The sequence below is a fragment of the Anabrus simplex genome, chromosome 10 (genome assembly GCF_040414725.1).
Source record: "Anabrus simplex isolate iqAnaSimp1 chromosome 10, ASM4041472v1, whole genome shotgun sequence".
NCBI classification, from domain to species: Eukaryota; Metazoa; Arthropoda; class Insecta; order Orthoptera; family Tettigoniidae; genus Anabrus; species Anabrus simplex.
In genome coordinates, this window is record NC_090274.1 from 35,386,785 (window position 1) to 35,530,963 (window position 144,179).

At 40.7% G+C, this 144,179-nt stretch overlaps 1 protein-coding gene and 1 long non-coding RNA gene across 2 annotated transcripts; both read right to left on the minus strand.

Annotated features, from left to right (window-relative positions):
- Positions 1–50,843: 50,843 nt before the first annotated feature.
- LOC136882107 (uncharacterized) lies at positions 50,844–75,236 on the minus strand. Its single transcript, XR_010861093.2, has 3 exons — positions 75,151–75,236; positions 59,310–59,388; positions 50,844–51,610 (listed from the first exon to the last, which is right to left on the minus strand). It is a non-coding gene; the product is annotated as an uncharacterized lncRNA (long non-coding RNA).
- A 2,551-nt stretch (positions 75,237–77,787) lies between these two features.
- LOC136882028 (alpha-tocopherol transfer protein) lies at positions 77,788–117,566 on the minus strand. Its single transcript, XM_067154533.2, has 7 exons — positions 117,516–117,566; positions 105,766–105,912; positions 100,426–100,585; positions 98,646–98,895; positions 92,097–92,207; positions 86,716–86,821; positions 77,788–78,232 (listed from the first exon to the last, which is right to left on the minus strand). Exons 2-7 carry the CDS (start codon positions 105,905–105,907, stop codon positions 78,081–78,083), a joined length of 921 nt encoding a protein of 306 aa, XP_067010634.2. The 5' UTR covers positions 105,908–105,912; positions 117,516–117,566; the 3' UTR covers positions 77,788–78,080.
- Between the last annotated feature and the right edge of the window lie 26,613 nt (positions 117,567–144,179).

The window sequence follows — 144,179 nt, forward strand, 5'->3', positions numbered from 1 at the left end:
ACGACCACTTCAAGAATTGCAGACAAAGGCTTACCCTAACCCGCAATGCAGCAGGTTGCTAAGCGACTAACACTTTCATTAATATTCTGGTATCATTTAGTGATTTTCATCCTAAGTAATGTCATGTTTGATTAATACCTGTAAAGCCGGAGAGTATACACTTCTTCTGACCACGGAAGAATAGTATTCCCTGCCAAAAACTCTTTGATTCTGTAACCTTTTCCAGCTTCCAAATATATTCAACAGATGGCAGAGCGTTCCTAATAAATTGCATACTGCTAATAGAAAAAAGTCTACGTACAAACAGACCCCCAACATTACATACACCTTAGACATTATCTGGGAATACCTATGGAAGGATAACCTAGCTTCATTGGAAAGGGTGAAGTTCATGTATCTTAAAGGAAGTTCTCAGCCTAGTATAAAACACTCCTTCGGGACTAACCTAAATTATGAGCTCACAAGAAAGCCGTTCTATATAGAAGAACTGCGATTTAAAAAAAATACCATTGCCTTCTACGATACAATAACAAGCATTACATCAAGAAGTGAAGGATAAAGAAGCGATGGCATGATGACGGCTGAATGGATGAATTCTGACTACAAAATGCGGCATAAAATAACACGCTTCTTATTAATAAAACCATTGAAAATGGCAGGCAAAACAATATGACTATTTGTAACGAATGATGCGGAGCAACACGGGTCTTCTAGTATGGTTCTAAATCTAAAACATTTCACACATCTAATTTTCAAATTCAAATAAACTTATTAAAATATATTCTGCACATTTAATTTCAAATGCCAACTAAAGTTACATTAAAAAGTTAGGACACTGCTATCAGACACAAACATGAAGTGTGATATACTGTACATAATGAAGTAGGCCTGCTAGTATATATACTTAATGCTACACAAACAATGCGATTAGCTATTGGACACAGGTTTAATATTTATGGATACTTTCAATAATAATAATTTTAGGAAGGATGCAGATCGTCGAAATGCTTCGTGTATACCGTTACCTAAATATAAAACGATCAATTCTTCTTTGTTCTTATCGGCCTACTAAGGACCACGTTATTTCAGCTGTCTTTTCTGGGCTTTGATCTTTGCACAGTCCTCCTTCATTCGTTGCCGATTTTGCTTTTTCCTTTCCTCTGTCCACGTCTTTCCCGTCTTCATCTTTGGCCTTTCTTGAAAACCCTGGTGGTCGTTTACTTTCCTCCCGAGTGGGTTGCGTTCTTGTATATCTTCATAAGTAGGGCTCGGATGTTTTTAAGACCTAAAAAAAGCCCAAATAAACAAGCAAATATGACCTCAAAAGTGACGAAATATGACGTAAAAATTACAAAATATGACCCGAAAGTGATTAAATCTGAATATATCCATTTTAAAATAAATTTTAAATTGAAGCGGCAATCCCTTTGATTCATATTTATTAAGGGGAGTATAAATGACAATTTTGTTGAAAAAATCATATTTTTTAATTTTTATGTCAAAACATTATTTGGAATTTGCTGATTAATTTGGTATGTGATTTATTAAATTTGCTTGATTAGAAGTATATGTAATTGAATTGAATTTAATTAGTTGCGCAGGGCATTTTCAGGATTTCATAAACCATTTTTCAGTAAACACTTAATATCTCAAGAACCATAAGGTGTAAAAGGCTGTGGTTTGATTTAAATTCTAGTGGAAATATAGCTGCATACGTTGGTGGGACTAGCATAACAATTGGGTTGATTTTTTTACGTTGTGCACGCTATATTCTTGGTATAACATGCATATCTTTTTCATTCTTTGTGCTGTTGTGTTAATCTGATTTTGATCTTGAGGACACTCGATCATGACAAGAGCAAAAGGGGTTGTCTGCTAGACAATGCCATAAATCAACTATCAGAATACTATGGTCAAGCGATCAGAAGCAACGAAACTAACCTAGATGATATGAAGAAGCCTGTGTGGGTAACATTTTTCCATAAAATATCAACAGATGACAAGCCAATCCACAATCTTTGTTCTGGCGATTTGTGTAAATACAAAAAAGGCTGAAGCAGCTGGAACTTTAAATAAGTTTACCCACAAGAACTCTATACCTGAGGGTGATATATTGCTAAAAAGCCAGTTTATATAGATTTGGCAAATCCAGATTTACTGAAGAAATGTCTGACAGGGAAAACACAAAACGTAAATGAGTCATTCAACGATGTAGTGTGGACACGAGTACCTAAAAATGTATTTGTAGGGTACCATACATTGAGGCTTGGTGTGTATGATGCTGTCATCAAATTTTTTTTTTTTTTTTTTTTTTTTTTTGCTAGTTGCTTTACGTCGCACCGACACAGATAGGTCTTATGGCGACGATGGGACAGGAAAGGGCTAGGAGTGGGAAGGAAGCGGCCGTGGCCTTAATTAAGGTACAGCCCCAGCATTTGCCTGGTGTGAAAATGGGAAACCACGGAAAACCATCTTCAGGGCTGCCGACAGTGGGGTTCGAACCTACTGTCTCCCGAATACTGGATACTGACCGCACTTAAGCGACTATCATCAAATTTAATGATGGCAATACAGGTAGACTGAAAGTCTTGGAGGAGCTAGGTGTGAAGACTGGTCGGAATACACGAGCCATACTGAAGGAACTGGACAAGGAGCGAGTCGACAAGGCAGAGCTACAGGCCTAAGAGGAAGAAGATGATACACTCGGACAATGTAGGAGATGATGAAAACTATACAGTCGTCGGTTTTTTACTGTTGTTTCCGTTGAAAAATGAGTTACAATCTAAATTAATTTTTAATCGCAATTTTTGAAAAACTTTTTTTTCAGACAAATCACCCGTTATCTCCGGATCTATAGAAGATAGACTTTTGATGTTTTCACTGTTCATGTATAATACTCTTGTAATACCACACCTCTAGAATCGTAGAGATAACTTGTATACTTGAAGAAAAATTCACAAACATTTGACAAAAAAGAGGTGTAAAAATGTAACAGAGAAAAGAATTTATATCCCAACTTCTAAAACATGTACTTCAAGGAAACTAGAGGAGTATGTACATAATGCATGTGTAAATAATATTTGAAAGTTTAATTATCTTTCATCAAGTAGTTCTTGAGAAAATGGGTCATGAAAATAGCAAATTTAACATTAGCGGGATAGGCCATTCATACTCCCTTTAACTAAATTCTTTAGTCTTGCTTTCATATTAATTTTCTGAATATACATGATTAGCGGTTATCCACAGTCAATTGTCCTTGATTCACTTATAAAACATTTGTGAATACATACAACATTTTAAAAGTCAAAACATGTGGTGGTGGTTTGAAATACAAGAAAACTGGAAATAAATCTATTTTTAAAAAAATATTTTGGAACGTTTAAGCCCAGATTCCATTAATCCAGACCTTCTGACAACTATTGGAAAACAATTCCTGCGCAATGTTGATAGAAGAGGCAGAGTATTCCACTTGTATTAACTGCAGATGTGATACCGAGAAGCAGTTTTGTGAACATTAGTTCGCATTCGGTAGGTTGAAAATGATTTTGCAGAGCTACAGCTGTCGTAAAACCGCCAAAATATGACGTTTCTACGGAAATAGCTCAAAATATGACTTTATGACAAAAAATAGCCAAAATATGCATTTATATGACCGATGAAAATCACTTAATTGTGACGATAATCGCCTGATCCTCCTCTGCGAACCATGTGACCTTGCCGCGGTGGGGAGGCTTGCGTGTCCCAATGATGCAGATAGCCGAGCCGCAGGTGCAACCATATCGGATGGGTATCTGTTGAGAGACCAGACTAACGAATGGTTCATCGAAAGGGGGGTAGCAGCCTTTCGGTAGTTGCAAGGGCGGCAGTCTATATGATTGACTGATACGGCCTTGTAATAATACTCAATATGGCTTAGCTGTGTTGATACTGCTACACGGCTGAAAGCAACGGGAAACTACAGCCGTAACCACCTCCCGAGGACATGCAGCTCTCTCTGTATGAATGATGTACTGATGATGGCTTCCTCCCGGGTAAAATATTCCGGAGGTAAACTAGTCCCCCATTCGGATCTCCGGGTGGGGACTACACGAGAGGGGGCGATCATCAGGAAGATGGATACTGACATTCTGCGAGTCGGAGCGTGGAATGTTAGAAGTTTGAATCGTTGTGGTAGGTTAGAGAATCTGAAAAGGGAGATGGATAGGCTAAAGTTAGATGTAGTTGGTATAAGTGAAGTACGTTGGCAGGAAGAACAGGATTTTTGGTCAGGCGACTACCGAATTATCAACACGAAATCAAACAGGGGTAATGCAGGAGTTGGTTTAATAATGAATAAGAAAATAGGGCAGCGGATAAGCTACTACGACCAGCATAGTGAAAGAATTATTGTCGCCAAGATAGACACCAAACCAATGCCCACCACAATAGTGCAGGTCTATATGCCTACTAGTTCAGCGGATGATGAAGAAATTGAAAGAATATATGAGGAGATAGAAGATTTAATACAATATGTCAAAGGTGACGAGAATCTAATTGTGATGGGAGACTGGAACGCAGTGGTAGGCCAAGGAAGAGAAGGTAGCACAGTAGGAGAATTTGGATTGGGACAAAGGAACGAAAGAGGAAGTCGGCTGGTTGAATTCTGCACTGACCATAATTTAGTCCTCGCCAATACTTGGTTCAAACACCACAAACGACGGTTGTATACGTGGACGAGACCTGGAGACACGGGAATAGACTTCATTATGATTAGGCAGAGATTCAGAAACCAGGTGTTGGAATGCAAAACTTTCCCAGGAGCAGACGTGGACTCTGACCACAACTTGTTGGTCATGAAATGCCATCTGAAATTGAAGAAATTGAAGAAAGGAAAGAATGCAAAAAGATGGGATCTAGACAAGTTGAAAGAAAAGAATGTGATGGATTGTTTCAAGGAACATGTTGCACAAGGACTAAATGAAAAGGCCGAAGGAAACACAGTAGAGGAAGAGTGGAGAGTCATGAAAAATGAAGTCAGTAGGGCTGCTGAAGAAATGTTAGGAAGGAAGAAGAGATCAACTAAGAATCAGTGGATAACTCAGGAGATACTAGACCTGATTGATGAACGACGAAAATACAAGAATGCTAGAAATGAAGAGGACAGAAAAAAATACAGGCGATTAAAGAATGAAGTGGATAGAAAGTGCAAGGTAGCTAAGGAAGAATGGCTGAAGGAGAAGTGCAAGGATGTCGAAGGCTGTATGGTCCTGGGAAAGGTAGATGCTGCATACAGAAAAATCAAGGAAACCTTTGGAGAAAGGAAATCTAGGTGCATGAATATTAAGAGCTCAGATGGAAAGCCACTTCTAGGGAAAGAAGACAAAGCAGAAAGATGGCAGGAGCATATCCAACAGTTGTATCAAGGTAACGATGGAGATAATTTTGTTCTGGAACATGAAGAGGCTGTTGATGCTGATGAAATGGGAGACCCAATTTTGAGGTCAGAGTTTGACAGAGCTGTGAGTGACCTAAATAGGAACAAGGCACCTGGAATTGATGATATTCCCTCTGAATTACTGACTGCCTTAGGAGAAACCAGCATGGTAAGGTTATTTCATTTAGTGTGCAAGATGTATGAGACAGGAGAAGTCCCATCCGATTTTCGGCAGAATGTTGTTATACCTATTCCCAAGAAAGCCGGTGCTGACAGGTGTGAAAACTACCGCACTATTAGTTTAGAATCTCATGCCTGCAAAATTTTAACACGTATTATTTACAGAAGAATGGAAAAACAAGTTGAAGCTGAGTTGGGGGAAGATCAATTCGGCTTCAGAAGAAATGTAGGAACACGTGAAGCAATCCTGACTTTACGTCTGATCTTAGAGGATCGAATCAAGAAGGACAAGCCCACGTACATGGCATTCGTAGATCTAGAAAAGGCATTCGATAATGTTGATTGGACCAGGCTATTTATGATTCTGAAGATGATAGTGCCCCCATTTTTCCCGAGCTAAGCCCAGCCATCGAGCGATGAGTCCCAAGGTGGACCGTTCGATCGTTGGCTATCACTTTCTAGAGGCATTTAAGGGTTGTAGGATTGATGACCAAGCAGGATAAAAAGAAATATTAAAACAACACTCTGACATTTATTCACATAAGCAATTAAACAACAAAATATTCTTGCTAATATTTCCTTTTTACATAACAGAGCTTTCATAATATCGGGTTTCTTCCTCGATTTAGAGCGACTTGTGTTCATATCTCCAGCTCTACTGTGCTGTAAATGAAACCAAAGAAGTAATTAGGCCACTTGCCTTTTTAAACCAAACATTTAACTGAAAGAACTGAATAAACATGTGTTCAAAGTTTCACCAATTTAAAGTTGCCTCAACACGTGGTCTCTACTATGTACACAGCTGAATTAGTCATTTACAATATTTAATAATGGTTAATGACACTAACGTGAACTTCAGTAGCAAAGAAAAACTGTTTCCAAAATTCTCAAAATTAATTAATTATTATCTCGATTATTATTATTATTATTAGCATTCAATTAACTTGTTTCATTGTAACACGATCGTGTTCTTACTAGTTCTCCACCGCATCATTTATCTAATGTTCATCATTAGCATTTCAGAGTAATGATTTTTGATTAATTATTAATGACTTATTTTTACAATGTTTTAAAGCAATCATGCGGCTGACAAAATTTCTACCTTTAATCTTTGCGTTTCATTTCTATTTAAATTAATCTTAAAGTATTTCAGATTTTTAGAAATTTACATTACCAACGTGTGAGCTAGTTAAATAAATTTTGTTACAAATCGAGTGCCTTTACAAAGTAACGAGATGATCTTTCCTTTTAAATCTCGCAAATAAAAATCAAATTTCTTCCTAGTCTTCCTTGACTTAATTTAATTAAACTTTCCCTTAAGGGCATGAAATTATTTCTTAAGGCAACACACAACGATGAATGTGATCCGCGTCACGGCGAGTGCGCGACCAGATCAAAATTAAATGAAATAAACATGGCACAAGAGAAATATACACATTTACACACACATTCACACTAGGGAAACACGTTTTATGTACACTATTTACAACGAATCCTGACTTGGCAATTTTAGTTATGATTTTTATCGATGGTCGGGACGCGTAATGTCTCGCAGAAATAATTCGTGCACAGAAATTCTCTTACATTGAAGGTGGCTAGTGATCGAAGTCATGAGTATCACTTGATAGAAATACATTTCACATATTAGCGCAAGTTCATCTAATTCATGAGATTATAATGGAAGATTCTAGTAAAATCCATAAGCACTACCATCATGTGGGCTACAGATTGAATTTACCGCAAGCGTGAGCCTTACTCGCATTATTTTTACTTCCTACCTGTGAAATACACTCACAAACACGTGCTCCACTAATTATAATCTATCTTGCGCTCCAAATACACAAGAATAAATCAATATCACCACTAATTCATCATTTACTCAATTATGCAACAAATATCCCTCAGGATAGGCCATATTCCAGACCCTTCATGAACAGAGCACATTCTATCTCACATTTAGGAATTCTACAGTAGTTTTATGGCTCACGAGCGTTTACTTCTGTTTTACCCGATCTTTAATCAGAATTATTATTATTTAAGTGATTATTACATCTACTGATTCTCCTGGAATGTCGTAAAATTAGATGACTTCATCATAAAAAAACAGCAAGTGATTTTAAAAGACACTAGGTTCGACCCTATTCACTCAAAATGTACACGCAAATTTTCCGTCCGGTAACTTTCAATATTACAAATAAAGTGGATTTATCGTGTGGTCAGTGATTATTAAACTTAAGCTCCTTAAGCATGGGAAGTCAGTCAAAGACAACCTACATGTCTACTCTAATAGATTTCAAAATCTCATTCACACGTACCTAGTCTACCATGACACCTTAAGAAGTAGGAAAATGAAACATTTCTAACTACAGCAAACTGATAGATCTACGACTTAAGAAGAAAGACCTCTAGTTGTACAAAAGATAGGACAGATAAATTAAATTAAAAAGGTACTCAAGTTTTTGTAGAGTTCGATTCCCGTCGACAGTCAGTTATTTCAGCATACTCCGGCCAGTCTTCTTCCAATTACCAGAGACGCCTTACATTTTTACAGCTCCATGGAGGCTCTGCGATGGATGTCCCTCGATGAAATGATGTTGGTAGTTGCGGAATTCTTCATCTTGAGATCTTCAATTCCAAGACGTCTTCGTTGATTGCTGGTCACAAGCTGTAACTGAGATGACAAAATTAAGTATTTTGAACAAGCACACGCAGAATATAAACAGCTCGTCTACACTGTCACACTTAACTTGGCTCCTAGACGTTTTTATTCCACAGAATTCACTAATTATCAGACTAAATTCTGGTAGAACGGGCGTCGACTTGTCTTGAAATTTCTCCTTCCACGTGGTCCGGTGATGTGGTGTCTCACGCAGCGAACAAGCATTAAGAAGAGCGTAAAGCGAAGAGCATTAAGCATTAAGAGAGCGATTCACTCGAAGCAAGGCCTTTTATATCTAATTAGCCCAAGGAGGCGTGTTCTTCAGCGAGTACGGTAATTGGCTGATGATCACCTTTAATTTGCGCAGACTATTCTAGAAACAAGCTGAGTCGCGCGTGCGAAGGTAGTCACGTGGTTAGCTATAACCTTGACACAGTCTCGCTGGTGACGTATCGCACCCCTCTGAACGACAAAAAAAACTCGTTCACGGCTCGCCACAAGTTCCCAAGTGATGTGTTGCAGCTTCAAGCAGACAATAAAATCTTTGCTTTCCACTTGTTAAAATATTCATAAGATCGCCAATTTTCACGGGGACATCTCTCCCTTGGTTGGAATATAATTTCATTTGTAGATGAAATTATTACATGACAGTGTCCATTACTATTGTTCCGGAAAATTGGTGGTTGAATCACCTGGTAGTAACTCAGTTGAGCTCGCGATAGGTGTGAGACTCGGAGTTCTTCGTTCCGCTCCTGGCATCCAGTAGCCTAGTCTCTCCATACAGGGTGTTCCTCAAGTTTTATTTCTATCTTCAGTAACTTATTCTTCCCTTTTAACAGATGGTTACACGGTGTCAGCTAGTGGTGTAGGTGTTCGGTAGAGTCTTAAATTAGCGGCATTGTGGACAGCTTCGTACGATTTATCCAGACTTTGTATTTTATAGGAGTTGTTGCCAAAGACTTTAATGATCTTGTAGGGTCCCACAAACAAGGGTGCAAATTTAGCATAAAATTTGCTCGTAGGCTCGGACACAGCTGGTCTCCTCAATAATACGTATTCGTTTAATCGGAGGGGTCGGTGAAATCTCCTCCCTTGAACTCTTCGGTTTCGTCTCTCAGCGTGGCGTCTCAGTGATTCCGTTGCCTTCTCAATGTTTTCCTGGGGAGTAGGTCTTATGGTTCCAGGACACTGAATGATGTGATCCCAAGATCTCACAGGGTAATTATTAAAATGAAGCACTGATGGAATTTGGGAGGTAGCTTCGTGAATAGTGCCATTAGAACATTCCATAATAATCGGAAGTACATCTACCCATTTCCAATGAGCATTCCCGCAGAATATTCTACAGAACTTGGCCAGCTCTTGCATTACACGTTCCGCTGGATTACTAGACGGATGTCTCACGGAATTTAGTACATGTTTGATGCCCAGTTGGGTCATGGCTTGTTTGAATTCGGCCGAGGTGAATTGCGGTCCGTGGTCTGTTAGAATAGCCTGAGGCTTTCCCATGTGAGGAATTATATTCCGGGTGATTCTCCACAGAACGGCTTTAGTAGTGGCCTTCTGGATTGGATATAACGTCACGTACTTGGAAAACACATCGATGGTGACAACCACATGACGGTTCCCTCGCTTAGAAGTTGGAATCTGACCGAACAAGTCCATTGCGTAGAGTTCTTTCGGAGCAGATGGCAAAATAGGAATGGGACTTTGCTGTAATAAATGGGAGCTTGGTTTGACTCTCTGACAAGTGTCACATGTCCTGATGACATCATTTACAAAGGTTCTCAATCCTTCCCATGTGAATGATTCTAATATCGTGGCAACAGTCTTATCTACTCCACCATGACCTGTAATTCGATGGACGTGCCAAGTAAGAAGTTCCCGTAGCTTCGGCGGTATAACAGCCCGTAGTTTCGTCCTAGCAGAGTCAATGAACTTATACAGGGTCCCATTGATATAACGGAAATTTCTAGCTTGTCTCTTTATTTTCCGAAATCCTGGCTCGTTTGGGGTAAGTTTGTCTTCGAGACAGTCAATGATAGGCCGTAACTTAGGGTCCCGCTTCTGTGCCTGTCGAAGGTAACCAAGTTTGCGTAGGAACTCGTGGTCTTCCGGTATTAACGTGATCTGATGTATCTCTGCGACTTCAGAATTAGGGTTTCGACTCAGGCAGTCGGCTAACAGGTTGTTCTTCCCGGAGCAATGTTCTAACTGGAGGTTAAATTGTTGTACAAAGAGTGTCCATCTGAAAACTCGTTCGGAAGCCATAGTTGTTTTTAACATGAAAGTTAATGCACGATGGTCAGTCCTGACAATGATGGGAAATCCGTAAATTAATTTCTGCCAGTATTTGAGAGCGTAGACTATGGATAACATTTCCAGTTCAGTTACGGAGTAATGTTTTTCGTGCTTCCTTATCTTCCTGCTGACGAAAGCCAAGTATGTCCTGTTTTCAGGGTTCTCCTTGTCTTCTTGGAAAAGAACGGCTCCTATCCCAATGTTTGAGGCATCAGTTTGTAGAATGAAGGGCCTAGTAAAGTCAGGGTATCCCAGCTTAACGTTATTTACGAGCATTTCTTTCGTCTTAGCAAAGGCTTTGTCACATTCGGCGCTCCACTTCCATCTATTGCCCTTCTTTAGGAGATCCTGCAATGGAGCAACTGTCTGAGTGTAGTTAGGACAGTGGTTCGAAAAGAACTGGGCCATTCCCAAGAATTGCCGGACCTGTTTCACTCTCACAGGCTTAGGAAAGTTACTAATGGCTTCGATCTTGACTGGGTTGGGTTTCACGCCATCGCCGTCTATGATGTGTCCCAGAAATAAAATCTCGGACTTGCAAAAGTGAGACTTCTTCAGGTTCACGTGGAAGCCAGCGTCGGATAAATTCTTAAGGAGTTTCTCCAATTTAACGAGGTGTTCCTCTAACGTTTCACTCGCTAGGAGGAGATCATCAACATACCTCGTTGTGAAGGCTTTAACCTCGTCGGTTAGGCATCTTTCGAGTGCTCGGATAAGCGCGCAGCCAGCGTTACGGATTCCGAAGGGTAGCCTGCAGAAAACATAGGTTTGCTGGTCGTATATGAAGCCTGTCAATAGCCTAGATTTTTCTTCAAGCAGAATATGGAAGTAGGAAGACGTAAAATCAACAGAAGAGAAGTATCTCATACCCCTGAATTTTCTAATGACGTCTTTGATCGTCGGAGGCTGATCATTCTCCGGAATTAGCTTTTCGTTCACGGATCGAGCGTCTAAACACACGCGCAGCGATCCGTCTGGCTTAGACACGACTACTAAAGGGTTAATGAATGGACTGCTAGCTTTCATGACGATTCCATCCCTCTCCATTTCTTCAATAATCTTGCCGACTCTGGAGTAAAATTTTTCCGGTATCGGATACGGCTTTTTCTTGAAGGGTAGCCAGTCTGTCACAAGAAGTGAGTATTGAAAGTTGGGAATAAGACCTGGTTTGGAATCGAACAAGTTCTTATATTTCAGTAGCAAATTCTGCAGCTGAATCTGTTCTTTTTCCGTACCCATGGCTTGTCTTGATTTCTCAAAAATGAGATCGAAGGGGTGTATGTCGTTATCGCCTTCTTCTAATACTTTATCCATGGCCATTAAAATTTCCTCAGAGGCCTCATGGTCTTCGGTTTCCCTCGGAGATAAGGCGTCTGTTTCCCCGCAATAAGCAGATGGGTCGTTTACATCGGAAGGGTTTAGCATGGCAGTCTCGGAAAAATCCGCCTTCCTGAATTGAATGGAGTTTGACTGCATGTCAATCATGGCTTGGTAAGACATTAGGAAGTCTGCACCCAAAATAATATTAAATTTAATGTTGGACATGGCTAAGAATACTTGAGGGAATATCGTCCGTCCAATTTCGACATCCAACAATGTCTGTTGTTTGCACATGACAGACTTGTCCGGTATTATGCCTTTAATTTTTACGTGAGATACCGGTATGACAGGTATATCATTTCGGTCCCTCAGGTCTCTCAAAAATGCCGTCGAAATGACACTAATCGTCGATCCAGTATCTATGAGACATTTTACGTGAACATTGCAGATTCGTGCTGAAATGATGGGTAACGTCGATGGTATTTCGCTGTTACGCTGACCAACTTCATCCAACAAGTCTTCGGGCTTGGTAGTCCATGAGTCGACCTGTACCACAATCCATTCTTGAAGTTTAGTGATTTTGCCTTCAGGATTCAGGCTATCTCCTCTTACTGGAGATGGAGTTTTTTTTTGTCAGCACCTTGGCTGTGCTCCTGACTCGAGTTGTTATGTTGGCTTCCCCGAGCCTTGGCCTCTTGATATTGAAGGCTTTCCGCTCCCACGATATCAGGGTTGGTATCCTGGGTTTGGATTGCTCTTCGCCATCGTTCGTTTTCCTGCGTCGAGTTTTGAAGGTCCTTTAGATATTTTTCCTTTTCTTCTTCTCGCCAGTCTCTCCTTCCTCTTGAGTGGCGGAAGTCCTGGTTTCGGTTCCAGCTCCTTCGGTAATCTGAGTATGGACGCTTCCTCTCGTTACGTCTGGAATATTCCCAGTTTCTAATGGGTCTATTTCTGCGTACGGGCGATCGATCACGAGGTGAATCTTGCCCTCCAGGGTTACGTTTCCACGTTCTCCCTTGGTTGACTGATTTCGATTCTTCCTCCTTATTCGTTGTTACCTGATGGATCTGAGGTTCCGAATTTCGTCCCTGACGAACTGGTTCCTTGGACGTCATGTCTAATTGTCTTAACAACGCCTCGGCCTGAATTGCAGATTGCGTATTTGAGGCTATCATGATCCTCTGCACATCTGGTGGTAACTGTCGGGTGATCAACTTAACCAACTCAGGTTCTGATGGCGGTGAGTCTAGTTCCCTTAATTTTCTTAATTGGCTGGACAGGAAGTCCGCATATCTCGTGGGCGTAGATGATGCATATTTCCTGGCGTATAACTCCGTCCTGAGGTTGTATTGGACGTCGCTATTCCAGTACTTCTCCAGGAATGCTTTCTTGAAACTTTCGAAATCGTCAAACGAAAATCGAAATGCGACAAACCAGGTATGAACTGAGTCTTCCAGGAATTTTTCGGTGACTCTTAGCTGCCTTTCTGGTGGAATTTTCGCATCGCGAAAGTAATCCTGCAGTTCCCGAATAAAGCCTTTCGGAGTCACATTTCCTCTAACGTTATTGAATTTCTTGGGTTGGTCTTCGTGAAGACGAATTATGTTTACTATTTGCGTCTGGCCGGTTGTATTCATTTGAGACGCATTTACTGTCGGCTCTGAAGAAATGTCAATTGTATTCGCAGCGCCTGTCCCTGCAGTTGCAAGTGGAGTTGACGTCTGACACGTGCCGGTTACACGTTGCTCCAGTAATGCCTGTTTCTCTAGCAATGAGTTGGTGACCTTGCTAGTGTTCTCGTTCTGGATTTTCAGGAGATGCATTTCATGTACAAGCTCCTTAATTCCATCCGTGTACTCCTTTCGAATCCCTTCGGTTTCAGTTTTTGACTCAGTCGTGACCTTATGTATGGCATTCATCAGGGTGGTTTTGATGGTTTTTATTTCGCCCCAACTATCCTCAAGCGACTCGTGGATATAATCCATCCGTTCCGAGGTATCGACTTGGGATGTCTCGATTTTGTCGAGAATGCCCTTTTCGACTTGTTGTAGTTTCTCGTTTAATCCAACGAATTTCTTCGCCCAAGCCGTTTTCGTAACCTTAAGGTCCTCTGAATTTGTGTCAATCTTTTCCTCAATATTCAGGAATGATTGTTCAACTTCGCCTTTGTATTTGTCGATTCCAGTTAATATGTCCTGCTGAACGTTCGCCAGTCGTTCACTGAATTCATTGGACATGCCCGCCATAGATTTGGCAATGTTTTCGTTTACCTCCTTTTTCATAGTAGCGAAATCATTTTTGACTATTACGAGCTCGCTCTGCATTGAGGCTAGCTTGCCGTTAAAAAGTTTAATGTCCGAACATATTTTTCCTAAACCTTCTTCAGTTTGGTTTTTAATGTCCGTCAACTTTTCTTCAATAGCTTCCCCGAGAGATTTTTCGAGGTTTATTTGTGCGTCACTGAGATCACTAAGTCCTTTTTCTAAGTTTTTCTCTAAGTTAGTTTGACTATTATTGAGTTCAAAGAGTCCTTTCTCTAAGTTCACCTGATTTTCACTAAGTTTTTCCTCTAAGTGAGCCTGATTTTCATTAAGATCATTAAGTTTTTTCTCTAAGTTTTTCTCTAAGTTAGCTTGACTAATGTTCAGGTTGGCATTAATCCTCTCCTCCATTGCCAACAACATCTGCCTTAAGTCCTCCATAGTTACAATTATTCATTAAATGGCTATTCTGGTACTGGAAGAATTCTAACCGGACTACTGAAATATTGGGAATCGAACTCTATCAAATTTGTGAAGGCACCGATTTATCGATATCATGAAAGTTCCAAATTTTCACCAATATCGGTCGCAATTATGAGTCTAACTTTAATTAATTATCATCGCAGCAAATTCAAATTTCTAATTACCAGCAAGAATTTGTTTTTAGCAATATTCACACAAGTTACATTTAACATGTGCTTATGTTAGCCACAAGAATTTGGGCGAATATATGTGTCAGAGTCAGCCTAATTTAATTGGTCATCTGATCTTGTCAATGTCATAAACACTGGACAGCACAAGATCATTTTCGAGCTTGGATAAGCCAATCTCGAGCCCCACGCTTGGATTAAGCCATCTTAAATGCCCCCATTTTTCCCGAGCTAAGCCCAGCCATCGAGCGATGAGTCCCAAGGTGGACCGTTCGATCGTTGGCTATCACTTTCTAGAGGCATTTAAGGGTTGTAGGATTGATGACCAAGCAGGATAAAAAGAAATATTAAAACAACACTCTGACATTTATTCACATAAGCAATTAAACAACAAAATATTCTTGCTAATATTTCCTTTTTACATAACAGAGCTTTCATAATATCGGGTTTCTTCCTCGATTTAGAGCGACTTGTGTTCATATCTCCAGCTCTACTGTGCTGTAAATGAAACCAAAGAAGTAATTAGGCCACTTGCCTTTTTAAACCAAACATTTAACTGAAAGAACTGAATAAACATGTGTTCAAAGTTTCACCAATTTAAAGTTGCCTCAACACGTGGTCTCTACTATGTACACAGCTGAATTAGTCATTTACAATATTTAATAATGGTTAATGACACTAACGTGAACTTCAGTAGCAAAGAAAAACTGTTTCCAAAATTCTCAAAATTAATTAATTATTATCTCGATTATTATTATTATTATTAGCATTCAATTAACTTGTTTCATTGTAACACGATCGTGTTCTTACTAGTTCTCCACCGCATCATTTATCTAATGTTCATCATTAGCATTTCAGAGTAATGATTTTTGATTAATTATTAATGACTTATTTTTACAATGTTTTAAAGCAATCATGCGGCTGACAAAATTTCTACCTTTAATCTTTGCGTTTCATTTCTATTTAAATTAATCTTAAAGTATTTCAGATTTTTAGAAATTTACATTACCAACGTGTGAGCTAGTTAAATAAATTTTGTTACAAATCGAGTGCCTTTACAAAGTAACGAGATGATCTTTCCTTTTAAATCTCGCAAATAAAAATCAAATTTCTTCCTAGTCTTCCTTGACTTAATTTAATTAAACTTTCCCTTAAGGGCATGAAATTATTTCTTAAGGCAACACACAACGATGAATGTGATCCGCGTCACGGCGAGTGCGCGACCAGATCAAAATTAAATGAAATAAACATGGCACAAGAGAAATATACACATTTACACACACATTCACACTAGGGAAACACGTTTTATGTACACTATTTACAACGAATCCTGACTTGGCAATTTTAGTTATGATTTTTATCGATGGTCGGGACGCGTAATGTCTCGCAGAAATAATTCGTGCACAGAAATTCTCTTACATTGAAGGTGGCTAGTGATCGAAGTCATGAGTATCACTTGATAGAAATACATTTCACATATTAGCGCAAGTTCATCTAATTCATGAGATTATAATGGAAGATTCTAGTAAAATCCATAAGCACTACCATCATGTGGGCTACAGATTGAATTTACCGCAAGCGTGAGCCTTACTCGCATTATTTTTACTTCCTACCTGTGAAATACACTCACAAACACGTGCTCCACTAATTATAATCTATCTTGCGCTCCAAATACACAAGAATAAATCAATATCACCACTAATTCATCATTTACTCAATTATGCAACAAATATCCCTCAGGATAGGCCATATTCCAGACCCTTCATGAACAGAGCACATTCTATCTCACATTTAGGAATTCTACAGTAGTTTTATGGCTCACGAGCGTTTACTTCTGTTTTACCCGATCTTTAATCAGAATTATTATTATTTAAGTGATTATTACATCTACTGATTCTCCTGGAATGTCGTAAAATTAGATGACTTCATCATAAAAAAACAGCAAGTGATTTTAAAAGACACTAGGTTCGACCCTATTCACTCAAAATGTACACGCAAATTTTCCGTCCGGTAACTTTCAATATTACAAATAAAGTGGATTTATCGTGTGGTCAGTGATTATTAAACTTAAGCTCCTTAAGCATGGGAAGTCAGTCAAAGACAACCTACATGTCTACTCTAATAGATTTCAAAATCTCATTCACACGTACCTAGTCTACCATGACACCTTAAGAAGTAGGAAAATGAAACATTTCTAACTACAGCAAACTGATAGATCTACGACTTAAGAAGAAAGACCTCTAGTTGTACAAAAGATAGGACAGATAAATTAAATTAAAAAGGTACTCAAGTTTTTGTAGAGTTCGATTCCCGTCGACAGTCAGTTATTTCAGCATACTCCGGCCAGTCTTCTTCCAATTACCAGAGACGCCTTACATTTTTACAGCTCCATGGAGGCTCTGCGATGGATGTCCCTCGATGAAATGATGTTGGTAGTTGCGGAATTCTTCATCTTGAGATCTTCAATTCCAAGACGTCTTCGTTGATTGCTGGTCACAAGCTGTAACTGAGATGACAAAATTAAGTATTTTGAACAAGCACACGCAGAATATAAACAGCTCGTCTACACTGTCACACTTAACTTGGCTCCTAGACGTTTTTATTCCACAGAATTCACTAATTATCAGACTAAATTCTGGTAGAACGGGCGTCGACTTGTCTTGAAATTTCTCCTTCCACGTGGTCCGGTGATGTGGTGTCTCACGCAGCGAACAAGCATTAAGAAGAGCGTAAAGCGAAGAGCATTAAGCATTAAGAGAGCGATTCACTCGAAGCAAGGCCTTTTATATCTAATTAGCCCAAGGAGGCGTGTTCTTCAGCGAGTACGGTAATTGGCTGATGATCACCTTTAATTTGCGCAGACTATTCTAGAAACAAGCTGAGTCGCGCGTGCGAAGGTAGTCACGTGGTTAGCTATAACCTTGACACAGTCTCGCTGGTGACGTATCGCACCCCTCTGAACGACAAAAAAAACTCGTTCACGGCTCGCCACAAGTTCCCAAGTGATGTGTTGCAGCTTCAAGCAGACAATAAAATCTTTGCTTTCCACTTGTTAAAATATTCATAAGATCGCCAATTTTCACGGGGACAATAGGGATCAGATACCGAGAACGAAGAATTATCTACAACCTGTATAAAAATCAGTCTGCAGTGATAAGAATCGAGGGCTTTGAAAAAGAAGCAGCAATCCAGAAAGGAGTGAGGCAAGGCTGCAGTTTGTCCCCTCTCCTTTTCAATGTTTACATAGAACAGGCAGTAAAGGAAATCAAAGAGAAATTTGGAAAGGGAATCACAGTCCAAGGAGAGGAAATCAAAACCTTGAGATTTGCCGATGATATTGTTATTTTATCTGAGACTGCAGAAGATCTCGAGAAGTTGCTGAATGGTATGGATGAAGTCTTAGGTAAGGAGTACAAGATGAAAATAAATAAGTCCAAAACAAAAGTAATGGAGTGCAGTCGAACGAAGGCAGGTGATGTAGGAAATATTAGATTAGGAAACGAAGTCTTAAAGGAAGTAGATGAATATTGTTACTTGGGTAGTAAAATAACCAACGATGGCAGAAGTAAGGAGGACATAAAATGCAGACTAGCACAAGCAAGGAAGAGCTTTCTTAAGAAAAGAAATTTGCTCACTTCAAACATTGATATCGGAATTAGAAAGATGTTTTTGAAGACTTTTGTGTGGAGCGTGGCATTGTATGGAAGTGAAACATGGACGATAACTAGCTCAGAAAGAAAGAGAATAGAAGCTTTTGAAATGTGGTGTTACAGAAGAATGCTGAAGGTGAGATGGATAGATCGAATCACGAATGAAGAGATACTGAATCGAATTGGTGAGAGGAGATCGATTTGGCTAAATTTGACGAGAAGAAGAGATAGAATGATAGGACACATCTTAAGACACCCAGGACTTGTTCAGTTGGTTTTTGAAGGAAGTGTAGGTGGCAAGAACGGTAGGGGTAGACCAAGGTATGAATATGACAAACAGATTAGAGCAGATGTAGGATGCAATAGTTACGTAGAAATGAAAAGGTTAGCACAGGATAGGGTGGCATGGAGAGCTGCATCAAACCAGTCTATGGACTGATGACTCAAAACAACAACAAATCGCCTGATTTGCACCAAAATCCAATCAGGCAAGAAAATAGAGACAAGGATAAAATATGACTTTTCCTAAACATCCGAGCCCTATTCATAAGTTATTCCCATCTCCTGTAGGCTCCTTACCATCTCCTTGAACCAAGTTCGCTGGGTCTTCGTATCCTTAACATAGGTAAAAGATCTGGTTTGATAATCGTGTTGGTTTTATTCTTAGCAACAAGTGGCCATAAAATGTAATTTTCCTTCTCCGCATGACATTATTATTATTATTATTATTATTATTATTATTATTATTATTATTATTATTTGTTATGCCCAACTAAGGATCACGTTTGAACTATTGACACTTTTATTGGTTCTTCTCCTCTTCTCAATTTCTTTGCATCCTCTCGCTGTGTTCATTTTTACGTTCTTCAGTCCATCCCGTATTTAGTTGGGTGGGCTTAACAGAAAATTTGTGTTTGTGAATTAAAGTTCTGAATTTTATTCTATCTTGAATGGTTTTCTCATTAATGACAGTTTCATTTAGGTCTTCACGGATTTCTTTTAGCCAATTATTGTGATTTTTCGTTGATAAGGCTAAGTTCAAAATTTTGTTTGTGAACCTCTTATTATCCATTCTATATAAGTTTCTGATTGAATCTCTGATTTTTTCTGTAACTTGGTAGATTTCATGTGATTTCTTTTTTTTCATCCAAATTCTATTTTCGCATCGTGGTCCTTACTCATATCCTAAAGGCAAGGCCTTGTCGCTGCAACCACATTTGTCTCTCCTCTGCTGAGCGTTTCAGGTCAACATACTTTTTCAAATTCAGCCTGTCCATCACGAAATCCAGATACTTCTTCCTCGGCCTTCCTCTTCCCTTCTTACCCAGAAATTTTCCTTCCAGCATAGTCGTGAGGAATGTGTTATGTCGAAGTGTGTGGCCAAGGATTTTGATTTTCCTCTTTTCTACAGTGTTGATCAATTCCCTTGTTTCGTCTATTTCCTTAAGGCCTCTTTTGTTTGACTTTTTTTACTGTCCAACTCATTTTCAGCATCCTCCTCCATATCCACATTTCCATTGCGTCCAGGCGTTTTATATCCTGTTTTGCTAAGACCAATGTTTCGCAACCATACAACAAAACACTCCTCACAAACATTTTGGCAAATTCTTTCCTAATTTTAATGTTAATGTTCCTGCTTGTCAGAAGCTGTTTCTTGTTACTGAGGGCTTGTTTAGCTAGAGCAATCCTCCTCCTGATTTCTGTGGTGCACCTGTTGTCCTGAGTGATAATGGTTCCCAAATAGCAAAATTGACTTACTTTTTGTACATTTTTATCACCTACCTTAATGTTTGTTTCTTGGTATTTCCTCAGTTGATTTCTTGAAAACTAATGATTTTGTTTTCGAGGTGTTCAGTTTCAATTTTGATTCTTGTAGTGTTGATGTTAAAATTCGTAGCATTTTACTTATTTCCCTCTCTGAATCTGCAACTAATGCAATGTCATCGGCAAACCTTATACAGTGGATTTGTTGTTCGTTAATTTTAATTCCTTTTTTTTTTTTTTGCTTAAGTTTTGATATGGCTTCCTCAGTGAACATGTTGAACAAAAATGGAGATAGCACACAACCTTGTCTCACTCCCCTTCTAATGGATGCTCTCTTAGCATTACCATTGATTTCTATTGGTGTGCTTTGATTTTGTGTAGGAGTAAAATGAGCCTTCTGTCCCTCCAGTCCAGTCCTGTATTCTTCATGTTCCTAAAGAGTTGTTTCTAGTTTACGTTGTCAAAGGCTTTCTCTATATCCACAAATGCAATGTATGTTTTCCTGTTAACACTCAGTCTTCTTTCTAGAATAGTTCTTAAATGTCCTAAGATGATGATGATGATGATGATGATGATGATGATGTTGATGATGATTATTATTATTATTATTATTATTATTATTATTATTATTATTATATAGACCCAAACAGAAGACCTCAAGAGCCTTTTTTTGTACAAAATATTAATAGTGTGGAGCAAGGAAGAATAAAGGGGGCTCAAGCAATTTTATCTTCCCGAAGGTGGGCGTGAATAAAAAGGTCGCGAACCACTGGTGTAGGAGGCTCGCCGTACCTCATCAGGATATGAAATGTAAACTTTTGCTACGTAATATACGTTCTTGTTTTAGCCCCTGGAAAATAAGTGGCGTGTTAGTGGCAGAAGGTTCAGTGAACCGTTGATGATAACGAGAACCGCACGTGGATCTTGGTATTAATGTTGAGCTCTACCTAACTTGACTCGAGAAACCGCGCGTGGATCTTGCTATTCATGTTGAGCTCTACCTAACTTGACTCGAATCATGAAACGAACTTATTTAACCTTCTCTACCTCTCGAGGAGAATGTAACCTTCTTTTCTTTTCTTTTTTTATAAATGTCGATTTACAGACGCTTCAATAAATGTTACGTCTTCTCTTCACCTTGCCTAGTTCGTGTTCGCTCAGCAACATGAGAACTCTTATAGGACTAATTCTACTTCAGGTTTTGGCGGGCGAGGTCGTCGGTAAGGAACACGAGACTGCACTGAAAACAGGTTAGTATGTTATGTCACGAGTGAGAGTTTTTCTTACATATTGTTGACACAACTTGTTTTATTCTGATTGTACCATATTGGGCAAGACTAGCGACACTCGATCAATCAAACTGTAGGGCTGTCCTCCAGGTGGTACATTCCCTAACAGTTGTTAGCTTAGTCTTTTGTTAAGTGATTTCAAACAACTTGATAAATTATGCCAATCTCTAATTCCTCTCCCTCTAAATGCATGTTGTGTTTGAATCGTCAGGCCATAGACTGGTGTGATGCAGCTCTCCATGCCACCCTGTCATGTGCTAACATTTTCATTTCTACGTAACTGCTATATCCTACACCTGCTCTACAGTACCGGTCAAAAGTTTAGCACCACATAAAGAAATCACGAAATGTCATCTAGAACCTAAAATTGTACCACTAGACCTCTGTAATTTTATTTCTGAGCTCTCATATGTAATAGGATATATGTCGCTTGATTTATTGAGTTAGTCCAAATACTGTAGAAGTTATGAATTTTTAACTCTTGGAATGTCACACCAAAAAATAAAAAAAATTGGTAATATAATGTACTGAATACTCTAATTGGTTGCAATTATCACCAACAAGATTGTTTTGTAGACTTATCAATAGGTGGGGGCCATTTTAGTATAAAAATAAAAATTCCGAAAATATGCGGCACTGGTTTTTTTCGCGTGTTTTATTTATTTTTAACCAGGGCCAAAATTGTTGATTTTTCTTTGCCTTTGTCATGTATGGCCCAAGGTGTCAGGACGAGCTATCGTCGTCAAACTTATCTTCGCTGATAGTTTCATTTGCACTCTGCGGTGGCATCCAAGAACACATCTCTGATCCCGATAGCTCACACTGAGACCTATGACAAGAACAAGGAAAAATTGACCATTTTAGCGCTGGTTTGAAAAAAAAATATAAACGCACAAAAATGGGTGCCGCATTTTTTCGGAATTTTTATATTTATACTAAAATGACCCATAACTATTGCTAAGTCTATAAAAGAAGCTTGGTGGTGATGCTTGGAACCAATTAGATGATACAGTACATAATATTTCCAAAAATGTTGACTTTCTGATGTGACCTCCCAACAATTAAAATTATATAACTTATACAAAATTTGGCGTAAATCTCTGAAATCAGGCGATGTATATTATATTAGATGCAAGAGCTCAGGGGAAAAAATACAGAGGTCTAGTAGCACAATTGTAGGTTCTAGATGGAACTTCATGATTTTTTAATGTGGTCCTAAACTTTTGACCGGTACTGTAATCTGGTTATCATATTCATACATTGGTCCACCACTACCGTTCTTACCCTCTACGCTTCCCTCAAAAACCGACTGAACAAGTCCTGAGTGTCTTAAGATGTGTCCTATTATTCTAGCTCTTAGCCAAATCGAGCTCCTTTCACCAATTCGATTCAGTATCTCTTCATTCGTGATTCGATCTATCCATCTCACCTTCAGCATTCTTCTGTAAGACCACATTTCAAAAAGCTTTATTTTCTTTTTTTCTGAGCTTGCTATCGTCGATCTTTCACTACCGTACAATGTTTTTAAAAACATCCTGTATCAATGTTCGAAGTGAACAAATTTCTTTTCTTAAGAAAGGCGTTCCTTGCTTGTGTTAGTCTGCGTTTTATGTCCTCCTTACTTCTGCTACTTCTGCCATCGTTAGTTATTTAACTACCTTCCAGAGTTGGTATTTCTCTCGGACTCAGCGAGGGATCCCACCTCTACCGCCTCAAGGGCAGTGTCCTGGAGCGTGAGACTTTGGGTAGAGGAATACAACTCGGGAGGAGGACTAGAACCTCTTCCAGGGTGGCCTCATCTGCTGTGCTGACCAGGGTCCTTGTGGGGGAGAGGGATTGGAAGGGATAGACAAGGAAGTGGCCGTTACCATCCCGATATTTGCCTGGAGGGGGAGTGGGAAAACATGGAACACCACTTCGAGGATGGCTGAGGTAGGAATCGATTCCCTTCTACTCAGTTGACCTCCCGAGGCTGAGTGGACCCCGTTCCAGCCCTCGTACCACTTTTCAAATTTCGTGGCAGACCCAGGAATCGGACCCGAGCCTCCAGGGGTGGTAGCTAATCACACTAACTACAACACCACAGAGGCATTACACTACTACCCTAGTAGCTATATTAATCTACTTCCTTATGTTGGTACAATAAGTGTTCAAAATATACACTATCCGCGAAACGTGACACTTCGCCTTCCTAATGCTGAATCGGTAGACCTCGGTTAACTTTGAGATACGGATTGGCAACCTGTGGCACCGAAAATAAGTCCATTATGCATCGCAGGTAAAACACCTGGCAGTATGATCACAAAACTTCTTATACTATTGTTATTTATACAGTATAGTGAAGAATAATATAGCTGAAAACTGATTTTTTGAAATCTATTAGAATGGAGGAAAATCCAATTACATCACAGGAACATAGCAGATTGCTGTAATGGAGGCAAAGAAAAGAAACCAATGCTCTTCCCCGTCAGTAAGTCGATTAAGGGGACCGGGTAGTCTAGACGTGGGTCACCGATAAATCCTTTGCAGCCGTGAAGATAGTTTTCCGTGATTTCCCATTTCCACACCAGGAAAACGCTGGGGTTGTACCTTAATTGGTCGCTTTGTTTCCACTCCAAGGTCTTTCCTGTCCTATCGTCGCCATAAGACCTATCTGTGTCGGTGCGACGTAAAGCCAATTCTAAAATAAAAACGTAATCTTTGCGAGATTTTGAAGTATTGTTACAATGCCTTATGGATACGTATGTTGAATTTAGTAGGAATTGATTGATCCAGTGAGCAGTGAAGGACGTTTACAATTTTTTTAAACGAAAAAACACTGTTTTTGGTGTATCTTTTTCTTGTGATCTAGACGACACAGGGGCGTGAGTATTGGTATATACAAATAAATACACGTGCTTAATACTCAGTTGCATATTAATAGTGATTGCTTTTATGGTTGATTTTATTTAAAAATTCCAGTAGCCTCCGTGGCTCAGACGGCAGCGCGTCGGCCTCTCACTGCTGGGTTCCGTGGTTCAAATCCCGGTCGCTCCATGTGAGATTTGTGCTGGACAAAGCAGAGGCGGGACAGGTTTTTCTCCGGTTTTCCCTGTCATCTTTCATTCCAGCAACACTCCCCACTATAATTTAATGTCATCTGTCAGTCATTAATCATAGCCCCAGAGGAGTGCGACAGGCTTCGGCAGCCGGCATAATTCCTATTCTCGCCGCTAGATGGGGGCTTCATTCATTCCATCCCTGACCCGATCATTGACTGGAAAACACGTTGTAGGTTTTCATTTACTTATAGTGTGAAATGACTAAAAAAGAGGCTATTTCTGTTTTTAGTCTCAAAAAATTCTCTCTTTCCCGATTACGGCAATATATAACATACTATTGTCATAAGGAGCTTTTTTGAAGTCATTGCGGTCGATTAAGAACTTGCCCACGATTTTAAAACATTCCAGGACAATAATCATCTTCTTCCTCTTCATTGCTTCTCTGTACTTGTCTTCTTTTCATGGTGCTTTCTTTGTTTGAATATTCAGCTGCTCTGTCGGCATAATGTATGCTTTCTCGGTCGATTTCTCTTTCTTTCTTTCTGACGTTCATAACCTCCGGACGCATGTGGAGTAGTAGCTTGCTTTGTAATTTCACCAGAAATAGCTTCTTTACATGCCTGTTTCTTCCCGGACGATGTATGATGATTTCAACGGAATTTCCTTTTGGAAAACCCTTTTTGCACGTAGAAAATTAATCACAAGCAAGATACACATTTACGAACACAAAGATGATACTATATGACATGTAAACATAAACATGAACGCAGGAAAACCATTGAAGATCGTTAAAGTAGGCTCAGGCTAGCCAGTGTGACTAATAAAATAATCCGCGAAGACAGCAAACTTTATTGTTCTCCGTTACACGAGGTATAACATGAAATATTGCTGGAAAACATAAAGAGGGTGTGGCATTACAAGATGTAGTCGTATCCATGGTAATTGATTACATTAAAATCTCCGTAAGGACCTCAAAAATGCTCCTAATAACAATGTGTTGTATATTGCCGTAATCGGGCCTTATAATAAAAGTTCGTGGATAGTACTATCACGTGCCACACGTTGTTCGTAACGTTACTGAAGATTATTTAACTGCCCTTGAGGCGGTAGAGGTGGAATCCCTCGCTGAGTCCGGGGGAGAAACCAAACCTGGGCAGTAAATTGACTAAATAAAAAAACAAAACGTTACGTAGCCTAACGTAATTCAATCTAATATCAATAATGTATTCCAAGTATCCTGTTGTTATGGGATTGGGCTTACAAGTAATTGTTCCAAAAATATTTAACATACACACAGCGTTGTATCATAATTGTTATTTGTCAGTGGTAGCCGTGACTTCTTTTAAAAATACTGTCATGCTTGTACTGATATCAAGAGCATTATTTTTTTCTGAAATGCACTGTTAGTGGTGAATTTTAATTTAAAATTTAAATTTTAAAATGTTAAATGACATCTTGAATTTGGACTGGGCTTATGGAAATTCGTGAAGCAAAAATACTCAGGATACTACTACTACTATAAAACGTTTTCATTCCGTCCTTGAAGGGGATGGCGGGTCTCTTAGACGATAAGGCCGCCTCTTTGGCCAGGGAGGTGCGACATACAGTGAGTTTCTCTCATCGGTTGGCCGGCAGGTGCGCCCAGCTTATCTGCCTCCCGTTGACTCATCACTCCCCGCATAGCAACGAGGACAGCACTTCGCTTACTTTATCCGTGCATGACATGAGATAACAATTAAAATTAAGAAAATAAGAATTTAAAAATTTAGTAATTAAGAAAATAAGCTCGTACTTTCTGACATACTTTAATATTTTCGTAGCCCACCCTGCTGAGCTCAACCCTACCGTCTTGTCCAAGTCGTCTTAGGGATTTTGTAGGCGTATGTTCTAATCTTTCTACGATTTAATTTAATTCTTCCTCGTTAAGTACATTCGCTTCTTATCGAGGAAAGAACTAGTTCCTCTCAATTTGTTTACGAGTTTCCGTACGGTCTCTCTATGTGGAGGGCGTACACCTGGAAATTGTCTTACAAATTGCCTAACGACTTCCCTGCAAGGGTCTGTTCTCACGTAATTATTGTACATAAATACCCTTTCCTCTACCGAGTACACATGTGGAGGCATTATGAGAATTATACCCCGAAGTAACGCTTCACAACTCGAGAACAGTTGAAGCGACAGATCAACCCTTAATACACGTTCTAAGCATGGACCTGAACTGTGAAGTGCGGGCATTCCCGTGCTGTCGCTGCGCTGTGTTAGCGAGTCAACGGGAGGCAGAAAAGATGGGCGTGCCTGCCGGCCAACCGATGAGAGAAACGGTGAAGGTGATGCTCGGAGAAGGTGAGAGGGTGGGTGCTTTATTTTGGGTGAACGACATGGACAGACATTTTGAAATTTTTAGATATAATTCATTTTTCCATCGTCCAGTCCGTTATAGTATTCAGGTCTAACTGAAGATGTTCACAGTCGTCAATAGTTGAAATGGCTTTGCATTTTTTCTATTTGCTTTACATCGCACCGACACAGATAGGTCTCATGGCGACTTGGAAAGGGCTAGACGCGGGAAGGAAGTGAATATGGTCTTAATTAAGGTTCAGCCCTAGGATTTGCCTGGTGTGGAAATGGGAAACCGCGGAAAACCATCTTCAGAACTGCTGACAGTTGGGTTCCAACTAGTGATGGGGTAATCGAATACAAAATAATCGCTTATTCGATCAATTCATTTTACTCGATTATATTTCCCATTCGATTATTTTTCGATTATTCATTCGAATGAATGAGGCAATTGAATAGTGAATGCTTTCGAAATACTCGAATGAAAAGTGATGTTATTTAAGACAGTGAATTTACTCATTTAGTTTCAGTATTTGGAGGTACGTTTGGAAAAAGGCGTAATTCTATTTTTCATAAGAGTTCCTCTATTCGCTTATTTTAATCGATTATCCATCAGACACACTTAAACCGAAACAAATTGATTCCTCACACATCCGAATATTCTATGCGATACAACTGAATGGTATCTGAAACTCATTCGATTATTTCATTCGATTATTCATTCGATTATTTATTCGATTATTCAAATACCCCCTGCGGGTGGGGGACGCTCATGTAGAATACACCCGCGGTATCCCCTGCCTGTCGTAAGAGGCGACTAAAAGGAGCGACCAAGGGATGATCAAGTTAGAACCATGAGACTACTTGTAATCAGTACCATCACTCAGCGAACACCATGGGTCGCCTTTACTTGCGCGTAGTACCACTATGTTAGGTACGCGATAGGTTTGTGATTAGTAGTGACAGTGTGTGAATCAGGATGAGGGTCTTACAGTACCTGTGATTCGTACCCTATATGAGCGACACCATGATTCTGCCTTGCCTATGCTTAGTACCCACTATTTGAGGAATACCACGGGATAGTTCCGGTCTCTGTGGTTAGTCCACTTATGTGAGGAATGCCATAGGTTTGCGTTGCCTGTAAATAGCGCCGCAATGTGCGAAACACCATAGGTCTGTGTTACATGTGCAGAGATGTGTACCCTTCATTTACAGTCCCATTTATGGTGAATACTCCAATGAAGATCTTTTATTATATTGACACCTGGGTACTTACAGTGATCCCCATAAGGAACTTTCACCCCATTATCGCAGTAATTAAAACTGAGCGGACGTTTCCTATTAGTGAAACTCACAACCTGACTTTTAACCCCGCTTATCATCATACCATTGGCCTCTGTACCCAGGAATCAAGTTAAGGCAGATGTCGAGGAATATATCCTGACTGACTGACTGATTCATCATCGCCGAGCCAAAACTACTGGACATAATGAAATGAAATTTTGGGGGTGCATTCATATTAAGATGTAGGTGCTCGCTAAGAGAGGATTTTTGGATATTCCGTTGCTAAGGGGGTGAAAAGGGGGGGTGAAGTTTTAAAATGAGTGCACCTATATCTTAAAACTTTAAAAGTTTACAAATGTAAAAATTGGTATTTAGAATCTTCTTTGAAAATAAGGAAACACGTATTTTTTGTTTTCAGAAAATCCCAATAGGAGGGGTGAAAAAGGGTGAAAATGGGGGAAAATGTGTTGAATGCCTTTAATCAGGATACCGGTACTTATATCTCAGAAACTGAAGATATTACAGACCTGAAAATTGGTACTTTTGATCTCTTTTAAAAATAAAGAAACACGTATTTTTTTGTTTTTGGAAAATCTAATTAATGGGAGGGTGAAAAGGGGGTGAATTTTTAAAATTAGTGAATCTATATCTCCAAACTTTTAAAGTTTGCAGATGTAAAAATTGGTATTTAGAATCTTCATTAAAAATAAAGAAACACGTATTTTTTTGTTTTCGGAAAATCGCAATAGGAGGTATGAAAAGGGGTGAAAAAGGGGTTGAATGCCTTTAATGAGGCTACTTATATCTCAGAAAATGAGGATATTATAGACCTGAAAATTGGTGTTTGGGATCTCCTTTAAAAATAAAGAAACACGTATTTTTTGTTTTTGGAAAACCCAATTAAGGGGGGTAAAAAAGGGGTAATATTTTAAAATGAGTGTATCTATATCTCAAAACTTTTAAAGGTTATAGGTGTAAAATAGGTATTTAGAATCTCCATTAAAGATAAAGAAACACGTATATTTTGTTTTCGGAAAATCCTAATAGGAAGGGTGGAAAAGGTTGAAAAAGGGGTCGAATGCATTTCATGAGTCTACTTATATTTCAGAACCTGAAGATATTACAGACCTGAAAATTGGTGTTTGGGATCTCCTTTAAAAATAAATAAATACGTATTTTTTGTTTGTGCAAAATACAATTAATGGGGGGGGGGTGAAAAGGGGGTGATTTTTTAAAACGAGTGTATCTATATCTCAAAACTTTTTAAGTTTATAGATGTAAAAATTGGTATTTAGAATCTCCTTTAAAAATAAAGAAACACGTATTCTTTTGTTTTCGGAAAATCCCAATAGGAAGGGTGTAAAAGGGTGAATAATGGGTTGAATGCCTTTCATGAGGATACTTATATTTCAGAACCTGAAGATATTACAAACCTGAAAATTGGTATTTTGGATCTACTTTAAAAGTAAAGAAACAGGTATTTTTTCGTTTTTGGAAAATCCAAATATTGGGGGGTGAAAACGGGGGTGAATTTTTTAAAATGAGTGTGTCTACATCTTAAAACTTTAAAATTTACAGATGTAAAAATTGGTGGTTAGAATCTCCTCTAAAAATAAAGGAACACGTATTTTTTTGTTTCCAGTAAGTCCTAATAGGAGGGGTGTAAAAGGGTGAAAAATGTGTTGAATGCCTTTAATGAGGATACACATATCTCAGAAATGAAAGATATTATAGAACTGATAATTCGCATATGGGATCTCCTTTAAAAATAAAGAAACACGTATTTTTTAGTTTTTGGAAAAGCCAATTAATGGCGGTTAAACAGGAGTGACAAATTGGGGTGAATTTTTTGAAAGACTATATCTACAGAATATCTTGGAATCGTAAAATGTTACAGACGTAAAAAGTGGGTGTAAATCTCCTGTAAATGTAAAGAAATATAGGTTATTTGTTTTGGAAACTCTACTTAAGGGGAACCCAAAAGGGGTGAAATTTTAAAATGAGAATTTTTTCGGATATCTAAAAAACTTAACATGTTACAGAAGTGAAAAATGGTATTTTTTTTATCTCTATTAAACATAAAGAAAAGTGTATTTTTAGTTTTCGGAAATACCACTTGGGTGGAGGGCGGGGGGGGGGGGTAAAAGTGACTGAAAATGGTGATGAATTCTTTTAATTAGGCTACTGATATCTCAAAAATGAAGATGTTACAGATGTGAAATTTGATATTTGCAATCTGCTTTAAAAGTAAAGAAACACGTATTCTCGGAAAATCCAATGAAGGGGGGGTGAAAGAATTGAAACATTAGTTGACTTAATTGTATGAGAATACATACATCTAATACTAAAGTTGTTACAGACGTGAAAATTCGTATTTGGATCTCCTTTAAAAACAAAGAAAAAGGCGTTTTGGTGGGGAAACCATCTTGGAGGGCGGGAGTGTAAAAGAGTTGAATTCCTTTCATGAGGACACATAAATCAAAAACTGAAGAAGTTAGAGTCATGATAATTGGTATTTAGAAGATCCTTTACTATTAAAGAAACAAGTATTTTTTTGCTGGAAAATTCATTTAGGGGGAGGAGAGATTATTGTGAAATGAAGTGAAAAATAAATTATTTTTATGTGGATACTTATATCTCAAAACTGAAGGTAATAGACGTGAACATTGGTGTTTAGAATCTCCCTTAAACATAAAGAAACAAGCATCCTTTTAATTCTTTTTCGAGGGGGGGGGGGGTGGCTGTAAATAAACTTAACGGCGGTGGGGTGTAGAAGGAGGTGCGACCAATTGATTTTACTGTTATTAATGTACTTATAAGGATCCTCCGTTGCTCAGGCGGCAGCGCGCCGGCCTCTCACAGCTGGGTTCCGTGGTTCAAATCCCGGTCACTCCATGTGGCATTCGTGCTGGACAAAACGGAGGCGGGACAGGTTTTTCTCCGGATACTCCGGTTTTCCCTGTCATCAGCCATTCCAGCAACACATAATAGTAATAATAATAATAATAATAATAATAATAATAATAATAATATTCCGGACCGTCGTCAAATTGCGGACCGCGATGGAAACGGCTCCTGGAGGGGTAATGACTAAGAATGCAGTCCGGTCGCGGGTTCAGTGCCGCCAAGGCACCCAGTATGACAGCACGCCGGATCTCCTGAAGGATTATATCCGTATTAAAAATATTATAGGAAAAGATGGCAAAGATTTACGGACCCAACTGACCTGGAGGAATACCTGAGCCTAACCCGGGAAGTACGAAATCGATTGCTGGAAAGGAAGATTTAAAAATGGGAGGAAACGTGCCGTAAAATAATAGATCGGGAATTTTGGTGGATTCTCGCAGAGAACGAGTCAGATCGCGAATTTCGGCGGATTATATATCTAAAACAATAAGCATTCAATTACAAATTTCAGTATAATACCGTAGCGAAGCACGGGTACCTTGCTAGTATATATATATATTTCTTCTTCTATGTGTGAAGAATGTATCCTGAAACTTTGACTGTACCTTGTTGTTACATCTTGTGTAGTTGTCAGTCGGAATTATTTACTCGATCAGGTAGATCATTGATATATGCGAGACATATCAATGACACGATAACCCGATTCCTGCTGAAATAGCTCATAGTTGTAGGGCTGTGTGACGTACACTATGGGCTCAGGCGTTCCAACTACTACGGATTGTCCATAGTTATTACGGATTTTACCTCACGATTAAGAGATTACGGTCAAAGGGGAAATTATTACGGAAATGCTGACATTGTCACGAAAAAAATAATTTTCTACGGAAAAAAAGAAAAGAAAGAAAAATGATCAATCCTTTCGAGCCTTTCTCCTAAATCGTCCTCGTTTCAATGCTTGTGAGTTGGCAACGATACTTATTCGATCGTGAGTTCCTTCTGCTACCCATAAGCGTTGTAAAAGTCACCGTGAATGAAGGAGCTCAGGCGCTGCTCGTCTCCACTGTAAATCCTTCAGTAATGTATTTGCTGTGTTAATTGTACCTGACAGTTATAATAATAATAATAATAATCGTATGGCCTCAGCTACCGTTTGCAGACATTTCGATTTGACGCCATCTGGCTGTCTGCTCGTCAATTTCGACGTTCCGGTTTTCTCTGTCTGCCATCTAGCGGACCTAGAGTAAACCGGATCTCTCTTGGGCGTCTATGGCTGAGATTTAATTAATTTTGTCGGGTAAATACCAAATGTATCACCAGAGATCTTTTACATGCCGACATCGTACGACATGGAGTGTCGAATGGACTTTTTTCCGCCCTTCAAAAATCCGACTACCTCTGCCGGGTTTGAACCCGCTATCTTGGGATCCGGAGGCCGACACTCTACCACGGATCCACAGAGGCAGCTACCTGACAGTTGACAGAAAGATTGAGAAAGGAGTGAGACCTACATTAAGCACATGTGCACTGGAATCGCTTATGGTTCAGAAGACGAAAATGGCATCACTGTGGGAAGGATGCTTCAAGAAAAACAACATTGAAAAGCAGTTGCTGCGTGAGAAACAAGCTACAAGGAATATTTTGTTACAGAACTAACAGGTTGTGTGCAAATGTTATTGTGTAGTATGATATACATTCGAATAGATTGCTAGAGGGAAGGGCAAAAGAAGTGTCATTATCGAGAAGGAGGGAGCGCTCTTTGGACTTGACTCTAAATTTTTCTCGGGGGTGGAGGGCGATTACTGGTAATCTGCTTCAAATGTTGGCACCTCTGTGGGCTTCAAGTGGTCAGCTAGCAGTCAATGGTCAACGACCTATTCAGGTGTATGACTTATGGACATACACCACACCATTATGGAGCTACCACCAGCCTGCATGGTTCCTTGTTGGCATCAAGGGGCCTGTGCCATATCCGAACCCTACCATCAGCTCGAAACAATTGGAACAGTGACATGTCACCAGTCCTCAAGAGTGTAATTAGTAATGTTACGCGCCCGGATGAGATGCTGTGTCCGGTATCGTTGTGTTAACAAGGGCACAGTGGTAGGTCCTCTACTTCCTTATCCCACTGACGTTAAAGAACGCTGCACTGCCTTCTGGATATGCGTCTGGTACCTTGTGCATTGATTGTGGATGTGGTCTGAGCCAGTGTGGCTAGTCTGTTACGACGGACAATTCTAGACAGACGCCGCTAATCGCGATCATTAAGCATCCGTGGTCAGCAACTGTGCTATTTTCTGTAGTTAGTAATGCCTTCCACCGTCGATCGAGGAATGTCAAATGTCCGCACAACTTCGACAATGGAATATTCCCTCTAGCCCCGATTATCATGCACCGTTTGAAAGACGATAATTCACGTCACCTTGCCACGACCAGCACAGGCGGTGTTTACACTCGCTTCCGAGATGTCAGATCACACCTGATACAGGTCTGGGCACTTCATAGATGTCACGGTATGGTAGGATGACCAACCGTCCCTCATTTTAAGGTATTTTGTTCATGTCCCGCGCGGGACGTCACTGGTCCCCCAATTATTTAGTTTTATATATAAACGAATCTTCTCTTAAATAATCCTTGCAAAGAAGCAGGTAATAGTATCTTTGGAAAAGCGTTCCGGAGGTACCTTCCGACTTCCGAGTTATCGTCAGGCCCTGACGTGGAGTATGTGGCCATCATGAAGACGTGCTGTATTAACTGGTGTTTTACTTTTAAGTTTTTGTGATTTTTGAAACAGAATTGGTGTCGAATAACAATGACTGGATGTACTACGTCACATAATAGGAAGCCATCATTTAAACCTGAGAAGGAAAAAGGGAAAAATAAACGCCTATGTGCATGTAATGCAAAGTGAGAAACCAACACGCCATGATCGAAGTAACGTCCGCGAGAAGTTTTGTAAACTTTGCAAGAAGACGTTCACTGTTTCTCATGGCCCACAGACTGGAAAAAAATTGTACAAGTAAAATGAGTGAAATGTATTTCTCTATGTTTTTACTTCAGTAAGAGTACTCTTGGTCAAAAAAGAGGGAATGTGTCAACACAATGCTTTTGAAAATATAAAATATTGCAGTTAAAAATGTAGCTGTGCCCCAAAATTGTGGAATGCCTCCCCACCTTTTTTTACTCTCATGTCCCTTTTTCCTTCAACAGTTGGTCGCCCTGCGGTACAGTGGTGCCACTCACTATTACCTTTAAAGACTGTCATCCCAGTTGCAAAGTTTGTCCTGGGAAGACTTGGGAGAAAGGAGACGAGCTGCTCGACTAAGTGGTATGTTCTGATATGTCAGTGGAGAGATGGCGTGGAATAACATTAGTAGACGAATAACTTTGAATGGTGTGTTTTTAAAAATAGGAAAGAACACAATATGAAGATAAAGTTGGGATTCAAGAAGACAAATTGGGGGGCAAATATTCGTTTATAGGAGGAGGAGTTTGGAATTGGAATAATTGACCAAGGGAGACGTTCAACTAATTTACAAATTCTTTGCAATTATTTAATAAAAGACTAGGTAACCATCAGATAGGAAATCTGCCGCCTGGGTGACTGCCCTAAATGCAGATCAGTAGTGATTGATGATCGATATGATGTAATTATAGGTTTTACTCAAAGGTGTCGTAGAGATTCTGACTTATCATTTAATAACTGTATCGGGTAATGGTTTCAGGTAGCGAGGGGCGAAACAGAAGCGCCCTTTATGAAGTAAAGACTGGTGAACGAGTGACATATCTGTTTGATTTGGTTGGAGTTCGTCAGGACGAAGACAGCAACATTCGCTCAGCGCCAATAGAAGCACGAGGGAAAACCTACCTCATTACTGCAACAGATCCACACTCACCGAATGCTGGTAAGTTGAAAGTACATAAATGTAGCTTATGATTTGTTTAGACACCATTGTTTTAAGAGTGTTGACCATCTAAGAGTTAAACAATTAATTGTGGTTTTTAGTCGATGAACACGTGACCTTTCTCTCCGACATCATTGTATGCTCAACCCTTGTCCCGCTTCTCTATGGGGTCGTCGTCAACTTCATGAGAATATTTAATGATATGAAATGAATGACGTGATATATGCCAGTAGGAAGGGAGAACCGGGCGAGTTGGCCGTGCGTGTAGAGGCGCGCGGCTGTGAGCTTGCATCCGGGAGATAGTAGGTTCGAATCCCACTATCGGCAGCCCTGAAGATGGTTTTCCGTGGTTTCCGATTTTCACACCAGGCAAATGCTGGGGCTGTACCTTAATTAAGGCCACGGCCGCTTCCTTCCAACTCCTAGGCCTTTCCTATCCCATCGTCGCCATAAGACCTATCTGTGTCGGTGCGACGTAAAGCCCGTAGCAAAAAAAAAAAAAAAAAAAAGGAAGGGAGAAGGTGAAATCCGGTATCGGTAAATAGCCGATAGTGAAATTTAAACCTCAAATGTCGGTCATATGAACTCTGATGATCGTTTTAACCAAGAAAAACACCAACACATTTAATAATATAACACTATCATCCATTTTATATGACATTCCGTGTTAGATTTAGTGATGTTTTATATGTTATTAGATTTTATGACCAGCTGATTTCAAGCAACCAAGTAGCATAGAAACTGAGGAATGCACGTCTCAATATTAACGAACGACGAAGATATTAGAATTTATGCATAAACTTAACTGTGTACCGGTACTTATAGAGAATGTTTTACTAACACAAATTAATAGTTTTAATGTGAACCACAAGAATGTTATAGAACATCATCAAGTTTAAGAACATTAACAACTTATGTGTTATTTGTGAGCAAATAGTGAAATTTAAACCCAAATGCAGGTCGTATGGACTCCAACAATTGTTTTAACCAAGAAAAAACACCAACACTAATAGTACAGCACTACCATTTTACATGATATTCTTTACTATTTAGTGATGTTTTATATGTTACATTAACATTAGATGATATGATCAGCTGAAGATGACCTTGAAATGAAATGTCGTATGGCTTTTAGTGCCGGGATATCCCAGGACGGGTTCGGCTCGCCAGGTGCAGATCTTTCTAGTTGACACCCGTAGGTGACCTGCGCATCGTGATGAGGATGAAATGATGATGAAGACAACACACACACACAGCCCCCGTGCCATTGGAATTAACCAATTAAAGTTAAAATCCCCGACCCGGCCGGGAATCAAACCCGGGACCCTCTGAACCGAAGGCCAGTACGCTGACCGTTCAGCCAACGAGTCGGACAAGATGACCTTAAAAGAGGTCGAAACAAGTACTGTAAATTAATAAGATATAATAAAGTCTTGATTAGGTGGAAGGTTCCCATCTCTATATTTGTGTATATTCAACATCAATACGGTCGTGAAACTAGTAGCTTATAATAACATAGCCTACTCCTGTCGAATAGCACCAAGGGGACTGTCAAGGTTTAACGTCTCCATCCGACAGACGAATCACCATTAACATATGCCCTTACTCCTTATGAGCACTGTGGAGAGGTTTGGAATTTAATCAAGGCTTTTGGCACGCAATATAGTGATTAGAAATTTTACACCACCATCTCTCTTACCCTGCCGGTCAACATTCTGATGGAGAATTTTTTCCGACCAATGGGACTCGAACCAACTAACCGTATGGACTTGACCGCCTTAACGATCATAGTTACCAGGCGGGCTTTCTCTCCTGGGTATACCCCTATTATTGAATATGACTTAACGTACATGGCCGATTTTTAATAAGTTGAAGCTCAGATCCAGTTATTATGATTAGCTGCCACCCCCGGAGGGCCGGGTTCGATTCCCACCTCAGCCATCCTCGAAGGGGTTTTCCATGGTTTCCCACTTCTTCTCCAAGCAAATGCCGGGATGATGCCTAACGTAAGGCCACAGCTACTTCTTTCCCTCTTCCTTGCCTAATCCTTCCAATCTTCCCATCGCCCTACAAGGCCCCCAAAAATTTGTGCGTTCAAAAACACATACAACTCAGTCATATGTTAGGTTTTGCTAAATTAAATAGTTCTTTCTTTCATTGTAGGCACTTCTATTCATATTATATAGATTTTCAAATTCTTAAATTGTGAAAAAATACAGCATTTTTGAAATGTGAGGTGCAGACAATCTTGCACTTTAATCACTCCTGTAGTAAAAAGACATTCCAACTGCCCGTCTGTCAGTACGGTCATGGTAATATGTGTTATATTGTCTGTTAATTTGCAGGGACTGCTGAAAGGGATGAGAAGTCGAGAACCAAGAGGACAGCGACTCATAAGAAGAAAGCTGGTCTTTTAGCGGCAATTCTCCGTAGGGGTGGGAGACGAGGAGGCTGTCGTATGTGTAAAGAATGGTATGGCGGTGAGGTAAACTCATACCCAACATATCACGTTCCACATCCTCAACACTACCCGATAGAAACCACCAAAGTTTTAACAATAGAACGAAAAATTCCTGCAAAAAAAATAGTGCATATAGCAGTTCATGTCCCGGTGGAGAAGAGGGTCCCAGTGTATATTCTTCACGGGAAGGAAGGCTGTGCTCATCCTCACTGTGGAGTAGGAAAACCGCTCAAACCACACCAAGAGTATGAACCTCGTCCAATCCAGGAACATCTTCAATCGTGGGGTGAAAATTCGGCATCAAATTCCTAGTCCGATTTTTCTTCCCACAGTGAATCATGGTAAGAATTATTGCTTATCGACTTTCTATAGCCTAACGTTATCTTAGACTATTGTGTTTGTCGAACTGGAGAGATATTAGAGAGAGAAATCTTCAGAGGACCATAATCATCATCATCATCATATGCAACCGGGTCGGAGCAAGTATGATTCCTCTCTATTTTACTTATTCACTTCATCACTCTTCATCAGACACTGTGTTCCAATCCATTTCCAGATCCACAAATGACCATGCACAGTAGAGATGGCTGAAAAATAACGTAGCAGTTACTTTGTCACAGTTACATGCATGTCACTGTTACAAATGTAATGAGGACAAAAACAACAGGTTACCAAGTAACGACAACACAATAACGTACTAGTGAAAACAGTAACTGGGAAGTGGGAACTGTCACTAGTAGCAGATTACAGACACAGAATGTAATCTTCAGAGTTCAGATAGTCATCCAAGTGAGAGCGCTTTCGTAGGAGATTGTTTTAAGTCAATATTTTTTAAGTTGCTGCTGTCATCTGGTAACTAAAGTGTAAACTGTTACGACATGTTCAACTGCTCAGGGATAATCGTTGACTCAGACATCGACAGGGCTATATACATTATAATATTATTATAAGAAGGCAGGGATGAAATGGCTTCATAGAGTAGTAAGATTAGCATGGAATGTTGGTAAGGTACCTTCAGATTGGACAAAAGCAGTAATTGTACCTATCTATAAGCAAGAGAACAGGAACGATTGCAACTACTATCGAGGTATCTCATTGATTAGTGTACCAGGCAAAGAATTCACTGGCATCTTAGATGGGAGGGTGCGATCAGTCGTTGAGAGGAAGTTGGATGAAAACCAGTGTGGTTTCAAACCACAGAGAGGCTGTCAGGATCAGATTTTCAGTATGCGCCAGGTAATTGAAAAATGTTACGGGAGGAATATCAAGTTGTGTTTATGTTTCGTAGATCTAGGGAAAGCATATGACAGGGTACCGAGGGAAAAGATGTTCGCCATACGGGGGGATTATGGGATTAAAGGTAGATTATTAAAATCAATCAAAGGCATTTATGTTGACAATTGGAACCCTTTTTCAAGGACATTCTGTATATTATTTAATTAGAATACAATGGCACATCCATTTTTAGGGGTCCAAACCAGGAGATGTAAAATATCTCCGTCAGCATTTGCAATATCGAACATCTGTGCATGATAAAAGGTGTGCAAAATATAATTTCCTGTCCTTCATACTTCATGCGATTTCACGTATAAGAATGAAAAAGGGAGATATTCACGATTATTACCTATCTATTGGCTCTCGCTGCTTACGGGAATAATGTCACCTGGTCTGCGCAAATTGAACCTCCTCTTAAAAGAGTACTGTAAAATCTGCAAAAAATCCCAAATGCCGGCATAAGGAGGCATCCCTGCGCTCAATCTTCAACGGTTGAAGTCACGCCATCCACCTTTGCGCGATGCTGCTGATATGTCTCGAAACAACTTTAACGCTGTGAAAGTTTGGAAAGACCGCTGGGAATCTTAAAACAGACTTGTCCCTTCACAAATTATTTTCTCAAGACCAACTACAATATATCATACCTTAATGCTACTACCGATTGGGAGGAAAATGGCGCCTCCGTGGGCGAACTGTGTGGTAGGTTCATAACTGTGTTTACATTGAGTTAAAGTAGATCTAGAGTTATTGAAGTATAAAGTATATATTTGGTAAGGTAGTAATCTATAACGGTGTGTTTGTATGGTGTGTTTTTTAGTGTATAATAGTGTTTATATTGCCGTGCTGTAACATTTCACAAAATGGGTCGTACCTGGTGCGTTCGTAGTTTTAGATCGAATTATACCGTTGCGGATAATTCAGCACTTAAATTCCCTAAACATATATATTTACGGGAGAAATGGATAAGGAATATTCATCAGGAAAATTTGGAAGTCAAAGGCTAAACTATCGTATATGTGAAACCAAAATTTGTGGTTAGGGAGGATCTCTTTCCAACCGAAAATGGTGAGCCTATTCGTTCTTGTTGTTTTCTTATTCAGTCGGTGTAATTTCATGAAAGTTGACGATAAATTTTAGTTTCTTTGTAGAAATAAGTGTGTGAGTGTATTCATATGGGCCAATGGTCACTTAGGATCTGTAATTATGCGCAGTAATGTGAGAAAGTGTTTGTTTTGATTGTGTAGTGAACCGGATTTAAATCGAACTACGGCAGTGCCTGTCATAGAAATATTCTATGTTTTCTAAGGAATACAACGTTAAGAAACAAGTGGATTAGGAACATACATCGTGGATAATTTTACAAAATACAATTCAGTAGTGTGCATATGTCATCTGAGAGTAAGTCTGAGGTTAGGGAAGACTTTTTTCTAATTCTAAATGGCGAACCTATTCGTATTCCTCGAAGAAACAATTAATTTAGATAGATGGTAATTGATATGGTGATGTTCTGTCAGTGTTTATGTGCTTCAGTGTGTCGCGTGATGTATATATAATTGTATTTTGCAAGAATCCGTGCTTGCTTGCGGAAACGTTTGGCTGGATCTTGGAGTATAACAAAACTAATAGTGTGACAGATGGGGCAATCTGTATACTGTTATACAGAAGAAATAGTGACTTGGAGGAATTACCTGCTTTTGTAACGCAGGGGTTTTATTGTACCAGAACCTTCCCATTCATGCTGTGGTTATCTGTTATCAAGCAGTCTATACTAAAGTGAAGCTCGTCCATGTAGGTTAAAGACATCATTGTTTAGAGTCAATAAAGTTTTTATACTCATGTTCTACAATGGGGAAGATCCTATTATATCTTTAGTATCTGAACGTTTCATTATTAAGTTTACCATCATTGTTGGAAGTGCTGCTATATCATATGTAAACATATGTTTTAAGAGTTTCCCGTAAGGAAACTCAGAGCCGTTCATTGGGCTGACATAATCATTTCGGGTGTACTTCCCTTTCATTGAGTGATGAACATTAGAAATTGTCCAGCATTTCGAAACTAAGGCAACACGTTATGTTTCATAGTTCTCATGAGAGTGAATACATTGAGGAACTTCGCACCTTAAAGTATTTTTAAACATTCAAAAAATGATGTTCATTTTAACAATTTTTATAATGTATTTCCATCTATCCAGCGAAGTAAAATCTAAGAGAAAACGTTATTTGACTAACTTAAGTGACATTTCTAAATAATCAGCTTGTTGTTCTCATTTGCTGTGGGGCTGTCCGTTTATTCTGGTAGAATATGTGTGATTCTAGTTGATTATGTGTGATGTGTAGTTGTTCGCGAAGCGTTTTCATAGGTGCAACAGTGATTTTCCCTATGATGTTACATTTATTATGTTAAATTACCACCGACCGAGCTCGATAGCTGCAGTCGCTTAAGTGTAGCCAGTATCCAGTAATCGGGATATAGTGGGTTCTAACCCCACTGTATGCAGCCCTGAAGATGATTTTTCGTAGTTTCCTCATTTTCATACCCGGCAAATGCTGGGGCTGTACCTTAATTAAGGCCACGGCCGCTTCCTTCCTATACCTAGTCCTTTCCTATCCCATCGTCGCCATAAGACATATCTGTGTCGGTGCGACGTAAAGCAAATAGAAAAAAAATACCACCGTTGGCAAAATATCTACGAGATACTTTTGTAATTTATGGCGGATTGAACTAGGTATTGTGTAGCGCTTTCAGTGGTATCAACGATAGCAATTTAATGTGACGCCTGACTGAGTGGCTCGGACGGTTGAAGCTCTGGTCTTCTGACCCCAACATGGCGGGTGTGATCCCGACTCAGTGTGGTGGTATTTGAAGGTACTCCCATCTGTCAGCCTCGTTTCGGTAGATTTACTGGCAGGTAAAAGAACTCCTGCGGGACTAAACTCCGGTATCTCCGAAAACCGTGAACAGTAGTTGGTTTATCGTCAAACTGAAGTTATTGCGTGCTACCCTAACCCACGACTCCGCCATTTTGGTTTGGATGTTACGGTCTGATAGATTGTAGTCGGTCTTGATTTTTTTGGTGCGCAAATTGTTATTCATCTACCGCGCTGGCAGTGGGTCACTCTTAACAGAGTTCGGACAGGCCATGGAAGATGCAGGGGCTCACTCTACAAGTATATAATTTCGTGTGGCTACTTCTAGCCGGGTGCAGCCCTTGTAAGGCAGCCTCTCCGATGAGGGTGGGCGGCATCTCCCATGTGTAGGTAACTGCGTGTTATTGTGATGGAGGATAGTGTTATGTGTGTTGTGTGAGTTGCAGGGATGTTGGGGACACCAAAAACACCTAGCCCCGAACCATTGGAAAAAACCAATGAAGGTTAAAATCTCCGACCCGGCCGGGAATCGAATCCGGGACCCAGCACGCTAACCATTTAGCCATGAAGCCGGACACTGTGCAAGTGGAACGACATAACGTCACCGGAATGCGACTGTGGTGTCCCACGGCAAGACATCCCTCACATCGTCGGCAGCTGCAAGCTACGTGCTTACTCGAGTAGCTGGGCTCATTTCTTTATACCATCAGAGGCAGTGGATAAATGGTTAGCGTGCTTTGCCCTTGACCCATCGGGTCCCAGGTTCGATTCCCGGCCGGGTCGGGAATTTTAACCTTCATTGGTTAATTCCAATGGCTCAAGGCTGGATGGGTGTGTCGTCATCATTAAAATTCATCACAGGGAGGTCCCCATCCTCATAGACATGCAGGTCACCCATAAAGCGTCAACTCAAAAGACCTGCACCGGACCTCTTCGGAGGAAGGGCTGGACATCCTGATATGAAATTGTTTTCTTGTTATTGTAATATATTCAATTGTATACAGATAGGTTTTATGCCGTATGCACCGAGCTCGATAGCTGCAGTCGCTTAAGTGCAGCCAGTATCCAGTAATCGGGAGATAGTGGGTTCGAGCCCCACTGTCGGCAGTCCTGAAGATGGTTTTCCGTGGTTTCCCATTTTCACACCAGGCAAATGCCGGGGCTGTACCTTAATTAGGGCCACGGCCACTTCCTTCCAATTCCTAGGCCTTTCCTATCCCATCGTCGCCGTAAGACATATCTGTGTCGGCGTGACGCGAAGCAAATAGCAAAAAAAAAAAAAAAATGCCGCATGCTAAATAATAATCTGCATTTCTCCCTAGTGTAGCAATATAGATTACATTCATGTTAAATTACTTATTACCAGTTGTGGAAATTATTATAAGGCCAGGAAACATTCAGTGCACAAATACTGTTCTGAGATTTTGCCCATCTCTCCTCCACTTCTTAGCAGCAGCCTTGCTTGGTTTTTTTTTTTTCTTTTCAAAATGCAATACCTAATCAGAATATTGTCGTTCGTGTTTCAGGTCCCACGACAAAAAGAAATGAGGCCGTTTGATCACTGTTAACAAGAAGTTAAATTACAGTATACGAAGGACTTAAGAAGCTTATTTTCCTTTCCTTGCGTAAAGTTTTACCTCTGCTGCTTGTATCAGTGTCTTTATGTTGTAAATACGAGGGCGGTTCGATAAATGAGGTAACAAGCCCTCTGATTGGCCATCGTATATGCTCTTCCATGTAGTCACCGTGCATATCTAAACATTTGCTCCATCAATACATCAAGGAATTGAAAGAATTCTGCACCAAGTTTCCGAAGCCACGTCACCTCCTTGTCGGCTGTGAACCGCCCGCCACCCAGATGATCCTTCAATGGTTTGAATAGATTACACTCACTGGGTGCCAAGTCGGGAAAGTAAGGAGGATGATTTCAGTACCCCCCACCAGTTATGCAGTAAGAAATCGTGCGCGCTGCTGGGTGCGTGTGGTATGCCGTCGTCGATCAGCAACATGACGCCTGCTCGTAGGATTTCCGGTCGTTTGTGATGAAATGCCTCCGCAACCAAACGCGCAGCCAGAGTACAACAGATATGGTTGGTGATGCCAGCGAACGGTCATGTGCTACAGCTGTCGTCCCCATGCTTTGGCCAGACGGGACAATGGGATACTAGGCAGAATATTATACCCAGGAAGAGGCTTATTATCTTTCTTGTTTTTGAACCACCCTCGTCTTTCTTGTGTCTCAAGAATGTAAATGTATTGACTGAATAAAAAATTATAATACATTTACATTTATTTCCATAAGTCTATACCGAGTTTCCTCCTTTTCATAGACCCTATGATATGAGTAAGTGAATAAACAAAACCAAGTAAAACTAGGAAAACTAGCAATAAACAACAGCTACAAAGAAAAGAGAAACAACGGCAGCTCGGTAACACAGAACAGAACAATACAGAACTCAAGAAGAAGAGGAATAGTAGTTACTCCAAGCAGTGTTAACTGCAAGATGAAGCCTGGTGTTAACCAGAAGCCTGGCGTTAGCCAGAGGATCGCGAGGTTGCTCGCAAAGAGAACATGGCAACACGGCAAGACTTAAATTACCCCATTCCATACTCGCTCGTGGCCTATCCCAGTATACAAAAACTTGCTGAATCAATATTATCATTTCTGCAGTCTGCTGAATTCGTGCTGTCATTTCTCTCGAGTTTCAACTTACTGGCAACTTAAGATTTAACTTCGTATCCAATTGTCTCTCTCTTATTCAGCAGCACCTGAATCTACACACACATTTCTTTTCCTTTTAATACATTCCAAATGATTTTACACGACCATATCTTTCAATTTTTAACACACAATTTTTTAATAGCACTTAAATACTGATTCAAAGTCCCTCCCCTATTCCATTCTTTAATCACCCACCCAATAATGTTTTGCTCATCACACTGTTTTAATAACTCCCGCCGACTTACACCCAGAAGATTCACTCTCACATTTTCTGTTTCTTTGCATTGGCCTACCAAGTGCAGGTCATCGTTCACTTTTTCACATAATATACACAATGAATAATCTTTATTTTTGATCCACCCCTTTTTTATACAAGTCCAAAAACCTCCTCTCACCGTTCTATCCACGTTACTAATATTTATCCTTGAAACTCGAATTACTTTGTTAAATAAACTAAGGGATGCTCTCTCTGCATTCCTCCGACTGTCATTGCCTTTGTATGTCCATAATTCTCATTATAAACGATCTCCGACTTCTACTGCCCCTACTACTCCAGACGTCCTGCCATATGTAACTCATACCCACCCTTTTCACATACATTTTAATCTTCGTCAGTCAGCTCCCAGCATAGATACTTTTCAGTTGTTGCTGGTAAGTCGCTTGCAGCACTATATTCCCCTCCCCTCTCTTTAAACTCATCAATAATTAATTACCTTCTTTACACATTCCACTTGTATGTACTCCCCACACACGACTATCGCTCCGGCATTTGTTATACACTGCAGGATTCGCATTACCTCTTACTAAATTACAAATAATTTGATTTAGCATATCTATTTTATCCTCTAAACCCCATAATTCAGCCCCATACAGTACTCTGTTTAACACTATTGTATTTAACACCAACCTTAGAATTCTATCATTTATATCCGGGAACTTTGTCTCTAGAATTTTGACCACTGAGAGAGCCGCCGCCCTCTTCCATTTAGATCTCCTAATTTGATCCTCCCATCCACATCTTCTATTTATAAGCACTCCTAGATATTCCAACTTTTCTATTTCTTCAATCCTCTCTCTTTGGACCTTCCATTTCCTTTCTTTCTTTCTTTCTCCCCCTATTCTTACGCCCTACTGTCACCTTCGATTCATTACCGTTCATTTTCAGGGTCCTCTTCCTAGCATATTCCAAAACCGCATCCAAACTTCTCTGCAGACCCCACCCCTGTTAATGTCAATAAAATCACATCATCAACAAAAAGAAAATGATAATACCGAATCGAATTCTTCCTTTCTAGAAAAACTTAACAGCAATGGAGTGTGAGTGATGTTATAACTGGGAGTAAGAGACGTATAATGGTTAGTCCACACCAAAGTTAATAAACAATGTTAACGAAACAAAGTTAATGAACAATGTTAACAAAAACATTTCTCAAGATGTTAATAAACTTTTGTTAACAAACCTCTTTAACATTGTGTCCACACCAAATAAACTTTTGTTAACAAACTTCTTTAACATTGTGTCCACACCAAATAAACTTTTGTTAACAAACTTCTTTAACATTGTGTCCACACCAAATAAACTTTTGTTAACAAACTTCTTTAACATTGTGTCCACACCAAAATATCTGTTTGTGAGGTTACAATGGATAGGGTCAGGAAGAAGAAAATACAGCTGCAGCTTTCATTATTTTAATGAGTGCAATTAGAGAAAAATGCAGACGCAAAGTGTGGCAAAGAAAAATATTGGAAAAGCGTTTAGAATTAGGTTTGGAGAGGACACTTAGGCCTATGTCAGAACTTTCAATTCATGATGCAGCAGGCTTTCAAAACTTTCTGAGAATGTCCCCACAAGACTTTCAGTTCTTGTTGACAGTAACTGAGTCTGAAATTGCAAGAAATGATACAAATTTGTCGGAATGTCATCTGCATTAATGTTAGACTAAGTATAACTTGAAGATTCCTAGCGACTGGTGACTCCTACCAAGGATCATGTAAGAGTGTAAGAGAAATACTCTTACACTTCACTTATGTATTTGTATGGTGTATGTGAGTTGCTTGCGATTCGACAGTCTATTTCGAAAAATTAATAAAAGAATTGTATTCCGCGCTACGAATTTGCGTGTTCTAATTGCGTCTTTGCGCATGTGCGAACCGAAATGTTAACGAAAACACGAAATGTTAATGAAAAGTTTCATTCACAAAAGTTAAAGAAATTTTGTTTATCAACATGCTCGAAAAGTTAATGAACACGCTATTTTGTTTATTAACAAAGTTAACGAAAACATCTTGGTGTGGACGCACCTTAAGGGTGAGCACAGAAAACTTCCAGATGAGGTACAAGAAGAAGGATCCCCCTCCCCCACCAAGGATTTTTATCTCGAAGGTTCCTCGCCATTAAAATTGCCCGGGGGGATTCTCTCATTATAAAATAATGAGGAAAATCTAGAACTCATGTATTTCTGAAATAAGTATATTTTACTGTGCTTATTTTCATAAAAAGTCAGCAATAATACACATAATATAGAAATAATAGAATGACTGACAGACGTTGAGCAATAAAACAAATCCGCACCTGCAGCTTGTTGTCCATGTTTCACTCTGGTATGTCCGTCTGAAACCGTGGAAAAAATATAGCTTGCTTCAAACTTTCCTCCCTTGTCCTGCTCCAAGTAGTTCGAGTTTACACCTCTCCTGTACTTCTTGCAGAGGGTGTGTTTCTGATAGGTAGCCAATTGGACAAGATTCACTTAACGAGTGCACAAACGAAATAACTTTCCAATGTTTATCATTCTTTTTATAACTACAAAATTCAAACAAAAAGATTTAAAATTTACATTTTTCTAAGGGAGGGGGTCGTGCCTGTAAAAACAACATTAGTTAATCCCTATGATCCTTCTCCCCACACCCACCACTTCTTTCTAATTTTGCACCCTGGATACAAGAGGATATAATTGGTGCCAAACTACAGTTCTGAGTATTGGGACTTGAATTTTGGCCGAGATTCCTTCCTGTTTACCCAAGAATAGCAAATGAAGCCGTAGAAGTCCTCGTACAATCCTCATCCACTTACCTCACAGGATCTTCAACACTGCCTATCATAAAAACCAAACACTGCAGTCGTTATGCAATTTTAAATGTCGTGTGTTAACTTCATATTATCTTGCATTCATATCGATTTATACTCTAATAATTTTGACAACACAATATAGGCTAACTGGGCTCCCGTTAACGTATTAACCGACTGAGGAACAACTTACACAGGATGTTTATCTACGGTTAGCTATACGTGAACATCCAAAGATTTTTAAGCAAGCGACACCACTGATCTAATCAGTGACTTATTTGCTCTCCCCTTTACATCCTTACTCTAAATCTTAAGTACTCTCATAACCATATGAAGAGATCTGTAACCTTTACTTATTTCCTTATACACTCATATTCATAAAAAACAGAACACCTCGAAAGACTAGAGATAGGAAGTTCATATTCACAGGACATGCTCATTAGTATGTTCTGCAGAAACGATTAGCATTTCAGTCACCTAGGTTCAGCATGTGTCCTGTTGCCTGGTAGGCACTGTGTCCTCCATGGGCACTGATAACTTGTTCCATGCGTGATGTCATCGACGCGTACAAGGCGCGAATGGCGTCCTGGAGTATAGCTATCCATGTTGCATTCACCTGGTTCCACAGTTCATCCTTGGTGGTAGGCATCGGGTCACAGCGCCGCACCCGCCGATTCATCATATCCCACACATTTTCTATTGTTGACAAGTCCGGTGATCGGGCGGGCTATGGAAACAGTGTGACATCCTGTGACAACAAGAAGGCACGTGTTTGTGCAGCAACATGTGGTAGCGCATTGTCCTGCTGAAATATGGCGTCTGGGGTGTCGTGCAGATAGGGCATGGCTACGGGTCGCAGGATGTCATTCACGTAGGTCAGACTGGTCACAGTGCCCTGGACACGCACCAACTGTGATTCGTGGTTGTACCCAATGGCACCCCACACCATAAGGCCTGGAGTTGGCGCTGCATGTCTTGTGCGAATACAATCATTTTGATGCCTCTCCCCCTGTCTGCAGCGAACCAAAATGCAGCCATCATTTTCAAACAAACAGAACCTGGATTCGTCCGAAAACACTATCTGCTGGCATTCCTGTCCCCAGTGATATCGTTTCATACACCATCGCAGTCTAACATGTTTATGCACATTAGTCAAAGGTAGGCAGAGAAGTGGACGACGCGCCAGTAACCCAGACCGTAATAAACGACAACGAACTGTCACTCCTGATAGTGTAAAATGTGTTACACTGTTCCACTGTTGCGCCAGAGTCGAGGACGACGCAGATCTGTGCTGCAATATCATTTGGATGAGGTGTCGATATTTTCGGGGGGGTGGTCTGGGTGGTGCGACCAGACCCATCTCGTCGTGTTCTACGGCCTTCTGTGAACCATTCTGTTCACAGCAATTTCCCGGATGGATGCATCAGGTTCTCTCATGCCAATAATGCGCCCTCTTTCAAACTCACTCATTTGACGGTACGGTTTTCGCATACGTCTGCGAGGCATCCTGCACGTCTTCTCAAGTCACACTGATCCATTACCTTATAGCGACAATGAGAGTCGCAGACACATTTTCCCAGTCGGTGGTTGTGCGCCGATGTGGACCTTGAACCTGAGGGCCGACATACTTCAACTTCAGAACATACTAATGCACATGTCCTATGAATATGAACTTCCTATCTGTAGTTTTTCAAGGTGTTCTGGTTTTTATTGACGTGCGTGTATTAACACGTAGCTACTTACAGTGATTTTCGTGTGAGTTACTTTCACCCCATCAACACAGTAATTAAAACTGAGAGGACTCAGAATGCTTTTCAATTTTATTTTCATGTGAGAAATATGCTCTGGGGTGGTAAAATACTCCCAGGAAGTAAAATTGACCATGTTTTATTCCTATTTTAGTCGACACGTGATCGGTGGTCTGAAGGCCGTGCCTTGTGTTTAAACCAGTGATGCGGCGGGAACCGCCCAAATTTATACATTCTGAGCTTAGTACATCTTAACACGCTGAAGAAACACAGAGATAATGTAAAGCATATTCCTAATAACTAGAGCCCCATACAAATGCATGTTTTTAAATTTTAAGTATTTGCAAATATTCGTTTTATGGCTTAACGATTCCAAATAACCGTTCTTTTTTCGTGCATGTTTGCATGTTTTGGCCTTTTTAGAAGAAAAGTCATGCATAATGCATATTTGGAAGATATAATAGCGAATATTTGGACGTTTATATTGCATAGTATGACATTTCTTCTGACTTTGGCGTATATATAATGTTAAGTTGCATGATAATGCCTTTCATAAATGTTGGTTTGCAGAATTGGGGACCATTTTTCTACATTATACAGTATGTCTATTATTGAGAGACGGGGAAAATGTATTCCTGGCATCCTATCTGACAACCAAAGTCAGTACATATGGCAGAGGTCCTATAATCCAATTACCAAAGCACTTTCTTGTCTGTTGCTTGAGTAAACATTGACGTAAACCGGAAGTCCCCACGTCGATCTTTGTAATTTAGAAGAAAAGTCATGCATAATGCATATTTGGAAGATATAATAGCGAATATTTGGACGTTAATATTGCATAGTATGACATACACTGCTATAAACTGAACCTTAAATTGTGCATTACTCATTGACGGCTCATGTGTTGTATCACTTGTATCACACGTCTATGACTCCGCTTTACAGTACTGATGTAGCAGCTCACAAACCTTGATTTTGCACAGAACCCTCTTTTGTTGTGATCATGGAATATCCTACCCGGAACTCTCACCCGTCACACGTCTTCGTTATCGCAGCAGGCAATCGTTACCAGTTATTGAGGACATTCAAAAGTGTCTGCAATCATTGCACGGATAAGTAGCTGCGAACAAAGTTATCCGTACAAATCCTGACTTTGAATTCGTCAAGCTTGTATAAGACAAATTGCGGTAAAATTGCAAAATACGTACAATTTGACTACAGTTTGTCCCTAATGTTTTCATTTAAGTGTGCACCTGTCACTTCTGCTGACGTAGAAACATCATTTTCTGTGTTTAAGAATATTCTGACAGATAAAAGGATGAGCTTAAATTAAGACCATTGGCAGAAATTACGGTAGTTGTACAAAGTTTGAAAAGAAACTGAATTTTGATAGTGCATATTTTCCGGTTTATTGTGCATGTTTTGCCATATTATAGTGCATTAATGCATGCATATTTTGAGATTTGATAGTGCATGGAAATCCGGGCTCTACTAATAACAATACCATGATGCAAAACGGAAGCACAGTAAATAGGATGGAAAGGATAGGTATGTGCTTTCCAAAATTATAGACTGCTTTGGGTTTTGCGGGGCTTTAAAGCTAGCATTGAGAGGACACAATGAAGCACACACATGAATTTGGTTACCAGCTGCCCCTGATTTTTTCTTTCTACAGGTGCTTAAAATAGCAACAACTACAAAAAACATAAGCAAACAAAACAAAAGTAAAACTTGTTATACTTGTTTAACACTTTATTGACAACTGAAAATAAATAAAGGTTTGAAAAAATCTTATGTACCATTTAGGTCCAGTTTCATAAACGTGGGTTCTCGGTGAGTAATGCTTTATTTATGGGATGTGGAAGCAAAATACGGTACTGCGCAAAAAAGGAACAAAAGAGTCGCACAAAAAATGTGTTCATAACCTCAAATTTTCACTCACAGCCTCCTTGATTGGTAAGGAAACTGTTTCCGGTGAGGGTTAATGCGCTCTTAGTTAACCCTCCGCCGAAATTGCTGGTTGAAACGCGAGACTCACAAAAACGAGTTAAAATATTAACTCGAAGTTTAAAAAAAAACAGAGATAGAGTATATTTAACACTCCTTGATGAAACCGGGCCTTAGAGGCGTTGGCATCTCGGTGACACGAAGGAATCTTGGAGCATGACCGTCATATCACTGAAGATGTCTGATGTAGTTGTGGACGAAACTTCCGTGAGGGTAAAATTCTTTAGACCAAGACTCTAAATACCGGAAGAATCTACTTCCATTATCGACAACGAGAGCACTTACAATCCCTTTAACACACGTTTATTCAGCTGATGGGTCATTTACGTTTTTTTTTCCAAGTAGATATTTACGAAAAGGATTCGACAAAATAGATCAAGTTGTGATAAATGTTCACCTGAAATCTTTGGTTGACTATGGTACTGTCTATCTTAATTTTTTCGCTTGGTTTGGGAAATAAACTTCGAGTTTCGCCAGGCCGCTCTTTGGATCAGCTACATAGCTCCTGTAAACATAAATGTGTCATTAGCAGACGTTCGAATTGAAGGTTCTAAAATAGTAATAGGCTTAAAACTAAGAAATAAGCTCTAAAGAGCCTGTTTAGAATAACTGAATCGGTTGGTGGAGAAAGGAACTAAGTAATTTTGTCTAATTTTAGGGAGAAACAAGTAACTGAACAGTGAACAGAGGGCTGAACAAATTATTGTATTCGTTTGTTTATTACCCACTTAAGAGAACCGATACATTTAATGAGGGATTAGAGGAATAATTCTTTTAAAAATAATTAACATACAGTAGAGTCTCGCTCAACCGACCTTCGCTTATCCGACACTTCGTGTTATCCGACACTGGTAGTCTTAATTTGAACTTTAGGTGGATGCAATTCTGGGACACGGGGTGTGGAGGGTGCGACTGTGGGACAAGCACTGGCAGTCATGCGGTAGGATTGTTCAATATAGTATTGGTTGGGTGGGGATGTTATAGTTTTCATATCCTCTGTGAGTATGGCGAGTAAACTTAAGAAAGTGATTGTTTTTGTGGAAGACAAGTCGAGTGGGTTAAAGAGACTGGACAAAGGGGAAACTCTCCAAAAAGTGGCTTCAGATTATGCTGTTGGACGTGTTACAGTGGGAGACTGGAAACGACGAGGGAATAAATTGAAAAGTGGTGCTATATCAGAGCAACAAGTGATGCACTGAAAATTAGAAAAAAACAATGAAAAATGTGAGTACGAAAAAGTAAGTGAAGCACTATTTCTTTGGTTCACTAAAAACCAGGAAAAGGGCTTGTCAATATCTGGCCCCATTCTGCAAGAAATGGCGGTGTATATCCAGAAGAAGTTTAATAAAGGGACCCTAATTTTACTGCCAGTGCTGGGTGGCTTGATCGGTGGAAAAAAACGGTACGGCATTGGGTAGCTTAATATCTATGGAGAAAAACTGTCAGCTAAATCCGATGAGGTTATGAAATTTAAAAGACAATTTCAAGAAATAATTCTAGCTGAAGGATTATCCGGTGATCAGATTTTTAATTGTGATGAGAATGGGCTGAATTTCAAGATGCTGACATCAAAACTCTTGCAGCCCAAGCCAAGACGTCTGCACCTGGCTACAGGCGTAGTAAGAAAAGAGTACTGCATCTACTGTACAATTGAATTAATAAGTCAATAAACAGAGTCCCGTAAAACATAGTACATAATACAGTATAGCTTTCCTGTTTGTTTTAGTTCATTTTCAAAGTGATTCCGTATTATCCGACATTTTCGGTGATCCGACGTACTGCAGGTCCCGTTTAAGTCGGATAATCGAGACTCTACTGTAGTTCTTTTCTCCCGTCATTTTCGGAATTTAACATATTTCAGTTAACTTACTCGTGAAAAAATGTATTTTTTTACCGCAAATTATTATGTACAGTATTAATCAAATAAATGAATGATAATCACCCGAGTTGATGATGGCAGAGTTGTGCCCGATGCGTAATATTTGGCTCTCCCTCGGAAGAAATTTAAAGAATTAAACATATCTGGAATCATTATGGAATATTTCATGTTTTGTATAAAATACAATGTTAAAATTTACTCTATTTTATTCTAATTTTTTTTTTTACAAAATGAGATAATTGGAACAAGGTTTCCTTGGTGGTTTGCTCCGGCTTGAAAGTCTAAGATGTAAGATAAAAGACTTAGTCCAGTGGAGCGTTATCAGAAAACGTGCCCATAACGCTGGCAGCATTTCCTCGTTGGATAGCAATTCCTATCCGCTACCTCAGGAATTCTGTTGAAGAGGAGTCTCCAGTGATTGCAGATAATTGTTTGTTTAAATGTGTGAAATTTTTCTTTGTGCAAAAGGTGAAATTCTGAAATAAACAGCATGGCGATTTTAAAAATTCCATGAACTATATCTCACTGGATATGGAAGGAAACTACAGTATTTCATTGTTATCTAGGAATATAACACAGGGTTTTCAGAGTAATATGGTGTAAAACATTACATACTTTGGGTTTTAGTATTCTTGTGAATTTTTAAAATATTTAAAAATTGCAGACAATTTTGCTATACTTTTAGAGAGCCTGGCAGATGTAAGAAGCCGGCCCCTTGGTGTAGGGGTAGTGTGCCTGCCTTATACCCGGAGGCCCCGGGTTCGATTCCCGGCCAGGTCAGGGATTTTTACCTGGACCTGAGGGCTGGTTCGAGGTCCACTCAGCCTACGTGATTAGAATTGAGGAGCTAACTGACGGTGAGATAGCGGCCCCGGTCTAGAAAGCCAAGAATAACAGCTGAGAGGACTCGTCGTGCTGACCACACGACAGCCTTTGGGCTGAGCAGCGGTCGCTTGGTAGGCCAAGGCCCTTCAAGGACTGTAGTGCCATGGGGTTTGGTTTGATTTTGACAGATGTAAGAACACAAATCAATCTTTTGGACGAAACAGCTAACATAACAGGTTTGAGAATCTCTGTAGAAAAAACAATTTTTTTCCTTACATTCATATCCCACATCGTTCCATCTTAAGCGATGGGTCGGCGAACGAGGCTTCTCCACCAGTTCCGATCTCTGAATTCCTCTCCTTCTTCGATGCTTTCCAAAGTATGTCCTCGCTGTTCAATGCCAATCTTCACCATGTCCTTGTACCTGAGTCTTGGTCGCCCTCTTGGTCTTTTGTCTTCAAGTTTTAGATCATACATTTGTTTCGGTAATCTGTTATCTCCCATGCGTCGCAAATGTCCATACCATCTCAGTCGCTGCGCTGTTGTTCTGTCCTGCAGTCTTACAACTTGAGCCTGCTTGCAGATTTCCTCATAACGGACTCTGTCCCTCCGTGTTTTACCGATCATGCTACGGACAAATCTTATTTCTGCTGCTTGGATTCTAGTAACATCTTTATTTCTCATGGTCCATGTTTCGCAACCATAGGTCAGGATTGGTACGTAATAGGTTTCATATATGACTCTCTTACATTTTGTTGGTATTTTCTTGCTCCATATTATGTCTTTAACTGTTTTGTAGAAGTTGCTACCTGTCTGAATTCTGTGAGAAATTTCCTTGTCTATAGAACCAGTATCAGAGATAACACTTACAAATATCTGATTTGATGGTTCATCTATAGCTGTTTCCCCTCCATTTCAATATGTCCCACTGGTTGTCTGTATCTTTTCATGACCATAACCTCACTTTTCTCTTGGCTGAAGATGAGTCCATATTCTTTAGGAGCTACTGTCCAGGAGTTTATTTGTTCTTGAAGGTCTTCTTTAGAGTCTCCCCACAAGCATTTATTACAAACATAAAATAACTCCTGAACTTTCACAACAAATATTGGTCGAATAAGGAAAGTAAAGAAATTCAAATACCTGGGGGAAATTGTACCGGTTGGTACACCTATACGCCGCACATTTGAATTTTCCCCCTTAAAGTTCTCCTCTACAGTTGAAACTCTGAACTTTGAAACTGAATTAATTCTGCCGTTTATCTGAAGATGTCACTGTGTTAATTTCGAATTGTTTTTGTTTACTAATTATCAAGAAGTGTGGACAGTCTCTCACAGATGTCTCTATAAAAGACTATGATCATGCACCCTGGTGCGAAGTGAAGGAACTTTTCTTGAAGATATTTTGTATTGATAAGTTGTTGTCTTTACTAAATTTCGTTCTTTCGTTGGTGGGTTGGCAATATTAATCCTTTCTTTCCGCCTGTTTTGAATTTACCCAATCAGTAATTCCTGTAATTAATTTCCCTCCAATCACAGGTTTCTTCTTCATTTTTGACTTGTAACTTTTAGCCGACCAATAAACGACTGTGGGTGTGTCTTAATCATTCATGAAAGATCTCGAATCTTCCCCGAGAGTATAAAAACTGCTGATTTTCCTGGCTCTCGGCCACTCGTACAACATCTAGCTTAGTGTATGGAAGAATAGCAGGAGGCGGGAAGCGCCTCTTTCATCAGTCAGCAGCCCTTCAAAAAAGTAATGGCCGTTTAACATCTTTATTTTCTTGCTAGCTCAGCAGTTTAATCCTCGGGGAAGGTCCGAAACCTTTTTGTTGTAACCTATACCATTTCGATGTAAAATTTTCATGTTACTTTAACTGTAAATCGGGGATAGAGAGTGCTTTACCCTCTCGAGCTCCCCTTCATTTTGATCTGAGGTGACTACGTTTTCATAACCGATTTTCTTCTCCTTCCTAATGTATTAAAATGTTCTTATACGAGTCACCTCCCTAGTGTGGGAATAGCCCCTGTTGAATCGGCCTAGCGCCACTTAGGTTTTAACAAGCTTTCATGTAGGAGTGCATTCTGATTTGTATTTTGGGCCATTAACTTCCTGCGAAGGCCCAGTAGATTGGGTACGAGATACCCCTGTTTATATTTGTAAGTCTGGTATTGCCTTTTAATGGGCTTGAAAGATTGAGAGCGGGTCAGCTCTTTCTGGTATTTTGAAAGGTGCCTCTAGGAGGCTTCACATTACTAGGTGGGAGCAAGTGCTCCGTGGAATTAGGGGCTTTCTGCCCTTTGGCATTTTGTGGTTGTGGTTGTGAGCTCAAGGATTGTGAAATTAGGGCTCGAAGCCCAGGATTTGTAAGGACCCCTTAACTTGTGCTTTCGTTTGTAAAGTTATAATTGTACCTGATTTTCTTCATTGTTATATCACCTAGTGAAAAATTGTTAAATCTTGTTGTCTATTGAAAATATAACCTTTATTTAAATTTTTAATTCATCTTTCGGACTTGTAGTTAGACTCATTCCAGCCCGCACCTTCTTTCACCTCTGCCGTTCCACAGATACCTCGGAACAGAAATAATTCAGGAAAATGGTTTAAATAATCTGCTGCAGAAGAAAGTTTACACAAGATGGAAAGAACGAATGGCATCACTAAGATTTTTTCAACAAGAAATGCTTATCTAAAAATCTTAAAATAAGTGGTTAGACCAGAATGTCTTGACGCAAGTGAATGTTCAGTTTTGAACTATAGTTTACGTACCGGGCGGTACACCTCCACGCCGCTAATTCAAACTTTGCGCCAGTTGAAACTCCCCTACTGGAGGAAGTCTGAACTTTATCTAAGGTGTTAATTTTCAAGTTTCTCAGAAGATGTCACTACTTGGAAATTTTGGAGTTTCTGAACTGGGTCGTTTTCGATGTATTTTTGTTTTACCTGTAGTAAGAAGTGTGAACTTTCTCTTCTAGAGGACACTACTGAAGAACTACAATGGTGCACCCTAGTGCGAAGTGAAAGAACTGTTTTTTTTTGGAGAAATTTTTATTTCAAAAGTTTGTTCCTTGTTAAATTTATTTCTGTTATTGTTTAAGTTGGCTGTATAACCCTTTCTTTCCCCTGGTTTTGAATTTAGCCAATCCCGAATTTCTTTAATTAATTTCTGACCAATCAGGTGTATCTTCTCCAACTTGAATATCTTGCTTAACCCTAGCCAATAAAGTTTTTGTGGGCGGGTGTTCTCATTTCTGAAACGCCTCGAACTTTCCACGAGAGTATATAAACTGCTGATTTTCGGGTCTCTGCGCCACTTCAGTACCAACTTTCAAAGTGTAAAGTACGTAGCAGGGGGCGGGAAACGCCTCTTTCTTCGGGCAGCAGTTCAACAACAAGGTAATGGCCGTTTAATAACTTCTTTTCTTGCTAGCTCAGCAGTTTAACTCTCGGGGCGGGTCCGAAGCGTTTCCACCATGTAACTTTTCCCTAAAATGTAAAGACTCTTAGCATCTATTCTCCTTTAAAGCTACATATTGGGATAGAGAGTGCTTAAACCTCTCGAGCTCCCACTCATATTGTTTTGAGGTGAACTTATTTTTCACAACCGATTCTTCCTTAACGTAATGTAAATTGTTTCTTTCTAAAGTCACCTCTTTAGTATGGGATTAGCCCTTGCATTAGCGGCCTAGAGCCAGATTAGGTTTTAAACAAAATGTATTAGGAGTGCAGATCGCCTCCTCTCAAATTGGTATTTTAGAGGCCATGTAATTAACCTTTTCTCACTTAATAGGCCTCAGTAGGTTGGGTGTTTTACCCCTGTGTTTATGTCCTTAGAGGACAACTTGAAGGTGGAGTTTGGTGTGGCCTTTGATAGGCTTAAAGTTTGAGAGCGAGTGGCTCTTTCTTGAAAATTGAGTGTTGTATGCCTCGAGGAGGCTTTTCTGTGTAATTCGGAGCAAGTGCTCCTGGGCATGAATGGGGTTTTCTGCCCCTCTGTCAAAACTTATTTTGGAGTAAAGTTGGGCTAATTGCCCAAGAATTGTGAGTTCGGGGCTCGAAGCCCAAATCCGGTAAATACTGTAATTGTACTTTTGTTGCCTTGCTACTCTGTACCTGCCATGCTTGTTATTTCTTGATTTTGCAAAGAAAATATAACCTTGTTAAATTTTAAATTAACTTTAATTTCGTAGCCTGAGACCTGTTCACCCCCGCACCTTCTTTCACCTCTGCTGTTCCACAGATACCTCGGAACAGTTTATATGAACTAGAAGTACGGTACGTAGAAAAAATGAAGTCTCTACCTTGTTAGGAAATCTGTTTATTAAAAAATGGTGTTTCCTGAAAAATTGTGTTTCTTGGAGATGCGTCACTTTGGAAATAAGCCCTTCATTTACTTGTATCGATAATATCGCAACATCCCCAACTGACACTTGCAGGATTAAAGGTTTCGTTTTACCGAGCTCGATAGCTGCAGTCGCTTAAGTGCGGCCAGTACCCAGTATTCGGGAGATAGTATGTTCGAACCCCACTGTCGGCAGCCCTGAAAATGGTTTTCCGTAGTTTCCCATTTTCACATCAGGCAAATGCTGGGGCTGTACCTTAATTAAGGCCACGGCCGCTTCCTTCCCATTCCTAGCCCTTCCCTGTCCCATCGTCGCCATAAGCCCGACAATGGAATCTCTTACCGGTGGACGTCAGAAGCATGTCCAGCAGCTCAGCTTTTAAACATGCCTGTGTCGAAATACTAGGTAAACATGCATGAATCATCAAGTTATGGCCTGAAAACACCTCCTCCTACCACCTCTCCATCATTATTTACCTCTTCCTTTCACAGATCTTCCTTCTTTTTCTTCATCACTTACTTCTTCTTACTAATCCTTCTATTCCCTCTCAATTGAAGGCGATATTTCGGTGTACTGTAGAAATGTATGTATTTTCTAAACTTTCTCTTAAGTAGTAGTTATAGTACTAATTATTCATATATTTTTAATTTACTCTACGTACGATTTGTATTATATAGATGATATGATTTTTGTAAGTGTGATTACTTTTGTTAATACTATTACTGTCGTTATTGTTAATATTATCATATTATTGTAATCAGTAGTTATTGTTAAGTGTTCTAGGTTAAGACTGGTTAAGTGTAAGAAAGGGAGTGCATCCCTAACTTTGCCAGAATAAATAAAACATATTATTATTATTATTATTATTATTATTATTATTATTATTATTATTATTATTATTATTATTATTATTATTATTATTATCTTTGTCGGTGCGACGTACAGCAACTAGAAAAAAGTTTCGTTTTAATTGCAAAGACACTTCGTGGATCCTTTCTCTATCATTCATCTCCGGCTGGTTCAGTTTTTCATGTCTATAGACAGCGATGCATCAGTCTGAGATCATCCTTCTAGCCGCTGGGCGCCAGTCGAGTCGCATATCCAGCTAGCTTGTGTCGAGTAAATTACACTTAATTACGTCCGTGCGTCGTTAGACTTACCAGCCGCTCCTGCCTTTGTTATTGCTAGGAATGAGAGTAGCTGTAGTGGGTTGGCTGAAAGATCTTCCTCTCCCTCCTCCTAGAACAAATTAAGTTCACCGAACTAAATACATAACATATCTGAAGGTAGAATACTAGTGGTAGCAATAGAATTCCGTTTTAAACTGGCACTAAAATTGCCTCTAAGTCACAGGTGGGTAATGAGAAAGGTGATTATTGTTTTAAGAGGAAGAACAACTGGGCAATCATCCTCCAGCAACACTAATCAAAGGAAAAAATGGAAAGGATCCAAAAGTTCGAAAAATGAAGGTATCGGTCAAAGAAAGACGAGTGCCCCGAAGGACGTGGAAACGGAGGAGTCCCTAGAATTCACAACATACCATCCGGGTGGAAAAGAACAAGAGTTGACCAAGGGAGTTCAGATAGGATAAAAAATCAATCAATACTGATCTGCATTTAGGCCAGTCGCCCAGGTGGCAGATTCCCTATCTGTTGTTTTCCTATCCTGTTCTTAAATTATTTCAATGACATTGGAAATTTATTGAACGTCTCCCTCGTTATGTTATTCCAATCCCTAACTCCTCTTCCTATAAATGAATATTTGCCCCAATTTGTCCTCTTGAATTCCAACATTACCTTCATATTGTGATCTTTCCTACTTTTAAAGACGCCACTCAAACTTATTCGTCTACTAATGTCATTCCACGCCATTTCTCCGCTGACAGCTCGGAACATACCATTTAGTCGAGCAGCTCGTCTTCTTTCTCCCAGTTCTTCCCAGCCCAAACCTTGCAACATTTTTGTAACGCTATTCTTTTGTCGGAAATCACCCAGAACAAATCGAGCTGCTTTTCTTTGGATTTTGTCCAGTTCTTGAATCAAGTAATACTGGTGAGAGTCCCATAGAACCATACTCTAATTGGGGTTATATTCCCTCTCCTTTACATCCTTACTACAACCCCTAAACACCCTCATAATCATGTGCAGAGATCTGTACCCTTTATTTACAATCCCATTTATGTGATTACCCCAATGAAGATCTTTCCTTATATTAACACCTAGATACCTACAATGATCCCCAAAAGGAACTTTCACCCCATCAACGCGGTAATTAAAACTGAGAGGGCTTTTCCTATTTGTGAAACTCACAACCTGACTTTTAACCCCGTTTATCATCATACCATTGCCTGCTATCCATCTCACAACATTATCGAGGTCATTTTGCAGTTGCTCACAATCTTGTAAGTTATTTATCACTCTGTACGGAATAACATCATACGCAAAAAGCCTTACCTCTGATTCCACTCCTTTACTCATATCATTTTTATATATAAGAAAGCATAAAGGTCCAATAAAACTGCCTTGAGGAATTTCCCTCTTAAATATTATAGGGTCAGATAAAGTTTCGCCTACTCTAATTCTCTGAGATCTACTTTCTAGAAATATAGCAACCCAGCTGTCTAGTCCAATGGCACTCAGTTTTGCCAGTAGTCTCCCATGATCCACCCTATCAAATGCTATAGACAGGTCAATCGCGATACAGTCCATTTGACCTCCTCAATCCAAGATATCACCGGGCGAGTTGGCCGTGCGCGTAGAGGCGCGTGGCTGTGAGCTTGCATCTGGGAGATCGTGGGTTCGAGCCCCACTGTCGGCAGCCCTGAAGATGGTTTTCCGTGGTTTCTCATTTTCACACCAGGCAAATGCTGGGGCTTGTACCTTAATTAAGGCCATGGCCGCTTCCTTCCAACTCCTAGACCTTTCCTATCCCATCGTCGCCATAAGACCTATCTGTGTCGGTGCGACGTAAAGCAAATAGCAAAAAAAGAAAAAAGAAAAAAAATAATTCCAAGATATCTGCTATATGAAAGTTAGGAGCCGGGCACAAGTAAGGCCGGTGATAGAGCCCCGGTCCTTGAGCATGTGAAGAGATGACTTCTAATAGTTTACGCTGTAAAGACTAGATGGCGATATGTGGAGTCAAGGCGCAAGCAAAGCCACAGCAAGGTACCCAAATGAGTTACACAGTACAATCGTACAGTTCGTTTCCCGTTCATTGTTTACGCTGTATTCCTAAACAAGCGTTTATGGTGGGGTGAAAGTTCCTTTTGGGGATCATTGTAAGTATCTAGGTGTTAACATAAGAAAATAGCTTCATTGGGGTAATCACATAAATATGATTGTAAATAAAGGGTACACATCTCTGCACATGATTATTATGAGGGTATTAGGGGTTGTAGTAAGGATGCAAAGGAGAGGGCATATAAGTCTCTGGTAAGACCCCAAATAGAGTATGGTTCCAGTGTATCGTACCCTCATAAGGATTACTTGATTCAAGAACTGTAAAAATACAAAGAAAAGAAGCTCGATTTGTTCTGGGTGATTTCCGACAAAAGAGTAGCGTAACAAAAATGTAGCGAAGTTTGGGAGACGAGCTGGTCGACTAAGTGATATGTTCCGAGCTGTCAGCGGAGAGATGGCGTGGAATGACATCAGTAGAAAAAAAAAATACGTTTGAGTGGTTTCTTTAAAAGTAGGAAAGATATGAAGATAAAGCTGGAATACAAGAGGACAAATTTGGTCAAATATTCGTTTATAGGAAGAGAAGTAAGGGATTGGAATAAATTACCAAGGGAGATGTTCAATAAATTTCCAATTTCTTTGCAATCATTTAAGTAAGGCTAGGAAAACAACAGATGGGGAATCTGCCACCTGGGCGACTGTCCTAAATACAGATCAGTAGTGACTGATTGATTGATGTTGGCCTACAGTATTTCTATGCATAAGGTGATAGTCAAAGGAGTATTAGTTATCACATGACAAAATATTTCATTTCTTTCCTCACCATAATCTAATGCACTGAATAGGTGACGTTAGACACGATAAAACTGTTAAAAGTTTCAGTCTACTTAGATACACGCCCCTTCACTAGTTGCAACTTAGAGCCGTGCAAGCAGCTGCTAGGCTGTACTCTGCTCCTTTTCCTGCCTGAGCTGGAACTCTATGCCCGCCTTTGTCCTAAGCCATTAATTAATGTTAGAAATTAATCCATGGAATAAATTTGAACTGGTTCTGATATTCTTCTTCTTTACGATGAGGCCAGCTAGGGACCACATGTCAATTACAATCATCCCTTCTTGTTGTTTCCACTTAATTCGGAAGACAGTGGGTTCGAACCCCACTGTTGGCAGTTTTGAATATGATTTTCCATTTTCATAGCACACAAATGCTAGGACTGCACCTTAACTAGGGTCACGGCCGCTACCTTCCTTTCCCATCCTAGCGGCACCGAGAACCTAGAAAAGCGGTGGTGGTGGTGTTTATTGTTTTAAGAGGAAGTGCAATTAGGCAACCATCCCACAGAGAAAAAATGGATGGGATCCGACACCTCGAAAAATGAAGCCATCGGCCAAAGAAATACAAGGACCACGAAGGACGCTAAAATGAAAGACGCCCTATGCGTCGAACGCTCTAACACCGTCGGGGTCGGAAAAGAACAAGAGTTAACTAAGGGACGCTGAATAGGATAGATGAAAGTGAGGACCCTGACACAAACCAGGATTCAGCTGATGACCCTGTGGTCGCAAACCCACTCTCCTAAGTTGAGAGCCCCTGGGGCCCCTTTTGTTTGCCTCTTACGACAGCAGGGGATACCGTGGATGTAATTATACCGCTCCATCCACAGAGGGAGAAACCTAGAAAAGAAAATAGAAAAATTAACTGTGTAGATAGTCCTAAGTCGATGGAAATGTTCTGTAGCATTTTATGTCTTTGACCTGGAACGCAGATGAAGTTATGCTCTGGGACTTAGTAACTTTGTGTTCTTCGAGTATTAGACTGAGCTGAGGAGTGGCGAGCCTTCTCGCTTTTCAGGAAGCTCACAATTGGGAGAACGATAAGAGAGGAAGTAACCGTTTCTAAGGAAACGTGTAAATCCATTATTGGCGTTAAAGTAATTGTTCTGTGTAGAGCAATATACATTTGAAATATGTCTTCTTCTTAATTAATATGATGTTTAGAAAATATCATACAGCTCGTGAGGTGTTTGCTGGTGGGAACCAGAGCTGCAGTCTCTCGTACGCTGAGTGTTACCCTATATTAAGTGTGAGATTTTTGTTGGCGTCTTTGTTGGAATATATTTTATCCTATCGTAAGTACACTAATGCACATAAAAACCGAACACCTTGAAAGAGTAGAGATAGGAAGCTTATAATCACAGGACATGCGAATCAGTATGTTCTGAAGAAATGATTAGCATTTGAACCATGTCGGCTCAAAGGTTCAAGGTCCACATCGATATCTCGGCGCGCCACCACCGACTGGTAAAATGTGCCTGCGGCTCTCGTTGTCGCTATAAACCGAAGGTAATGGATCAGTGTGACTTGAGCAGACGTGCAGGATGCCTCGCAGTCGTATACGAGAACCGCACCGTCAAACGAGAGAGTTTGAAAGAGGGCATGAGAGAACGTGATGCATCCATCCGGGAAATTGCTGCTCGTGTGGGACGAAGCGTGTCGGCAGTGCAAGGCAGTAGAACACGGCGAGATGGGTCTGGTGGCACCAACCAAACCACCCCATGAGAAGATCGACACCTCATCCGAATGGCATTGCAGGACAGATCTGCGCCCTCTTCGGCTCTGGCGCAACAGTTGAACAGTGTAACACATCGTACACTGTCACGAGTGACTCTCTGTCGCCGTTTATTACGGTCTGGGTTACCGGCGCGTCGTCCACTTCTCCACCTACCTTTGACTAACGTGCATTTAGACTGCAATGGTGTATGGAACGACGTGACTGGGGACAGGAATGGCAGCAAATAGCGTTTCCGGACGAATCCAGGTTTTGTTCGTTTGAAAATGATAGTCGCATTTTGGTTCACCGCAGACAGGGGGAGAGGCATCACATTGACTGTATTCTCACCAGACATACAGCGCCAACTCAAGGCCTTATGGTGTTTGGGGCTATTGGGTACAACCACAAATCACAGTTGGTGCGTGTCCAGGGCACTGTGACCAGTTTAACCTACGTAAATGACATCCTATGACCCGTAGTCTTACCCTTTCTGCACGACACCCCAGACGCCATATTTCAGCAGGACAATGCGCGACCAAATGTTGCTGCACGAACACATGCCTTCTTCTTGTCTCAGGATGTCACATTGTTGCCCTGGCCCGCCCGATCACCGGACTTCTCGCCAATCAAAAATGTGTAGGATGTGGTGAAACGACGGGTGCGGCGCTGTGACCCAATGCCAACTACCAAAGATGAACTGTGGAACCAGGTGAATGCACCATAGATGGCTACAGACCAGGACGCCATTCGCGCCTTATACGCGTCGATGCAATCACGCATGCAACAAGTTATCAGTGCCCATGGAGGACACAGTGCCTACTAGGCAACATGGCACATGCTGAACCTAGGTGACTGAAATGCTAATCGTTTCTGCAGAACATACTAATGAACATGTCCTGTGAATATGAACTTCCTATCTGTACTCTTTCAAGATGTTCTGGTTTTTATGAACATGAGTGCATATTATTCCGTGGATTAAGTAAGAAAAAAAGCCATGGCACTACAGCCCTTGACGGGACTTGGCCTACCAAGCAATCGATGCTCAGCCCGAAGGCGTGAAGGTTACGAGGTGTCGTGTGGTCAGCACGACGAATCCTCTCGGCCGTTATTCTTGGCTTTCATGACCAGGGCCGTTATTTCACCGTCAGATAGCTCTTCAGTTCTAATCACGTAGGCTGGGTGGACCTCGAACCAGCCCTCAGGTCCAGGTACAAATTCCTGATCTGGCCGGGAATCGAACCCGGGGCCTCTGGGTAAGAGGAAGACACGCTACCCCTACAGCACGGGGCCGGCGGGTTAAGTAATAGTAAGCGCTAAAAACAAAGTTGTTCATAGTGAAGGGTGAAGGGAGAGAGATAGCAACAGTACGTTCACGGTCTACACACACTCTCTCTCATCCTCGCCATGCACTCTCTGTCAAACCAGCTGATGGAACAAGCACTCATATCGCTTGGCGTCCAGAGTTTTACTCCTACTTTGTACATATATTTGTATGTTGCCTGCGCTCTTATACACTGACTGACAGAGCAAATGCAACACCAAGGAGGAGTGGTTCGAAAGGGATGAAAGTTGGGGAAAAAACAGAGTCGGCACGGAAGAATAATTGATGTTTATTTCAAACCGATATGCAGGTTACACAATGCGCACGGCATCGACTCAGTAGGATGTAGGACCACCGCGAGCGGCGATGCACGCAGAAACACGTCGAGGTACAGAGTCAATAAGAGTGCGGATGGTGTCCTGAGGGATGGTTCTCCATTCTCTGTCAACCATTTGCCACAGTTGGTCGTCCGTACGAGGCTGGGGCAGAGTTTGCAAACGGCGTCCAATGAGATCCCACACGTGTTCGATTGGTGAGAGATCCGAAGAGTACGCTGGCCACGGAAGCATCTGTACACCTCGTAGAGCCTGTTGGGATATGCGAGCAGTGTGTGGGCAGGCATTATCCTGCTGAAACAGAGCATTGGGCAGCCCCTGAAGGTACGGGAGTGCCACCGGCCGCAGCACATGCTGCACGTAGCGGTGGACATTTAACGTGCCTTGAATACGCACTAGAGGTGACGTGGAATCATACGCAATAGCGCCCCAAACCATGATGCCGCGTTGTCTAGCGGTAGGGCGCTCCACAGTTACTGCCGGATTTGACCTTTCTCCACGCCGACGCCACACTCGTCTGCGGTGACTATCACTGACAGAACAGAAGCGTGACTCATCGGAGAACACGACGTTCCGCCATTCCCTCATCCAAGTCGCTCTAGCCCGGCACCATGCCAGGCGTGCACGTCTATGCTGTGGAGTCAATGGTAGTCTTCTGAGCGGACGCCGGGAGTGCAGGCCTCCTTCAACCAATCGACGGGAAATTGTTCTGGTCGATATTGGAACAGCCAGGGTGTCTTGCACATGCTGAAGAATGGCGGTTGACGTGGCGTGCGGGGCTGCCACCGCTTGGCGGCGGATGCGCCGATCCTCGCGTGCTGACGTCACTCGGGCTGCGCCTGGACCCCTCGCACGTGCCACATGTCCCTGCGCCAACCATCTTCGCCACAGGCGCTGCACCGTGGACACATCCCTATGGGTATCGGCTGCGATTTGACGAAGCGACCAACCTGCCCTTCTCAGCCCGATCACCATACCCTCGTAAAGTCGTCTGTCTGCTGGAAATGCCTCCGTTGACGGCGGCCTGGCATTCTTAGCTATACACGTGTCCTGTGGCACACGACAACACGTTCTACAATGACTGTCGGCTGAGAAATCACGGTACGAAGTGGGCCATTCGCCAACGCCGTGTCCCATTTATCGTTCGCTACGTGCGCAGCACAGCGGCGCATTTCACATCATGAGCATACCTCAGTGACGTCAGTCTAGCCTGCAATTGGCATAAAGTTCTGACCACTCCTTCTTGGTGTTGCATTTGCTCTGTCAGTCAGTGTATAAGCTATACTATTACTGGACTGACTGGCTCAGGCGGTTGAAGCGCTGGTCTTCTGACCTCAACTTGGCATGTTCGACCCTGGTTCAGTCCGGTGGTACTTGAAGGTGCTCAAATACGTCAGCCTCGTGTCGGTAGATTTACTGGCATATTAAAGAACTTCTCAGGGTCTAAATTTTGGCACCCCAGCGCCTCCGAAAACCGTAAAAGTAGTTAGTGGGACCTAAAGCCAATAACATTATTATTATTATTATTATTATTATTATTATTAAGTTGTACTGACTCTTTTGCATCAGCCTTGACTCTAAGGGGCCTTGAGTAAATAAATAAATAAATAAATAAATAAATAAATAAATAAATAAATAAATAAATAAATAAATAAATAAATAAATAAATAAATAAATAAATAAATAAATAAATAAATACAATAGTTCGTCGTCTGTGTGGTGTAGTGGTTAGTGTTATTACCTGCCCTCCCCGGAGGCCCGCGTTCGATTCACGGGTCTGTCACGAAATTTGAAAAGTGGTAAGAGGACTGGAACGGAATCCACTCAGCCTCGGCAGATCAACAGAGTAAAAGGGACGGGGGTTCAATTCCCACCTCAGCCATCATCAAAGTGGTTTTCCGTGGTTTTCCACTTCTCCCCCAGGCAAATGCCGGGATGGTACCTAACTTAAGGCCACGGCAGGTTTCCTTCCCTCTTCCTTATCTATCACTTCCGATCTTCCCATCCCCCCCCCCACAAGGCCCCTGTTCAGCATTGTAGGTGAGGCCGCCTGGGCGAGGTACTTGTTCTCCAACCCAGTTGTATCCCCGACAAAAAGCCTCACACTATAAGGCACTGTCCTTGAGGGGGTAAAGGTGGGATCCCTCGTTGAGTCCGAGGGAAAAGCCAACTCTGGAGGTTAAACGGATTAAGAAAGAAAGAAAGAAAGAAAAAATAAAAATAAAAATATTTATTTATTTATTTATTTATTTATTTATTTATTTATTTATTTATTTATTTATTTATTTATTTATTTATTTATTTATTTTATTTCGACTTCTCCCAACTGGAGATCGCTACTGAGGGCAATGTAGACGATACCATAAAACAAGATAATTTTTAGATGATTACATAATGGTTGGTTAGCATATTTGCCATATATTGTAAAAGGTTTGGGAGGTATGGTTCTTCAGGATTTGAATCGAATATTTCAAGGCAGTCACTGTAACTTCTGTTATAAATGCCTGATCCAGGTTAAAAGATCTGCTGAACCTGATGAAAAAAGAGAGGAATGATATCACAAGCGCCAACCATTAATATGATGACTTCGATATCATCCAACTTGTAGGCTATTCTTGTTGATAGAATCGGACGGTCGTGCTAATATACAAAGAACAATGTGTCATTGTTGCATGGACATTTTCTCTGCGGTCCGCACTCGTCCTACATAACAGCACAGCTCGGGTCTTGCATCACACTAAATAAACAAATAAATACATAATAAATAAAAATAAACAAATAAAAAATAAATATATCATTCTCAAATAAATAAAACTAAACAAATAAAATAATAAATAAAACAAATAAACAAAAATAATAAACATAAATAAAAACAAAATAATTCATTCAAGTACGCGTCCGCAAGGATTTCGGGGGCAACAAAGCGTACCGACTTCTGGATGGTTGCCACGAGTGTTGGGCGGGGAGGAGCCCTCACTTTGAAGGAGATTCATCTTACGAGATTGTCTCCACTCAACTGCATCGACTACAGCTACAGGGATTTTTTCCTTCTTATAAGCACGCGTCCGCAAGGATTTCGGGGGCAGCAAAGCGTGCTGACTTCAGGATGGTTGCCACGGGTGCTGGGCGGGGAGGGGCCCTCACCACAGCTGTATGGTATAAGGTTTTAATTCCTTTCTTTCTTTTTTTTTTTTTTTTTACAGGTACGCGTCCGCAAGGATTTCGGGGGCAGCAAAGCGTACCAACTTCTGGATGGTTGCCACGAGTGTTGGGCGGGGAGGAGCCCTCACTTTTAAGGAGATTCATCTTACGAGATTATCTCCACTCAACTGCATCAACTACAGCTACAGGGATTTTTTCCTTCTTATAAGCACGCGTCCGCAAGGATTTCGGGGGCAGCAAAGCGTGCTGACTTCAGGATGGTTGCCACGGGTGCTGGGCGGGGAGGGGCCCTCACCACAGCTGTATGGTATAAGGTTTTAATTCCTTTCTTTCTTTTTTTTTTTTTTTTACAGGTACGCGTCCGCAAGGATTTCGGGGGCAGCAAAGCGTACCAACTTCTGGATGGTTGCCACGAGTGTTGGGCGGGGAGGAGCCCTCACTTTTAAGGAGATTCATCTTACGAGATTATCTCCACTCAACTGCATCAACTACAGCTGCAGGGATTTTCTTCTTCTTATAAGCACGCGTCCGCAAGGATTTCGGGGGCAACAAAGCGTGCTGAATTCTGGATGGTTGCCACGGGTGCTGGGCGGGGAGGGGGCCTCACCATAGCTATATGTTATAAGGTTTTAATTCTTTCTTTTCTTTTTTTACAGGTACGCGTCCGGAAGAGGATTTCGGGGGCAACAAAGCGTACCGACTTCTGGATGGTTGCCACGAGTGTTGGGCGGGGAGGAGCCCTCACTTTGAAGGAGATTCATCTCGACCGACGGACTGTCTTCTCTGCGAAGTTAAACTTGCTGCAACACTCAACAGCGTCGACCTAACACCCACCTTCCCCTGTCTACAAGTCTGCGAATACCCTCCACCTCGAATTCCCTAAAACCCTCCAACACAGCAAGTTTGCTTCCAGAGGGCTGATGGACACTTGTCATCATCATATCACTTCGTCGTCGAATAGATTAAGTTAGGACGTATACAAGGTGCTCTAAAATACTTCTTAATCCATTACTAATTTCAATTCTTCTTCTCTTTGCAGGTGGTAGTGACTATGTTCGATGAGCCTGGATGGTTGCCATATTACAGGTGTGCGTCAACAAAGATTTCGGAACTTGGATGAACGAGTCGGGGGATTCAGCGAACAACTTCACATGGGGAAGCTACTGGAGCCATCCAGAACGATTTCACCATACATTCTTCACGAGGACATCAGCCGTTTCTTCACCTACACTCATGAAGCCCATGTTCATCCAAGGTCTTCAAAACAACTCCTACCATCAAAAGCTGAAACACTATGGTGCCTACTTCATTCAACATAGCGGAAAAGTCGGAAGATTCCCTCCTGAGGTACTTAGAACCAACACTTCTTCCAAGAATTGGAAATAAACCTAGTAAACGTGATGATTTGATCGGCATTGTGTGCCAAAAATTTGATCGTTCTACATTACATTTCTCCACAACACCCGTGAAGACAGTTACCTCACATGTAGTCCAACAGGGAAACTCGAACATCTTCGATATGCAGAATATTCGAGTATCGCCGAAGATGAACATTGACAGCTCCTAGAGACGAATAATTTCCGACTATTTGTATAAGTAGGCAATCTGGAATAAATGAAGAAACCATATCTTGTCTTTTCTTTTCACATTCTAGATTAATAAGGGGAAATTTTAAGTGGAAGGAAGGGGAAGGTTGTATCTGAAATATAGGATCATTCCTTGTATATTGAAGAGTTTGCCATGCTCTGATGGAAAGGTAAATAATAATCATAATAATATCCAGATGGGAAACTTGTTCAATAAAAATGTTTCAGAAATGTTCTGCCTAGAAAGCTCTCGAGCAGGGCAATCAAGTAAAATTAATGTCACCCACTAACCTGCTTTGTCCCCAAACCAAAAAGTATTTTGCACCCTATCTATGCACAGGGCTAGGGATCAGCATATTAGGCGATGGGGGAAATTCGTCAAAATTAATCGAGTGAATGGGTTCAAGTACCTAGGAGAAGTAATTCAGCCATCAGGCTTGGATCGTGAAGCAAATAAGGAGTGGATCTCAAAAAATTACAGAAGGCCTATAGACTCACCTGGGACAGATATAACTAATATCCAGGAACTCAAAATTACAACTCAGTTATCAAATATGAAGCATTATACGCCTCGGAAACCATGATCATTGGGGCAGATCACTTATTAAAACATGGAGAAACAGGAGAGGAAAATGTTTGGCCCAGTCTGCTCAGAGGGTACCTGGATGAAACGGAAGTCTCGGAAGCTTTATCAGCATTCTGAAAAGATCACCGTCACCATCAGGAAAAGGCGATTAAAAGTATATGGCCACATTGTCAGAATGAAAAATGACAGGCTCACGAAAAGGATTCTCACCCTTGCTCTCTTAATGAAAGTCAAGAACAACAGGCTCACGAAATAGAAAGAGACCCTCCTGGAAATTGGCATCCCACAGGAAAATATTCAGTATTGACTCCAGTTCTAGAAAAGCAGTCAACAAACATCATTTTGCTGAGAAAATGAATACCAGGACCAATAAATCAGGGACTGAAGAACGGAGGAAAATTTTCAGTTCTCATATGAAGTGATGAAATGAAATTTCGTATGGCTTTTAGTGCCAGGATATTCCAGGACCGGTTCGGCTCGCCAGGTGCAGATCTTTTTTATTTGACGACATGCGCGTCGTGATGAGGATGAAACGATGATGGAGACAACACATACACCCAGCCCCCGTGCCAGGGAAATTAACCAATGATGTTTAAAATTCTCGACCTTGCCGGGAATCGAACCCGGGACCCCTGTGACCAAAGGCAGCACGCTAACCATTTAGCCATGGAGCCGGACATATGAAGTGATTTCGGGAGGAAAAAAACCAACATCAGGCAAATAAGTTCTCTCGTGCTCCACAGATGGGCACAAAGTTGTAAATAATAATAATAATAATAATAATAATAATAATAATAATAATAATAATAATAATAATAATAATAATAAATAATAAAGATGAACTGCCTTGGATTCGCATATGACCTCACCATCCTGTCTAGAAACACTGACACACAGATACAGAGCAGATAAAAATTCTGAAGCAGGAAGCAGATAAAGCAGGACTCATCATTTCCTTCGAAAAAAAGAAATATACTGTATGATCGTCAGAATATACCGTATTCACTTGAAGGCAGAGCAGAGTAAGATAGAAAGGGTTGACAGTTTCAAGGACCTCGGAGATATCGTACAACTGAAAACTAGCGAGAGAGAAGCCAATTTCACCAGGCTAGAGAAGATGGCTGCTGCTTTTTGAAGGAGACACAGTTTGAACAAGAGGAAAGCCATCTGAAGGCGAGCTAAACTTCGAAAGGACCTAAAAAACTCAACAAAACCACAACAAAAATAGTACAGACCAAAGTGGTCGGAAGAACGTAAACAAGCCTTTTCAGAAAGAAAGATAGCCTATTGGAACAACAAGAAAACCCACAGAAGAACTGATTGAGTTATTATTGCTTAACGTCTTCCAATATTGGGAGAATTCGCTGCTACTACTACAAAATAATAATAATAATAATAATAATAATAATAATCGTATGTCTTCAGATACTATGTGAAGGCATTTATGTTTCACAGGGTACGGGGGGGGGTCAATTTCGACATAATTGTTTACTATATTGATGAGTTTTTTTAAAAAAATTTTAAGGCATAGCAGAAATGACAGCTTTTTTGCAATATAATATACGAAAGTGGTACATGGCCAGAGAATTTTGTCAAGGCTGTGATGGTTCCAAACCCCAAGAAATTAGGGACCAGAAAATGCAAAGAATTACAAAACAATAAGTATAGTTCTTATACTGCCAAAATCCTGTTGATGGTAATGATTCGTAGAAATGGACGAGAATGTAGAAGAGAAATTTGATTTTAGGAAGTGAAGACGTACAAGAGAAGTTATTGCACTAATCCTAATGATAGGTGAAGTGTACATAGATAGAGGAAAAGGAAATGAGTTTGTGCTTAGACCGAATGAAATACGACAGGATGACAGACATCCTAAAATCAAAGAAGGTGAAGTGGAAAGAGAGAAGACTAATTAAAGAGTTGTACATGAGGCAGAAAGCAACCATGAAGTTAGGAAATGGTATGACAGAATGCTTTGAAATTGGAAGAGAGGTAAGACAAGGCTGCTGCCTTTCGCCACCTCTAATCGCGATATATACTGAAGACTTTAGAAGTGGAGTAGAAGGAGGGATAAGCAGAGGAGGCCGGAAGATCACCTATATCATGTAGAGGTCATATTCCTTCAAGGAACACTATGCAGACTAGAGAAAGGAATAAACAAGTATTAAAAAAAAACACGAACAAAATAGTGATGAGAATTTAGAGAACAGAAAATAATTTCTCAAGACCTTTGTTTGCAGTGTGCTACTGTATGGATGTGAAACCCGGGCATTAGGGAAACAAGAAGAAGCATAAGTTGAGGCTGCAGAAATGTGGTTTTGGAGAAGAATTGCTAAAATAAGTTGGATGGATAAAAAACAAATGACCTTGTTTTAAAGAATGTAAAAGATGATCGATGTTTTTTAAATACGAGAAAAAAGAGGAAAACAAAGTTCCTTGGACACGTACTGAGACATGACTCTCATCTCCAAACCGTCATTGAAGGTAAAGTACTGGGAAAGTGACCCAGGGGACTACCAAGGGTGTCGTACATCAGGAACTTCGTCGGTGAACTGGCATGTGGTTCATATAGCAACATGAAGAGGCTATCAGAAGATCATCAGATGTGGCTACAATGACAAGGCATTGCTTTTAGTAGATGATGATGATGATGATGATGATGATGATGGTGATGATGAGAGTATATGACGAAAAAGGATAACAGTAGTGGTGATTATTGTTTCAAGAGAAAGTATAACTAGGCAACCATCGTCTATTAACACTAATCAGAGAGAAAAACTGGAAGGGTTACGAACTCCCCCCAAACCCCATGGCACTACAGCCCTTGAAGTGCCTTGGCCTACCAAGCGACCGCTGCTCAGCCCGAAGGCCTGCAGATTACGAGGTGTCGTGTGGTCAGCACAACGAATCCTCTCGGCCGTTATTCTTGGCTTTCTTGACCGGGGAAGGGTTCCGACACTTCGAAAATTGAAGGTATCGGCGAAAGAAATACAAGGGCCATAAAGGACGTGAAAATGAAAGATTCCCTAGGATTCGCAAACCTAATACCGTCGGGGTCGGAAAAGAACAAGAGTTGACCAAGGGAGGTCGGATAGGTTAAATGAGTGAGAATCCTGGCACAAGTAAATGGAAGCAATGCCAGGAATCAGCTAAGGGCACTGAGGTCGCCAAACCACGCTTCCAAGTTCAGAACCAATAGGGCCCTTTAGTCGTCGCTTACGACAGACAGGGGATACCGTGGATGCTATTCTACCGTCCCCACCCACAGGGATAAGAAAATAAGAAGGTCAAATTGAACAGGTTGGACGGTACAGATATTTGGCAACCGGATGAGTGAGAAATAAATAAAAACAAGCCTTCAAGGAAAAGAAACGCTTGTTATGCAGCAATATGGGGGGATGGAGTTAAGAAAAGGATTGGCTAAATGCTAAGTCTGTTTTTTTTTTCTGTACGGCTGTTAGACATGGACGTTGAAGAAGAGTTAAAAAAAATAAAAAAATTCTACGTCGCACCGATACAGATGAGTCTTTATGGCGACGATGGGATAAAAAAAGGGTTAGGAGTGGGAAGGAAGCGGCCGTGGCGTGAATTAAGGCCTAGTGTGAAAATGGGAAACCACGGAAAACTATGCCGACAGTGGGGTTCGAATCCCGAATGCAAACTTACAGCTGTTCGACCCTAACCGCACGGCCAACTCGCTCGATATTATTATTCTTGTTATTATGTCCACTTCTGTGGTGTAGTAGTTAGCGAGATTAGCTGCAACCCCCGGAGGCCCGGGTTCGATTCCCGGCTCTTCCACGGAATTTGAAAAGTGTTAGGAGCGCTGGAACTGGATCCACTCAGCCTCGGGAGGTCAACTGAGTAGAGGTGGGTTCTGATTTCCACCTCTGCCATCCTCGAAGTGGATTTCCGTTGTTTCCCACTTCTCCTCCAGACAAATGTCGGGATGGCTCCTAACTTAAGGTCACGGCCACTTCCTTCCCTCTTCCTTGTCTAGTATTTGTCCTCCTACTCAGGTGTAACCCCCGACCCAATGTTTCACGTTCCAGGACACTGTCTTTGAGGCGGTGGAGGTGGGATCCCTCGCTGTGTCTGAGGGAAAAGCCAACCCAGGAGGGTAAACGGATTAAGAAAGAAAGAAAAAAAGAAAGAGAGAAAATTATTATTATTATTATTATTATTATTATTATTATTATTATTATTATTATTATTATTATTATTATTATTATTATTATTATTATTCCTAACAATGGATACGAGTGTTAGTTTTACTCACCAGACGCAGGTACCTGCTGACACTGACACTCAAGTATCAGCCCACAGAGCAGCGCGAGTATTACTCCTATCTTCAGCAGTGCCATGGCTAAGACTGTCCTTGGAAAGAACAATCTCGTATATTTTAACCAGCGACATAAAACAAAGGTCACGATGAGTTGTGTTGGTCATGCAAGGAAGAGGAAGAGAAGTGAAGGCCGAATAAAATAACAAATAATAATTGAATAGCCTCAGCTGCCTTGAGGTAGTGGTGATTAGAAAAAGTACAACCCTATGGTTGCCAGGTTTTTGAAATGCCAGTAAGGGACAGGTCATGTTACCACGACATAACGATATTTGCGACACTCAGATATAATTTACTGTACGCGGAAGGACGTGGGTTCGAATCCCCGTCAGGAAGTCGTAAAAAAACTTCAACTTCCGGAGGTGCACATGGCCCTGAGGTTCACTCAGCATACACCAAAAATGAGTACCAGGTTAATTCCTGGGGGCAAAGGCGGCCGAGTGTAGAGCTAACCACTCTACCCCCATCACGTGCCGCGGTTAGCAATGGTGGAAGCCTTTACCTTCCACTCCTCCAAGGGCCTTCATGGCCTGTACGGATATGACGTTGCTTTGCTTTAGGTATAATTACATTGTACGGAGCAAGTTCACCCTGAAAATAGTTTTCCGTGGTTTCCCATTTTCGCACCAGGCAAATGCTAGGACTGTACCTTAACACGCGAGAGGTCGCGCCCGCGGCAGTTTGTCGCACTTTCTAAATATTTATTAATAATTTCGTTGCTAGCCGCTGTAGGGCTTAGGGCGCTCGTTTCATCCCTCCTCTCCCTCTCTCTCGCCTGACGTTGTTTATCGTCAGTGTATTGCCTGCTGCGTTCCGGAGTAGTTCTAAGTTTTCTTTCACTCTCGCTTCTGCCGCGGCAAATTGCCTTCGTGCGTAGTGTATTCTTACATGACTGCATTTCCAAGATAGTTTCTTACGTAAACTTCATGAGGTTTATGGTGGCTTTCAGTGAAGTGTGGTGCTGTAGTTTTATCTTGAATTGTGAGCAAATCATTAATTGAAATGTACAAATGCAAACGTTGAGGCAATTCGCTCACGCGCGACCACTCGCGCGACCACTCGCGCGACCTCTCGCGCTCTTTAAAAACTCTCGTAATTTTACCAGATTTTGCAAAAATAATTCATGAATTCTTTTTTATATTGAGAAAATACTTTTACTGGGTAATTATGTTAGAACTAGTTGAAAGGCAGTTAAAACAGGGTACATATTTATATTTTTATCAGAGCATTCACTGCAAAAGGAAAATAACAGCGCATTAACCTTTAATTAGTCGCTCACGGAGATTTCCTCCGGGTCGATTGCATTTTGCACGGTACTGAAATTCTCTGTTGAACTGTGGGTCTCCCCATTCCTATACTTTTCTCCTTGTTCAGTTAGACTCGTCCTGTCAGCATTTCGGCGCGATCGTGCATCCTGTGTGCGGGTGTGGGATAATTGTTTTCACGAGTGACATCGCCTGGAGGTTTCCTCCGTGTGCGATTAAGTAAATTACCTTATATTTTAGTGCACATTTTTTTATTTTGGAGGTCGATGACATTGTTCTTTTGTTCTTCTAAACTTATTTTCGAAAAATATTATTTCCTATTTCATATGATGTGATCGTCGTAGGTAATGGCGAGTCTCACGAATTTAATATCATAAGATCATTCGACATAGTTAAGGTCTACAGTATTCTGCTTTTAGATCAAATACACTGTGTAAAAATAACTTAAAAGTACTTAAAAGGGTTTATTTTAATTTTACCTAAGAATACTGCAAACGAACATGCCGAAACAACATCTCAAAGGACGAAAATGACGCGCATTTTTCAACCCCGGAGGTTACCTCCGTGCGCGACTAGTAACGTAATAATCTTCATGCGACTAGACAAGGGTTAAAGTATTAAGCGTGAGCAATTTGCCTTCGCGTGTTAATTAAGGCCACGGCCGCTTCCTTCTCACTCGTAGCCCTTTCCTATCCCATCGTCGCCATAAGACTTACCTATGTCGCTGCGACGTGAAGCAACTTGTAAAAAAAAAGTTATATTGTAGGCACAATAGTACATTATGCAACAAGCCTATAGTGGCAATAAGACACGAGTATGTTTATAAATCGAGCGAAGCGTGTTTTATAATTTCCATATAATATGATAATATTGTAATTTTCTCCATTCCCCCTTAACTGTCACTAGATGAGGTCCACCCTTCTAAGAATTAAGATACCGTATCGTAAAACTGAGGTAGGGGTCAGGAAGGGTATGAAAATGATGTCCGAAGCGTCGGGGTCAAAAGTTACCAAAGTTTAACTAAGGAAAGTTGTTTAGGGGAGATGAAAATTTGCAGCCTGGCGCAAGTAAGTGGAAGCAATACCAGATTCAGCTACAGGCCCCATGATCACCATCTTATTTTCCTTCATTCCTAAGTTGAGCTTATTTACTCTACGCGCAATAGAAAGATTGGCTGGACTCGAATCCACCATCTTGGAAACAAAATAACTTACATTAAACAAAGTTAATAGAATTCACTTCAAATCGATGTACAATTATGGGAGGCAAATATTTAAATTAAATAGAAATATATACCTGTATATATTGTTTTATTGAATTATCTTTCTTAAGAAGTGAATCGGGAATACATTGAAAGATTATATCGTTCTTCAGTTGCTTACAATTAGTGAAGAAAATTGGAATAAGTCTTTAGCCCATCTGAATTTCTTTTACCATCAGCCAGCCCTAAGTCTGGAAAAAGTAAGGAGGGAAACTTTGTCCCACTATATCAGCTAACTAAAGCTAACATTTCGATGAGTTCACTTGTGTTTAATAATATATCTTTTAGAAATTTCTTTGGCGTAAAATTTGCATTAACCAGGGTTTAAATGATTATATCGCCTAATCCACAGAAAGTTTTCTGAATGATCCTTCGAAACCGAACATTTCGTCACATGTTTTAGGTTTTCCGGGTCGTTTGCTCTCGTCCGCCTTAAGATCGTCATCCTTCCTGAAGTAGTCTCGGTATTCTATCATCTTCTTCTTCCATTTCTCTGTGAACAATAAACAACACTGTTATCCATTTATTGAAAATTATTTTGAAACTGTCGGAGGAAACATATTATAGGTGCCAGTATAGCATTCTGTGAGGTGCAAGAAAATTAGGTGTGGGAATTTAAAGAGAAGGTTCCTCCAGTATAGAGAAGAGAAATAGGGATCGTCATATTTTGAAATGTTGTAAACTACCAACAGGTGTTGTAACGGAGATTTCCTTTTGCAGATTACCGAGCCTAATTCGCATAGAACATATTACTAGTGGTTCTGTCTCGAAGTCCTATAATATTCCTTGATAGTTCGCCATATGTTGATATCCAGGTCCACAAGGATATACAGTGGAATTTTGGTCAGTGAGGCTGAACGTAGCAGGTAAACCAGTGAAAGAAATATACACTCATGTTCATAAAAATCAGAACACCTTGATAGACTAGAGATAGGAAGTTCATATTCACAGGACATGCGCATTTGGGTCACCTAGGTTCAGCATGTGTCCTGTTGGCTAGTAGGAACTGGGTCCTTCATGGGCATTGATAACTTGTTCCATGAGTGATGGCATCGACGCGTATAAGGTGCGACTGCTGTCCTGGGGTACAGCCATCCATGATGCATTCACCTGGTTCCACAGTTCATCGTTGGTGGTTGGCATTGGGTCACAGCGCCGCACCCGTCGTTTCACCATATCCCACACCTTTTCGTTTGGCGACAAGTCTGGTGATCGGGCGGGCTATGGCAACAGTCAGGCATCCTGCGAAAACAAGAAGGCACGTGTTCGTGCAGCAACCTGTGGTCACGCATTGTCCTGCTAAAAGATGGCATCTGGGTTGTCGTGCAGAAAGGGTAAGGCTACGGGTCGCAGGATGTCATTCTTCTTCTTCTTCATGTGCCATGTCCTCGCAGAACGTTGGCGATCAGTAGCATGATCTGTTGTTTGTTCATAGCTGTTCTGAACAGAGTAAGCTCTGTCACCCCAAACCACTGGTTCAAGTTGCCGAGCCATGATGTCCTACTTCTCCCCGGACCACGTTTTCCATTAATTTTCCCTTGGAGTATTACTTGCAGAAGGTGGTATTTAGAGTTCCGCATCATATGACCAAAGTATTCTAGTTTCCTTCTCTTGATGGTAGTGAGAATTTCTGGTTCTTTGTTCATACGGTGCAAAACGTCTATATTGGTCATTTTAGCTGTCCAAGGTATCTTCAGCATCCTTCGGTACGTCCACATTTCAAATGCTTGCAATCTCTTGCACATGGTCTCAGTTAGTGTCCATGCCTCAACGCTGTAAAACAGAATGCTGAAAACGTAGCACCGGAGTAGTCGTGTCCGTAGTGAAATGGAAAGGTCACGGCTTGTCAAACTGGTCACAGTGCCCTGGACACGCACGAAGTGTGATTTGTGGTTGTACCCAATGGCACCCCACACTATAAGGCCTTGAGTTGACGATGTATGTCTTGTGCGAATTCAGTCAATGTTATGCCTCTCCCTCTGCCTGCGGCGAACCAAAATGCGGCCATCATTTTCAAACAAACAGAACCTGGATTCGTCCGAAAACACTATATGCTGCCGCCATTCCTATCCCCAGTGACGTCGTTCCATACACCATTGCAGTCTAGGAAGTTTGTGGACATTAGTCAAAGGTAGGCGGAGAAGTGGACGACGCGCCGGCAACCCAGACCGTAATAAACGGCGACGGACTGTCACTCCTGATAGTGTAAAATGTGTTCCACTGTTGCGCCAGTGCCGAGGAGGACTTAGATCTGTCCTGCAATGCCATTCGGATGAGCTGTCGATCTTCTCGGGAGGGGGTCTGGGTGGGGCAACCACAGCCATCTCGTCGTGTTCTACGGCCTTCTGTGAACCATTCTGTACACACCCGGTGCACTGCCGATATATTTCGTCCCACACGAGCAGCGATTTCTCGGCATTACGTTCTCTCATCCAAATACTGCGCCCTCTTTCAAGCTCACTTATTTGACGGTACGGTACTCGCATAAGTCTGCGAGGCATCCTGCCCGTCTGCTCACGACACACTGGTCCATTACCTTCGGTTTATAGCGACAGCGAGAGCCGCAGGCACATTTTACCAGTCGGTGGTGGTGCGCCGAGATATCGATGTGGACCTTGAACCTGAGGGCCGACATGGTTCAAATGCTAATCATTTCTTTAGAACATACAGTACTAATGCATATGCCCTGTGAATATGAACTTCCTATTTCTAGTCTTTCAAGATGTTCTGGGTTTTACGAACATGAGTGTATATTCGTTGATAAGCTTTTGTTTCTGTTCTAACAGCGGTGATTTAGAAAACTTTTCCAAGGTTTTGTAGAATAATATGTGCCACCTAGATATTTAATTATATCGCTGTCCAAAATTGAAGAAATCACTTCTGCTGAACCAACACTATCCTGCTGTAATTAAAATTGCTGAACTTTTGATGACTTTAATTTTTAGGTATATAGATGATAATAAATATTTTATGCGTCGATTACTGGAATAGCTGAACTGATGCTGCAGGGAGTCAAAGCTTGGTCATCTGCAAATCTTGTGATGTAGACAGGCTCGGTGTCATAATTCAAAATGTAACCATGTTGAGTAGCAAAACTCGGATCACAGATTTCATCGTAAATTAATATCCAGATTGAATAATGAGGGTTACACTTGTCGACTTTGTGGCATTCCAGCTGTTCTTTTTGATCGCTTTGTTTTCTATGAACATTTGGAGGCGAACAGTTAGAGAGGAACTGATTAGAATTGGGAAAACGTGGGATGATGTAGAAGACCTGGCTGCACATCGTAGTGAATGGAGAGCTTTCCATGATGTCTTTTGCTCCACAGAGAGACATAGGAATTATATTAGACGAATATCAAGAGAAAGAGATGAAATTACGTATGATCGCGTAAGATTAAAAGCCATATCCATTACAGAATGTGCAGTTTGTTAGTAACTACGATCATTGGAGGATAGTTCCCTCTGTACGTCTGCCCTCTGAATCTGAAGATCACGCGTTCAGGCCCAGCAGAGGTAGACGGATCTTTTGAAAAAAATGTTCAGTCGGCCCTGATATGTTTACCTGGAAAAAAATTCTCCATAGATCACCGAGTCCTGCAATTTGGATGATGGACCGCGTCCTGACCATCGGTTCAGAGGGCGCGGGCTTGATGCCTAGCCGGGTCGAGGATTTTATGCGCTTCTGGCTAATTTTTCTAGGCCGGGGTAGGGTATTTGGTTTCTTCTTAACACATACAACACATCACATTGAAAACTACAATACAGAATACAACCATCTATATGGGGTTGGCGTCAGGCTGACTCAATTCTAAATGTCGACCCCCAAGAAACTCAGAAAAAAAGCCAGTAACAATAAGATGGATGACCCAGCGGAAGTTTATTCCTCTGTCATCTGGTAGATCAAAAAGTGACGTAAAATTGACACGCAGGCAGCCAAGATTGAATCACATAAATATACCTGCATAAGGTACTTGAGGCTATAGATTCTTCTTCTTCTTGTTGTTGCTTTTGTGAAAGTGAGGGTTGAGAGTGTGGTTGTCAGAATGACTGGACTAAGTAGGTGAAGAGCTGTAACAATGTGGGCTAGGCATGCGGTGATCAGAAAGAATAGCCCCGGAAGCTGACTAACAACGGAGAGGAGTCCGGAATGATCTGGAAGTGGAAACTTTATTGGGAATTCTCCACTGGCGAATGTGCACGAGTGTGTCGCGAGAATGTGTCACCAACGAGCGAGTCTATCAGACGATCTTGGCCTACACGGAATTCAGCCCTGCGTGGGAATCCAGAAGTTCGACGCACCGCAGTGCTGTGTTCGCACCAATTTATTGAGTACAAACTGAGACGAGTAAAAATCTCGAACATATAAAAAATTAGGTTCCTCAAAGGTAGTCAATCACTTAAGTGTTTTCCTATCTTGAAATGATCAGCGTTCCGCCCCAGTGTGACAGCAGGCTTGTCAGTTGTCCTTTATCCTACAAAGGAGGCATGCAGTGGTGTCTCAACGGTGCAGTAGCAGCCAGCATCTTGGGAATGTTTGAAAAGGGATGTCAGATCGCGTTTGGACCAACGTAAATGAGATGACGATCTAAGATCTGCGTTCAAGCAACAGAGGGTTATTCACGAATATTTGATTTAGTTAAAATTTTAAATCGATCATAGGTAACCGATTTTGAATACTCAAAATTGATACTTGGAAGACGGATAACTAAATAAAATAAGCATTTCTGAACCTAGATTCTAATTCTAATGAAATAAAAGGGTTACTCAGCTGGCATGATCCATTCTAAATATACGAAAATTTTAACCACTATGGGTTAATTTCGCTGGCATGGGGGCTGGGTGTATGTGTCGTCTTCATCATCACTTCATCCTCTTCACGACGAGCAGGTCGCCTGCATGTTCCTGGAACCATTCCCGGGCGACGTGGGAGCGATGTGGCGGCGTGTTATCATCTTGAAACACCGCAGAACATTCTGGGCGCTGGAAGGCCAAAAATAGGTGGAGATGATCTCCGAGCAGCACAACATACCGCGTACCATTCAAAGTCTTTTCCGGAACAACTAGGGGGCCCATTCCATACCAGGAAAATGCACCCCAGACCATAACAGAGACACCAGCGCCCTGGACCACACCTTCGAGGCAGGCGGGATCCATCGCTTTATGTGGTCTGCGCCATACACGGTGCCGCCCATCGCCATGGTGCAGTTGAAATCGTGATTCGTCTGACCATATTACGTTACGTCAAGTCAAAAGACCTGCACCTGACGAGCCGAAAATGTCCTCGGACACTCCCGGCACCAAAAGTGATACGCCATTGCATTCATTTCATTTCATCACGAAGGCAGTGTTTACCTTTTTGCCTTGAAACAGTGTGGTGACTTAAGACGGTGGCGGCCGCAAACTTCTGGCTTCAGCTCCAGCTGCTCATTGTCACTATTTACTTATAGAAGACCTTTGTAAAGGTGACTTTTCGATTATAAATGTCCCAAAGGCCAGGAGCCTTCTGGCAACTAAACGTTAGAGAAATGACAAGCGAGCACGTGGCTCAGTGGGTACGCTCGAGTCTTGTGTTTAGGGCATCACTGATTCAAGTCCCGCTGCATGCGTGTTTTTCCCTTCCTTTTTTCCCGTTCGTATGTTTCATTCTACGTATATACTGGATAAGAATTCTTATAAATGATTCAAAAGTTGGGTACGAATATGAAAAAAAGTTAGGTATTAAGTTGAACAAATTTGTATTTTCCGTATCAAAAGCAAAAGTAAATTTCCAACCCAAAATTTTTCATTTTTGTTCCCAACTTTCGAACTGTACAAAACCCGGAGGAAAACGTGTGTTGGGATATGACAATCCAGTGAGCTGTCACCAGGATCAAATGCATAGATTCACTCTCATCAGGCAACGTACGTAAGATAGGTAGAGAACACAATCAAGGAGCCATTTTAAGTCCCCGAGACGAGGAGCCACATTCCGTTCATATCTGGAAGTGTTTGTCTATGTGTATGTGTGCGATGCCCTGGCAAACCTACGCAACACAGAGATCTGAAATGTTTAACTTAAGCGTATCCGTAGACGAATCCTTATACAGGCAACCTGCCTTCGTTAATTAGTTACAATGGTGCTTCTTCCATGGTCAGCTGTAGCCTACGTGGGTTGTTCAAAATTTGGAACACATTATCATCTTAGCTTCAAATAGAAGGACGTTTAATATACACTGACTTAGCAAATGTCATGGGATAGTCACCTAATAGCGTGTGGGGTCTCCTCTGGCCCTGCGAACTGCAGTGAGACGTCGTGGAAGTGAGTCGACAAGTCCCTGGTAGTCCTCTGGACGCAGCTGACACCAAATCGTTTGCAGAGCGGCCGCCAATGCTGGTCTGTTCGTGGGTGCAGGATCCATGACACGGAGCCTGCGTTCCAGGACATCCCAGATATGCTCGATAGGGTTCATATCGGGGCTCCTGGGTGGCCATGGCAGTCGTTGGACCTCCGCTGCATGTTCCTGGAACCATTCCCGGGCGACGTGGGAGCGATGTGGCGGCGTGTTATCATCTTGAAACACCGCTGAACCGTCTGGGTGGAGATGGTCTCCGAGCAGCTCAACATACCACGTACCATTCAAAGTCTTTTCCAGAACAACTAGGGGGCCCATTCCATACCAGGAAAATGCACCCCACACCGAGACACCAGCGTATTGGACAACACCTTCGAGGCAGACGGGATCCATCGCTTCATGTGATCTGCGCCATACACGGTGCCTCCCATCGGCATGCTGCAGTTAAAATCGTGATTCGTTCGACCATATCACGTTACGCCATTGTTCCAGTGTCCATACCTGGTGACTGGCGACAAATCCGCGTCGTTGTGCCCGATGACGTTGGGTTAACAGTGCCACCCGGCTGCGGCGCCGGCTTCCATACCTCATAGAACCCATGTTCCTATGGATTGTCCACTGAGAGACGTGTCTAGCACGGCCTGTGTTGAATTGAGCCGTGATTTGTTGCACGCTTGCCCATCTGTCACTATTGACAATCCGTCTCAGATGTCGCCGGTCACGGTCATCGAGGGTGGCTGGACGGCCGGTCGTTCTTCTGTTGTGGACGGTGACACCCGCATTCAACCATTCTCGATACACCCTGAACACGCTTGATCGTGTGAAGCTGAATTCCCGCACCACTTCCGAAATCGCACTTCCCATCCGTCAGGCACCGACCACCATACCCCATACGGTGTCAGCTCATGACGACGGTCTATGTTACACGTGCAGAGCCACTGCTCACAACTGCCGCTGGCACAGGGGGCGTGTGGTGCGCAGATAACACACCTGCGCATCAGTGCTCCGCTATCCTATGCCATTTGCTCAGTCAGTGTAGGTTATCCGAAAGGTATATGAGGAAAAATTAGTTTTTATGTAACCATGGTCTTTTATATTGTTTTAACGTTATTTGTACCATCTACAACCCGGCATATTAAGCATTGAAAGTATCAATATTATTAAAAATAAAATAATGTGTTTGATGCAATTTATGTAAAAACAATGTGTGTTGAAACTGTAATGTTTTATTTTGCTCTTAAATAGATGGTTTGAGGGGAGCCGGAGGTGCCCATGCTGCCCATGTTAAAAATATGAAATTTAAGGAACATTTATGGGAAAACTATTACTTCTATTAATTTGAAAATTTGTCAAGAAATACAGTGTTTCAGTCTTGAAGTCAGGGCGGGGGATTTTTTACTATCTTTTATAGTTTCCTCTAATTTAATTTTTTGTTACCAACCCTAAATTTTTTGAAAAAAATTGCTATATTTAACTAAGTTACAAAAACATAGTCACCTCAAATACAAGTTGATAGGGAACTCGAGAGGGTGTCACACACTCTATTCCAGAATTTCGTCTATGTTTCTAGTCTAGTTTTGAGATTTACATTTGAAGATGAAATTCACATTGTTGGAGATAAAGGTTACATAATTAAAGACAGGAAACCTTCCTCTCGGGTTAGCTGGCCACTATTACCTTATTGCGCTGGCCTGCTCGATGAAGGGCAAAAACGCCCCCGTAACCAAAGGAGCGCTTTACACGATAAGTATAATATCAAGAAGAATAGGCGCGTCAATGAAATATTCCAAAACTAACAATAACAAAAGTGGGATGTTTGGCGCCCTTAGCTCTCTATTTGTTATAGAAAACAGTGTAGCTAACCTTTGCACACACACATATACTTAGTTAATGTAATTAATATAATTCAAAAATTTCTGGATAATGTAAGGAAATGTGCAACTTCAGGACGAGAAAATGCCAAGTAATTCGCTAAGAACACACGAGGGGCTGTCAGTTCCATTCAGCGCTTGCACCCATTTCCTCTGCAAGCACGTATAGAAACAGCAATAACTCCACTTCTAGGGCGAGTAGAATGATAAATCAAATGTTTAGTAGTAAAAATGAAATAAGGTATTTTTTTATTTGACCACCTCCGGCTCCCCTTAAAATATCTAATGGCTGAAGGCGGGCGAAGTCGCGGGTGCATATTAGTAATGAGGAGTGTTAGAATAAATATGGTCGATGTGATCTCGCAATCTGTGATGTTGTGTTAATGGATGGTCTTGACTGAGAGACATATAGAAGACTCTTATATCAAAGAAGCCTCATCTCATCACACTCTAGAGAAAAGGTTATTTCGTTAGTTGTAGTTTCATAGGCCCTGAGTCAGTTTCCAATTTCGATGAAGATATAGTTATGACCATTTGATTTTCCCTGGTGGAAAATTTGACACAATTTTTCGTAAACTTATTTGCGTTACATGAAAAGGGTTGCATCTATTTTTCACCGCTGACCCCCAACCTCTCAATGTTAAATACATTTCACGTCAAAACTACCTGCCATGACTTAGTACTGGATTTGTACCTCATTTAACGCTGGCAGTGTAATTCACCTGACCATAACCCAGCCAGGCGTTTTCTACACACGAAGAACTACTCACCTAGAAGATCTCGAAGAGGAGGTTCTTCACCACCGTAGTCCTCCGGGAATATTTCACGAGGTACTGAGTCGAACAGATTACCCATACCATCGGTGTGAACATGTATCTGTAGGTTAAAGAAAATGCGATTGCTTTATAAACATGGTGAAGAATTACTAAATTTATATCTAAAATCTATGAGGAGTAGGAGAAATTAAATTTTGATTGTATAAACACTTTTCACCCTTCATATCCTTCCCTTTATATTACCGATACATTGATTTTCGAATGCTCAGACAGTTTTCACATCCTTCTCTCTCTGATTACTTATGATTACAATCCTGATCATTTAAAACATAAAATAATTTTAGCCTCGCCCGTAAATGATTGCCAGTTTCGATTGTGAGTACGAAGCTCTGCTCGCAGAGTTCAAATGTTGATTGGAGTAAGCCTACAGTATAAAAAATACACTACAATCGCAAGGAAAACCAACCTTTCAAAAATATTTGTGTTTGATTTATACCGTGCACGATATTAATGGTTACATTTTCCTACATTCACACATAAAAAAAACTGACGTATTTCAAGTTTCCTGTTATAATGTACAAATATACGTCGCTGAAGTACTGGAGAAACTAGAACTGTGGACAGGGACAAAGATCTTAGGACCCATTGAAAAGGAAGGAATATGGAAGCTGAAAAAACATGAAGAAGTGCATAACAAGGTGGGCAAAGCAACGGACGTTATCAGGAAAAGGAGGCTGACTTCCTTCAGTCATGTGTTCCGTATGTCTGACGAAACAGATCCTGACACAAGTTTGGGTTCTCAGATGGCAGCAAGGAGTGGTTGATGATTTGAGGCTGAGCGGGATAACGGAACAAGATGTCCTAGATGGACGCATCTTTAAACAACAAATCCAGGATTGGAGGATACCTGAAGATGAGGTCAAACCAGCGAAATGACTTCATAGAACAGAAGAAACACTCACATTAAGATAATGAAGGACATGTGGTTGAAAACCTGAATGAACGATGCCAAATGAGGCGGTAATGATGTTAACAAAAATACGTCGCTGAACCCTGCAAGCTACGATTTACTGTTTCTTGGATCAGAAGACAGAATTTACACTAAGAAAAGGAAAATCCCTACTATTCGCTCAATAAAACGTAATATTATAACATACTTCAAAATGCTTAATGCTTGATTTTGAACAATGTTGTCATTCTAAGTGACATTCACTGTTCAGTGATTTTCTGAAAATAGAATTTTCGGGGATTTTTCGATCATACCGACCACTATCTGATCTATAGTGAACTAAGTATCTGTAGGCCTAGGGTTGAGAAAGTGAAATCTGTCGGCAAACGAATAAGGGTGGAAAATTTCCAGGACGAGGAAATTAGACTGAAGTACATGGATATGATTAGTGAGAAGTTTCGAACAGTGGACAGTAAGCAGGTTCAGGATATAGAAAGAGCAAGGGAATGCCTAGGAACGACTGTGTGCAAGGATGGGAAAAAGCGAACATCTTGGTGGAAACGTAAAAAGAAGGCTTATCAGAAATGGCTCCAAGCAAGGGTCGATGCAGACAGGGAATTGTAAGTAGATGAAAGAAACAGAGCGAAACAAATAGTTGTGGAATCCATAAAAGAAGTCGTGGGAAGATTCTGGTAATAACCTGGAAAGGCTAGGTCAAGCAGCAGGGAAAACTTTCTGGACAGTAATAAAGAATCTTAGGAAGGGAGGGAGAAAGGAAATGAACAGTGTTTTGGGTAATTCCAGCGAACTCATAATAGATCCCAGGGAATCACTGGACTGGAGGGAACATTTTGAAAATCTTCTCGACGTGAAAAGAAATCTTCCTGGTGGTGTCGCGAACAACGGAGCTCATGGGGAGGAAGAAAATGAAAAGAAAACCTACAACCTGTTTTCCAGTCATTGACCGGGTCAGGGATGGAATGAATGAAGCAGATATAGGCTATTAATACGATGGGGTCGCCACTCCCAAAGTGATTTATTAATGACTGATAGATGCTATGAAATGAGAATGGAGAGTGTTGCTGGAATGAAAGATGACAGGGAAAACCGGAGTACCCGGAGAAAAACCTGTCCCGCCTCCGCTTTGGCCAGCACAAATCTCACATGGAGTGACCGGGATTTGAACCACGGTATCCAGCGGTGAGAGGCCGGCGCGCTGCCGTCTGAGCCACGGAGGCAGGAAGAAAGTAATGTTGATGAAATTACGCGTGAGAAGTGGAAAGGATGGTAAATAAACTCCACTGTTATAAAGCAGCAGGAATAGATTAAATTAGACCTGAAATGGTGAAGTATAGTGGGAAGGCAGGAATGTAATGGCTTCATAGAGTAGTAAGATTAGCATGGAGTGTTGGTAAGGTACCTTCAGATTGGACAAAAGCAGTAATTGCACCTAACTATAAGCAAGAAAACAGGAAGGACTGCAACAACTATCGAGGTATCTCATTGATTAGTATACCAGGCAAAGTATTCACTGGCATCTTGGAAGGGAGGGTGCGATCAGTCGTTGAGAGGAAGTTGGATGAAAACCAGTGTGGTTTCAGACCACAGAGAGGCTGTCAGGATCAGATTTTCAGTATGCGCCAGGTAATTGAAAACTGTTTTTTTCTTTTTTTTTTTTTTGCTAGTGGCTTTACGTCGCACCGACACAGATAGGTCTTATGGCGAAGATGGGATAGGAAAGGCCTAGGAGTTGGAAGGAACAGGCCGTGGCCTTAATTAAGATACAGTCCCAGCATTTGCCTGGTGTGAAAATGGGAAACCACGGAAAACCATCTTCAGGACTGCCGACAGTGGGATTCGAAGCCACTATCTCCCGGATGCAAGCTCACAGCAATTGAAAAATGTTACGAGAGGAATAGACAGTTGTGTTTATGTTTCGTAAATCTAGAGAAAGCATATGACAGGGTACCGAGGGAAAAGATGTTCGCCATACTGGGGGACTATAGAATTAAGGGTAGATTATTAAAATCAATAAAAGGCATTTATGTTGATAATTGGGCTGCAGTGAGAATTGATGGTAGAATTAGTTCTTGGTTCAGTGTACTTACAGAGGTTAGACAAGGCTGTCTGTAATCTTTCACCTCTGTTGTTCGTTGTATACATGGATCTCCTGCTGAAAGCTAGAAAGTGGCAGGGAGGGATTCAGTTGGTTGGAAGTGTAGTAAGCAGTCTGGCCTATGCTGACGACTTTAATGGCGGATTGTGCCGAACGCCTGCAGTCTAATATCTTGGAACGTGAAAATAGGTGCAATGAGTATGGTATGAAAATTAGCCTCTCGAAGACTAAATTGATGTCAGTAGGTAAGAAATTCAATAGAACTGAATGTCAGATTGGTGATACAAAGCTGGAACAGGTAGATAATTTTATGTATTTTAGGTTGTGTGTTTTCCCAGGATGGTAATATAGTAAGTGAGATTGAATCAAGGTGTAGTAAAACTAATGCAGTGAGCTCGCAGTTGCGATCAACAGTATTCTGTAAGAAGGAAGTCAGCTCCCAGACGAAACTATCTTTACATCGGTCTGTTTTCAGACCAACTTTGCTATACGGGAGCGAAAACTGGGTTGACTCAGGATATATTATAAATTAAAAAGTAACAAACATGAAAGTAGCGAGAATGATTGCTGGTACAAACAGGCGGGAATAATGGAAGAATGGTAGTCGGAACGAGGAGAAAAGGGATAAGTTAGGAATGAACTCGATGGAAGAAGCTGTACGCATAACCGGGCTTTGGGTATGGGGTCATGTGAGACGAATTGAGGAGGATAGGTTACCGAGGAGAATAATGGACTCTGTTATATAGGGTAAGAGAAGTAGAGGGAGACAAAGACGACGATGGTTAGACTCAGTTTCTAACGATTTAAAGATAACAGTTAGAGGACTAAATGGGGTCACAGCACTAGTTGCAAATAGAGGATTTTGTCGACGTTAATAAATTCACAGAGGCTTGCAGACTGAATGCTGAAAGGCATAACGATCTATAATGTTAATTTATGTACTATCCGCACACTTTATCTTGGTGCATTTACATCCTAGTGCTGAATCGGTCGTCCTCGGCGATCTTCGAGATTCATACTGGCAACCTTTGAAACACAAACTATGAATCGCTTAAGCATCGTTGTGCGACATCTGGCGTAAACTTTACGTACTAGTACTGTTGTTGTTTACACATCAAAGTCAACGTATAGAATTCATGCTAGGAACAAGAGTCGCATCGAGAGATATGTTTTATAATGTTATATAATGTGTATGTGACATAGTTGTTGGCTTAAGATGATAACGGTTTAGAAATTTCATATCGATCGATCATATTCTCGATTCAATTCAGATTTCATTTTCATTCAGTTGGCAGCACTATCGATACCGGGACAGCTCGCTCCTTACTCCTCACCCCGTACACAAATGCATCAAGATAAAGTGTGCGGACAGTATGTATGTATGTATGTAGAATTTAAAACATATCATCAGACGTCCATTCATAATAATAAATAGCGAAATTCATCGTTAGTGAACATACGGATATTTACTATCCAAGTACAACCACGCTGTAAAAATAATAACAAGTATTTGTCTTCAAATAGATATTCTAACTAGGCAAGAGTGGATTGTTGATGGGTTTGTCAGATCATTTCAACTCAAGGAAAAAAAAAAAAAAAAAAGACGCAGCTTATCTGCTTTGCCCTCCCCTACTTATTATGTTAGAAATATTTCTAAAGAATACTCCCTTAAAATTTAATAGTGAAAATATTATTTTTCCTTGTATAGATAACAAAAATAATTTGAGGCGCCGGTAAACTGTGTACTGTATCCGGTCAATAAACATAATCAGAACAGAAATAAATCATTCCATACAATGTAAGTTATATTGAAAAATGACCGGAATTTATATCCACTGGAAATTAAAAAATAACGCTATTCTCTAATATTCAAATGAACGTTCATCATTCATTGACCACCGAGCTCGATAGCTGCAGTCGCTTAAGTCCGGCCAGTATCCAGTATTCGGGAGATAGTGGGTTCGATCCCCACTGTCGGCAGCCCTGAAGATGGTTTTCCGTGGTTTCCCATTTTCACACCAGGCAAATGCCGGGGCTGTACCTTAATTAAGGCCACGGCCGCTTCCTTCCAGTTCCTAAACCTTTCCTATCCCATCATCACCGTAAGACATATCTGTGTCGTTGCGACGTAAAACAAATAGCAAAAAAAAAAAAAAAAGCATTCATTGACCGCCACAGCCTGTGACGTAACGACGACGTTGCAGTTGCTGAGCAAAGATCAATGTTTGAAGATACGTACATAACACTGACTATAAAAATATTTCCTTGTAACGTTCATTTTTTCAATTGTTTGTTAAAATCGGGACTTACCCTGTCGGACAGTTTCTTCTTCAAGAATGGCCTGAAGAGACCTAATAATGTATCGATGAAAGCTGGGGCGTAAATAATATGGATTGCCTTTAATCGAATCGGATACGCTTCCTAGAAGAAGAAAATACAAAACACTGAAATTTATAGTAATCTTAATCTCCCTATAGTTTGATACAAATTTATAAATAGATAGAGACATCTGCTTGCCATCCCAAGAGACAACATAGATCCAGAATACAAATAAATTATTAGTATATTAACATTTTCTGTAGAGGGAACACAGAATAAACAAAAGAGATTTAAAATAATAAAGACGATATGAAATTTTACAGGTAAATTTGTGATTGTGTGAAATGGTCAACAAATCTCTTAAAATTTCCGGGCCAATTATTTTTATATCACGTCCTGGAACGCCATTTGACGTTCCATGCATTAACAGATAAATGATCCCTTGCCAAAGTGATGTTCGGTTTTAGGAAAGGTTATTCCACTGAAGCTCAACTTGTAGGATTCCAGCAAGATATAGCAGATATCCTGGATTCAGGAGGTCAAATGGACTGTATCGCGATTGACATGTCTAAAGCATTTGATAGGGTGGATCATGGGAGACTACTGGCAAAAATGAGTGCAATTGGACTAGACAAAAGAGTGACTGAATGGGTGGCTATATTTCTAGAAAATAGATCTCAGAGAGTTAGAGTAGGTGAAGCTTTGTCTGACCCTGTAATAGTTGAGAGGGGAGTTCCTCAGGGCAGTGTTATCGGACCTTTATGTTTTCTTATATATATAAATGATATGAGTAAAGGAGTGGAATCGGAGGTAAGGCTTTTTGCGGATGATGTTATTCTCTATAGAGTGATAAATAAGTTACAAGATTGTGAGCAACTGCAACGTGACATCGAAAATGTTGTGAGATGGACAGCAGGCAATGGTATGTTGATAAACGGGGTTAAAAGTCAGGTTGTGAGTTTCACAAATAGGAAAAGTCCACTCAGTTTTAATTACTGCGTTGATGGGGTGAAAGTTCCTTTTGGGGATCATTGTAAGTATCTAGGTGTTAATATAAGGAAAGATCTTCACTGGGGTAATCACATAAATGGGATTGTAAATAAAGGGTACCGATCTCTACACATGGTTATGAGGGTGTTTAGGGGTTGTAGTAAGGATGTAAAGGAGAGGGCATATAAGTCTCTGGTAAGACGCCAACTAGAGTATGGTTCCAGTGTATGGGACCCTCACCAGGATTACCTGATTCAAGAACTGGAAAAAATCCAAAGAAAAGCAGCTCGATTTGTTCTGGGTGATTTCCGACAAAAGAGTAGCGTTACAAAAATGTTGCAAAGTTTGGGTTGGGAAGAATTGAGAGAAAGAAGAAGAGCTGCTCGACTAAGTGGTATGTTCCGAGCTGTCAGCGGAGAGATGGCGTGGAATGACATTAGTAGACGAATAGGTTTGAATGGCGTTTATAAAAGTAGGAAAGATCACAATATGAAGATAAAGTTGGAATTCAAGAGGACAAACTTGGGCAAATATTCATTTATAGGAAGGGGAGTTAGGGATTGGAATAACTTACCAAGGGAGATGTTCAATAAATTTCCAATTTCTTTGAAATCATTTCGGAAAAGGCTAGGAAAGCAACAGATAGGGAATCTGCCACCTGGGCGACTGCCCTAAATGCAGATCAGTATTGATTGATTGATTGATTGATTGATTGATATGCTTGGTCGGCATATTGACATCTTTTTTGTCGTTCACCTCCGCCGCTTGTTGAAGTTATTGTTCCATTTTGGTGGTCGGGTCCAAAATAAGGACACTTCTCGTTTTTCTGCCGATTGCTCCTCGACGACTGCCCTCCTCAGATACATTTATCAGACGACCTCTTGGTGAAACTTATTCAATTTCTCTTGCCGATATCTTTATTTTTCGAAGAGTTTGGCTCTTTCATTTTCTACTCTGATTAATGTTTTAATTTCCTAGTGGTTTAACGTCGCACTTACACAGCGAAGGGGATTAATCTGCAACAGTTAAGATGCTTTTTGTATGACGGAGGAAGATATACCTTACTTTCTTCTTTTTGGATGGTATGAGCTGCTTCAAGAAATGGTTTTCTTTGTCCAGTTTCAACCAATAAGAGAACTTCAATATTCACTTGTTTAATATTAAAAGACGAAATCATGTGGCGAATCTCCATTAGAAAGATGAACTTATTTAATGTATTATTTGGCCAGAATGGGAAAATGATAAGAGGAATTATCCGTAAGTTAAAAGTGCTAATTTGTGCTTCATTCTTATAAACATATCATGCAGCATGTTTTGCACATGATACGTGCGAACGCATGGTGCAGTTATGAGGCTTGAAGTAAATGGACACGCAGCGAGATGTAGTCCCAGTGACGCATACCCAGAAAACAAGGTAAACAGGATGTGTAAAAATATAACTTATATTATAGAGATCATTTCAGAAATGTACACAGTGAAAATGGAGTTGAGAAGTATGTGAACACAAGAAATTGTAGAAACTTGCCGGCGGAGTAATCCCTGCAGCTGTGAAGGGGAACCCCACTCGAGAAGTAAGACGCCTTTGGCTGTGAATATTAAGGAGTGTCTCGCCTGGACTCAACGTTTCATTTTAAGATTGTCGCGAAGCGATTACCATTCTCGTTGGTTCCAGAAATTATTGTAATTCGAAGTTTTATTTTTGAAGGGAATTAGATGAGTTCGGTGAACATAGCCATTTATTGTACGTGGCTTGCAACAGAAAGACTTTCACTGTGTGCTCAGCTGACGTTGAGATTGGCAGTTAGTTTGTGACGGACAAACTCGTAAATGATTGAGTTCGCTAGAAGAGAAGTGAACTAGAGTTTGTGTATTGGCCGAGCTTATCTTGTAAGGTAAAATCACACAGCTAGTTCGCTGCACGGCCTGTAAAGAAACAGTTCATTTGAGGACATATTGACATATTTATGGCCACAACAAAAGGCTCGCTGAAAATACGTTACTGTGGAGGAAAAGGAGTTCAATGACATGTTTCGTGAACACGATTGGCAAAATATCGCAGCTCATCTCAGACGTCCCGGCGTGAATACTTAAGGGGGGAAACCTAGCTTAACACGGGGAAAATAGGCCAATATTCATTCGATTGTTAGGCCTATATATGCTACAAACATTGTTGACAAATGCTGCACATATCCCAGTACTGCCATGCTTCAGAGCAATCAGAAGCAACTTCAACAATGTCAAAATTCTAATTATAACATTTTCAAATAAAATGTTCAAAATTTCCCGCCTTTATAACAATATATCACGGTTTCCTTCATAACCCTCTTACTGATTCACGGATAATTATGAAATTTTCAGAGTTTCCTCGCATAGTGTTGTACTACAATCTGTACCTTGTTCAGATCAATAGGATTTAAATTAGATTTTATATAACATTTTCATTTTTAAAAAACTATAAAAAATTTCTGGTGCTCGGAATAAAAACGCGATAAAAAATCCAAATCACAGTCTATGTTAATGATTGAGGTTCATTTTGTAGCTGGAGTTTTGATACACACTTTAAAAAAAGGAAAAGTACGAAAATTTTTATAAACTTGGAATTTATAAGGGAAACAGTGATATATTGTTAAAAAGGCGGGAAATTTTGAACATTTTATTTTAAAATAATAAAATTATTAAAATTCTGACATTATTAAAGTTGCTTCTGGTTGCCAGGAAGCATGTCAATACTGGGATATGTCCAGCAATTGTCAACAACAATTGTATCATATTTAACAATCGAATGAATATTAAACTACTTTTTTCCTTTGTTAAGCTGGGTCTCCCCCTTAACTGAATGAAAAGACGGGTGTGCTAGTACGACGCGTTTTTTAAGTGTACAGTATCTCTCTTTCTTTTGTTGTGTAACATATGAATTTGTATTTTTTATTATCAAGTGCTCTCAATGTGTTCATTAACAATACTGTGCAATATCATGAAGACTCCAGCTTCCGAGATGGATTAAGTTACGTTGTGAAATGTCATGAGTCATTGAAATAATTATTTTATTATTTCCCCAGAAATGAAAGTGGTAATTGAAACCGTTGGAAAGAATATCTGTTTTAGAATAACTGAACGTGTGACTTGAATTAAAATTGCATCAGAGGTTACGTATGTTTATTTCAATCTTCGCTGATAAGGTTAAGCTTAGGGGTACTTTACAGTTACTGATGATGTTAATGACAGATTTATCTCTGAATATTTGGAAAATATTGTCACGTGATAGTTGCCGTGCGTTTTGTATAGTGATAAATGGCAAAAGATTGTGTCTTGTCCTGTGAAATGAGTCGTGTGATCGATTCGAGATTTTTATAAGTTCCTGACTGGATTAACTGAAGTTAGGACGTGATGTATTATGTTTGAATATATATTTTAGGGAAGTGTGGAACACTGCAGTGAAGTTCAGTGTCTTTTGAAGCTATTCCCTGTTAGACTTTGTTTATGATGTGTAGTTATAATCGTCGTTGTATCCCTTAGCATAGTACTGCTCCAACATTGGTTTCCATAACCTCAGTGGAATGTTGTAAACCCAGGTAATAGTCTACGGCAGGATCAGTGTCTAGAATGCTGAATGGAAATGTAGAGGGAGTATTATATGTATCACTGAGGCAATGTCTGTATATTCACGTAAATTATGGGATGTCAAGTTAAAATGAGAGAGTTTGAGGTAAATTTATATAAGTTAGAAATGGATACTTTCATGTCTCTTTGCGTGTTTAAATTTTAATGGAGTAAAGTAATGCAAAATCAATTTCGTAGTTCATGAGTGGACTAATATAGGATTTAGGTGCCAACCATGAACGTGTAGAGATTTTCTTTGATAAAAGTATTTTGGTAGAATGGACCATGGGTGATTGTTTGTACAAGTCCATGGTCATCTCAGTCATGGTGTTTGTCATTATTGCAGGGTGTGAAATGTTTGTAATCAGATGAAGTTAGAAGAATGCCAGGAAATCATGAAGCTAAGGTGCATGTCCAACTGTGAACAATAGTAATAATAATAATGATAATAACGATAATAAGTTTTAATTAGAAGTAATGAATAGCTAAAAACTTATAAACCTAGCATTTAAATTGAACTATTTTCATATGTAAATATTATATGTTTTCCCTAACTATCATCGTGGGTAACGCATGTTTTATTGGAGTGTTTTATAGGTTTTTTCATTCATTGTATGTTGTGATATGCAGTGATGTCGCTATTGCTCTGTAATCTACGTTGATGCGTTGAGATTTTTTGACATTCTAGATTTCCACGTTTGTTAATTTGTTTTGTCAAGGAATGTTAGGGTAGGAACTGGTTTAAATATCCTTAACCATAGGCAACGATAAACTAAATACGCTTCAACAACAGCTAAACGTTATTCTTAGATGAGATTTGTAAGATTTTGAAGATGAGTTGCTCGGTTCTTTTAGTTATGAGAAATGAAATAACATTTGTCAAAAGAAAAGAAGTTCAAGTAACAGATCTGCTCAGTCCATAGTGGAAAACGAATTACTGTATTGATATATTTAAAAAAACGCGCGGTCTTGGAGTTTCTTTGTGTCATGAGAAGGGTGCTTTAACAATGATATTAACAGACGGATACATGTCGAATCCTATTAATGGTATTGAAAAACGGATTCAAGTGGAATCCTAATAATGGTATTGACAAACGGATTCACATGAAATCCGACTTACCGTTTTAGCAAAGGGAATCAAATGGAATCCTTAAAAAGGGTCCTATGTGAGTATTCGGATTCATGCAAAATCCCAATTGCGACTATTTATGAAAATTATGTTGGTGACCCAGAAGATTATATTCATGTACTATTTTATATTTTCTACGTTATTGTGTAATTTTATGAAACAATTTTGGCTTTGGGGATTAAAGTAATTTTAATAGTCCTATTTTCTTTCTTTCGGCTTGGGTTGCTAAAAATCGTATTTCTTTGATTTAGTAGTTCAGATCAGTTAGGGAAACCTTTGTATCCTATCAAAGTGTGGTGGGCTTATCACGACCCATGGAAGAAGAAGAATAGGTGAGTATTTCAGCTACGCCAGGATTTTCAAGAACTGACCAGTGTGCAGGAAGGGTACAATATGAATATTATGAAACCGTTTGTACGCTTCCTAATTTACCTATTCTACGTAAAACTGTAAATGTTCATATATCTACCACAATTATTACCCTTTTTACTGTCTTCACCATTTTGTTTATACCCAATTTTGTACTTATGTTAAATGAATTATTGTTTGTGTAAATTATATTTCTTAGATAAAACTTGTCGAGACAGCCTTCCATTCGAAGAATCAATCAGAAATTAAAATAGAATACAGAAGTACAACTCGTAACATTCGCTTAGACCGCCTCAATCCATTAGCTGATCGACTTGGCGCTACTTCTACAGCACAGCTTGTATATAACAATGGCAGTGCTGAGGCGTTATTTTTGTAACGATGACAATAGTGTAACTGTTAAAAAAATTAACATTTTTTATTTTTCACCCACCACCAGTTTGAATGCGTACCTGGACTATCATGAGGAGTTTCTTGACAAGAGGAATGGTGATAGTGGTGACGTGACCGAAGGTAAAACCTCGCATATCAAGAACAAGCACCCAGTTAAGACATATATCTTGAAGTAATTGGAGACCGCCCATCATCAAAATCAACTTCAGACTTTTGCAGTAATCAAAATCCTTCGCGTCTAAATCCAAAATTTTGTAGAAGATGACTCTACTTCCTTCTGGGGTCATTTTCGGCAAAGGATAACAGAACCTGGAACACATGGTGAAAGCAAAAGCAGAGAGAAACAACTTTATTTACAATACCTACAAATATAGCGAAGCCGCTCCATGCGGAAAATACAATAGGACGCAACGTACTGATCAGTTATAAAGTATAATATATATTTATTCATTAAAGGCACTGCATACATTGGACATATCCATAATGCGCAAGTGATCAACTGCAACATGTTCGGAATGTATGATGAATCAGTAACGTAAAATGAAATCTGAATTAAAAACTACTCCAATAACATAAACAAAAAACTAGATTAAAATTGAAATAAACTAAAAACAAAAATTTATTTCATAATTTACAGAAAAACATTTTTGACCAGGTCGGACTGAAACATGAATTCCCTTAGTTTATTAATAGTTGAAATATACTTTGTTATATTTTTGACAAATATATGTTCAGACTGTTTGTTCCTATTTGTTCCTATGTCGTTATTGCAGTTATTTAGCACAAAATAGCACAACTCTTTGCGTAACAAAATATCTATCAATTGCCGTAAATGTTAACTGATGATGTTGATTGAATGCACTAGTACAACTCTACAAATGGGCATCAATTCTTCCTTACTCAGGCGAAATTTATGGAAGAACTTAAGGGCAGCATTTGAAACTGTTTATCATGATCCTAAAAGAAGGCATTATACCTTGAACTTCCGAAAACTCCTACTCAGTGGCGGCTCATGCCACTTGATGGGAGGTGGGCAGATGTGGATTTCTAATTTCCTTGAATCACATACTCAGCGTGTATCACTCACTGCAAAAAAGGTCGAGCTGAGGTCTTTATTCACCGCAAGTTTGGAGCGCGAAATGTGTTATCTTGGAATCGCTGTAACATGATATTTTCTGTAAACACGCACACAATTTTGGTACTATTTATCGTACCTTCTCTCTACTCTACGTCACGAAATACTTCCTTTTATGGCCACGTGAGTAGATATACCTTCACAGTGGAGTGCACAGGCATCTTTCGCACAAACACGCGGCTCGACATCACGCCCCTGCAGAGTCTACTTCGGCCGTACCAGAGTCCGTGGCTCTACATTCTCTCTGCATTCGGGAGACGAAGATGGACTGGTCCCCCACTGTCGGCTGTCCTGAGAATAGCTGTCCGTGGTTTCCATTCTCCTGCACTGAGGCGAATGCCGGGACTGTTTCTAGTATAGACAACGGCCACCAACCTTCTCCATAGTTCTTCTTCATCGAATCAAATCTCTCAGGCTGAGAGACGGCGTTGCCGTCAATAGCACCTTCCATTTCAGAAATATTTCGGGTTCAAGCCTATTACCTTGTTATGTTCCCGAATGCACTGTACATATACTGTAGTTTCATTTTCTTCCGTCCCGCGCGAATATTGCCAAGCCCAAAACGTTCACGATCGTGTAAATGACACAGTTTATTCCAATATTTCTTTCCGTTATTATTCCTTATGTTTTTGCACGGCATAGAGAACGGAAAACTAACCCACACAATAAGCATGATCCAGACAAAAAATATGTTTCTTACTCACTGTTTATTGAAGTGTTCTTGCAGCTCGGGGTCCAGCGGGTCTCTCTTTCCAAAAAACTCCGGCGCTAGTCCTTTTATTGTGCAAAGCATATCTATAGAGTGTTTCACTTTCTCCAAGCTGTTCTTGCGGCCAATTAGCGCACTTCTGACACATCGTTCATCTGAAATTTAAAACCATTCAGAATAATGATGATGATGATTATTATCATTTCGTTCTCCCACTCTGGTAGCCCCTTTGATATTTTCTGGAAGAAATGAGTAAGTACGGCTGGGAAGCTCCCAGTCGGATTTAGAGATCGTGACGGCATATCATTACTATTGTGCTTTTCGTCTGGTATCTCCGTGGACTTTCTGGAGGGTGAAAGAAGAACGTTCGTATCCTAGCTACGCCCTTTAAATTCTAGTGCTTCGTCACCGGGGATATAAAAGCAGGCTCGCCGCGAACAGGATGAGTAGTGCTGGAGAGCAGTGTTGGAGTGTTGCAAGAGTGTTGGTCGTTGTTTAGTAGTTGGTGGTGCCTTGTGTTGTGCTGCCGAGTGTTATGTGTTGAGTAGTCAGGTGAGTTGATTGTGCGAGTTATCGGACTCGCCTGGAGTCGCGCTAAGTGACATCAGTCTTGCGCTTTGATAGTCAAGCTCGTGTATCCAGCCTGCATTGGAACTGCCTTATAGAGTGTTTAGTGCGTGCGAATTGAAGAGAAAGTTGAAAACTTCCGATCAACATCATGGGAATATCGCTCTGTCGATGTAAATACCAGCAAGGTGAAGAACCTCTGTAAGGATCAGATACTAATGTAAAGAGTCACTAATTGGTGAAGTATTGGCATTCATTGTCGAATATAATTCTGTGTGTTCTAACTGGATCATCCACGATTAAAAGAGGAATAAAATAAACAGCGTTTTATTAGTAAAATGATGATAATAATAACGGACAATTTTCTAAAAAAATGCGATAAAAACAGGAGTCAGGACGGGGATGGTTTGTCACCTTTCCTATTTTAACTGTGCTCTGAGGAAGGTGATTTGAGAGTGGAGAAAATCAATCACGAAAGGTATTAAATCGGGAAACCAAACAGATAACTATATATATTGCGTGGCTTTGGTGGATGACATTTGCCTTGTTTGAGGACACACCGGACAACGCCAAAATCCAAATCGAAAACTTAACAGAGTAACCAGGAAAAATAAGTTTACAAATATCCTTCTCAAAGACAGAATTTCTAACAAACGTTAAAGATTATGCTGATGAAATATTCATAAAATCAAAACAAAATCAAATAAGTTAACCCCTTCAAATATTTAGGTGAATGTAAACAACTATGAAGAAAACAGCGTAGAGGTAAGAGCAAAGAAGATGAACGTTGCATTGCAGATCACTAAAAATGTATACAAATCGTGGATGATCCAGTTAGAACACACAGAATTATATTCGACAATGAATGCCAATACTTCACCAATTAGTGACTCTTTACATTAGTATCTGATCCTTACAGAGGTTCTTCACCTTGCTGGTATTTACATCGACAAAGCGATATTCCCATGATCTTGATCGGAAGCTTTCAACTTTCTCTTCAATTCGCACGCACTAAACACTCTACAAGGCAGCTCCAATGCAGGCTGGATACACGAGCTTGACTATCAAAGCGCAGGACTGATGTCACTTAGCGCGACTCCAGGCGAGACCGATAACTCGCACAATCAACTCACGTGACTACTCAACACATAACACTCGGCAGCACAACACAAGGCACCAACAACTACTAAACAACGACCAACACTCCTGCAACACTCCAACATTGCTCTCCAGCACTACTCCTCCTGTTCGCGGATATGAGCTACGACTTATAGGTAAATAAAATGTAATAAAGTATGTGAATATATTCTTTATTTATTCCTAAAATTACAATCCTTTTCTTAATCATCGGTATCCGGGTAATCAGATTAGCAGTTGGCCTTTTTGTACCACCACGAGTGCTAGTGCGAGTCAATGCAGAGTTTAACTTAAGCCCTTATAACTACATTCGGTGTAGACGTTTTTCAAAAAAAAAAGCCTGAGATTATAGAACCAAGAAGCACATTGCAGAAAGAATTATGTAAATGAGTTAATTTGGTTAGGATTTGAATAAAAACAAAACGAGTAAAAAAACAAGCGATTTTAAGCTGTTTTTTTCCGGAACTGCATTTAGGCGGGAAGTTTTTCGATTGTTTTAGTTCGATAGAGCTATCCAGGACTCACAATTTGAAACCTTTCTGGAACATGTAGCCCTTCAACTTTCGACGCAGTTGAAGAAATGTGTTCAACATTAATGTTTTTTCCTTTGCGAAAAGCTAATGATCATGAATATGTCTTTTAATAAATTAAACTCAAAAATTGATAACGGACGATTTATTTGCATTATTATTTCACAGAGCTTCCTTGGCGATCAAGGCCTACGGTAACGACTAATGTGACGCCACTTCCATCACACATTTTGTCACGCTACGTTACACAATTTTCGGATGAACCCCAGCGATAGGAAATATTCAAGTCATGATGGTATTATCATGAAGGTTTGACTTTCATGCACCCCACCACGCCTCAAGCCACATCACTCCTAGAGTTTCATTCCACTTTACACGATCATTTGGCGTTAAGCTAGACATGAACTGGGGCTTGAACTGAAATGAAGAATGTTTGTCTAAATGGGCCTAAAGTTCAACAATTATTTTGAAATGTTATCCTGGACAAGAACAGACAGTATTTCGCACCATCAAGTCCATTTTGAAGTGTGTGAGTAAAGGATTGTCCAATTCTTTGGTCACATCGTACGAGGTGACTCGTTGGCTGAACGATCAGCGTACTGGCCTTCGGTTCCGAGGGTCCCGGGTTCGATTCCCGGCCGGGTCGGGGATTTTAACCTTAATTGGTTAATTCCAATGACACGGGGGCTGGGTGTATGTGTTGTCTTCATCATCATTTCATCCTCATCACGACGCGCAGGTCGCCTACGGGAGTCAATTAGAATGACCTGCACCTGGCGAGCCGAACCCGTCCTGGGATATCCCGGCACTAAAAGCCATACATTTCATTTCATCGTACGAGGTGCTGAAGGGAGCCTCGGAAGGCATATAACAGAGGGAGTATAATTTAAGACTTCGCACTTCTGGTAACAGGCCGCGGGAATCTCCAAGTCAGCGCCATATAGCTTGTGTCAAGTTTGGCGTGATAAGAAGTGTTGACAGCTGACGCAGGAGATACTTGACTCTCTCACTCAGTTCGCTAGTAACCACAGGGCATTTTAAGGTTTGTTATACGGTTATATTCGCGATGATCAAATACACTACAGCACAGAGAAAATTTTTAGTCGAGTGCCATTTGCATAAAAAGAAGTAATCAGTTAAAAGGCGCCTTCGAAAATTCCGTGGACGGTTTCCCAGTTCGACAGTGCCGTCAAAACCTTACGTGCAGCAACTCGTTCGCATGTGGCTTAGTAGTGGTTCCGTAACTAATAAGAAAAACCAGCGAAGGAGAGCAGTTTTCACACAGGAAAGGTTAGAAGATATGGTAAGGGCAAAACTTCTAGTAAGTCCATAAAATTTGCTTCGGAGAGTAGCTGAGGAAACTGTATTTCACATTCGTTAGGACGTAATGGAAAAAAGGATTACATATACGATCTTACTAAAATCATTCAGTCCATAACATACCACAAGAATACGATTGTGCAATTGGCTAATAAACAGTGTTCACGACATCCGAACTTGATTTATTTGTTTGTCCTGAACATAACTGTTGAATTCTGTTTCGTTTACATTCTGTAGGCGTAATCATACCGCTTTTTTGAGACGAGTACGTTCGCTCACCATAGCGGGCACTGCGTTCGTTGTTTCCGCTACCCTGTGCTGTTATCAAATACAGTAGAGACAATACGCGACACTGAGCGAGATATCGAGGGACAGTTATTGGAGCTCTCTCTCTAGCGAGTAGACCTGAAAACTACTGATTCTGTCATAAGAGCACGTGTATTTTTGTGTGAAGTCTTTGGTATTGTTTATGCGTTTTCAGTGAGTTGACATAATTAAATAGTAGCGTGTGTCATTTCTTGATATCTCCTCTCAACATGAGGGGAAAGGTATGTGCTGTGTTTGGCTGCAGTAACTATGAAGTAGAGAAGAATGCGCGCTCGTTCTTCAGGTTCCCTCGTGACAAGAAAATGTAAGTAATATTGTGTTTGCATATATATTCTTCCAGTGACAGAGAGAGATTTTTATAGCACTTCATAATCTCCTGACCTGCTCGACCCATATTTTAACTAGCTTAAAATGTAATACGCATATTTTTTTTGTATAGTGCAGCAGTTAACCTTCAATACCGATGTGTTGTTGTAGGTGTGATCTGTGGGTTTTGAAATGTCACAGAAGCGATTTGGATAATGTGTACAAGAAAGAAGGGACGTTACGCTTATATAAGAATTATGAGATCTGTTCAGATCATTTCCAGGCCAGCGACTTTAAAAATCCTCGACTCTACAGCCAAGGGTATGTTAATTTTTTACTCTAATTGTACGTAAATATTCCTCAAAGCATCACTATCGACAACATATTCATACTTTTGTTTCTTTTATCCCTCTTCTCAGATTAAAGCCGGGATTTTATAGATTTTCTTTCTGTTAGTAGGCTTCATGTTAAGAGGAAAATTGTCCAGCTATTAAATGTTAATTCATTGCATCATAGTGTAAGGAATGTGCCGATATTTTTATTGACAAGTGTCTTAATGTGAGGATACAATGTTTTTAAATAAGAAAAAAAGACAAATCCAACCGTAAGAGTTCAGGCAGGAATGCTAAAGCTAAAAATGTAATGCATAAATGAAAGATCAAGCCATTTCACAGCAGTCCATTTCACATCTTGTTTACATGTCTAATTTCAGTCTTTGAATAATAACCTTTTAAATAATTCTTCATTCATTTATCCAGAATTACTTTAGCAACTCCGAAGTTAAAATCTCAATAACACTTTCTTTCTAGACGTAATTTATTTATCCATTTCCGTATATACTGTACATTTCCATTGATATTTGAATTTAGCGCGATTTTTTCAGGTCAAGTCACTAGGAGAGCCACCGTCGAATTGTCTCCCATTTTATCAAGGCTAAATCCGTAAGTGTCGCGTATTGTCTCTACTGTATTTGCTCTTATCCCTCGGTACTCCACTGCGAAGTCTTAAATTACACGGCCTGTATTAGGAAATATGCCAGGGAAGAGGGAAAAGCTGAAGAGCCCTCAAAAGAAACTGCATAAAATGCACGACTTTAAATCAATAGACGGGATACAGGTGTATAGTAACCCTGATCTGTACCAACTTACCAATCCCGTCCGGTAGATGAGGCTGCTGTGATATCCAGTCCATTAGATACTTCACATCCCGTTCTAGACTTTCAGGGGTCACGTTCAACTGGCTGTAAATATAGGCCAATTGCTCCTCTGTAGGTGGTTCTAACACCGACATCTTGGCTGTGAAATGATAAGAGAGAAATGTTACAATTGAAGACCCCTTCGGAATAAGAATGTAACCAACAAACCAGTAATTTTTACTTGAACCAATTTGCGTATACAAGTGGAGAAATGAATTCATCTATTAAAAAATATTTTATTGTTATAACTTAAGGTTTTAAAGATAATTTATGAATTGGAAGTGATGCAATTGAAAATAATCTGCAGGTATATCTTACATTTGTATATAACAGAAGAGAAATCCTGCACTTTCAATTGCAATTGAAGCAGGGAGATCAAAAACCCACTGACTGCAATTTTTGACAAAATTGAGTTATGGGCTGGATGGGGCTTTTTAGTGGGTTCCGCATGGATAGAAGGGAAGAATACTCTAATTCCGTCATTCATCCGCATACAGGAGGTGTTTTTTAAAATCCATGGAAAGCAAAACACCTCTTACTGCATGGATTTAGAGAGTTGTTTCTTTCCATGCTTTATTTCCAGGTAGATGGCAACACCATCACTTAACCATCTGAGCAGGGATTGAAAGGTTAAAATGGAATCAGATTCAAATTCCGAAAGGAAAATAAGTGGAAAGAAACGAATAAATGAAGGCAAATGGAAGCGGAAGAGTATTTAAAGGCTTAAAGCAAAGGGCAATTAGCTAACCACAAATGTTTCATTTGATATTGTATTACCCAAAAAGTTGAACATTAAACAATGTATCACTGCTGAGATGTGAAATAGAATTTTTATTGTCATGTATAAATGTTATATATAAACATGCGCTTTAAATAAATGCGTTAGTATTAGTAATTTTCTAGGTGCAAAAAGCAGTGCTCGTCTAAATACCCTGATGGAGTAAAGCAACACATTATTGAAACGAGAAATTTCTCATAACACAAAAGTAATACGATATTCGGCATCCCACAAAACTGAAATCCATGTGAGTAAAACTGCGAAAAGTTACAATATGGAGTTGATTTAACATCCAGAGACCCAATAAAACTGCTTCTTTTCCCACTCAACAAAAGTAATACTCACACTTGCCACTAAAAAAATAGGAAAGCAAAAGGACTTTCAAAATTGAATTAATTCCACTTCGGAGGAAAGTACGATGTGATACAAAACTCTGTTTGCTGACGGTAATAACCCTGATTCACATACTGAACAAGAGAATGAAAGTGAAACAGAATACCTGTAATGAAAGTCTTTAAGTTTATTTGTTGATTGTATTTTTGTATCATTTAGATTAGAGTATTTAATGGATATCAGCCTCACGCTGTAGCTTTGAAATTTAAAAATGTAACAATGCTAATTTTAGTAATGAACTTACATATACTATCGTTTCATATGGTAGTTATGGTATACTAGTACCTTTTCTGTCACATTATTTATATTTCATTATTTCATACACTCCGGAAATTAAAAAAACCGTAACTCCACCATTATTTAATTCTAATTGTAGCATTAAATAACATAAACACCTTAAGTTACAAAGCATTTAATTGATAAAGAATATACCTTTACTTAATGTGAGCACATAAACGCACTAGATTTAAAATCAGTCTGGGAAATTATCAGTTTTTCTCTCTCCTGTAAAATTAGGTTTACTGGAGTTAGTGGGTTTTTGATTTCCCTGCTTGAATTGCAACACACATGAACATCAGTGTCTATGCAACCAATGTTCTCCGTCCTCAGCACCTCGTTTCATTTCATAATACACTGACGTAGCAAATGTCATGGGATAGTCACCTAATAGCGTGTGGGGCCTCCTCTGGCCCTGCGAACTGCAGTGAGACGCCGTGGAAGTGAGTCGACAAGTCCCTGGTAGTCCTCTGGACGCAGCTGACACCAAATCGTTTTCAGAGCGGCCGCCAATGCTGGTCTGTTCGTGGGTGCAGGATCCATGGCACGAAGCCTGCGTTCAAGGACATCCCAGATATGCTCGATAGGGTTCATATCGGGGCTTGTGGGTGGCCATGGCAGTCGTTGGACCTCCGCTGCATGTTCCTGGAACTATTCCCGGGCGACGTGGGAGCGATGTGGCGGCGCGTTATCATCTTGAAACACCGCAGAACCGTCTGGGCGCTGGAAGGCCAAAAATAGGTGGAGATAGTCTCCGAGCAGCTCAACATACCGCGTACCATTCAAAGCCTCTTCCAGAACAACTAGGGGCCCATTCCATGCCAGGAAAATGCACCCCAGACCATAACAGAGACATCAGCGCCCTGGACCACACCTTCGAGGCAGGCGGGATCCATCGCTTCATGTGGTCTGCGCCATGGACGGTGCTTCCCATCGGCATGGTGCAGTTGAAATCGTGATTCGTCCGACCATACCACGTTACGCCATTGTTCCAGTGTCCATCCCTGGTGACTGGCGACAAATGCGCGTCGTTGTGCCCGATGACGTTGGGTTAACAGTGGCACCCATGTGCGGCGCCGGCTCCCATACCTTATAGAAGCCATGTTCCAACGGATTATCCACTGGGAGACGTGTCTAGCACGGCCTGTGTTGAATTGAGCCGTGATTTGTTGCACGGTTGCCGGTCTGTCACTATTGACAATCCCTCTCAGATGTCGCCGGTCACGGTCATCGAGGGTGGCTGGACGGCCGGTTGTTTGTCTGTTGTGGACGGTGACACCTGCATTCAACCATTCACGATACACCATGGACACGGTTGATCGTGTGAAGCCGAATTCCCGCAAAATTTCCGAAATCGCACTTCACATCCGTCGGACACCGAGCACCATACCCCGTTCGAACGGTGGCAGCTCACGACGACGTTCCATGTTACACCTGCCACATGCACAGCCACTGCTCACAAGGTCTCCTATACAACTGCTGCTGGCACAGGGGGCGTGTGGTGCGCAGACAAAACTCCTGCGCATCAGTGCTCCGCTCTCCCATGACATTTGCTCAGTCAGTGTAGGAACCATAATGAAAACTCAGTGCCAAGTTTTGAAGGAATTTGTCCTCGGTCGTCCTTGGCCTTTCTTCCTCGTGATTTTCCCTTCCAGCAGATTGGCAAGAGGTATTATGTCGCAAGATGTGGCCAGTGAATTCAGGTCTTCTTCTCTGTATCCTTAGCATTAATTCTCTCCTGCCTTGAATTTATCGCAGAACGCTTTCGATTGTTCTCTTTTGAATCCATTTAATCCGTAGCATTCGTCTCCAGATTCACATCTCAAACGCTTCCAGTCGTTCCAAATCCTGATCTCTGATTGTCAAATATTCACAGCCAAAAGATTTTTCTTATTACTATACAACTGTTTGGCAACGGCTATTCGCCTTTTGATCTCTTTGCTGAACCTGTTGTTCTTTGTGATCAGCGTTCCTAAGTAAAGGAAACTGGTGACTTGTTCTACTATCTTGTCAGTAAGCTTGATGTTGGTGTGAATTAATTCAGGATGTTTACTCACGTCCGCCTCTGTGGTGTAGTGGTTAGCGTGATTAGCTGCCACCCCCGGAGGCCCGGGTTCGATTCCCGGCTCTGCCACGAAAATTTGAAGAGTGGTATGAGGGCTGGAACGGGGTCCACTCAGCCTCGGGAGGTCAACTGAGTAGAGGTGGGTTCGATTCCCACCTCAGCCATCCTGGAAGTGGTTTTCCGTGGTTTCCCACTTCTCCTCCAGGCGAATGCCGGGATGGTACCTAACATAAGGCTACGGCCGCTTCCTTCCCTCTTCCTTGCCTCTCCCTTCCAATCTTCCCATCCCTCCACAAGGCCCCTGTTCAGCATAGCAGGTGAGGCCGCCTGGGCGAGGTACTGGTCATTCTCCCCAGTTGTATCCCCGACCACGAGTCTGAATCTCCAGGACACTGCCCTTGAGGCGGTAGAGGTGGGCTCCCTCGCTGTGTCCGAGGGAAAAGCCGACCCTGGAGGGTAAACAGATGATGATGATGATGTTTATTCACAACTAATACAAATGATAGCAAATAATATTAGTGTAAAAACAAACACATAACAACAATAACAATGAAAGTGTCAAGAAAATATTTCAAAATATAGGTGTGAATTTCGTCTATAGCTGTTTAAAAATGATCTATTGCACCTGATGATGAACCCACACAAACACTTACTCCAGGGAGGACAATGTTCTGCTGGCTGTAAACCAAGACATATAAGACGTAAGATGACACCACAGCATAGAGGCGTGATGATCCATTCTATTTCCACTGAAATCTCTCTTTTCAAAATTTTGTTGATTACATCCTTATTTCAAGGAGATCTTCATATAGCATTTTTGAACCGTTAAGCACAATTACAGCAAGCGCACGGCGTAGCCAACATCAGCGGTTCTGGAGGTTTTAAATGTCTGCCAGAAGGGAAAAGCCGGGTCACAGGCAGCACTGTAGTTCCAAAATTTTCAAAGAGTATGTCAGCGTATGACAAATCTCCGATGCCAGTCAATCATTCATCAATGATTTTGCTTTAGGGCTGAAGTGGCAGATTCCCTAACTGTTTCTAAAACATTTTCAAAGAACTTAAAAGTTTATCGAACATTCTCCTTGATAATGTATTCCAATCCCTTACGAAACTTCCCTCAATTTGGCGTAAAGGGGGCATATACTGAAGAAAGTATTTTCAGACCTAGCGCAGTGGCTGCCCGTGTTAACACGCTACGGCTGTGGAGCGAAGCTTTGCATTCGGGAGGTATTGAGTTCGAACCCACTGTCGGCTGGTCTGAACATGGTTTTCCGTGGTTTCCTATTTTCACTTCAGAAAAATGCTGGGGCTGTGCCTTAATTAAGGTCACGGTCGCTTTCTTACCCCTTTCATATTCCATCATCGCCATAAGACATGTCTGCGTCGATGTGACGTGAAGGAAATTGAAAAAGGTCTTATGTGAAAATTCTAAGTTATGGATAAGATTGAAAATGCCCAGATTATAATTGACGAGATCATTTCCAGAACTGAACATGACCTTTGAAATGAGAATAAGGAAATTGAAAAAGGTCTTATGTGAAAATTCTAAGTTATGGGTAAGATTGAAAATGCCCAGATTATAATTGACGAGATCATTTCCAGAACTGAACATGACCTTTGAAATCAGAATTATGAAACTGTGGTGCAGCTAACCAGACCGTGCAGCATATTATCACCGAGTGTCAAAAAAAAAAAAAAGATACATTGGTGACATCCGTGGTTTTCCTCATGCGTTTGCAGAGACAGTTAGTTACATAAACAACCTGGACATAAAAATATCGTTTATTTTGTACAACCCTTGTCCCGTTTCCCTACGGGGTCGGGTATGAGGTGAGATGAATCTGTTGTGGCGGGTTTTTATGACCGGATGCCCTTCCTGACGTCAACCTCATCAGAGGAGTTAATGAGATGAAATGAATGACGTGATATATGTTAGTAGGGAGGGGGTGAAACCCGGTGCCGGCACATAGCCTACTCCTGTCGAATAGCACCAAGGGGTCTGCTCAAGTCTAACGTCCCCATCTGACGGACGAATCACCATCAACAGCGTCATATGCCCTCACTCCATATGAGCACTGCGGAGAGAAAATGTATAGCACCGCCTTCCCTACCCTGCCGGCCAACATTCTGATGGTGAAAATTTTTTCGACCAACAGGACTCGAACCGGCTAACTTCGGTGTCAGACCGTTTAGACTTCAGCGCCTTAACGATCATCGCCACGAGGCGGGCTACATAAATATATAGTTTGCTTTCCAAAACCATATACGTATGTATTGTACCTGTAAAGCCATATGCTAAATAAATAAAGGAAAAACTGTATCAGTATCAGAGTGTTGTACTGAATTACGTAGGCAAGTCAGTACGCATCTGCAGTTGTCTTTAGGTTGACTCCATGGCGTTGTGTAGTCACCAGCCGCTAGATGGCACCGCTGTCTCTGTCCGTGGTAGGTTTCAGCGGTATTAGATCCAAAGAGGATAGAATAGAATAGAGATGAAAATCAATGATAAATTTCGGTTCCAAGCCACTTGGCGCTAGTAGTTTTAGTCTCTTTTCCGAGATAGCACCACAGTGTGCATTCTGGTGCAATACCTTAGTATTACTATCAACAGATAGCGCGGAGAATTAACATCCGGCGCAGTGACGCACATCCGGGTATGCTTACGGCTCCTCTCCCTCCTTTCCCTGCCCCCCCCCCCAAACGGCGATAATAATGCAGTTCTACTGCTTCCATGCCCAATACATTGTAATTCATATATTTTTATTTCCAAGTACTTACTACGTTGTAAATAATGATCTGATACCCCTAGTTCGTATGGCATACTATGTTACTGAGAACATAACCACACACCTCAAAGCAGCTTTAACTTCAAATGAATGATTGACACATTAACACAAAGCTGATATTATAACAAATAAGAAATCCCTTCGAAAGCAAGACAACAGAGCACACCATATGCAAGACAATGGGGTATCACATCAATATCCAAGAACCACATGAAAATAAAAATAACAGAATTAGATGCACTGAGACAGGAAATATATAGAACTACATTAATAGAACCATTCAGCTTTCAGCCCCTGATGTGTACTCAAACAGGAAATACAGGATTTCAGGAGGACTGGCGAAGATATATTTCAAATAAACAAGCACAAGGAACTAAGATTTACATCACAAGCACATGATCACTTGGAATTCAAACAACACAAATACTGTAGCATCATGGGAAATATCGATTAAAATCGATATAAGTTTGAACAAGGTTAATCGATTGGGTAAAGTCGAATTCGATGCAATTCAGCAATATTATCTCCACAATGCTTGACGTTTTATGACTAATTAATTTGTGAGAAGTGCCCACTGATTGAGGTTAGACTTGAAATACTTTAAATACTTCACTTCGAGACAAACTGCCTTTAATTATTAACAACGCTCATTTCATGCTTACTTGCGTGCCATCTACAGAACGTGTATATCACTATTTACACGTTATGAATGACCTCCAGCGCCATCTAGAAAAAGAGACTTAAAGTACCTGAAGCTAGTTACAGATTGGAACCAAAAGCCCTGTTAGAGGTTGCGTTGTTGCGACACAAAAATGGCCGCGCTACTCTCTGCCTGCACCAAGGAAAAACAAAGTTCCGTAATCCATTTTTTGTGGTCTGCGGGTGTACCAGGAGCGGAATTTCAAAGAAGACTTTCAGCACAACACGGGAACAATATTTTCCAAGTGTTAACCAATGGATTGAACAGTTCAAAAGAGGTCGCACGGGGGTGAAGGATGAGGAAAGATCCGGTCGTCCATCTGCAGTCGTAACTGACGCCAATATTGAACAAATGCGTGATATGGTCCGGAATAACAGACGAGTGACTGTTCTTTTAATTCATTGATTCACTGATGAATGGGTGATTGGTTGAGTGATGAATAATTTGGTAGACTGAATTGAACATTCCATTATGAATTAATGAAATACTGACTGCCTAAGAGAATGAATGAATGAATGAATGAATGGACTGGATTCCAAGTCCTGTCTCCCAGTTACGGGCAACAAAGGTGAATTACAGAAGACTATTCAATTCAACAAAGCTGTGAATAAATTCTACATCATTTATTGGTTTATCTTTATACACAAGCTGCTTTAGGGTATAGTGCGCATTGGTATCACCCAAATATCACTATAAAATTTGTCACAAATGGAACATAATAATTACTTTTACACATATCAAGTGAAAAATCCCTGGAAAATTAAGAAATATATGTTTTTTGGAGAATATTAATACGTACTTTACCACTTTACAAGTACATTTGGTGTTGCGCTCACACTGACACACGTATGTCTTTTGTCTTACACTTTGAACAATTTCGTGTGTGATATCTGTGTTCACTGAAGATCTTTGCTTTCGCTTCATTCTTCACTTGTCAATGACATCTTTTCATGAATTGTATCGCGATATGCAATATTTAATAGGCGACAAAATGGTATGGCCAATGTACATAAGAAAAATTCAGTGGACTAGTGATTTATTGGTCCAGGGATCATGCTATTTTTCTTTTGACCTCCATTTTGCTGTTTGTACTGGCCAAAGATAATGAGAATCTACAGACATAGCACTCCCATTCTACGGTCCTAGCCCTGGACCTGAAGAAAGTAACAAAAGACGGCACTAGCAGCGGAGTACGACATAAACCAGTCCTGTCTACTAGCCTTAAGTATGTTTTCATAATTCTCAAATAACGACGGTATTTCTTAATTTGCCAGGGAGTTTTCACTTGATATGTGTGAAAGTAATTATTATGTTCCATTTATGACAAATTTTATAGTGATATTTGGGTGATACCTTTGCGCATCATACCCCTGCTTTACGTCCCACTGACACAGATAGATCTTATGGCGATGATGGGACAAGAAAGAGCTAGGAGTGGGAAGGAAGCGCCCGTGGCCTTAATTAAGGTAGTAAGGGCTGCCGATAGTGGGGTTCGAACCCACTATCTCCCGAATGCAAGCTCACAGCAGCGCGTCCCAAACCGCACGGCCAAAGTATAGTAACTGAAACTGAAACAAGGTGATACCAAGGCTAATGAAGTGAACTCGCAGTTGCGATAAACTGTCAGCTCCCGAATGGAAATATGGTAATAGTGATTAATTTTTCTGTACGGCAGTGAAAGCTGGGTGTAATCAGGATATCTTAGTCATAACTTAGTAACACTACTCGTTTGTTTGAAATAACCCAGAACAAATCGTCCTCCTTTCCTTTGGACTTCTCCAAATCTCGAATCAGGTAATCCTTGTGAGGGTCCCTTACACTGGAACCATACCCTAATTTGACTCTTACCAGTGACTTTATTATTATTATTATTATTATTATTATTATTATTATTATTATTATTATTATTATTATTATTATTATTATTCTTTGTCGTTTAGGCCTACTGAGGACCACGGGGCTCGTATCTACTCTTGGGTAAAGTTGTTGCTTTCTTCTTCTTCCAATACTCCTTCATTTGCTGACTATGAGCCAGCTTTCTCTCCTCGGTCCACTTAGTTCCTGTAGTCTTCTTACTTGTAAGGGACGTTGGGAAAACTCCGTGTTGGATGGCTTGACGGAACAGTAGTCGGTCATGAGTTTGTCCCGGTGGGATATCTAGTTGTTCCATATCTGACTTAACTGACGTGATCCGTTTGTTCTTAGAAGCCTTGCCTCTTCCTGTTACTGTGAATATCCTGTTGGTGAGTCTTTCGGAATCCAGACGGGCCAAGTGTCCATAAAAGGTCAGGCGCCTTTTCCTTATAGACGTGACGATGTCCTCCTGGTGTTCATACAGTTCATTATTATGGCGGATTCTGTAAGTGCCTCCTTCCTCTCTGATTGGTGCTAATATCCTCCTCAGGATCTTCCTCTCTTTTAACTCCAGCTTTCTGAGTGGGCCCTTCCCGGCCATTACAAGGCACTCAGAAGCATACGGAACAGATGGTTTGACTACCGAGTTGTAGTGTCTGAGCTTGAGGTTCTTGGAGAGCCACTTAGATGAATAGATACTACGACACAAGTGATAAGCCCTTTCAAACTTGGTACATCTGGCATCTATGGCTAGGTTCTTGTTGTGATTCGCAGAGATCCATTCTCCCAAGTACTTAACCGCAGGTACTTTTCGTATGGTAGCGTCTGTGAGAGGAATTGTAGAAGGGGCCTCCTTGATATTGGTCATAAATTCAGTCTTCTGCATGCTGATTTTCAGACCAGTCTTAACTGCTACACAATAAAGACTCTGTAAGTTGTAGGTAGCCTCCTCTATATTGTTTGCCAGTAGAATGAGGTCATCGGCAAAGGCTAGGCATGGGACAATGAGGTTGTCTCTCTTGTACCCAAGCTTCAGTCCAGCTCCCGGTGGTAGCATAGTTCTCCATTCTCTAATGATCTTTTCCAGGACACAGTTGAAGAGAATGCAGGAGAGACCATCACCCTGTCTAACTCCTGTTCTGATTGGAAAGCTTTCAGATAGTTCACCTCTGAACCTGACCTTGGACGTCGTGTTCCTCAGAGTGGCTTGAATCAATCGTAGGGTCTTCCCATCCAGACCAAGTTCCCATAGTATGGAGAAAAGGGTGTCTCTGTCCACAGAGTCATAAGCTTTCTGAAAATCTACTAGGACCACCACCCAGGGATGTCCACCTCGGCTTTTGTAATTGAGCCCGGATTTTGATGCATTAATAAGTTAGAATGCAAACTTAATGAAGCGAGTAGCTGGAATCATCTACCATCACAACGATTATGCTACGGGGTTTGCATCAATATTAGGGGTGAGGCCAATCAGGACCCCTATAATTTATGTTACACTTGCTACATTTTGGAAGAGCGGGTGGCCGACACTTCTTACTAACCAAAATAGTTTGCAATCTAACCTGTTACTGCATAAAAATCCGGGCTTTTATTATTATTATTATTATTATTATTATTATTATTATTATTATTATTATTATTATTATTATTATATGTAAGTCGAACCCTTGTCCCGTTCCTCTACGGGGTCGGGTATGAAGTGATATGAATTTTCTTGGCGAGTTTTTACGACCATATGCCCTTCCTGACGTCAACCTCATCAGAGAAGTTAATGAGATGAAATTGGCATGATGTATGATAGCAGGAAGGGAGAGGGTGAAACTCGGTGCCGGCACATAGCCTACTCCAGTGAAATAGCACCAAGGAGTCTGTTCAAGGCTGAACGTCCCCATTCGACGGACGAATCGCCATCAATATGGCCTCACTCCATATGAGCACTGCGGAGAGGTTTGGTATTTAATCCAGACTTTTGGCACGCAATCTAGTGATTAGAAATTGTATACCAACATCTCCACTACCCTGCCGGCCAACATTCTGATTGTGAATTTCATTTCGACCCACGGGACTCGAACCGGCTAACCTCAGTTTCAGACCGTTTAGACTTCAATGCCCTAATGGTCATGGACACCAGGCTAGCTATTATTATTATTTTTACAATTATTAACGAATTCTCCCAATACTGGAGGACGTTAAACAAATAACTCAATCAGTTCTTCTGTGCGTTCTTGTTGTTGTTCCAATAGGCTTTCATTCTTTCCGAGAATTATTATAATTATTAATATTTCATGAAAGGTTGTGTTCCATTCAGCTAATGCAAATAAAATTCCCAATCTTCGCTACTGAACAGAAATATATTACTGTATAAGACCAGAGTAGTCAGTGTGATTAGCTGCCACCCATTCCCCCCGGAGGCCCGGGTTCGATTCCCACCTCAGCGATTCTCTAAGTGGTTTTCCGTGATTTCTCACTTCTCCTCGAGCCAAACGCCGAAATGGTACCTAACTTAGGGCCACGGCCGCATCGTTCCTTCTTCCTTGCCTATCCCTGCCAACTTTCCTATCCCACCAAAAGGCTCCTGTTCAGCATAGCAGGTGAGACCACGTGGGCGAGGTACTGGTCCTCCTTCCCAGCTGAACCTCCCCCCCGCCCCCTCCCACACCGACTCAAAATCTCACGCTCCAGGACACTGCACTTGAAGCGGTAGAGGTGGGATCCATCACTGAATCCGAGAGTAAAACGAACTCTGGAGGGTAAACAGAGAAAGAAAGAAAGAAAGAAAGAAAGAAAGAAAGAAAGAAGAGAATCTTCCATTACCGAACAAGAAAACTAAGTATGCTGGAGAGCGACTCACCTCTTTGAGATAATACAGCGACACTGCACCTGCAGCAACACTCATCAGCTGGGCGAACGCCGAAGACGGATGGAAAATAAAAACAAATGACCTCTACCAAGGCGAACGGGTGTCCTGTTTCAAGAACTTCAAATCAATTTCTCTCTGCTCGTAGCCTGGCGGGCAATTTATGAGGTGACCGTGAGTAAAATATGGCATATGAACCTGTGTCCTCTCGTCTTCTCCTTATTCTTTATCTGTTTACCCTCCAGGGTTGGTTTTCCCTCGGACTCAGCGAGGGATCTCACCTTTACCGCCTCAAGGGCAGTGTACTGGAGCTTCAGACTCTGGGCCGGGGATTCAACTGGGGAGGATGACCAGTACCTCGCCCAGGCGGCCTCGCCTGCTATGTTGAACAGGGGCCTTGCGGGGGGATGGGGATTGGAAGGCATAGACAAGGAAGAGGGAAGGAAGCGGCCGTGGCCTTAAGTTAGGTACCATCCTGGCATTTGCCTGGAGGAGAAGTGGGAAACCAAGGAAAACCTATTCCAGGATGGCTGAGGTGGGAATCGAACCCACCTCTACTCAGTTGACCTTCCGAGGCTGAGTGAACCCCATTCCAGCCCTCGTACCACTTTTCAAGTTTCGTGGCTGAGCCGGGAATCGAACCCGGGCCTCCGGAGGTGGCAGCTAATCACACTAACCACTACACCACAGAGGCGAACCTGTGTCCTCTCAAATTTATTACTCGGTAGAAGAAGTGTAACTAATAATAATAATAATAATAATAATAATAATAATAATAATAATAATAATAATAATAATAATAATAATAATAATAATAATAATAATAACAATAATAATAATAATAATAATAATAATAATAATAATAACAATGAAAATCCACAGCTTGTTTCCAGTCATTCGACCGGGTCAGGAATGGAGTGAATGAAGCCCCCATCTAGCGGCGAGGATAGGAATTGTGCCGGCTGCCGAAGCCTGTCGCACTCCTCTGGGGCAGTGACTAATGACTGACAGATGAAATGTTAGTGGAGAGTGTTGCTGGAATGAAAGATGACAGGGAAAACCGGAGTATCCGGAGAAAAATGTGTCCCGCCTCCACTTTGCCCAGCACAAATCTCACATGGAGTGACCGGGATTTTAACCACGGTATTCAGCGGTGAGAGGCCTGCGCGCTGCCGCCTGAGCCACGGAGGCTAATAATAATAATAATAATAATAATAATAATAATAATAATAATAATAATAATAATAATAATAAAATGAAATGGCGTATGGTTTTGAGTGCAGCGATGTGTCCGAGGACTTCGGCTCGCCAGGTGCAGGTCTTTTGATTTGACTCCCGTAGGTGACCTGCACGTCGTGATGAGGATGAAATGATGATGAAGATGACACATACACCCAGTCCCCGTGCCAGGAGAATTAACCAATTATGGTTAAAATTCGGGAGCCTGCCGGGAATCGAACCTGGTACCCCTGCGGTCAAACGCCAGCTTGCTAACCGTTTAGCCATGGAACCGGGCAGTGTAAGTTAAAATACCCAACTTTACAGTACAGGTAATTTAATGTTTCATAGTGTTCTGACCGTACACTCTGGAAAACTAATTACTTATAAGTGGATACTTTAAATTAATCATCATAACATTTTTATAAGTCCGCCTCTGTGGTGTAGTGGTTAGTGTGATTAGCTGCCACCCCTGGAGGCCCGGGTTCGATTCCCGGCTCGGCCACGAAATTTGAAAAGTGGTACGGGGGCTGGAACGGGGTCCACTCAGCCTCGGGAGGTCAACTGAGTAGAGGTGGGTTCGATTCCCGCCTCAGCCATCCTGGAAGTGGTTTTCCTTGGTTTCCCACTTCTCCTCCAGGCAAATGCCGGGATGGTACTAAACTTAAGGCCACGGCCGCTTACCTTCCCTCTTCCTTGTCTATCCCTTCCAATCTCGCCATCCGCCCGCAAGGCCCCTGTTCAGCATAGCAGGTGAGGCCGCCTGGGCGAGGTACTGGTCATCCTCCCAAGTTGTATCCCCCGACCCAGAGTCTGAAGCTCCAGGACACTGTCCTTGAGGCGGTAGAGGTGGGAAAAACCAACCCTGGAGGGTGAACAGATTAAGAAAGACAGAAAGAAAGATATAACATTTTTATAAAATTATTTGGAAAGGAAGAAAATATTACTTGTATACTGACTTGTGCTGTTTTGCCACTGGCTCATCCTGAATGTACTTCACTAAGCTTCTGCTTTCTTTCTTTCTTTCTTTCTTTCTTTCTTTCTTTCTTTCTTTCAGAAGTTCCACTAATATTGACAGCGTCCGTTGAATGGTCAGCGTTGAGGCCTTCGGTTCAAACGATCTCGGCTGGGTGGGAGATTTTAATCGTGTCTGATTAATTCTCTTGGCTCAGTTACTGGGTGTTTGTGATTGACCTAACACTCTCCTCTTCATATACAGGCAATTCACCACACTATCAGGTCCGACTCGTTGGCTGAATAGTCAGCGTACTGGCCTTCGGTTCAGAGGGTCCCGGGTTCGATTCCCGGCCGGTCGGGGATTTTAACCTTCATTAGTTAATTCCAGTGGCCCGGGGGCAGGGTGTTTGTGTTGTCCCGAACATCCCTGTAACTCACACACCACACTTAACACTATCCTCCACCACAATAACACGCAGTTACCTACACATGGCAGATGCCGCCCACCCTCATCGGAGGGTCTGCCTTACAAGGGCTGTACTCGGCTAGAAATAGCCACACGAAATTATTATACCACCTATCAAGCCCCACCCCCAGAAACATACAATAGTAACTATATACCTCCGCATATGGTTGGCGTCAGGAAGGGCATCCGGCCGTAAAACTTGGCCAAATCCACATCCCAGTCTGTGGAAGCTTTACGTCTAAGCTGGGTCATGAAGGTAACAAATTTGATCTAACAAAGTTATACTACCGAGCTCGATAGCTGTAGTCACTTAAGTGCGGCCAGTATCCAGTATTCGGGAGATAGTAGGTTCGAACCCCACTGTCGGCAGCCCTGAAAATGGTTTTCCGTGGTTTCCCATTTTCACACCAGGCAATTGCTGGGGCTGTGCCTTAATTAAGGCCACGGCCGCTTCCTTCCCACTCCTAGCCCTTTCCTGTCCCATCATCGCCGTAAGACCTATCTGTGTCGGTGCGATCTAAAACAACTAGCAAAAAAAAAAAAAAAGTTATACTTCTGACGTAGAATGGTTTTGAAACTGTACTTGCGCTGGCGAGTGTTGAGAAAACATGAAAGTTTTAGAATAGATATAACTTATAGACGACAGCGTTCAATATCTCATTATGAAGAGGAAGAACCAAGATATTTAGCAAGAATAGTATGAATGAATTATGACGCCATCGGCTGATGTAATAGCGCTGCTATCTGCCATATCGAACGGCTAATAACTGAATACTATAATTGAGAAAAGATCTAAGTGTCAAAGTGCAAAAAGCAGAGAAAAGCGGAAAAAGTGTTTATTACAAGGTAACGTTAAAAAAAAAAAAAATGAAATGGCGTATGGCTTTTAGTGCCGGAATTGTCCGAGGACAAGTTCGGCTCGCCAGGTGCAAGTCTTTTTATTTGACACTCGTAGGCGACCTGCGCGTCGTGATGAGTATGAAATGATGATGAAGACGACACATACACCCAGCCCCCGTGCCAGCGAAATTAACCAATGATGGTTAAAATTCCTGACCCTGCCGGGAATCGAACCCGGGACCCCGGTGAGCAAAGGCCAGCACGCTAACCATTTGGCCACGGAGCCGGACTACGTTTTAAAACCAATTAGCACACACGTTTTACAAAACTGTACATATATATTAAGCAAAAAATGTCAATACAAAACACATTGATGAAAACTAAAAATTTAAAATGGATCTGTGTACCATGTTCTTGAAACCAACCAATGTCTCTACTTTCGTTATGAAACTTATTACATACTAGCATGTACGTGCGGCTTTTCCCGCGTTTAATTATTCAACCGCTCGATGTTCAAACCATTTATTTAAAAGCAATTAATTTTATCAATTATAAAATGTATAGTTTATACATTAATTGCAAAAATAAATTATTTTTAATTTTAATAATATTGTTAACTTCAATGCTTAGGATACCGGGTGCGTGCAGAGTACATATAATATTAAAACAATATGAAAGACTAGTGTTTACAGTGCACTATGTCTTCTTGTATGGACTAGAACCATTTTGTTACTTTCATTCACCTGTCTCAGTCTCATCCTTGGCTTTGATAATATGAAAGTGACTGAGGTATGAGCGATGCTGGTAATGCCATTCCTTATGCAGCCAGTTCCTGTTAAGAATGGTGTAAAAGTATCGCTCATAGGGTCGGTTGGTGCTTGCATTTCAGTGGACTTGGCAGACTGACATGTAATAGCAACTTCTGGCTCGGTGGGGAAAGCAACGGGAAACTACCTCACTCCTCATTTCCCTAGTACGCCTATTCAGTGACACCTAGGCCATCTATGACAGCCAATGGTGGAGCTGTTGAAGATCTAACCAGCCTTTGGGCTGCAGGCTGAACATACATACATGAAAGACCATATTTGTATATAAAAACAAACTAATTTTTGCTTATAGAGCTTCCGAATAATTTATATTAAGAGTGCTTTCATTTGGAGCTAAGGTGTATAGAGTATTTGCCTTTCCAACTCTTGAACAACCCACGTACAATCGACAATTGGAAAACGACTGTTTCCAAAGATCGAGTCCTACAACTAGAGATTGTCCTTGTGGCTTGTTGATTCAAATAGCGAAACTGAAGCAAAAAGTGTGGTTACCTGCAGAAGTATCTGGTATTTACCAGACCGCGAAGGCTGCACATCTAACGTTGCCTAGAGCAGGAAACTAACAAATAGTATAGATTATATAGGTTCTAATACCGTGAAATTTTCCATTCTGGCACTTCGACCCATTTTAATTTATAGTAAGTATTCTGGGCTCCGGCGTTTCCGGATCGGAGTTTCCCAGCTTAAACTGACACATGAGGAGTGTCTGTGCTGTTTCCATCCTAGGAAAGTTGTAGAAAACCGCAAGGAAACGTATAATAAAAGTATCTCGGCGAATGGATTGAACCCAACTTATCACAAAGAGTTGTTGTTGTTGTTGTTGGAGAAGTTATGGGCTCTATTATTTCACCCAGCCACTACACTTATTATCGTGATATTACATTTAATATGCGAAATCACACGCAATTATTCACACTACGAAGATCACACGCAATGAGTCTCACTACAAAGGTCACAAGAACAAAGTTGAGCATCATGTCTATGTACACATCTTAAATAGCGGGTAACATAACAAAGGAAGTGCATAGAAGTAAAAAACAGTGGAAGCAGGAGTATGTAACTGAGCGAACAATAAAAAGACAGTAAGTTACAAATGAATATGAGAGTCATCCAAATATTGTTTGATAGCATGTATTATAGCAGGAGACATATCGGTAAGCAAACAGGAGACATTGGTGGGGAGAGCTTTCTGAAGACTGATAAGACGAGAAATAAAAGCCGGACGAAAAGAATCATACACAGGGCATTGGAATAATAAATGATTTACATCAGCATTCGGAGTACCACATAGACAGGAGGAGTGGGGGGGCAAGGTTAAAACGATGTTTATACAGAGGAGTAAAGGCATGATTAAAGCGAAGACGAATAATGTTGGTAATGTGACGGCGAGAGTAGTTATCCATGAGAGTCAAAGCGTTTGAACTGGCCTATCGACTGACAAAGAACACTTACAAACAAAAAATTCCTGTCACGCAACCTGAAAATGAGGTATGTATGCCATCCATGGAGTTTCTTTCATTGATCCGAAGAGATCTGATGGGGAAACTGGAAGTCAGAGAGAATTTTCAGGAAGTTCTTAGGTCCGGTAAAGAAAGATAAGGAATTCCGTAGACGGCACAATTCCGAGCTCTACGAACATGCTAGGGAAAGAAGAGTAGCTTTCTATGGCTATATGGCAATGCCCGGTTGCAGAAAAGCCAATCAGAATTTGACTGAAATTTGATTGGCAATCAGTGTGGGTTTGAATGGCAATCATCCCATGTGAGTTGCAGAAACAGAAATGGGTGTTTGATCGACGACCAATCTCCCATCATACTTGACCAGCAAATTCATAGCCTACTGATCAAGCACTGATTCTCCAATCGGTGCTTGCAGTCTATAAACTTAAGGATGCTTTTCTTTCATTAAACACATTTGATTAAACGTTTACATGATAAATAAATTCAATTTCATGTAGAAAGTGCGATTTGAGTGACGTACTGTTTTGTTTTCCGTACTCATTATTCTCACAGTCCGGCTCCATGGCTAAATGGTTAGCGTGCTGGCCTTTGGTCACAGGGGTCCCGGATTCGATTCCCGGCAGGGTCGGGAATTTTAACCATAATTGGTTAATTCCCCTCGCACGAGAACTGGGTGTATGCATCGTCTTCATCATCATTTCATCCTCATCACGACGCGCAGGTCTCCTACGGGAGTCAAATCAAAAGACCTGCATCTGGCGAGCCGAACTTGTCCTCGGACACTCCCGGCACTATAAGCCATACGCCATTTCCATTCCATTTCATTATTCTCACATATAACCTCAATCTTGAACATGGAACTAGTTCATTTATATCAATCAAATCTTGAAATAAATACTTATCTCTGGCATATTGATATTCATGTAAACCCAGACTTTCTAGAATTAATAACACAACGTGACACAATTTCAACTTATCCGCAGCATGGTTATTTACTCTTTAATAATTTTGCCCACACAACATCCGTTTTTTTTTTTAATATACATTTTCATTTATATGAAAGTATCCCTCAACTATACTAAGTAAGAGGTCTCTATCATTCAATGACAAATTTGGCCCTGTCACTTTCTTAGTGCCACATTGTCGAAAATCAATTAAATCAAACGAAAGCCCCCAAAGAGGATAAAATAGACACCATTCTTAACAAGGATCATATAAGAGAAATAGATCCGTCACTCCTGTATAATAAAGTTGGCTGAGAAAACAGGTCATGGAAGCTACAGTGGCCACTTTCTCTCTGCCAACATAAGGAAATAAATCCCACGATAGTACCTCGTAGTAAACACGGTGATGATAGTTGTTACTTTGTTAAAATTTTAATTGTGATAGAGATAATTATTGCATTTCGGCAGGAAAGTTGTATCTAAAGCTTCTCTCGTGTCTTTTACTTGAAAAGTAAATTGCAATTACCGTATTTGTATGTTGGCAATACTGTTATAACGCTAGATTGTATCGTTGTTTCACCGTTCGCATTTTAATGTAAATTTACATCTATTAAGTGATAAATGCAACATTGATTACTGAAAATGTTAATTCAATTCATATAAAACCCCCAAAACGCCCATACTTGCCTAAATCACGATCTAACATAAACTCATTCTTTCGTTCGTTCGTTGAACGTTGGGAATGGAAAACACGAGAAGGAAAGGATGAAAGTAAAACACAGCATAATGCACACAGTTTATATTTTGAATTTATTTATTCCAAACAGCAGGTAAGAAGCACAATCACACATACGTTTACTCGCAACAGCTAGGTAGTTCAATGTGAAGTACGTTCATGATCATAATACTATTTCTTCACACTAAGAACGCGTATAATTATAATTTCACACCATACTCTCAAAAAACTGGATCAAAAATCTCGTTCAACGCGAAAGAATCTCAACAAATTTTCGTCTAACAAGCACTATTACATACCGTACGACAAAGGTCCCTTCGCGCGCAACGATAACGGTGTTGTGTTTTGAATTTGTTGTACCACGCAACTGAGTGTGAAATGCCAACCTCTGCCTTCTAAATTAACCCTCTAAAAGAGAATTTTAGTTTTCATTAGTTGGCGGAGATCGATTAGCCCATCTCAGAACTGCTTCGTACGCTCCCTATGAAGTGTCAAGCCCCATTCACAATGCAAACGTAACGTAACGTAAACTTAAAATTAACGTTAACTTAGAAGTTAGCGGCCATCTTATCTAATGGAACCATTCACAATGCGCCGACGTAAACTTAACTGCGAGTCCGTAAAATTAAGGGATTGCAAACTCCAAGCTCTTGCGGTTAATTTTACGTTAACTTTAAGAACCAGCCAATCAGAGCAGAGGTAAACATTGTGTGCTGTGCATGATATAATGACTTCTTTCGACGAAACACTTGTAATTCTCTTTCAAAATAATCTTTGTGTATAGGCTATGTATGATAGAAGGAAAAAGAATTACAAATACGCTGTACCGAAAAATAATAGGTGGAAATAAATATCCTGTAGTAATGAAATCTGACGGTAAATGGCGGGAGACAAGCTCGTAGCGCTGGCGAACGGACGAGAGACAATCCCTGTCATAAATAAAACAGTGTCCCTGTATATTTCTTAACATTATGATGGACTACTAGTTTACGAAAACGATATCATCCAAACAAATAGATCCAAACGTCTCATCGGGGTGTGATAGATAGGGTCATAGATGTCGGTAAAGGAGACCTTACATTTCTTTTTATTACAAAAGGGGAAGCAAATCGCAAGAAAGGCAAACAGTCCAGGTTTCATCCGCATGTCCAAAAATCGCCCTGAGATAACCTTCTTTGATTCAAGGGATGAACCCATTTTCTGCAGCGTTGTTTAGATCGCCTTTTCAGGTACCGTAGGTCTACACAGCTCCCAGGAGCAAAGCAATGGATGTTTGAAGTAATATGAATTCCGCTACCACGTTGTTTGATTCCATCGAGGTATTGAAATATAAAACTGCGAGATAGCCCAAAACCTGACTTCCGTACTCAATAACATGGCAGTGTTTTGATTGGCTGATGTGTACTCTTTACGTTAATGTTACGTTCCTCCATTGTGAATGCCACAAATTTTACGTTAATTTTACGGTTACGTTACGTCGTTAAGTTTACGGTTACGTTTGCATTGTGAATGGGGCCTCAGCCCCCTGATTCTTAACGCATCAACAAGGCAGTTGTCACTAATTGCGCTGTTGCCAGATTTATTTTCTTCTCGGATATTCAATCAGTAAATTGGAGAAAGTTGATCAGGGTTTAGATTTTCTGGAACGCGCTCTGGAATTAAAGCTGATTGGCAATCAGCTGATTTATTTATTTATTTCATTTCATACCACCAACAGAGATGTTTCTCCAATTACAGGTGGCTTAGTCATTATGCATTAATTATTAAAAATAACAATTGTTAGAAAGAACTTAATATCTAAAAATAAAACAACATTATTAACAAGTAGAGTAGCAAACGGAATTTACAGCACATTAATACTTTTTCAAGTTTAAATATACTTTCTGTAATATCTAAAAATTCATTTAAAAAGTAGACTTTTTCAGGTTCGAAGTGGACTTATGACCTAAAATACTTAATATCTAAAAATGAATTAAAAAGTAGAAATACAGAAACATAAAATAAATTAGGAATTAGCATCTACAAAAGAAATAACTCCAATCTTAGACTGACACCAGTTAAAGAAACTGACATACAAAAAGAAAATCATAGAAAGTAACGCATGAAATATATGTGTTTGGTGAGAGATGAGTTGTAGCAATAGGTATGAACAGCACATTAAATATTAAGTGCAAATAGACATTAGTAATGATAATTTGTTTGCAGTTTTCCCTACATTTTCTTTATCTATATTTAAATTATATGAATTTAAATAAAATAAAGAACAAAAATGAAACACAAATTAACCAAGAAATAAGTATAAATATAGTACATATATACACCTATAGGGTAAACCTTCAGAAATAGTGAACTGAACTCAAAGTGCCCAGCATAGTGTGACCATTACTTCAACTGTGTGCCTTCTTCAATAATTTTACATAATAATTGTATCTAACAGCAAAGTCTAGATCAAGATCAGGAAATTTTTGAACTGTACCGTTATAAGTAGTGCACATTCTGAACAGTGGTGAGCTTCTATAAAATACTGTTTTAGAAATCGGAAGAAACAAGAGATGTCTGTGTCTTAAACTTCCTTTCCGGGTATTGAACGAGAATTGTTGTAGAAAGTAACTGTTATCTACCACATTATTGATAACTCTATGGAGGTATTTTTGATCATTTATTATACGTCTGTTTAATAATGAAGTGAATTTAAATTCTTTCAGGAGACCCTGCCATTAAGGAATGATTTGATGGACCTTTCTGTAACCGGACATATGACTGCATCCCAAAAGACTGACCAAACCGCCTGTTCATCTTCTGGCAGAACAAGAAGATTCGTGGCACTTGGCTTACAGAAACTGAGAAGGACATTTAAAACCTATCTTCAAGATAGACGGTCTGTACGATACGCCCTGAAAGAAGTCTATGGATTTCAGGAAAAATCCCGGAAGAAAGGTACCCCCTGGTACCCCCTGGACAGATGAGAGAAAGGATTTACACCTGAAGAAAATGCGAGAATACTGGGCTAAGATCAAAGCCCAACAGTTGAACGAGCATGGTCCAAAGTAGGCCCATTCGAACCAAGAAGAATAAGAAGAAGAGGAGGAAAAAAGAATAAGAAAATGCAGATGGAACATACCCGTGAGCCACTTTGGTACTACTTTTAAAGATGTACCCTGGTCTGGATTGCTCATGACTATGTTATATAAAAATGAGAAATGTGTGCATAAATATGTAGCTAAAATTGACAAAATATGTAATAAATAAAAAATATGTAACTTAATATTTAAGCTTTATTTGATGTACTCTTGTACATAGGAAAGGAAACAAAACCGTAAAAAATTAAAACTCCACAGGTTATTCAATCTCTAATTTTTATCTGGAGGCACAATTAATAACTTAATATGTTTCTAAATTTTCTGTAGTTATCGAATGCCGTCTTCTGTTAGGATGTTCTTACTCGTATATACCAGGGGGCTCACGGACGCCGTACTTTCTACTTATAAATGTCCCGCATGCATAAGTGATGAGTGGGGTGTCTACCAACTGATTTTAACAGGGGAACTACTGCCAGCGGGCAGGTTACGTCAGAATATGAAGAGATAAGAAACAGAGTCACACTCGCAGCAGGTTACTCAGCGCTGGCGGTCGAATGCACCCCTTGCAATAGTAAACATCGTTTTCGACCGCATAGTTCTAGGCTGGTGTATGGTACAACCGCACTACATTTACTGTCTGCTTATCGCCAATGGCTAGTGTGTTCAGCAGCAACGAATACATAGACATTATTTTAATCTGGACAACCCAGTCGGAATGCAACCGAAGCTCCAAACAGACGTATGCCTTCTACACAAGTATTTCACCGAACAGTATCGTTTTTGTTTCATACAAGCAACTCTTTTATCGAGTGGAATGTCTACACATGTATAAATTAACAAGTGATTAAATTTCCTTTTCTGCATCTTTGGCGTATTAACAAACAGTAGCGGCGATTAGGGGGTGGGGCGTGAAGGGAAAGTCGCCCCCGCCCCTCGCCACTTTGTGGAGTAAACATTACATATTCACTTTAGCCACCTGGAACTAGGAATTATTATTATTTGTTTTGCTAATTGCTTTACGTCGCACCGACACAGATAGGTCTTATGGCGACGATGGGATAGAAAAGGCCTAGGAGTTGGAAGGAAGCGGCCGTGGCCTTAATTAAGGTACAGCAACAGCATTTGCGTGGTGTGAAAATGGGAAACCACGGAAAACCATCTTCAGGGCTGCCCGCAGTGGGATTCGAACCCACGAGATCCCGGATGCAAGCTCACAGCGAATTATTTGTAAAAGAAATGCTATCTGTACAAGCGTTTGTGTCTTATCTGCTAATTCTTTCCTTTATTCTCCTTAATTAATAACATAATTTTAGGCGGAAATAAGCACCAAATGCCGTTCGTCGCGGCTAACCGATTTGTATAGCGCTACGGCAAGTAGTGGAGACTTTGCATGTGCTCTGGGGAAGGGTAGTAGGGGTATAATGTGTTTGCCAAGGTCGTGGACACTGAGTTATAATTCACCAGTATGCCGCACGTATTCGTCAGTCTGGCAGCCTCTTCAGTGTATGTTAGTTTCTTAGTGTGTATTAAATACTAAATAACTTTTAATTGCATGATCATGCCGTACTTCTATTTAATTGTACCGGCTGAGCTAGCCGTGGAGTTAGGGCCGCGCAGCTGCGAGCTCGCACCCGGGAGATAGTGGTTTCGAATCCCACTGTAGGCAGCCCTGAAGACGGTTTTCCGTAGTTACCCATTTTCACACCAGGCAAATGCTGGGGCTGTACCTTAATTAAGGCCACGGCCGCTTCCTTCCAACTCCTAGGCCTTTCCTATCCCATCGTCGCCATAAGACCTATCTGTGTCGGTGCGACGTAAAGCAATTAGCAAAACAAATAATAATAATTCCTAGTTCCAGGTGGCTAAAGTGAATATGTAATTTTTACTCCACAAAGTGGCGAGGGGCGGGAGCGACTTTCCCTTCACGCCCCACCCCCTAATCGCCGCTACTGTTTGTTAACACGCCAAAGATGCAGAAAAGGAAATTTAATCACTTGTTAATTTATACATGTGTAGACATTCCACTCGATAAAAGAGTTGCTTGTATGAAACAAAAACGATACTGTTCGGTGAAATACTTGTGTAGAAGGCATACGTCTGTTTGGAGCTTCGGTTGCATTCCGACCGGGTTGTCCAGATTAAAATAATGTCTATGTATTCGTTGCTTCTGAACACACTAGCCATTGGCGATAAGCAGCCAGTAAATATAGTGCGGCTGTACCATACACCAGCCTAGAACTATGCGGTCGAAAACGATCTTTACTAATGCAAGAGGTGCATTCGACCGCCAGCGCTGAGTAACATGCTGCGAGTGTGACTCTGTTTCTTATCTCTTCATATTCTGACGTAACCTGCCGGCTGGCATTAGTTCCCCTGTTAAAATCAGTTGGTAGACACCCAACACATCACTTATGCATGCCGGACATTTATAGGTAGAAAGTACGGCGTCCGTGAGCCACCTGGTATATATAAAGAAAGACCTTTCAACTTAACATGAAGTCACTGGTGCGTATTTCAAATTGTCCGGCAAAAAGATATATAATTTGGACTTGCTCAAGGAAGGAAAGTCCTTATTACGAGAGAAGAAATTTGATCTCATCAAACACAAATATGCTAATTAGAAAAATGTTTCTGAAGACTTTTGTATGAAGTGTAGCCCTTTATGAAAATGAATCATGGGCAATAACCGAAGAAGAAAGAAAGAAAGAAAGAAAGAAAGAAAGAAAGAAAGAAAGAAAGAAAGAGAAAGGGCGCTTTTAACATCTGACATTAAACCGAGGACTGGCGAAGGGCTCACAAAATAAATATGAGGTAAGAACAATGTGACAAAGTATGTGCAAGGGAAGATTGACAGATACAGCTCGAGACACCCAAGACTTGCACCGTCAACATAACTAAGGGATGCGATTCTTTGACAGATTACCACATTTAAATTATTTTTAGATGGTAGAGACGTACAGACTTTCTAAACTATTTTAAAGTGTTTAATTAAAACACTTTAAATCGTTGTAAAATTAGTGAAAAAATAATTATGTTTACTTTCAAATGCGCTATATCCTTGAAAATATTAAAAATAAGTAATATTTATCAAAATATGTGTTATGCATTGAAATACGTAAAAATGTGTAACTTTAATCTGCTGGAATAATGCTCCTTTTAGCGTGATTCGCCGACATTTTAGCTTTTCTTGTAGCTACATATATAGGAACAGAATATGTCATTACGTATACAATCCGGGCTCTATTCATGACGTTCGATAGTATTCATCTACTCTAATGCATGATGACGGAATACTAAAAAACATTTGAGGTGGAAATAGGACCTTTTTAACACACACTCCTCACATGTACTTTTGTCCTCATCGCTGAAAGTCTGTATCAAGTCTGAAAGAATCAAGTTATGATAGTAGACCGAGCTCAGCAATACCGAGAGTAGGCTGTTTTGAAGTTTTGAAGTTCCATACGTGAGAACTGAGATGGCAAGGACGGAGAGATCACGGCATCACCAACCGAACAAAACTCCGGCTACACAATGCTCTTGTCTTTTCAGTAATACTGTATGCAGCAGAACAGCAAAGGAAGTCGTTCGTAAGAAACTTGACGCCTTGTACTTATCCTATGAACCGAAGAAGATACAAATGCATCCATCATCAAGGAACTAGGAATTCAGTAGTAAATCCACTACATGATCATTTAGATGATCTTATGTTATATTGATCTCATAAAGAGAACAAAACAACTATGAACACTTGGTGATGCAGCACAAATTAAATAGTAAGAAAACCAAAGGTCGAATTCCTAGACGCTGGTCAACACAAATTTGCCAAACATCTGACAACAGTCTTCAAACTGCAGTCTAGGCAGCAAGGGATCGCAAGAAATGGAGGAGAATTGTGTTGCAGGCAGTCACCACAGCCCTGACAAGGGGTACAGAATGAGGAAGCGGAGGAGGAGGAGGAGGATGTAGGAGGATGTCCGCAGTATTTGACAATCCAACCTTTCTCTGATCTGCAGAAGGAACAGAGAGAGAGAGTATTCGAAATACGGGCTCGTGGTGATTATATTGTAATTTTCTCTAACCCCTCTTACCTGTAACTAGAAGAGAAAAGAAGAGTTCACCCTTCGAAGAAATAAGGTATGACAAAACAGAGGTGAAAATCACGAAGGGTATGAAAATGATTTCACAAGCCTATCTACGTCGTACAATGGGACAGAAGGCCTCAAAAGTTGATATTAAATATTTTAAGGGAAATGAAGAACACTATTGAACTGAGTTAATAACAAAGGATAATGGATAATATAAATAATGCTAAATATAACAATATTTGTTTATTGACCTCCAAATTAAATTGCGTTATAGCTTCTTGGATCACTTTATATGAAAGAAATCTATTTTTTGTCTTTAAATCTCACAACTTCATGATGATTTCTTGAAATTTTGGCTTCTATAACCATGGAAAGACCTTCCTCTCCGGTCAGGGTAGAGATATTCTGTTGGCCTAATCCCGAATAGCTTTTCTATATTACATTGTTCGGGAAGAAGATGCATTAATAGTGATTTCCTTCACTAACTTTGGAGCCTCTATATAACCAACAGCTCGCAAACGCATCTGAGTGGCTTATGCCGCAGTTCTTGGGTCCTCTTACGTTTAGTGCAGTCAGAAGCTTCCGAAAAAGGCACTGACGGGTGACCTCTTTCCTTTCCTCCACTGCCTTCATATACAGGAAAGCACAGTGATATCTTAAGCCATCTTTCATTGATATTAATAAATCTACCGTACATTTGTGCTTATATTGCGACATAAATTGAGAAATAAGATGATTGAGTTCATTTTCAGACGAATCGGGACAATTAGTTAATACTCTAATGTGTTCTTTCAAGAAAGAGATCTGTTTTTGAATATTATCGTGCCCTGTTCCCCTCATGGGACTAACTAAGAACAACTTGTTTTTGGAAAGGGGCAAAAACATGCAAAGTTTCTCATTATACACTTAAAATATGCTCGATGTAATGCAACAAAAAGTTTGCTTGGACGCATTTGGAAGGTATCTAAATCTTCATCAATTCATGAATTTACGGTCATTGTGTCAACAGTTGACATATGCACCTTCGTGCAACTACAGACACAATATTTTCGCATATTATGACGATACACCTTTACTCGCCTTTCAATGTACCAGCCTTTTTAATTTTGTTCCACAATTCCTTCGCATTTACGCAATACAAGCTCAAACACACTAGAATACACCCAACGCGCGCTGCGTGAGCTCATCAACCAACCAAATTTGACGTTGCAACACTTCTGTCCGAACACGCCACTGGCCAAATTGGTGCATGTTTCAGATAGGGCAACGCAACCAGGATCAAGAAACATGAATCAGCCGAATTTTGATTTTTGAATATTTACCACGTTTCACTGCCCCACTGCGCGTTCGGATGAAAATTTAGCAGGAGTTGACTAAGGGAAGTCGGACTGGAGAGGTCAGAATAAAGATTCTTGCGCAAGCAAGGGGAAGCAATTCCTCACTCAAGCTAGAGACCTCATGATGACAAAATAATTTTTATTAGATAAAGTGCATCCATATACAAGTATCACATAGAAATATATGCAGCTGAGTTGATATACTGTTTTACTGAATTCACTTTCTTAAGAAGTAAATCAGGAATAACTTTACAGGATTCTTTCGCTCCTCAGTTGCTTACAATTATTGAAGAAAATAGGAATCAGTCTTTAGCCCAACTGATTTGTTTACAATCAGCCAGTCCAATGTTTGGAAAAAAATGAGGAAGAAAAACTTTGTCCCATTCCGCCTTCTATTGTTATAAAGATTATTGACATCTCATTTAGAATATGTTTGTAGTATTAATGGACCAAAATGTCTGTGGTGTGAAATTTGCGTTAACCCGGTTTATATAGTTATTTTGCTTAGTCCACAGAAAGTTTTCGGAATGATCCTTCGAAACCAAACATTTCGTCACATGTCTTAGGTTTTCCAGGTCTTTTGCTCTCGTCCACATTCAAGTTGTCGTCTTTACTGAACCAATCTCTGTATTCCATTATCTTCTTATTCCATTTCTCTGTGGACAGAAAATAACACTAGCATCAAATTATTGAAAATTATTGGGAAACTGTCAGAGGAAAGTTGTTATAAATACTAATATAGCAGGGTTCAAGAAGATTATGTGTGGAAATTAAAGAGTAGATTCCTCTAGCGTAGAGAAGAGAAATAAATCAACCTAGTTGGAAATGCTTAATTTCTGAGTTATCCGACATCCAAGTATAAATTTTGTGTTTCCCAAATCGGTTACCTCTTATGGATTTATGATAATATCGTATGGCTTTTAGTGTCGGGATATCCCAGGATGGGTTCAGCTCGCCAGGTGCAGGTCTTTCTATTTGACTCCCGTAGGCGACCTGCGCGTCGTGATGAGGATGAAATGATGATGAAGACAACACATACACCCAGCCCCCGTGCCATTGGAATTAACCAATTAAGGTTAAAATCCCCACCCCTCCGGGAATCGAACCCGGGCCCTCTGAACCGAAGGTCAGCACGCTGACCGTTCAGCCAACGAGTCGGACAGGATTTATGATGTACTTTGTTGATATAAACTAAATCAAATATTCAAGAATAGCCGCCTGTTGCCTGACTACAGATCTTCATATACGTAGTTCCAAATGCGATTTGACATCCTCGTTTGTAGGACAAAGGCCAACTGACGAACGCGCTGCCATATTAAACGCTGGAAATTTCACGATAGGAACAATAGGAACCTCATTTTTGGTATGAAAGTGTTTTCAAGTTCGAGTCTTTCACTTAATAAGCCCCCTATACACTATCCAACCCGGTCCGACGAACCAGGCCGAACAAGGTTTGCTCGGAGTTGGGGAACACAAATGTTCGGTCAGCGAATCTCCACACACTATCGAACAAGGTTTGCCCCTCAAGGCCCCAACCTCGTACGTCAGCTGTTTGTTCAACGAAAGTCTGGTGCGTCGCATTCCCACACACTGTCGTACCAGTATCGAATCAACCTTTGTAGAGTCACATACACATTATCACTTTGTTTTAATTTGTGAGTAATAAATTGTATTGATTGCTACTGATTGTACTTTGGCAAGTTCTCTTCTGAAGCAGCTCCGAATGTTATCTATTCTTTTCTTTACAAAACCCAAAGTGGCCTCAGGAATTGTATTTTTTGTGAATTCTAGTAGCTCTTGCATAGCCAAATCCCTCTTTTGCTTGTTATGGTACTCCTTTGACGATATCTGCCATAAACAGGGAGCGTTTCTGTAGGTTTCTATAACATCTCTCAAAAACGCAGGGTTCATAAATTTCAACACCATCGTCTTATCTGCATCTCCAGCCTTCATTTTCTTCGATTGTTTTGACACAATATTATCTGGTGGCGTTTCTTCATTCACATCCTCGTGCATAATGTAGTGTTAACAAAAACAACGAAATAAATGTGAACACAGACCGCTGAGACTGACACGTCCACTGTGAGATCAACAACTGAAGTGAATCACTCGATTGTCTGCCGCGCACCTCAGGTCCGGCTCAAACCAGTTTGATGCGCACACACACTGTCCGACTTGGTGCGCCGAACATTTGTTGCTCCCAGGTTGGCGCGTGTTTACGGCCGGGGTGGAAAACCTGAGGTCCGTCCAACCCGGTACGGTGCGGTTCGCTCGCCACCACACACTATCGAACCGTTGTCCAACCCGGTCTGCCATCCGACCAAGTTGGAAGAACTGACGTACCGGGTTGGATAGTGTATGGGGGGCTTATTAAGCGCACTTCGTACTCAATAGCTTGGTGCGAACACAAAGCACTCTGGTGCGTCGAACTTCTCTAACAAGGCCTCACGCAGCGCAGTTCACTTCACAACTGAACTTACACGCAGCGCTGAATTCCTCGTAGCCAAGATCGTCTGATTGACTGACTCGTCGGCGACACATTCTCGCGGCACACTAGTGCTCCCTAGCTTCGCTCCTTTTTTATAGGTCAGTGGAGGATTCTCGACATAGTTTCCAGATCTCAGAGAATTAGAGTAGGTGAAGCTTTATCTGACCCTGTAATAATTAAGAGGGGAATTCCTCAAGGCAGTATTATCGGACCTTTATGTTTTCTTAGATATATATATAAATGATATGAGTAAAGGAGTAGAATCGGAGGTAAGGCTTTTTGCGGATGATGTTATTCTCTATAGAGTGATGAATAAGTTACAAGATTGTGAGCAACTGCAGCGTGACCTCGAAAATGTTGTGAGATGGACAGCAGGCAATGGTATGTTGATAAACGGGGTTAAAAGTCAGGTTGTGAGTTTCACAAATAGGAAAAGTCCTCTCAGTTTTAATTACTGCGTTGATGGGGTGAAAGTTCCTTTTGGGGATCATTGTAAGTATCTAGGTGTTAATATAAGGAAAGATCTTCACTGGGGTAATCACATAAATGGGATTGTAAATAAAGGGTACCGATCTCTGCACATGGTTATGAGGGTGCTTAGGGGTTGTAGTAAGGATGTAAAGGAGAGGGCATATAAGTTTCTGCTAAGACCCCAACTAGAGTATGGTTCCAGTGTATGGGACCCTCACCAGGATTACCCGATTCAAGAACTGGAAAAAATCCAAAGAAAAGCAGCTCGATTTGTTCTGGGTGATTTCCGACAAAAGAGTAGCGTTACAAAAATGTTGCAAAGTTTGGGTTGGGAAGAATTGAGAGAAAGAAGAGGAGCTGCTCGACTAAGTGGTATGTTCCGAGCTGTCAGCGGAGAGATGGCGTGGAATGACATTAGTAGAAGAATAAGTTTGAGTGGCGTTTATAAAAGTAGGAAAGATCACAATATGAAGATAAAGTTGGAATTCAAGAGGACAAACTTGGGCAAATATTCATTTATAGGAAGGGGAGTTAGGGATTGGAATAACTTACCAAGGGAGACGTTCAATAAATTTCCAGTTTCTTTGAAATCATTTAGGAAAAGGCTATGAAAACAGCAGATAGGGAATCTGCCACCTGGGCGACTGCCCTAAATGCAGATCAGTATTGATTGATTGATTGATTGATTCCAGATCACTCCCAGCTCCTTTCCATTGTTTGCTAGTTTCGTCAACAGACCGCCAGGGCTATTGTTTTTGATCACTGCTGGCCCTGTCCATATTGTTACTACTCTCTATCGAATTAGTCAATTCCTCCTGGCAACCACACCTCGGCTCTTGCTGTCATAATAATAATAATAATAATAATAATAATAATAATAATAATAATAATAATAATAATAATAATAATAATAATACGAATCTATGGCCTCAGCTTCCGTGTGCAGGCATTTAGATTCGATGCCATCTGGGCTACCTGCGTGCCAATTATGACGTAACGTTTTACTCTTCTAGAAGACAGAGGAGCGGACTTCTGCAGGGCCATCTATATTCTTCTTTCTGGCCTTTTCCCACCTACTTAGGGGTCGGCATTTCGAAGTGAGTTAGACTAGTTTTACGGTGAGATGCCCTTCCTGACGAAAACCCCATGTGGAGGTATGGAAATCAGAAAAAAGTTTACAAACCTCCTATATACTAATAATGCTAAAATACGAATAAAGGATATTTCTGTTGCTAAGTTCTTCCGTGTTGTACCGTGTTGTTGTTTACTGTACATTTCGTACAGTTCGCTGAAGTTTTGTGGGGTTTCGATGCCTGTAACTAACTTGGGCATAACACATAAAATTCGTTGTTTAGCGTATGGAAAAAAGGTATGCATGCATGGGTTGGCTATCCTGATTTAGATATAAATTCCATGAAAAGTTTCCAGCGCGCTCGTTGGATGTGTATAGTTTTGTTTATGTTAAACTTTGTATTACTTGGATATTGTCACTGAAAGTTTTATTTGGAGTGTTGTGTCGTACAGAAGTGTTGTTTTAATTGTTTGGTGAAGTATTTCATTAAATAATATAAATAATGCCTCTCACAAGGAAGTTTGGTAAGAATGAGTTCAAGGGAAACCAGTTTCATACAGAAAGTGTTGTTATCACATGAACCTAACCAAACATATCGCAGTTCTTTCGGAGATGTGTATGGAGAGTGATGGTGGTGACCAGTGGCGACCGGTCAATACGTGCTACCGGGCTCCAGCACGTAGTTTGGAAGTGTAAGGAATTAATTATATTCAGTACAATTATTCTGCGCCTCTGTGGTGTAGTGGTTAGCGTGATTAGCTGCCACCCCCGGAGGCCCGGGTTCGATTCCCGGCTCTGCCACGAAATTTGAAAAGTGGTACGAGGGCTGGAACGGGGTCCACTCAGCCTCGGGAGGTCAACTGAGTAGAGGTAGGTTCGATTCCCACCTCAGTCATCCTGGAAGTGGTTTTCCGTGGTTTCCCACTTCTCCTCCAGGCGAATGCCGGGATGGTACCTAACATAAGGCCACGGCCGCTTCCTTCCCTCTTCCTTGCCTATCCCTTCCAATCTTCCCATCCCTCCACTAGGCCCCTGTTCAGCATAGCAGGTGAGGCCGCCTGGGCGAGGTACTGGTCATCCTCCCCAGTTGTATCCCCCGACCAAGAGTCTGAAGCTCCAGGACACTGCCCTTGAGGCGGTAGAGGTGGGATCCCTCGCTAAGTCCGAGGGAAAAACCGAACCTGGAGGGTAAACAGATGATGATGATGACAATTATTCTGGTACCTTTTCTTTGTTTTGAGTACGGTATGAGTTTGTGTTTTTGTGAAAATCAGGGCGAGATCTGTCGAACACCTAGCGGCGATGTTCCGTACTTAAGTAGACTCTGAGATCAGAAAAATAATAAAATGGCAGATATTGCCGATGCAGTTAATTTTGTAGACGAAATTGAAGAGATCCCGCGGAACCCACGGTTGCTAGACTTACTAGACTAGTCTAGTAACCGAGGCGGAACCTGGCTCGTGCTCACGAGAAATGAGCTCGGGCGTGTAGTAGAGATGGCTGAAAAATAACGTAGCAGTTACTTTGTCCCAGTTACATGTCTGTCACTGTTACAAATGTAACGAGGACGAGAAATAACAGGTTATCGAGTAACGACAACGGAAAAACATACTAGTGAAAACAGTAACTGGGAAGTGGGGACCAGTCACTAGTAGCAGCTTGCACACTAGTAGCACCTTACAGACACAGAATGTGACCTTCAGATAGTACGCATGTCTTCCAAGTGAGAGCGGTTTCGTAGGAGATTGCTTTAAGTTCCTGCTGTCATCTGGTAGTGGTAACTAAGTGTAAACTGTTATCACACATTCAACTGTTCGTGCAAGGCTACCTACATTATAATATTATAAGTTTCACCCGTATAATTTTTCTTGTACCATAAATAAATTATTATGCTAACTTTCCATACTGAACTGATATTATAGAATGAACGTAGATAAAATGCATTTTGTAATACTATTTCACTTTGACATCATTATAATTGAATAAACCTGACCCCGCCGGGAATCGAGCCCGGGACCGCCAGGTGACAGGCGGGCCCGTTGCCCCCTACACCGTGGAACACAATGAGCACAATTGTTTGAATATTCATAACAAGTACAATAAACATTTCAGATTGTCATGAATGAAACGAACGTGATAACGTCTCTTCACCCACTTAAGTTTTTATTAATTCATTTCACACAATCCATTATAACAAAATAACACATTATCGGTTCTTCATTTTACTTAAACGATCCTCTTGTACCGGTTTGTGCAAGGTTTGGCAGACAGATCATCATGTTTTCTTGTCTTGCATCCTTAACTGGGGAATTGTCAAACTCACTCCTCTAGATTTCAGAAAAAGATGCTATGTTGTCTTCTCATTTCATCCTCTGTCTGCCTCTTGATAACTTTATAGCAAATTGGAATGCGTGTTTTGCTGTTCAACAGTGTGTGTAGTGATGCGTGCGCGCATGTGTGAGTGAATGAATGGCAATTTGCAACACAGCTGTAAGGGGACAAGCTTGAAGCCGTGACCAGGCTGTGACCAGTAAAAGGTGAGTAACGTTGGACGTTAAACGGGGACAAGCTTGAAGCCGTGACCAGGCTGTGACCGCACAGAACACCAATGTGTGACCGGTAAAAGGTGAGTAAAGCCTCATTCACAATGCAAACGTAACCGTAAACTTAACGACGTAACGTAACCGTAAAATTAACGTAAAATTTGTGGTATTCACAATGGAGGAACGTAACATTAAAGTAAGGAGTATACAGCAGCCAATCAAAACACTGCCATGTTATTTAGCACGAAAGGCGAGTTTTGGGCTATCTCGCAGTTTTATATTTCAATACCTCGATGGAATCAAACAACGTGGTAGCGGAATTCATATTACTTCAAACATATATTGCTTTGCTCCTGGGAGCTGTGTAGGCCTACGGTACCTGAAAAGGAGATCTAAACAACGGTGCAGAAAATGGGTTCATCCCTTGAATCAAAGAAGGTTATCTCAGGGCGATTTCGGTAATCTACTGTAAGAAATGACCCTCATCAGTTCGTTTTGGACATGCGGATGAAACCTGAACTGTTCGCCTTTCTTACGATTCGCTTCCCCTTTTCTAATAAAAAGAAATGTAAGGTCTCCTTTACCGACATCTATGCCCCTATCTATCACACTCCGATGAGATGTTTGGATCTATTTGTTTGGATGATATCATTTTCGTAAACCAGTAGTGCGTCATAACGTTAAGAAATATACAGGGATACTGTTTTATTTATGACAGGGATTGTCTCGTCCGTTCGCCAGAGCTGCGAGCTTGTCTCCCCCCATTTACCGTCAGATTTCATTGCTACAAGATATTTATTTCCACCTATTACTTTTTCGGTACAGCGTATTTGTAATTCTTTTTCCTTCTATCATACATACACACAAAGATAATTTTGAAAGAGAAGTACAAGCGTTTCGTCGAAAGACGTCATTATATCGTGCACAACACACAATGTTTACCTCTGCTGTGATTGGCTGGTTCTTAAAGTTAACGTAAAATGAACCGCAAGAGCTTGGAGTTTGCAATCCCTTAATTTTACGGACTCGCAGTTAAGTTTACGTCGGCGCATTGTGAATGGTTCCATTAGATAAGATGGCCGCTAACTTCTAAGTTAACGTTAATTTTAAGTTTACGTTACGTTACGTTTGCATTGTGAATGGGTCTTAACGGTGGACGTTATTTTTCACTGATACTTTTCACAATTACTTTATTGTAACAGTGACAGATGTAGCAGTTACACAAAAATAACAGTTTGTCACACCTCTAGCGTGTAGCCTGAAGGAAGCAATACGCAGGCGCAGCCAAGTTTGAAACACCCCGTAGCCGGTGGAGTCAACACCACCTAGATATAAGGCCTGAGCACGAAACCAAGATGGCTGACAATAGAGGCAATCATCATAATGTCACTATGGCATCTTACCATATGTTTTAATTGATCTGGCTACTTAAACCTCAAAATAATTACCCCAAACCCTCATTCTTTCATATAAAAGTCACTTACACCTGTAAGAAACCTTTCTGAAAAAATTAGGGATAGTTGGTACACAAGGTTTCTAAATAATGCTGAAATTCAAGTGAGGTTCAAGAATTAAGGGAATGGCAGAATACCGAAATTCATAATAAATGTTTTATTTTGTCCCCCCACCCACAAAAAAAATAATTGAAAGCAACAACACACTTATTTACATAAATGCAGATTTGCATGAAATTCAGTTCTGTTGACAAATAACACGTTTCTTCCTCGTCAATACATTCTTTGACATGGAACTTTTTTTCTTACAATAATTATTCAAAAGAATGTTTGTTGAAGTCCATACCAGTTTTCTACAAACACATTCTGATGTATGTCTGTTATTGCACATATCTGGTTCCCACAAAAGTTCTTTATCATGAATAATTTTCATTGTACTCTCATATGCAACCTCCCTATGATCATTTACTAAAAGAAACTCTGTTTCAAAATCTGTACATAATTTTGTTACTACCAGATAATTATGTATTATTACATTGATAACAAACATTTCAGGGAACACAAGTCTATCCCTACTCTTATTTCTAATTAGATTATATGCCTCATCTTCAGCATCAATGAAGTCCTCAGTAACAAGAATTCCTTTACAGTGTTCACATTTCAAATATTTTGAGACACTATAGCAACAATAACCTGCTAAATAGACTAAAATTGGCATGTCATTGTTACAGTTTTCAATATCGTGTAAACTTATATGTACATCTATGCTCTTACACAATGAATTATCAAAATCCAAAAAGGCAGAGGATTCAGGAGGCGGGTCAGAGAACTCATCTACTTCAATCTCCCCAAATGCGTTTGATCTTATCTTTAGAGTCAGTGATGACAATAACCTTAACTTCTTTTCAACTTGAAACAACTGCCTCACAGAAATATTGTACTGCCCTCCTGCAAGCTGCCTATATTTCCCAAACTTGTCCTCTAAGATGTCTGTTTGAAATTTTCCTAATAGGACATATGCAAAATTAAGTTTTGACAAACAATATTCTATCAACATCAACAATCCTTCAGTTGTCAATATCAAAGCAGCCATTGTTTCAGATGATAATGGACCTTTTCCACCTAGATCTCTCCACTTTACTAGCCATTGTAGGAATTTCTTCAAATATTGAAGCCCTTCCCCTGAATTCGAAGAGACTGGACACATTAAGCTGTTGTTGAGCCTTACCCCTTTACCTGGTGTTTTGACATTGACAACAGCCCACCAATCTGTTATTATTTTGATATATGAGGCTGTTTCTTTACAATATGGTAGCTTACACTTTTCACCGAACACTTTCAGCCCTTCTATAACATTGTCATTGAACACTTGCAGAGCTAATTTTACATTCTGTCTTTCAAATGATGAATGTTATCTATTCTTCGGACCACCTTTTGAGCAGACTAAAGCGGAAGTGAGTGTATAGACCAGGGGATGGCGCGGGCGACAGGGGCAGCGCCTACGGTGTTGTCACACTGTAGGTGAGGGGGCGAGGGGGGTGTGCTCCTCAGAGCGAGTTTTGGCAATGGTGCAGTCAATGCGGAGCTGCCATACTTACTCACTCTGTGGATGTCTTGAACACGTGGGTTTAGTTCCAATCATAGTCTGTTTAAAACAGCAGTGAGGGAATTTTATCAGTGTGCTTCGCTTTTACAAAAAGAATGTATGTGCGTATTGTGTGCTAATTCATAATTCTTGTAGTCCCTTGTACGTTTGTAGGTTTCTTCTTACTCGTTATTGGATATTATTGTGCAATGGATCCGAATAAAACTTCAAACTGTTATCAGTTGAACAAGAAACGCAAGATTTTTACGTCCGGCGAGAGAAACATAATTCTGTCTGTTTATAAACATTTCCGAGCGAATAGTATTGACGGCGGGATTAGTTTACCTCGTGTGCTGAACCCGGCTCTGATTCCGACTTGGATGTGCAGCCACTCGATAGTGACACAGATTAATTACTGCGGCACAAGGTAAGCTGACGCTGAAACCTCCTGCATGATGGTAATAATAATAATAATAATAATAATAATAATAATAATAATAGTATAATATGTAATAATATTTTTATAACAATATATTTGTAATAATTAATTTATTGAAATTGGGCTGGACAAAGCGGAGGTGGGACAGGTTTTCGCCTGGATCCCTAACTTCATCTGTCAGTTTCAAGTTAATTCCAGTACAAGTACATAATCCTCACTTCTCTCGCTTATTCATAAATCGCCCGTGAGTAGCAGCTCATTTCAATCAGGAATCAGGCCATATATTTAGATAATAATAGTGAATAATAAATAATAAAATATTAAGTTATATGCAGTATATATATTGATAATAATGATAATAGAATAATTTAATGAATGCAATGCTTACTGTTTATGTCAAAAGAATTCGTTCGCAGTGCTTTAAGCGTGAAATTGTAGTTAGTACATTAAAACTGTGAAAGCCCTGTGGCTCAGGTGGCAGCGCGTCGGCCTCTCAACGCTGGGTTTCGTGGTTCAAATCCCGGTCACTCCATGTGAGATGTGTGCTGGACAAAGCGGAGGCGGGACAGGTTTTTCTCCGGGTACTCCGGTTTTCCCTGTCATCTTTCATTCCAGCATCACTCTCCAGTATCATTTAATTTCATCTGTCAGTCATT

Coding starts and splice junctions, on each gene's coding strand:
- LOC136882028 (XM_067154533.2), bottom strand. CDS start 105,907: ATGTCGGTGTTAGAACCACCTACAGAGGAGCAATTGGCCTATATTTAC. Junction 98,896..100,425: donor CAAGAACACTTCAATAAACA/GTGAGTAAGAAA, acceptor CATGTGTTCCAG/GTTCTGTTATCCTTTGCCGA. Junction 86,822..92,096: donor AGAAGAAACTGTCCGACAGG/GTAAGTCCCGAT, acceptor TTTAACCTACAG/ATACATGTTCACACCGATGG.